The sequence below is a fragment of the Amborella trichopoda genome, chromosome 2 (assembly GCF_054954075.1).
Source record: "Amborella trichopoda isolate Santa Cruz 75 chromosome 2, AtrichopodaSantaCruz75HAP2 v2.0, whole genome shotgun sequence".
NCBI lineage: Eukaryota > Viridiplantae > Streptophyta > Magnoliopsida > Amborellales > Amborellaceae > Amborella > Amborella trichopoda.
This window is the reverse complement of record NC_142337.1, coordinates 13,210,008-13,318,996: the sequence shown is the minus strand read 5'-3', so window position 1 is coordinate 13,318,996 and position 108,989 is coordinate 13,210,008. Positions and strand designations below refer to the sequence as shown.

The 108,989-nt window shown below is 36.8% G+C and overlaps 5 protein-coding genes, 3 long non-coding RNA genes and 1 pseudogene across 18 annotated transcripts; 5 read left to right on the top strand and 4 right to left on the bottom strand.

The window, feature by feature from the left end:
• Positions 1-301: 301 nt before the first annotated feature.
• Positions 302-13,253, bottom strand: LOC18448092 (acetolactate synthase 3, chloroplastic-like; annotated as a pseudogene). Its single transcript, XR_016049211.1, has 3 exons — positions 11,065-13,253; positions 1,141-1,303; positions 302-888 (listed from the first exon to the last, which is right to left on the bottom strand). The product of XR_016049211.1 is annotated as an acetolactate synthase 3, chloroplastic-like (transcript).
• Positions 13,254-16,104: 2,851 nt separating this feature from the next.
• On the top strand, positions 16,105-19,012 carry LOC18448090 ((RS)-norcoclaurine 6-O-methyltransferase). Of its 2 annotated transcripts, XM_088858092.1 has the most exons (3): positions 16,118-17,082; positions 18,005-18,130; positions 18,604-19,012. In XM_088858092.1, the coding sequence occupies exons 1-3, from the start codon at positions 16,312-16,314 to the stop codon at positions 18,892-18,894; spliced, it is 1,188 nt and encodes a 395-aa protein (XP_088714218.1). In that variant the 5' UTR covers positions 16,118-16,311; the 3' UTR covers positions 18,895-19,012. The 2 variants fall into 2 exon arrangements, with proteins under 2 accessions (XP_006858228.1, XP_088714218.1); XM_006858166.3 differs by lacking the exon at positions 18,005-18,130 and having other exon boundaries at positions 16,105-17,082.
• Positions 19,013-21,591: 2,579 nt separating this feature from the next.
• Positions 21,592-34,316, top strand: ARAD1 (Exostosin family protein). Of its 2 annotated transcripts, XR_016049210.1 has the most exons (4): positions 21,592-22,574; positions 25,735-26,100; positions 28,658-28,997; positions 33,563-34,316. XR_016049210.1 is itself a non-coding variant. In XM_006858165.4 (3 exons), exons 1-3 carry the CDS (start codon positions 21,765-21,767, stop codon positions 28,847-28,849), a joined length of 1,368 nt encoding a protein of 455 aa, XP_006858227.2. In that variant the 5' UTR covers positions 21,592-21,764; the 3' UTR covers positions 28,850-29,189. The 2 variants fall into 2 exon arrangements, 1 of the variants encoding a protein (XP_006858227.2); XM_006858165.4 differs by lacking the exon at positions 33,563-34,316 and having other exon boundaries at positions 28,658-29,189.
• A 1,303-nt stretch (positions 34,317-35,619) lies between these two features.
• Positions 35,620-39,501, top strand: LOC18448088 (phosphoglycerate kinase 3, cytosolic). The gene is made up of 6 exons (XM_006858164.4): positions 35,620-36,159; positions 37,390-37,467; positions 37,651-37,911; positions 38,199-38,516; positions 38,687-38,845; positions 39,114-39,501. Exons 1-6 carry the CDS (start codon positions 35,740-35,742, stop codon positions 39,321-39,323), a joined length of 1,446 nt encoding a protein of 481 aa, XP_006858226.1. The 5' UTR covers positions 35,620-35,739; the 3' UTR covers positions 39,324-39,501.
• A 17,482-nt stretch (positions 39,502-56,983) lies between these two features.
• On the bottom strand, positions 56,984-61,744 carry LOC110008438 (uncharacterized). Of its 4 annotated transcripts, none has more exons than XR_016049209.1 (6): positions 61,528-61,744; positions 60,667-60,703; positions 60,449-60,540; positions 59,094-59,176; positions 58,482-59,000; positions 56,984-57,590 (listed from the first exon to the last, which is right to left on the bottom strand). It is a non-coding gene; the product is annotated as an uncharacterized LOC110008438 (long non-coding RNA). The 4 variants fall into 4 exon arrangements; XR_002283330.2 differs by lacking the exon at positions 61,528-61,744 and adding an exon at positions 61,287-61,391; XR_002283329.2 differs by lacking the exon at positions 61,528-61,744 and adding an exon at positions 61,146-61,312.
• Positions 61,745-63,680: 1,936 nt separating this feature from the next.
• On the top strand, positions 63,681-73,289 carry LOC110008435 (uncharacterized). 4 transcript variants are annotated; one of them, XR_016049206.1, is made up of 5 exons: positions 66,468-66,661; positions 67,676-67,797; positions 67,908-67,995; positions 72,537-72,596; positions 73,009-73,289. It is a non-coding gene; the product is annotated as an uncharacterized LOC110008435 (long non-coding RNA). The 4 variants fall into 4 exon arrangements; XR_016049207.1 differs by lacking the exons at positions 66,468-66,661; positions 72,537-72,596 and adding an exon at positions 66,095-66,334; XR_016049208.1 differs by lacking the exons at positions 72,537-72,596; positions 73,009-73,289 and adding an exon at positions 68,167-68,621 and having other exon boundaries at positions 66,470-66,661.
• Positions 73,290-91,662: 18,373 nt separating this feature from the next.
• Positions 91,663-94,095, top strand: LOC148783115 (uncharacterized). Its single transcript, XR_016049204.1, has 2 exons — positions 91,663-92,098; positions 92,773-94,095. It is a non-coding gene; the product is annotated as an uncharacterized LOC148783115 (long non-coding RNA).
• Positions 94,096-95,886: 1,791 nt separating this feature from the next.
• On the bottom strand, positions 95,887-96,435 carry LOC105421724 (uncharacterized). The gene has a single exon (XM_011630196.1). It carries the CDS (start codon positions 96,433-96,435, stop codon positions 95,887-95,889), a length of 549 nt encoding a protein of 182 aa, XP_011628498.1.
• A 2,618-nt stretch (positions 96,436-99,053) lies between these two features.
• LOC18448083 (14 kDa zinc-binding protein) lies at positions 99,054-106,160 on the bottom strand. 2 transcript variants are annotated; one of them, XM_020675960.2, is made up of 6 exons: positions 106,061-106,160; positions 105,879-105,962; positions 105,632-105,718; positions 105,306-105,453; positions 99,426-99,543; positions 99,054-99,311 (listed from the first exon to the last, which is right to left on the bottom strand). In XM_020675960.2, exons 1-6 carry the CDS (start codon positions 106,117-106,119, stop codon positions 99,244-99,246), a joined length of 564 nt encoding a protein of 187 aa, XP_020531619.1. In that variant the 5' UTR covers positions 106,120-106,160; the 3' UTR covers positions 99,054-99,243. The 2 variants fall into 2 exon arrangements, with proteins under 2 accessions (XP_020531619.1, XP_006858221.1); XM_006858159.3 differs by having other exon boundaries at positions 105,879-105,959.
• Between the last annotated feature and the right edge of the window lie 2,829 nt (positions 106,161-108,989).

The following is a 108,989-nucleotide window of genomic DNA, read 5'->3' as shown; positions in this document are numbered from 1 at the left end:
AGGCCTCCTACATCCAAAACAACATGACAAAAACAACCTAACCTTAATATGAGATACAACAACAGCCCAACTAATAAGAAAATGCCCCAAATACCCTGGCCAAAGAGATTTGCTCCATTTTCCTTTTTTTCTAGAAAATTTGAGGTTTCCAGATAGATAACTAAAGAGTAATGATTTGCTCTGATCACATCTGAAATTGACCATCCACTGCAGAAAATGACAAGAATCACAAAATTTGGATGATAAACAAAGATGCAAAAACTTGGACATCAGATTCCAGATTCCAGAGGAGAAATGGAGCTTTGGGGTGCCTGACTTCAGTGCATTTTCACTATTAAAAAAAAAAAAATTTACATAGATTAAGATACAATCCCAAGAAAAAGCATTCTCGATTGGAGTCTGGAATTAGGCCATCCAACCAATGTAGCTTTTGGCCTAAATATTTCCTTCCATTTCACAATTAATCTACAGTCCATTGGACCATCTCCCAGTCAATCGAATACAATCTCGGTTTGCAAAATCCTAGCTTATTTGATCATCTGCTCTGCCATGGAAGACCAGTCTACCTGTATCCCATTCCCTCAGCTCCAAGAAATAGACTAAGTTTTGCTCCATTTGCCACCGTTGAAAAAGATATCCAAGGACTCAACACAATTGGATCTCTCTCTCTCTCTCTCTCTCTCTCTCTCTCGCACGCGCGAGCACGCACACACATGCATGCATATACCATAAAGACTGACAAGTAGTATGCATCGTGCAATGCATAGCATCTTGATATGGATTCTAGGATAGCCTGAAATGAGTATGTTAGTACAAGCCATCCTAATAGAACAGGGTCAATGGTCCAGTGGATGTGCACTATAAAGCTTGATCAACCCACCGATGTAGCTGCAAATTCAAAATATTAACATAAGGGACAAATAACATAGTCTGTTGAAGGAACAAATAACTTTTTTAATAAGTTAAATGCTTGCATTTGAAAAGTTGGCATTCCCAAAGTTCACACATTATACAAATGCCAATACTTTCCCAGATAAACACTCGTATTTTAGATCTCCATTTACTGGTTGAGCTCAAGACCAATGATATGAAGGAGGCGTCCACAAAACAATGGAATGAAGAGAATGATCTGAACTTTACCAAAACCAAACACTTGTTCAAGACGAACTCCAATAAATAGGAGGCTGAACATATTAGCAACTATATGAACAACTCCAGCATGCAGTGACATGCAGATGAAAGCCGCCACCCTTCATGTTCAAAAATCACTTTCTTCCAATCTAGAGCACCCATAAAGTCAAGCCTGCAGGAAACAAAAGAAGCGTATATGATTAATTTCATTCTGTAATATAAGCCAAATCTCAGGGAACGTTTTTTCCCCCCTGAAATCTTGAAAATCTCAAGTAACTTTTGAATAATGTTCACAGTAGTGCCATGTTAACTTGGTCAAAGTGTTCAAAATTTCAAACAATCATGTACACAATTGATCACACCAATTGGCATAGCCAAGTTAATATACCACTTTGTATTGATGCTACTCTTCCATCATTCCCACACACACACATGCGCATGCTAAGATGAAAAAAGATCTAAAGCTTTTTCTCTTTCTGAATGATGACCAGAAGAGACATCATTCTAGTTTTCTTCCTCAGAACTAGTGACTTGATCAAAAACAATGAAAAAAGAATTTCTAAATAGGCCAATTAGAAACTTTGACAATTATCATCTTAGATTGCAACATCTTGGTTAGACGTATACACTTTTCGTACAGCAGATGAAGCTAATGCAAAGATCCACATGTACAAGAGTGTGTATAACGAAAACTCACATGTTTAAACAAGGACAAGCACATATCAATGGGTGCATCAGCCCACAGATTCATGAACATTGGCACACAAACACTCCCAATTAGAACATGACACTCTGCGTAACAAGAATTAGAGCATGACATTGCTTGTTGGTTGCAATCTGTTGTTGCTGAAGCACTAGCATATATATTCATCCTCATTCTCACTCCTAATTTTTAGAGTAGGAATCACCTAAATAGCTTGGCAGTCAAGGGATATTGGGCATTTTAGATCATTTGAAACGGAAATCAGTTTATCTCAAACTATAAGAAATGGACATTGATATTGGCAATTTGGATCACTAGAAATTGATAATTTCATATACAAGAGTGCGCATAGAGAGATATTAGATTGTCATAAACCTAATAAAACAAATGGAAGAAAGAAGAAAATTGCAGATGAATAAACCCAGAAACTTACTTATATATTAACTAGGTTGGTATAGTTAAGGCAACAGAAGAGCTCACAAAGCAACAGGCCCACTTTGATGGGCCTACAGCATTGCAGAACTCAAATCAATTCTTTTCTCCCATATCTGTTGCCAAGGTCATATTATAGCATTGTTTTCATAATGTCTTATTATAGCATTCAAATGGTGAGAAATATGTAATTCAATGTTCGAAAAATAGAAATCATTACAATTTTTTAATGGAACAGTAACAGAAAACATTACACTGCATTCTTCGCACATGGATCCCTATTGATTCACTGACCTACTTCCACTCCCACAAAATCGGTCCTCATACTCATAAAAGCTTACCTTTCAAATAAAAAGGCTGACAAAAAAAATTCAAAATTGCCTAACATAATTAATTGATGATTCTACACCTCCCAAAATACCTCTTAAATAAATTACAATTCCCTATTTTAGTATCATTACATACCACTGTTCCTAGGAGAGTCTCATCTACAAGGCTAAAAATGGGAATCATTATGTAAGTTTTTGTCATCATTCCATGTCACCTACATGGGTTCCATACCTAGCATGTCAGTCGTGACTTAAAAACTTCTCAAATCGACTAGGGGCAGTGTTCTGAAAGGTGTGAGATGGTGTTCTGAAAAGTGTGAGATGGTGACTAGGCAGCAAAGGGTTCCTGCCGCCTAAATGGCCGCCTAAAATTAAAGGAGACCTGGTATAAGGGTTTTGAATAATATTTTGGTTTCTTAACCTTTGAAAAAGAATGGCTTCATAAACAAAATTGAGTTTGAAGGGCCCAGAATCACTGATGGGAAGTTGTTAGAGTTTGAGTGCCACTGTGTGTGAGTTTTAAGATCTACAAGCATGTAAGAAACAACAAACTTCCATGTCTCAAATGTGTATCAAATCAAAAAATTGTAGAATCATCTCTTTTATGTGTGAAATTTGAAGGGGAAAAGATGGCCAAAATACCCATTACTAGAGAGTATTTTCAGCCATTGGATGAAGGACCCTCAAGGAGTGTCCCTGGCCTGAGGAGTGATGCACCTACACTCAAGTAAGAAAGAATCTGAAGAAAATTTAAGAACAAAAACAACAAGAGAATTATTACAAGAGGATAGAAATTTATACAGGAGGAGCTTAACCTCAACACTTGTTCCAAGAATTTTCTTACGAGAATGTTCACTCTCTAGAGTGTTCCTACAACATATTCTACCTAAAATCTTGTTAAAAGATTCCCCTTTAGATCCAAGGACACTGTAACTATTCTAGATAGCTCTAATATATACTAATGTGTTCTAGAATTTCTTCACTATTCTAGAACTCTCTAATATGCTCTCAAAGACTATCATATTTTAGAATTTTCTAAGGTCTTATAGAAGATTGCAACATATTTCATAATATTTAAAAAGTTTTCTAATAATCTAGAAGCCCTTAAAAAGTTCTTGAAAATGTTGAAATATTTTGGGTGGTCCATTGCATCATCTTCCCCTGGTTAAGGAGAACTTGACTTCGGCATGTTGGGCGTTATATATTTCTCCAAGAAAGACTCCAATGAAAGGTCCACAATGCTCTATAAATTACCTACCCATTTTCAGTTGTAGACTGTCCGTAGGCTGAGTGTAAGGCATGTGGAAAATATTTTCTTTAGGTGTGTTTAAAAATTGTTCCCCCAATGGGATTATTTCTCGATCAATTTCCTGCTCATGGTACTCATAGAGATTGGATACACAAAAAACAGCTGAAATATGAAACCCTTCGGATATTTTTATTTTGTCAGTGTTATCTCCAAGTTTCTCACACGAACCGATCTCCTAAATTTGAGCTTTTGATAGGTTCTACTTAGGGAGCACTTCAAGTGAGAGTAAACCATAACTAAATCACATTCCTCACTTGCCAACATTGAACTTAGCATTGGTATAAAGTTCTTGGAGCTTATACTTCACTTGCTTATGTATTTACATATGCTTGAGCAGATCCTCATGGGGAGGAGGTCAGAGTCAAATAGCAGTTCCATACTTATGCTGGGGTGTGCATTTTCAGATGTTTTTGAGTTTGCCAATTGACAAATTAGTGAATATATCTCCTTCGCGACTTGGCGAGTAATATCCTTCGTCTACTAAAGCCACCTTTCTTTAACCAAAAATGCCTTCTGAGGAACTAAGATGGGTTCCTAAAGCCACCTTTCCAGATGGGTTCCCGATAGCACCTTTTCAAAGTTATTGGGATACCTTTCGCCCAGACTTTCTCAGTTTCTTTGAGAAATTCTTTCACCAGGGCGTTCTCCACAAAGCTATCAATGCAACCTTCATTGCTCTTGTGCCAAAGAAAGAAGGGGCAGAGGAACTAAGAGACTTTCGCCCTATCAGTCTCTTAAATTCCTCGTACAAAGTCTTAGCCAAAGTTTTGGCTCCAAGATTACAACCAGTTCTCCCGCTGGTCATCTCCCAATCTCAAACGGCATTCATCAAAGGAAGACAGATTCTAGAAGGAGCGCTAGTGGCTCACGAGTGTATCCACTCTCGGCACAGATCCAAAATCCCGAGCCTGATCTTTAAAATCTATTGGGAAAAAGCTTATGACCATGTTGACTGGTTTGTCCTTGAGGAAGCTATGAAGAGAATGGGTTTTCAGGATAGATGAAGGAAGTGGATGAGAGGATGCTACTCCCATCCTTACTTTTCCATCTTAATCAATGGGACGCTTAAAGGCTTCTTCCCCTCTTCGAGGGATCCGCGCCAAGGGGATCCTCTTTCCCCTTTCCTGTTCACCATATCGGCTGAAGTATTCAGCCGCTCGCTATCGCATATAAACCAAGCAGGTCTACTATCAGGTTTCAGGTGTAGCCACCAGGGCCCAAATGTCTCTCACCTACAATATGCAGACGACACGTTGGTGTTCCTAGATGCTTTGCAAGAGGAAATTAACAATCTCAGACTATACCTCAATGTTTCCAAGAGGCAACATGGAGAAATAAAAAATGATGGGGGTAGCACTTTCTTCTGAGGAAGTTAAAGCTCTCATCCCTAATTGGGGATGCAAAGTGGAAGAGCTACCCACATCCTACCTAGGATTCCCACTGGGATTGGGAAAACCTAAAAAGAGACAATGGGCTCACATCATAGACAAGGTGGACAAGCGTCTAGCATGATAGAAAGGGAGATACCTCTCAATGGGAGGCTGGTCTACCATGATCAAAGCCACTTTAGCCAATGCCCCTGTATATCTTATGTTCCTCTTCCAGATACCTAGCTCAGTGGCTCTTCACCTTGAACAACTCATGAGGAACTTTCTTTGGTCGGGACAACCAGAGAAAACAAAGTACCTCCTAATTCCTTGGCACAATATATGCCTTCCTAAATCTCAAGGGGGAATACGGATCAAAAACCTGAGACAACATAATTTGGCCTCACTAGGGAAATGGTGATGGCACCTTGCTACCCAACCAGATTCCCTGTGAGCACAGATACTAAGGAATAAATACCGCATTCCACAAACTATCTAGCTATCGGAAAGGCAACAGGTCAATAACGCCTCTGGTGTGTGGAAGTCCTTCTCGGCCGTTCTCTCACCTTTCAAAAAATACATTAGATTCCAAATCAAAGAAGGAACTAGAATTAAGTTCTGGTCCGATCTCTAGTTAGGACATACCCCTCTCAGGGACAACTACCCCTCGCTATTCTCACTTACCTCAAACAAGGATGCAACAGTGGCAGAGGAGTTAATGGCCGTAGGTAATAGAAGGATTTGGAACCCCAACTTCAGAAGAAATCTTACGGAAGAGGAAATAAGTCTTTTCTCCACACTTTTGGCAACCCTTGACTCCACTTTTCTCCCCTCTCATGGGAGGGATCTGGACCCCCAACCTGTCTGGAAACTTCTTGGTCTCCTCTTTTTACCAGAAACTCACCCAACCACTTACCTACCCACTCAATCCCAAATCTCCGCTCTCAAATGTTTGGTCCACTATAGCCCCTCCCAAAGTTCAAATGTTCAACTGGATTGCTTACTTACAAAGGGCACTAACAGTGGACCAAATGCAAAAAAGAGGACGTCAAATGTCGAATAGATGCGCAATGTGTCAGAGCGAGGAAGAAACCAACCCCCATCTCTTCATTTACTGCAGCACTGCTTTAGACTCGTGGACTCAAATACTACAGTTGTTTAACATTCATTGGGTAACTCCACCTTCCTCAAGGCTCTTCAGGCTATGGACCTTGCAGTTCATTGGCCGAAAGCAGGAAGGCTTCTATGGGGGGCAACAATAGCGGCAACCATTTGGGTCATTTGGAATGAAAGAAAATCCAAGATCTTTTAGGGCCACAAACTCCACACTCAGGCTCTTTTCCATAAGGTTACTTCCCTAGTAATCTTTTGGGCTTCCAATCATAAGGCCTTTTCGGGTATCTTTGCGACCTCCTTACATATCTTCAAACATAGGCCATGAAAACCCAAAAGAGCAAACAACTGGCAGCCTCCACAGGAAGGCACCATCAAGCTCAATTTCGACGGATGCTCTCTTGGGATCCAGGCCATGCAGGGGCCGGCGGGGTTTTCAGAGACCATAACAGTAACATCCTCTACACGTACTCGGAATACCTCGGCCACTATGATTCTCACACGCGGAAGCCTTGGCACTGCTCCTTGGTCTAAAATCTTTTAACCGAGACTGGGGCTCACAACTACTGATCGAAGGAGATGCAAAAAATATTATAGCTTGGGTGACTGGGTCTACGTCACCGCGTTCGTATCTAGCACCCATTTTTAATGAGGTTGCTCACCTATGCAGGGATATGGATGTCTCATGGAGGCCCACTTGGAAGACGTCCAACGAGCACGCGGACCTCTGGCGAAAGACGGAGCTAGGAACACTATAGTCTTTCTCTCAACTACACAGCTTCCATAGTTTTGTAATTGGACACCAGTCATTAGCCTCTTTTTCTTGATCCCACCTTCCTCTCTCTCTTTTCATTGTATACATCCCCAAAAAGGGGCACATGTATGGGGCACCCTATATAAGCCCATTTTTTTATAGAATTACCAACTTTACCGAGAGACCTGCTCTTAGGGTCCTCTCGGTCATGCTCAATTGTAATCCTTTTATTTCAGCAATATAATAGTTAACACTTCTCAAAAAAGTTTAATATAACTAAACAAGTATAAGAAAGTAAGAGAAAACAATTTAGTTAACAATGTGTTGGTGAAATTCAAACTTCAAAGGTCAAAGTTCCACTTTTGTTATTGTTACATGGTTGTGTAGCATCCCTGTTCTGAAACGCGATAGCACGTGCAAAGTTCCCGAGAGTATGCTTGAACTTGATCAATTCACAACTTCGGATCTCATCTTCTATAGAAGGATAAAGAACTAACCTCTTAAAGTACATAAGAGTGCTCCATTTATTATGCAATCTGATTCGAGATGGATTCAAAAAGTAAACCACTGCATAGGGGGACTGGGTATCCCATCTGCTACCTATATTCTCAAGTATGGGATTGTATTTGGTCACGTCATTCTTCAAAGCCATTTTTATCTCTTTTGTTGCCCTAATCATGGCCTCATGTATGTAGCCATGGTGGGCATCGCATCTTCATCCACCAATTGAAGCACTTTCACCAAAGGGCTAGAATTATTCAAGGAAAAGTAAACTTGGGACCAAAAGGATGCATTATGAACAATTTTCTCTGCTTTTCTCCCATCTTGATGCTTGACCACTTACTTCTAGTCCACCTCTCTGAAGTGAACATACTGCTTAGGACATCTTTGAGCTTGCATAGGATTTGCAGAATGAGAAATGTCATGGCAAATCTAGTGACTCCTGGCTCTCAATCTCCCACTTCTTTGTAAGCTCTCTCATCATGCTTAGGACAAAGGCACGATCGTAGATGAAACCAATGACAAACTTTTTCTAATTGACCATAGATAGCTTCACTGTGTCCTCAAGAATGAGATCAAGCCCATGAGTTGCGCAACGAGTCTAAAACACATGCCTCCTCTTCAAAGTCAAGAGATGACCAACTGCAGATAATTGGCACTGTCACCAACAATTTGTACCACATTTTCTTCCCTAACAAAGTCTACAATATCATCCATCGACCCACAAAGTCGCATTTATGGACAACACGAGATATCCATAAAGGACCAAGACTTTCCATCTATCCATCACACATGATGGTCACTGCAAACTTCTCCCACCCTTCTCTTTGAGAACTTGTCTTCACATCTCTCACTGTGTCCTTTAATAAAGGCCCAACTGAGGTCATCGAAAAATAGGGTTTAAGCCTGGGGCCAAAGTACCCAATTCCCTCGACCATAACTTTGCAGCTAGAGAAGCACAAACGTCTCAGTAAACCCACTTGTATAAAGTGTGGTTTGTTCTGTTTTTTACTCTTATAGTCTACCACACTTTTGGGGTTAGGGGTATGAAATACATCCAATGGCCCCTTAGGGAGAGGCCCTCTTCACCCAACATTTCCATAAATATACAGAACATTCTCCCTTATAATCCTATGCTTGATTACCAGCCAGTCAGTCTGCTTCCAAAACTATAGGTGTGAGTCTATAGATGAGCAAGGCAGAATTATCCAAATATGCCCTAGTCTCTCTTCTAATTTCTCTGCTGCTAAAGGGCACGCTTCACATTCCCGATAATTTTAGCAAGATGTTGTTTTTACCCAAAAATACCCCCCAATATGTTTTCTCACATAGCATACAAAAAAACACTATTTGGATCATTTGGATTGTTCAATCTCGAATATTTCCACATCAGATCTTTGTTACTTGATGAAGATGAAGACATTATTTCATAAAAAATAAAAAAAAATATTGGTAGGACTCTGAACTTACCAAAAAATTGATCCTTGGTTTCAAACTTTCAATACCAAACCCAAAATCCAAAGAAATATCAATTTCTAGATTTTAATCTCCTCGGCATTGAATCCCTCGAATTGTGAAGTTTCACCCTAAAACCTTCAAAATGTTGGCCGAAAAAAAATAAAACGATCGCACAAATAATCAAGAAAAAAACCCCCAATCGTTTTGAAAATTTCGGAAACACAAAAAAAACTTGGTTTCCTTTATTTTTCAGTTTTAAGCCCTTGGACCCACGATAATATGATTCTAAGGAGCTTTCAAGGGGTCCTATACTCTTCCCAAATCCTCCCAACATTTTTGCTCTTTCTCATGAGCAACATTTTCACCCATGAGCAAGAGAACCTATACAGATGCATCTCTCCTAATGCATGGTGATGTGCCACATATGAGGGCACGTCACAAATTCCATATGAGGGCACGTCACAAATTCTGGCCTATGCAGGGGTGTGCAATGCGCCCCAAGCCAAATGATGCCTTATGCAGCTGCATAATCCTTATATGGCTACATTTAATAAAATTGATAGGGATATTTTTCCGCATTTATTTATCATAGAGAAAGGGAGACAATGAATATCCGAAGCAGTGTTTGGAAAGTTACACTCGACAAAGACCCTAGATTGAGTCCCCCCTAGTGCGACTCAGGTAAAACTGAGGCAGACAGGGAATTTTTAATAAGTAAAATTATAAATTTGTGAAAATTCATAGGACATAAGCTATTCCCGGGATCCCAAGATCTCTCGGCTCATGATCCGGACTTACCCGGGTGACTTACCCGGGTGATTTTCAAGTCGGCCCGATGATTTTCAAATGATGACCCAAATTGCATGTGGAGCAATGTTTTTTTTTGTCATAACATGGAAAACAGATCGACATGAGAATTGATGAGACCAATGTTTCGCAAGGACCATCCAAATCAATTGTCAAACAGTGTCACTAACCAGTAACAGGGACTCCCTTGGGGCTCATGTGGCTATTCACATTCTGCCTCCAATAGATTCAATGTGAGATCCACAAAATCCTATGGGAACTTCCTGCAGTATTTTGGAGCCAAGGTGCTTTTAAATATGAGACTACTAAACTATTTTAACATCAGGCTATAAAATTTATCTTACCTTTGCAAATATTTAGGACACAAACACCAGATACAGATACAGGAAATTAGCTACTTGAGGAACACCATGCACTCTTTCTAGTGTCATCTTCATCTGCAGTGACTATCATACCATTGCAAATACAAACACGCTATCCGTGAACACCATGAACTCTTTGTAGTGTTGTCTAAGGCTATTGGGTTGGATGAAACCCTACGACCCATGCACATTAAAATCACACCTCTCATATGAGAATCTAAAAATATCAATAAAATGATGTCCCATGAAATGGTGAAAAACAAAAAACTTCATTATAAACAACAATGTAATTCCAATACGATTGGCAATTTGGCATCATGATAATGGCATTCGATATGGGCACAAAATAACTCAAAATAATTTTTTCTTATAATCCAAAATGATTCAAGATATTAATCGCATTTCTCACTTGTAGAGAACATAATCTCAAAGGAATTGCCAGCCATCAAAACATAAAATCTCAATGCTCGGAACAAATAAACAAACATGAAGCACAAATCGAACAGCTAGAATGAACTATATATTAGCCATGAATATATCACGCTCAAGTTTTGAGTACGAAATGAAAGCACCTCATAAATACTCAACCACCAATAGAGTACAATAACAATAGATATCCTAAAAACATGAAGTTGTAGGTCTACCCCAATAGCTCATAGAGTATACCATGCCCTAAAACATTCTTAGCTCAAAGGAACAGAACTATGATAGTCAATAGATATACGATAAAAACCGACTCATAGCATGATCTAACTCAACCAATTAACGCACATTCCCTAAATCAGCAGCAACACAAACCATAGTGGCTTCCAATCTCAGTACTAAGTTCTCCCATCTCCTTCTGTAATTATATCTTTGAAAGCTCCACCGCTCGGGATCATAGGCAGCACATGCTCCTGATGAGGCACAACAACATCCAATAAGTAAGGCCCAGGGGTCTCTAACATCTTCAAAATGGCAGCCTTGAGCTCATTAAGCTTTGTTACTCGAGCAGCTGGGATATCACAGGCCTCTGCGAAATTCAACAAATCGGGGAAAATCTCTGATTCCCTTGATGGGTCTCCAAGATAAGTATGAGCCCTGTTCGCCTTATAAAATCGATCTTCCCATTGAACCACCATACCCAAATGCTGGTTATTCAAAACCATCATCTTTACAGGGAGGTTTTCGACCCTTATGGTTGCAAGTTCTTGAACATTCATCATGAAACTACCATCACCATCAATATCGACTACAATAGAATCAGGTTACCTACCGCAGCTCCAATGGCAGCAGGTAATCCAAAACCCATTGCACCCAAACCACCGGAGGTTAGCCATTGTCTTGGCCTTTGATAATCATAAAATTGAGCAGCCCACATTTGGTGTTGACCCACTCCAGAGCTTATAATGGCCTTTCCCTTAGTTAACTCCTCTAATAATTTAATGGCATATTGGGGTGGAATAGCCTCTCCAAAAGTCTGATAGCTCAGAGGCCACTTTCTCTTCTGCTCTTGCAATTCCTGTCTCCAAGCCGAGAAATCGAGCCCGACATTTGTTAAACCACCCTCTCTCTCCATGAACGAATCGGACACACTCCTTTCTCTCTCCTCGAACAAATGATTCAACCCACGTAAAGCCAGCCTGATATCAGCACATAGAGAAACATGGGGTTGCTTGTTTTTTCCTATCTCAGCTGGGTCTATATCGACATGAACAATACTCGCCCTACTTGCAAAAGCCTCCAATTTTCCTGTCACTCTATCATCAAATCTAACCCCAAAAGCTAACAAAAGATCAGCTTTATCAACAGCATAATTTGCATAAACAGTACCATGCATTCCTAACATACGCAAGCTGAGATCATCTGAACATGAATACGATCCCAACCCCATTAAAGTACTAGCAACTGGTATCCCAGTTAGCTCAACAAACCTCTCCTCACTAGCATTCAAACAGCCACCCCCTACATAAAGAACAGGCCTTTTCGATCCCAAAATCAAACGTACAATCAGTTCAAGCTGAGAAAGGTCAGGATTTTTCAGCAATCGGTTAATATAACCATGAATTTTCATGGGTTGATACCAATCGGGTATCGCCATTTGTTGTTGAACGTCTTTAGGCACATCGATCAACACAGGGCCAGGTCGACCCGATGAAGCTAAAAAGAAAGCTTCTCTAACAATCCTAGGTATATCATCGACATTAAGAACAAGATAATTGTGCTTCGTTATAGACCTGGTTACCTCGACAATAGGGGTCTCTTGAAAAGCATCAGTTCCATTCATTCTACGAGGAACCTGACCAGTAATGGCAACTAAAGGAAAGCATCGCATCAGCTAACCCACTAACCAGATTGGTGGCTCCCGGTCCGGAGGTGGCTATACAAACACCCACCTTACCAGTAGATCGAGCATAGCCTTCGGCTGCAAAGATCTCACCTTGTTCATGGCGACAAAGGACATTGCTAACGGTTGTGGACCTGGTCAGGGCCTGATGGATCTCAAGAGAAGCACCGCCTGGATAGGCGAAAACATGTTGAACATTTTCTCTCTCTAGAGCTTCAACCAGAATGTCAGCTCCCTTTCGAGGCTCTTCATCAGCGAAGCGAGAGATGAAGCTCGAGGGCAAAGGGGAATAGAGGTTTTTTTGGTGCGTGGTCAGGGTTGCAGGGTCGATGGGGGAGTCGGAGAGGACCGCTTCTAGAGAGAGAGAGAGGATTTTTTGGGGGTGGAGTAGGCGGAGGAGAGAAAGCGGTGGTAGTGGTAGCGGTGGTGGTGGTGAGGAGGTGGTGTGGAGGATTTTCTCTCTCTAAAGGGAGAGGAGGGGTTGGAGAGGGAGAAAGTCGCAGTTGCCGCCATAGTTGAAGAGAGAGAAAGCGGGGTTGGAGAATGAAACAGAGAGTGGGCTTTGTAGGGGAGAGAGCTTTCTATAATGGCGCTCTCTTTCCCTCTCTCTCTGTCTCTCTACATGTGGCCACCACAATCAAAGGGGAAAGACCAAAAAAAGAAGAGTGAGAAGCGGCTGAGGTGAAGGGGGGCAGATTTTGAAGGGAGTGCGGGGGGACGTAGGGTTTCTCTCTCTCCTCGTTGGCTTTACTTTAATGGAGTCTCTCAATCTCTCTCTCTGCTGTGAAAAAAGGGATTAGAGCAGTCGCTCTACTGACTAGTCTTAACCGTTGGTCTCTCTCTCTCTTGACTCTTGCTCCTCTATTCATAAGCGATCCGTGGCTCTTAAGGAGCTTCCCCTCTTTAGCATCGTGCATATGATAGCAAGATTAAAAAATCCGCTTGAACCATTCATCTGCACAATTTCATTGCCTTTGATGTAGATCTCTCCCTTCTCTGTCAATTGTGCGTCTTCCCTCTTTCTCTCTCCTCCTTTTATATCCTCTCTCTATCCTGAATGTCCCTCCATTGTTTCTCTTTCTAACGTGGGCTTCCTTCTCTTTCTTCCTTGTTTTTTCTTTTAGAATATGTATGTTGGTTCAGGGATATACGACACGTGGACATTACATTTCATAAATGTTATTTTCATTCAATAAAAAAGTCTTCTGTTGGACATGTGCAGTGAGATGCATTTTGGTGGCACTGTGTATGTAATCAAGATTACTTCTAATGGGATCTTCATGTAGGGACTTGCACTCCTTATATATAGGGATTGCGGCAAGGGTTATAAATATCTTATTGTAATAGAAAATTATTTTTATCTCTCTAAGTAAAGTGGAGTATGGGTAGTTAAGATAGTGAAAAGTCATCTCCCTCTTCGCATAGGTAATAGGAAGTTTATCCAAAACGTGAGTAGTGGATAGTTTGGTTGAGAGCTCTTATATATATGGGCTCCACATATTGAAGTTGGGGCATTGCGCGACAGAAGGTTTGTTTCCCTCAAAAAAAACCATTGTTTTATCTCTCTTGTATCTCTATTCTTTGGTGGATTTCTCTCTTCAAAATAGGTAGAACCTGGAACGAAGGCGTGTCTCGAGAGTTAGAAATTTTTTTTTTAAGGTAAGGTGGTCCGATATTAGGCGTTTAGGCTTTATTTTTTTGAAAGTTTAAGGTAGTCCGATGTTTTTAATATCGTACTACATTTAGACCTCATTTTTTGAAAGTTTAAGGCGGTCCGGTATTTCTAATATCGAAACATGTTTACATCGCATTTTTTGATGGTTTCAGGCTTTTGAAGATTTAAAGTGGCAATAAAATAAAATAAATAAATTTAATATGCGATTCGAAGTTTAAAACATTTAACATGAGGCAAACAAGAAAAAAAATAAAAAAAATCAAAGGACAAGGAAGTATGCATAAATATGGCATATTTTTGGATCATCACGTAATAATGGTCAAATAAAACTGTATGAACGTAATTTTTCCTTTTTTTTCTTTACTTTATTTCATCACTTCTACTTATTTGCTTTGCATAAAATCTACTGTTTGCATTCTCTCTCTAAAATTAAAAACATCTCTAACTTTTTTTCTTTACTTTATTTCATCACTTCTACTTATTTGCTTTGCATAAAATCTACTGTTTGCATTCTCTCTCTAAAATTAAAAACATCTCTAATGCTTTGAATGCTCAATCGTGAATTTTCATTTTTAGGTATCCCCAGCACTAATTTGCTAGGTTCACCATTGTGTAAACTTGGTTTAAATTGTGTACATTGGTTTAAATCAGTAAGTTTGCTAGGTTCACCATTGTGTAAACTTGGTTTAAATTGTGTACATTGGTTTAAATCAGTAAGTGCAAATACAGACTTAAGATGCTTTAGCTTAACTGAAACCATAAAAGTCCTCCCATCCTTCTTCAAGGTTCTTTAATATCATCTACAAACTGATTTCACAGCCCTCATTTCACCATTTTTTCAACAATTGTCATTGTGAATACCTTTACGGGCTTAAATAGGTCAGTCGGGTTGGAGTCTGGATAAAAAATATAGGGAAAAGTTTTATATAGAGCCGAGGTTCTAAACAATCAAATTTGAGCCTACATCAAAAATTTCATTAAAAGAGGTTGTTTTGATGCCTAAATATCCACAAATTCATCATCTTGACATCAAGATACATAAACATGAGAAAAAAATGAATTTCAAATTTTGGAAATAGTGTATTTTGTAACGTACTTTTGGACTGTCAATTTTCAAGTTTTCATAGATATCTCAATCTACATTATTTTTTAAGCTTTAAACTTTATAAATAAAGATGAAAATATATTTTAAGGCTATCAAAAAGATTTCCAGTATTGAAATAATATTTTTCAATACTATTTGAAAGAAGGTTCTAATTTGATTGTTTAGAGCCTAGGCTCTATACAAACCGCGCCCAAAAATATATAATATTAAAAAGCATATCTTTAATCTGGGAAAGTTTATATAGAGCCAATTAAATTGAGCCCACCTCAAAATTTTTACTAGAAGATGTTGTTTTGATGTCAAATGTACTCAAATTGGTCATCTCAACATCAAAGATGCATGGACAGGAGAAAAAAAGGATACTAACTTTTGGAAATAGTGTATCTTGTAATTCATTTTTGGACCGTCAATTTTCAAATGTTCATAGATCTGCTCGATCAATATTATTTTTTAAGCTTAAAATTTTATAATTAAAGATGAAAATATATTTCATGCTATGACAAAGATTCTTGATATTGAAACTACATTTCTCGATACTATTTCAATGTGGGCTCTAATTTGATTGTTTAGAGCCTCGGCTCTGTACAAGCCGCACCCTATGAATAATAATGTATATCCTCAGTCAGAGTAGATAGACAAAATGCATGATTAATGTGGCATGCCAATACCGAACACAAAAGCCAATACCTAACACAATCAAATAAAATAAAATAAAAAGTGGCTCACCTGTTCTTTTCTTGTTTCTTTAATTTCCCTAAAGAAATGGGTGGCATGGCAGTCCATGCTTCCTTTCCTGTGAAGCACACATTCCCCTCACATCACAAATCAAGAAAACCCTACCCTAAACTTCTTTGTGTATAAATTCCCCCACATATCAGGTCAGGACCAGCAAGTTAAAATCAACCGAGCCCATAAAGATCAGGGTGAAGTGGAAGAAAAATGGCTTTCAAAGAAACACAGCATCAGCAACAAGGAAAAGAGGAAGTTGAAGCCCAGGCTGTAATTTGGGAGCACATGTTTGGCATGGCCAAAACCATGGCCCTCAACTGTGCTGTCCGCCTTGGCCTCGCCGACATCATCCATGCTCACGGCCGCCCCATCACTCTCTTCCACCTCGCTTCCTTGCTCCCAATTCAACCAGTGAACCCCGACCGCTTGCACCGCCTGATGCGCTTCTTAGTGCACACCCACCTCTTCGCCAAAACCACAGGGCTCAATGGAGATGAAGAAACTTACTGGCTCACCCCCTCTTCCCAGCTCCTCCTCCGACATGCGGAGAAGAGCATGTCGGGTTTTGCTCGAGTTCATGAGATGACAGTGTCGCCATGGCTATCTTTGGGGCCGTGCTTAGAGGAGGGAGTTGCTTCGGCTTTCGAAAAGACGTATGGGATGAGTAGGTGGGAGTATTCAGCTTCTCACCCTGATGAGAATAGGGCTTTCAATGAAGCCATGGCTTGCTTGGCGAGGCTGGTCATGCCGGCCATCGTGGGCGGGTGCGAACGGTTGTTGCAGGGAGCGAGGTCGGTGGTCGATGTGGGAGGAGGCACCGGAACTGCTGTTGGGGCTTTGGCCAAAGCCTTCCCCAGTGTTAAGTTCACTCTCTATGATCTCCCTCATGTGGTGGCCACTGTGGGTGAGCTCAATGGTGTTGATACAGTGGGTGGAGACATGTTTTCTGCGATACCTAAGGCTGATGTAGTATTTCTTATGGTCAGTATCCCATCCATCGTGCGTATTTATTTAGAGATATTAAGGATGTAGTATTTCTTAGGGTCAGTATCCCATCCATCGTGCGTATTTATTTAGAGATATTAAGGATTTTCAAATTTGATTGGTGGTGGTCTAAGGCTGATGTAGTATATCTTATGGTCAGTATCCCATCCATCGTGCGTATTTATTTAGAGATATTATCCCATCCATCGTGCGTATTTATTTAGAGATATTAAGGATTTTCAAATTTGATTGGTGGTGGTGGCGGCGGCGGCGGCGGTCGTGTTCTGTTTTTCAAAAAGCATTCTTTTTTTTTTTACTTAAGAGGTATGTGCAAATACACACATTTAAGGTTAAAAGTTTAGTTTAAGAAGTATTGGGGGAAGGACGTGCCTAGAAAGTCAAGTCACTTAAGAGGTAGGTGCAAATACACACATTTAAGGTTAAAAGTTTAGTCTAAGAAGTATTGGGGGAGGGACATGCCTAGAAAGTCAGGTCAGGGGTCATCTATAAATTTTTTTGTTGGCATTTGGGTCTGTCTTTAATAACTTTAAATTAGAGTTTAAAATAATATATCTGGTAATTTTTAAGTAAATTCCTAAATTCAAGGTGAAATAACTCTTTCGTTCGAACCACCATCAGGTCTCGTTGGCCCTACTCCCAATCACCACCCAACCCATTTGTTGAATGGGGATGGCCCTTATTATAGTCACGTGATCATAGTGTTCTTTCCCATACATATCCTTGGGGTTTCAGCACATAAAGGTCTTAAGTTTCTGTTACTTAATAAATCGCCAGATTTTTTATGTGATTATGTTCATACCCTTTTATTGTTTTCTTTTTCTTTCTTTTTTTTTTCTGCATTTTTTTTCAAAATGATGACATTTCTTATTCGGATCGAGCAGTTTCTCTCATCTAACAGACTTTGTGGTCGTTAATGGGATCAAATACATGGGGCTCTAGTGTATGTTCCATGGTCTTAAAACCCAGGGATTTCCAATTTGGATTGCTGATCCAGATAAGAATCAGTTGGGACCGATATAGGATGGTATGTATCCCACCTTGATTCCCCCTAACTCCTCTGTGTTCCACTTTATTGTTTTGTCTTTTTTTAAGCTTGTATAATATTTTTTTAGGTCCCTTTAAATCCCCATTCCATAAACCTCTATTTTTATTTTATTTTACTTGTTTTTAAAATTTTATGAATTACCGATTCAGATCGATCTAAACCTGATTACGATCGCCTATCCAATAATCCGACATGAATAATCCATCCCACATATCCGGTTTTAAAACACTGGTATGTTCATGCGTGTGTATGTCAGCAAAAGCAACATGCGTTTGGGTGCACAGTCCCAGTCCTAGTATCTATTGTATACGTGTATATAATGAAACATGATAATTTTCATTGTTCTTCTTCTCTCTTTCTTTTTTTTTTTTTTAAAAAAAAAAAATGATGGCGTATATGTCGTTTATGATTTGCCAATTTAATTCAATTATTTTATTTTTTTTAATTTGCAGCGGATCTTACATGATTGGGGTGATAAAGAATGCTTGGAAATATTGAAACAAATTAGAAAAGCTATTCCTGAAGAAGGAAAGGTGATTATAGTGGATGTGGTATTGAAGGAAGAGGAAGAACATGTGTTTAGGCATGCAAGAATGGGTTTAGATATGGTGATGATGGTACAAACTGGTGGGAAGGAGAGAGATGAAGGGGAATGGGCCAAGCTACTTCATGATGCAGGCTTTAAGAAATATGAAGTAGTGCCTATCATGGCTGTATATTCCATCATTGTAGCTTTTCCATAACATCTAACCTCTTTTGGTTTAAAAATAAAGGGTGCAGTTTGTATAAGGTCGAGGTTCTAAACAATCAAAGTAAATCGCACTTTCAAATAGTATCCAGAGACGGTTTCAATACTGAAAATCACAACTTGTGGTGTTTCTCTCTCTAGACTTGTGTAATTTCCATTGCCTTGAGTTCTTAAAAGAGGTAAAGAAATTCTTGAGAAAGCTCTTTTTCCCCTGATAAGTACTTTTTCATGCTTCATTGTAGGGAAAGTGGCAGTTAGGAATGTACTTTCTAAGCATTTCCCAGCACTTTGGGAAAATGCGACTGCATATTTGTTTAGGTACAAAAGAGAAAAATAGTTTTTCAACCATTTATTAAAGTTTTTATCAACGATATGGAATATTTGTTAAATGAATGCGGTTTCAAAATCATAGTCATTGATGGATGGTCTAGCAAATAGATGTGTATAACACAAAAAGAAAAAAAAAGGGATAAGGGAGAGCATGTCTAAGCATTTCAATTTTATTTATTTTTATACGTCAAACTTGAACTAAAATTTTTAGTTTCTATATTTTTCACCCTCAAGAACCTACAAACAATATATAAAAAATAATTTGGGAAAATATAAGTATTAATTGAGAGCATAGCTAAGTATTTTCAATTTTATTTTATTTTCTATACATTGGAATGAGCTAAAATTTTGGACGTCAATGTTTCTTGCCTCACGCACTTATAAGAAATATAAATATTTTTAAATAAAAATGGAATGATTGAAACACCACTGAAACTCCACATTATAATTACCTAATATACTTTCAATCTCAATAGGCAAATGATGGGATGGTCCAGATCGTGTCTGAGTATTTGAATTTTACCTTTTTGTATATATGGATGGATCTGAAATTTTCAACTTCTATACATCTAAATAACTTGGACCTGCAAATAATATTAAAAATTATTATGTAAAAAATGGCTTATTTGCCCCTGAAACTTTGGGGAGTCTTTTTGCTCATTTTCTATATAAATTGTTTTTGGATATTTTTGTTAAAATTAACAAATTAAGTGCACCTACCATCCAAATTTCATCTCGATTTGATTTTAGAAAAAAAAAAAAAAAAAAGATTTCAAGTTTTATGCACATTTTAAAAATTACAAAACAATCCAAAAAAGAAAATCCTGCATTACCGATTACCCATTTTTAAAGTAATTTACTCTTCTATGTGGAGTGGCAAAAGTAGGAATGCTAGAGAGCAAGGAAGTCCACCTCTCATTTGATAACTGGAAGTTCCGGCTCAAGATCCTAAAAGTTCCAATTTCATGTAAAACTTCCTTCGATAATAACGTGATGTGCTATAAGAAACTGGCTATAGGAAGTTATGAGTTCTCAAAAAATGAGAACCTGCAGCAACTTCCACTCCCTTTGGAAGATTGATTACCGTAGTAAGCTTGATTATCGTAGTTTTTAGGAAGTTCAGTCTCTCACTTTCTCTTTTGCTTCCTTTTATCTTTTCTCCCTCTGACTCCATTCTTTCTCTGAATGCATCTAAGCTTGATATTTAGGATGGGCCTATGTCCAATTACAGTTTACGAGAAAACAATCTTGAAAGACCTATTCTCGCAAACCGTTGGCTGAACCGGCATGGTTCCATATAATATTGAATGAAACCGTTTAGAAATCATAAGAAAAACAAAATAAGTGTTTTGAAATTTTTTTTTTTTTGTTAAAGAAAAAAAATAAAGAAAGAATAAATAAAAATAAATAAAAAAAAAAACAAAATAAAGAAAATTATCTACTTAAACAGTATAGACTGCATACTATCTTTAAAGATGTGCAATATATTAACACTATCTTAAAAAATGTGTCAAATCCATGCCATCTAGATAAAAACGATAGCATATAATATCATAGCATTATTTCTACAAATTATATTACAGCCTTATATGCCTCATTGAGGGTATGTCCCTTAATAAATCAGAATGACGGATTAGGATTTGTGTAACTGACCTTAATTAGTTGGAAAAAATGCTTTGATGATTGTAACCTTATATAAAAAGGTGCAATTGGCATACGGATGCATCCGTAGTGTAGAGGTAATGTGCACCTTCAAATTTTATCATGATATATAATTTTGATGTAAAATGTTCTTAGGATTATCTCAAAATCTATTTTTTATATCTAATTATAAAATTTTAAATTTAAAAAATGATTAAAATCAAGTAGATCTATAAACATATGAAAATCTTGAAAATGGACGGTGTAGATAATATGTTGTAAAATATACTATTTCTGATACTTAAAATCTTTTTATTTTTCATGTTCATATATCTCGATGACAAGATGATCAATCAAAGCATTTTTCAAAATTAAAACTACATTTTCCGATGGATTTTTGATGTGCATCCGTAGTTCTACACTATCAGATTGCAACCTTATATAAACTTTTTCCAATATACAAACCGCAACCTAGATAGGGACCGCAACCTATGTGAAATATCTTGGGGGATGCAAGTGTAGTTGTGCGTCCTCGAACATATTAACCGCTTTACTATTAATAGTAGCATGGGCATAGGCAGTCGGGGCCTATAGGACCCGACTACCGAAAGGTCAGTACTCGGTACGTCACCCCATGACAGAAATGGGGGGCGGCGGACACCGATGCCGTCCGGCTTGTGGCGGACAAAACGTTTAGAGTTCGACTGATAAAGTGCATTTTGTACAAGTCAACTAAGTTTGTTTTCCCATTTGCTCATCTGCTTCACTGATCACCTCTTTTAAATAAGCAGCGGGAGCCCTGTGATTCTCTCACTCTCTCTCTACCTGCCATCTCTTCAAGATCCCTCTTTTTCTCATTACAAGTGACGCCTCTGCAGGAGAGAGAGTAGAAGAATGAATATACATAGCCCCAACAAGAGGTATCACCCAAAAATGGCTAAGAAAATCTACCTCAAACCTACTTTAGTTACCGTCTTAACCCTCGTCGCTCTCTACGCAGGTTTCACCGTCTTTCTCTCTCATCCTCCACCCTCCGTTTCAACCCTTTCTGATCCTTCTTCTTCTCGCTCTCTGTCTATCCTCAATTCGGGAGATCCCAAAAAAACTACGGTTAGGGTTTACATGTACGATCTCCCCAAACGCTTCACGTATGGCGTAATTGAGAGCTATCTTCGCGCTCGCGGAACCCCAAATGCGCCATTTCGATATCCAGGAACGCAACACAGTGCAGAGTGGTGGCTTTTTGCTGACCTTTTGAGAGAAGTTCGGTTGAATTCTCCCGTAGTTAGAGTTTTGGATCCCAAAGAAGCTGATCTCTTCTATGTACCATTCTTCTCTTCTTTGAGCCTTGTTGTGAATCCAATTAGGGCATCGAATTTTGGCAATGGGCACGTTTACAGTGATGAGGAGATGCAACAGGAGTTGATTGATTGGTTAGAAAACCAGGAATATTGGGAGAGGAATAAAGGGAGAGACCATGTTTTTGTTTGCCAAGATCCAAATGCACTTTACAGGGTTCTGGATAGGATCAAGAATGCGGTTCTCTTGGTTTCCGATTTTGGGAGGCTGAGAGCTGATCAGGCGTCGTTTGTGAAGGATGTGGTGTTACCTTATTCACATAGGATCAATTCCTTTAATGGGGATGTTGGTGTGGAAGGGAGGAAATCGCTATTGTTCTTTATGGGGAATAGATATCGCAAAGAGGTGGACATCTCTCTCTCTCTGTCTGCGTGTGTGGTATTGCTATTATTTTTGTTGGGATTTTCTTTCATTTCATTTGGAGAAGTGGGCTGTAGTCTTATTCTTGGTCTGAATGTGCTTTGCATTTTTTCTTTTTTGGGTTAAATTGATATGATATTCTGTTATGGATTTTATTTACCAGTAGTCAATAAGGGAATGAATTATGGGAATGGATTTTTGTTGTGGAGTTTGAATTGTTTATTAGTTGTCCAGTAGTCAATAAGGGAATAAAATATGGGAATGACTTTCAATGGGTTTTTGTTGTGGAGTTTGAATTGTTTATTAGTTATCTAGTAGGCTGGTGAGTATTTTGAGCTTAGGTACCACAACCATGAAATAATTATTCTTGTTCTATTTTAGAGAATTGAGTTGATCCAATGAATGGATATCCAAAAAGTGGGGTAGATTAGCTGGGCAGTATTAGAATATTTTTTATGTGGAAATTCCTTTTCCTATTATGAGTAATTGCTGAAGTCTTATTCTTAATCTGCATCATTCATTAATTCAGCGTACTCTTTCTTATTTCTTGATAAATTAAGAACGAGTATCCTGTTATTGAAAAAAAAATATAAGTGTTTGCATTAAAAAATAAATAAAAAAAGAAAAGAAAAAGAAAGATAGCAATCACAGTAGGTGGAAATCTACTGCATGATGTGTTTCACTCTTTTTTTTTTGCTTGCTGAGAATTATTGGTTTTGCTAGCCAGAAGTTTTAAAGAATAGCTTGTGTTGGCATTTAGTTATTACTGTTCATGATAGCACAAGACTGTGCTATATTACTGCGAAAAAATTGTGATATTGATGTCAAACTTTCATGTTATAGCATAGTTTTAATGAAGTTATGTCACCATAGATACATGCTTGATTTGGAACAATTTTAGTTTTGTACTTTCCTTATATCCCTTTGTGAAGTCCCAACAACAAACTATTTATTGGTAGTTTCATTTGAATATCTATTGTTCAATAGAGCTGTTCTGAAAGATGTACTTGATGTTATCTCTGCCAGAGCTTGATTGAAATTACTCTTTTCTCTGGGAAATGATCCCAAATGAACAGGTATCAAAGCTACATATAAGTTCATTTTAAACCCCACTTGAATCTTTGGTAGCATTGGTTTATACATTCCTGTTTGGTATCGAATCTAGGGATAATTTTTTTGCTTTCTTTTTTCGAGAACCGCCTAAGGTTCCAAATAAAAAAATGAAAATGAATGTTTAATTATCTTAATTGAAATAATGAACATCTTGGGAGGTTCATTATTTGAATTAGTACACTTGTTCCTCAAAAGGATCTCTTAGTTGTTGAGAGGTTGACCAAAGATGGTATATAAGACATACCCAATAAAGCTTACAAGTGAACCAGATATGGAATTTAGGTGCCCATGCTTTGTTGTTGGCGCATGTATTCCATTGTACCTCTCTGTATTCCAAGAAGAATGGTTCCATGATGTCCCTAATCCAGGTGCTTTGTTTTAAATTTTTCAATAGGTTATATGGTTTATATGGGCACCTGAATTGGTGTGTAATATTTTACATGTTAGGAATAGGAAAACACAAAATACGTGCAGTATTTTTGTGGAAAGCTAATAGCATCAGAACCTTCTTTTTTAGAAGTTTTGGATACTTATAGTTCCCTTTTTAAGCTAATGATGGCTATGTAAACCAAAGATAGAAATATTCGATTTTTTCTTTTCTGTATGGCACATGGAGCATCTGCTATCATGAATTGGGAAATATTGGATGTTACTCTTCCCCATGCATAGGTAATATTGATCAACGGGCTCATGTATAACCAAAAAGTTTGCTACGTAAGTTCAATCTATCACTAGATTTAAAAAAAAAAGAAAAAAAGAAAAAGAAAAAAAAAGTTTAGTATTATCATTGTTGGTCTGAGGACACTTTTTTATTTAGCACACAAGCAAAGGCTATATTATTTTGTCATATGTTCTTATTAGTTTACAGTAACCGTTAATAATTTGATACTGTTGGGCTTTTCTGGAAAAGAGCTCTTTACTACATCTCATATGAATAATCTGGAATAATCGCTCAATGCTGTATATGTTTCATAGCTTCTATTTAGTTAAAATAATTTGCCTACTTTTCAACCCTGGAAATCATATTAATTCACACCAGAGTGATCTCACAATATTGATCATATAGTTCTTGACTTCTTAATGGGAAAGAGTTTTCTTTCGTCCTGACTTCTTATTTTCTTCTCTGGCACCCATACTGTTATGTCACAATCAAAGCATTCCTTTAATGAGTTCGGATTTTTTGTTGCAGAACCATTCAAAATTAAGATCAATGGCGAGGCTTATATTGGCGAGTAACATGTTTTAAGGGATGTGACAATTAAAATTGTGAATTTCACATCTAGGATGCACTTTGCTTTTAAGGCCTGAGATATGGAAGTTCAGATGATCATGTTTAGATGAAATCATCAAAATTATTATATAGCTCCGGCCTTTAGTGAATTTCAGGTGAATGAGTCATTGCGTGGGATTCTAGTAGAGTAGATCTTTCAGATTCTAAAAGAGAAACAGGATTATGTCTGTTTCTGCAAACTATTTTCTGCATTTTAGAAGGGACATATACCATAGACTTAGAAATTGAACTGAATTTTGTATTCTGTGAAGTTGACTCTTCTGAGCCTGCCTAAAGAAGCAGCACTCCTTCTAGTCCCCCAATATGGCCTCTACATGGAAGATAGTTTTTTTAAGTGCTTGATTCTAACAACAACTATGTATTTCCAGAAACTGCAACTTCTGACATGATCGGTGTTTCTATGTTGAAAGGATATTTGCCTACTGCTATTGGCCTATTGTTGTATTTCTCACACTGAAGGTTACCTTAATGTTACTGTCTGATTGCCTGGTAGGGTTTCCATAATTCAAACGAGTTTTTTTTCATCTGTCAGAAAGTTACATTGAGTTTTGGTTTCCATTCTTGCACAACTGAATTTATGGTTCATGATTAAACTTTAGCTGTTGCTAGGTTTCTTAGAGATTATCTACCCAAGAAAAAAGGTTGCTTAGTGATTTATTCTTCCAGTGAATTCGGGTGTGGCTCTATATTTTGTGGGTCTGTGACAACAAGATCTTGTGAATGACTGTGCTTATAATACAGGGGGGAAAGATTCGTGATACTCTCTTCCAAATACTGGAGGAAGAGGAAGATGTCATTATAAAACATGGGACACAATCGAGGGAAAGTCGAAGAATGGCAACACAAGGCATGCACACTTCCAAGTTTTGTCTGCATCCAGCTGGTGATACCCCTTCAGCATGTCGCCTGTTTGATGCAATTGTTAGCTTGTGTGTGCCAGTCATCGTCAGTGACTTTATTGAGTTGCCTTTTGAAGATGCCATAGACTACACAAAAATAGCAATATTTGTTGATTCTGCCTCTGCTATTCAGCCAGGATACTTGACTTCAATGCTTGGGGGAATAAGCGAAGAGGCGATTGTACAATATCAGAGAGAGCTTAAAATGGTATTTCTAGCTACTTTTCACATAATTCCTTTTCCTTCCTGTTATATTGGTACTGTGTTGGTAGAGACATAGAGTTTCTTGCGTGATTGATATTGTTATGTTTGATTAGTATTGCATTACCAGCTAGTAACATGATCAGAAAAATGTTTGCATGGGTGTTTGAGCTTTTTGATACTTCAAAACCTCTGAAACGTCAACCATTGAGGGGTGGAGGGAGGGAGGGAGGATGATCAGAAAAATGTTTGCATGGTTGTTTGAGCTTTTTGATACTTCAAAACCTCTGAAATGGAGGGAGGGAGGGTCTCATTCCAACAGGAGAAACGAAGAGCAGGGTGTGGGATTAAAAAAGAGAGATGAAAATGAAACTCAGTCATATTATCCTAATCTTGCGAGTGTCATTCAGTTTCAAAAAAAAAAAAGGAATCTTGCAAGTGTCATTTCCAAGTGTGCGTTAAGAAATCAAATTGTTTGTTAGATTGATCATTTTGTTTGAACATTGTTATTGAAATAGATTTCTATATTAGCAAATTTGAATGTTATGTAATTTGAATTCTAATTTTTTTAGGATAAGATGTGCATATTTATTGCCAGGTTAGCTTGAATTATGGAGAAATGAATTGATTTATACCAAAAAATGTGCCACGTGGGCTCCTCGTTTATCAAATTTGGACACCAGTTAATTAGATTTAGACCTGTAACAAATTTGATCTAAGCTCTCCAGGGAAACCAAGTCTAGATATCTCAACCATTATGATCGTTCTTGAAGTATGTTTCTGATCTATCATTGTGAAGCCTGTTATGGGTTAAAAGATTTAATGAAAATTTATACAGGGTTTGCACCTTATGAAGATGTTGAACTAAGGTTTGGGTTAAAGGGGAGGTTTTGGTTGGGTTAGGGCAAGGTTTAGGGGAGGCTCTAGGGTTTCTAAAAGGGTTAAAACTCCTTGGAATTTTCTAGTACGGTCGAAGGGTGGCAAGATGGATTCTAGGTTGAATTAGTGCAAATCTTGGGTTTGAGAGTGGGCATGGATGATGGGTTTTTGGAGGTGTTGGTTGGCTTATTAGTATCCATGAATGGTTGTTTTAGAAGGGGACAAGAAGGATGATGAATTTGGCTGTGGACAATGTTTGTCTAGGCGACCCTAACAGAGCCGTAGGGGGTTTGGGTCCTCTAGGAGGTTGTGCGAAGTTTGGGTTGGATACTAAACCCCCCAACTGAACCTAAAAGTATATTAAAAAAAAAAAAAATGTAAATAGTTAATTACATGCATGAGTTTGAAACTGAACTAATAGAAGTCAAAATCTTTAGAAGATTGAAACTTGCCCAAAACTCAATACAAGATCATATGGATCATTAAATAGTTACATAAACAATATGTCATTACATGCCAATATGTGCCATAATCAATCCATGCTCCATAATCCACGTTGAACATCATATATGAAACAAAAACTTCCTACTCACAAGAGTCCAAACTCAGAACACATAAAGCAAGAAAATGAAAATATGATATATGTTCCAATCTTGAAGAAATCTCATAAATCTATTTTCTTGATTAGGCGGTACAATGGGCTGGGTGACTTGGCCCAGCCCTAAAAAACTAGGGTGTGGGCTACAAAATATGGCCCATGGGCTAGGGCCAGGGCCTCGTTAGGCCCCGCCTGGGCGAGCTATGTCAGGGCTTTTTTGGCCACTGGCCCGATCACTGCTGGGCCAGGCCAGGCCAGGCTAGGCCCAGGCCGGCCCTATGGAGACCAAGGCCAAGGCCGGCCAGGTCCATTGCCAGCCCTTTTGTTGATGTGTTTCTCTATCTTAAAAGTGAAACAGAAGAGTTTTTGGGGGTTGAATACTCCCCAAAACCCTTTTTTCCCATTTATTTATTTATTGATTTTTTTTTTCATGGGGGGGAAGGGGAGCGGGGTGTTGGAATGACTTTTTTGCCTTTGCCCGAATGCTTATGATTTTTGTTACACACTTAAGTTGTTGAGTGCATGTTTTCTAGATTAAGGTAAACGCAAGTGACGAGTCCCAATGTTTTCAATTGTTTCTTTTGTAGAAGTGACAAGCCATGAAACTGATACTATACAAGTGAAATTTCGGTTGCCTATCACGGTTCTTAGTTCTGAAATGTATGTCCGTTTACTTTTCTGAGGGAGATATAGGTGCTATGTCATATGAACTTGGTAGCCTGGTCCTATTATCCATTGCAAAACTTGAAACATATTTTGATATTGAACCATGACTGAATGGAGATGGATAGTGATGGAAGGTCCACCACTGGGTTGTGTCCTATGCCAGTTGAATCGTCTCTCATTCCATCACTTTTCCCATCATTATAATGGACAATCATGATTTCAATGAGGATATAATTTTGCATAGCCCAATGTTTTAGGGTCTAAGATCCTAGTTGGTCCTTCATATAACTTGTGTAGATGCTGATTTCTTTTGACAGTTATTATCTAGCTTTCTTTGCATCCAAAATTTGTGGTTTTCTCTTGCTCTATTGAAACGTTGTTAAATTTGCATGGTCGCTGAGCGTGTGATATTGTAATTCAGGTGAAACGGTATTTTGAGTACGAGGATGTGAATGGCACAGTAAATGAGATTTGGAGACAAGTCTCTATGAAGCTTCCACAAATCAAATTGATGATTAACCGTGAGAAGCGCCTTGTCAAGAGAAATATGACCAGTCCAGATTGCTCATGTGTTTGTTCAAATCACAGCTCTTCCGTTGGCCCTCTTTTTTGATACCCAAGTATTCTTGACAATTGTCCCTGCTCATTAACTCTCGGAGCAAATTCCTTTATTCTTTGCCCACTCAAAACCTTTGCATGATGAATGACTCACAACAATGGTGGCCCATAAGCAATTTGGAGTCTTCGCCTCAAAGAATAAGGTAAGAGTGGCTGTTGACAATGGTCCCTCCTTTGTTTAGATTTTTTTTTTTTGGCCACCAGCTTTGTGTGGTCGATTAAATCCAAATATATTTGTAATCGGTATCGATCTGTATAGAGAAAATGTATGCTTGATTGCTTGTGAATTACCTTTGTAACATGGATACATTAGTATGCTCATGCTGCATCTACAATTTTGAGAGTTCTTCATGCACGCATATATATATAATCTAAAGTTAACAACCCTTCAAATTACAAAAGTTAATGATAGAATATGGATAATCTAAAGTTCACAACCTTTCAAATTACAAAAATTAATGATAGAATGAGTTGTGAATGGTGGATTTACTAATTTTGTAATTTTTTTTTTTTAAATGTTATTTTTTGTGATATCTTTCTCATTAAGTAAGAGTATATTTATAAGGGAAAGGATCTTATCAACCCACGGGCTAACAGCTACAGTGTCAGCTAATGGCACATATTGAATTTGAGTCGATCTAACGGTCACAATCTCATTTCGAATTTGAATTTTTAGTTTTTTCTACAAATCTAAATCACTTGAAATTTGGAGTATCTATTTTTTTTAAAATAAGAGAATATAATAAAAATATAAAAAATAATTAGTAAAATATAAATTGATCAAAATACTTTTAAAATATTTTGGAGGTATTTTGGTCAATTTATGTTTTGTGAATTATTTTTTTATATTTTTATTAGACGTCTTCATGAGAAGAATGAATACCTGAAATTTCAAGCGATTTAGATTTGTAAAAAAAATAATGAAAATTCAAATACGAATTGAGATCGTGACCATCAAATCGGCTCAGATTGCATATGAGCTATTAGCCGACACTATAGTAGTCATCCGGTGGGTTGATAGAATCCATTCTTTTTTTATAAATATCACTACGAGACAATGGATAAGTTTGTCATCTTCAGAACGGGTAAAGTTGAAATTTTTACTAAAGAGCAAGCGCACTCTATAAATAAAGTTCCTGGACACTAATTTTCAAAATGTTATTGTGTTTTTGTAAAAATTTCAAAGTTGTTCTTGTTTTGTAGTTAAGTTAACTATTAAAATATTTTTTTAAAATAAAAAGTAATGATCTTTTGATAAATACACTCATCGCAATCCCTTATATCATTAACCTTTCTATTTTACCTTTCTATCATTAACCCTTGTATTTTAAAGAGTTGTTAACTCTAGTCCAACCCAATTGGAACTGTGAGATTTAGTTTTTTCTTTTTTTTTTTTGTAACTAGCTAGGTTTCACGTAGGCATGCCAATGGGACATGGACTTCGGGTTATCGGAGTGGTTCTTCCCCCTAGCAAGTTCGTCGGTCTTGTAGTAAACGTAGTCAAACCTCTTTGTTCTCAATAGGTAGGGAAGAGGGTCTACGGGTTTCTTTTAGCTTTAGGGGTGGCAATGGTCCTGGATCTGACCCTGGACGTGACTTGGGTTCATGTATGGGCCTAAAACGAGTCAAACATTATTTGGATTTGGGTTCTAGGTCTAGGTCCATGTAGACCCGATCGAACTCAATCTGAATAGTTATGCTATCTAAATAATAATTTAATATATGATATTTAAATAAATATAACTATACATTTGTAGTTATAATATGTAAATAATGTATATATATTTAAAGTATTTATGAAATGTATTTAAATATATAGATATTTTGATTTTTGGATTGGATATACGTTTGGGTCTGGGTCCAAGCATTATATTTTTAGTTCCGGGTCAGGGTCTGGGGACTATGGGCCCGTCCAGTCTGCATATGGCCGGACGTAGGCACCCCTATTTAGCTTAGTTGTAGTCATTGTTTTCTTAAGCAAAGAAGTAAACAAGTGCAGCTAAGTCACTTTTGGGGGAAGGGTTTTAAAAAATTGATTGAAGTGGATTTGGCTTCTTGGGCAAGGACTTACAGGGATGGGTCTTTGGCTCTCAAATGAGTTGCAATTTTTCGATCATTTGACCGATCTTCCCTATTTTTTTTACTCATTTTTAACAAGTTTCATGGGGGACTACTCAAGTCTCCAAAACTTGTATATCCAAGCGGGGGTTTAAAGGGGTATATATGGTTAAAGACGGATCATGTTTGTTTTGCATGAAATATTTTCACGTGAAAGAATTTCATTATGTAGTTTTCATACTAATTGGTCCGAGTGTTTCTTTTTATATCAATTGGTAGCTAACTTGTGTGAAAATATTCTACAACTAATTACATGAGGGAATTTTTTTATGTGAAAGTATTTTTTGAAAAATATTTTCACGTGAAACAAATGTGTAGAGATTCAATGTTTAGTTCAAAATCTTAAGTGGTTAGGGTTCAGAGAGTTATGTAGGGTAAGGGATTTGTTTAGGGTATCTATGGTAGTTAAAACTAATAACGGTAGGGGTCGTTTAGTTAAAATTAAAATAATTGCTAGAAATGTTTTTCAATTGAGGTTGCATATGTTTGGTTTGTACTTTTAAACACGAAATATTTACCATAAAATGATTCTTTTTCATGTGAAAAGAAGTCCCTAACTCAGGTGTGGAGAAAATTAGGTGGGGTTATTTTTCTCATGGAAAATTGTTTCATGTGGGTTGGACCGCATTTCTACATATACGATCCAAAAAGTGTAGAGCATCCATCTTAAAGATGGATGCAAGTAGGCATTCCATCTTAAAACAATGGAAATTAACGGTCCAAATGCTTTTTTACTAAAATTATTATTTTTAAATTTTTAAATTTATTTATATTTTCATATTCATGATCTCCATGTTAGAGATTACATGTCCTTAGAGATTAAGTCTTAAAATCCATCTCAAAAATATATTTATTAAGAGGCTCACATTTCTACATATGCGGGCTTGGCCGCATAGAAACTAGATCCTTTTCTCATTGCACTTGAATTAAACTATTTCAAAATTTAAGTTTTAAATAGAGAAACTATCTCGAAATTTTTAGAGAAAGAAACTATCTCAAACATCAATTTTTTAGAGAAACTATATCAAAACTTTTAGAGAGAAATTATCTTAAAATTTTTTTAAAAAGAAGTTTTTAGAGAGAGAATGCATCTTAAATTTCAAAATTTTTAGAGAGAGAAGCCATTTCAAATTTCAAAATTTTTAGAGAGAGAAACTATCTCAAATTTTAAATTTTAGATCGAGACCATCCCAAAATTTTTACAGGGAAAAATAATACTCAAAATTTTTAGAGAGAGAAAGTATCTCAAATTTTAAATTTTAGATAGAGACTGTCCCAAAATTTTTAGAGGGAAAAACCATATCAAATTGCAAATTTTAGATAGGGAAATTATCTCAAAATTTTTTGAGTAGGAAACCATCTTAAATATTTTATAGAGATAAATTATCTCAAATTTCAATTTTTTTTTTTTTGGGTGAGTTAGTGAGGAGAGGGGCCCTACACTTCGTAGGAATTGAGCCTAGGATGTAGCGTTGCAAATCGTCAAGCGCTAACCAATCAAGCCCTATCTCAAATTTCAAGTTTTTAGAGGCAGAAACTATCTCATAATTTTTAGTTTTAGATAGAGAAGCTATCTCATAATTTTTAGAGAGATAAATTATATTAAATTTTAAGTTTTAAAAGCTATATCAAATTTCAAATTTTTAGAGAGAAACTATCACAAGTTTTTAAGAAAAATTATCTCAAATTTCAAGTTTTATGGAGAAACATTAAGAAATTTAGAGGACAATATTTATGTAGAATTCTCTGCACCCCATAGAGAGGGATGAGGGTTCTATTTATAATTGTTATGTACTCATCCTTGATTGACTCAATCAAAGGTACAATTACAATAAATTTGTACAGATACGAAAGAGATTACAATATATCATTATCATTATCATTCTCTAGATATATCATTATCATCATTCTTATTACTCCCCCTTGAACTATTGCCAATGTGAACATGGACAACTTGTTTGCTACCGAACGATGTTGTGAAGTAAGAAGACCTTTTATAAAAATATCAACAAGTTGTTATGTAGTTGAAGCATAATTAGGAGTAAGCTATCAACTTTCAACCTTTTTTCGAATAAAATGATAATCCAGTTCAATATGTTTGGTTTGTGCATGAAGAATTGGATTAAAGGTAAGTTTAATTGCACTTTGGTTATCACAACATAAAATTGCATGTTAAATTCTTATTCCCAATTATGATAGAATGTGGCGGTACCAAGTGATTTCAGCAACTGTAAAAGACATTGTTCGATATTCTGCTTTTGAACTTAGGCGTGAAACAGTCTTTTGCTTTTTACTGCTCCAAGACACTAGAGATCCTGCAAATAAAATACAAAATTCAGATACCGACCTGTATTCTATTTCTCAGCTTTCTTCATAAAGGGATCCACAACGGAAACTAATCTTGCTGGGTTATCTCGCAATAAGATAGACTCATGTTAGTTCTCAAGTCCTTTGCTCTGCATCGTTTATCATTCTTTTCGTTTTACTGCTAATTGTGACATTTCTTTTGAGTTGTTTGTCAGTTAAAGCTAAATGGTGGGATCTAATGACATTGGGCATCTCACTTATGATCAAATTTGTTATGCTACAGGGTGTGAGTAAAACTAGAGTACATCCTAATAGATGCACGGATCAAGGATTAACTAGTTAATTTCTACCGTGATTTAAAAGTTGGTCTATTTCTACTACAATTTGATCCTTTTTGAAAGCTCTAATCGAGGATGGAAGCTGAGGACTGCCCCAATCAGAGGATCCAGCAAATGAGTGATTGGTAGAAGCGGAGGACACACCACTCGATAGGAGGACATTTCTAGAAGTGAATAGGCCTCATGAGAAGGAGCAAGGTGTGAACCATTAGGCAAGAGGAAGAAAAGGTGAACAAGGGAAGATTGAGGCCTTGCGGCAGTTAGAGACATAAGAATATTGATGTTTCGTCAGGTATTCGAGAGACCATAGCTGGTCGGAGATATCAGAGCAGATATATCAAAGGATATACGAAACCATTTACATAGAAGTTCGGCATAAAAGACCTTGAGTGAATGACCCAACAGCAGCAGGGTGGGGATGAGCACCGGTTAAGCACAGGTTAAGAGTAGGGTAAACTATGCCACACTCTCATGTCAAGTGATAAAGCACATAAAATTTTGCTGGTTCCTAAATCTCAGAACTTATTCCTCCACCAATTTTATTGAGTGAGTTGAATTTGAGTTATCTTTCCTTTATTTTGGTTCTAGATGATATGTTTTGACTAAAATTTTGTACATTTGATTGTTCCTATAGATGTAATTATTTTGAACTGTGAATTGACTGTCTCATATAGGAACCATACTTTCAGTATTTAAGCATTTTCAATAATTTCATCAAAATAACTAACATGTTCACTCATTCTTTTCATAAACACAAAAATAAAATTTCAAAAATATTTCACAATTTTTTTTTATTTTTTCGAGCGTGGCTTGGATTAAGCCGATTTGCCCAAATTTGGCTGGGTACATTGAATGACTAATTTGGATCTTGATTCCATGTTTTTCAATGCTGGGTCTAGGTTTTAAAAATGGGAATCAAACCCAGACGGACACAGTGATTCCCAAGGAAGATAATTGGAAGGATATAATAAAAAATAAAAAAACTTCCAAATAAAAGAAATCAAGTGATTTTAAGGCTCAATGGACCGGGCCTGCCCTGGCCCTTAGCACAACCTACCTTGAATCGGGAGGCTCTAGCCTAGCCCTATCCAAGCCAAACTTAATAGACCTGAAGACTGCTAAAAAATGAAAAATAAGACAAAAAAAGGGCCTAGACGGTCCAATCGCGACGTAACCCACGCTCGGCCTGGCTCGACCCTAGGCTGTAGTGACTTGGCCCTCAAGCTACATTTTGTGGCCCAATCCCTTTTTTCTAAAGGCCAAGCCTACATGGCCGGGCGAGGCTGCCTAGCCCTTTGCCAACCCTACTTTTGAGATCATCAGCATAAAATCTAACGCTTGTCTCGAGTGGTCTCGACAATTCTTAAAAACCCTTCCCCACCCTAAGACATCGAAGTGTTGTCCGGATCACCTATCCAAATGAGAACTGATCAATTTTAAATCTGTTTTAAGATGGTACGAGAACTTATTGCTTTCAAATAAGTTCTAGGATGGTAGAATTCATGGCCCCATCCCCCTAACCCCTAGACTTTGTTTTTGGGAGCTTGTCCAATAGTTTCTTAAGTACCCTTTAATCCTCACCTCCTATTCTTTTTTTTTTTATATTTTTTGTATTTTCTTATTTAAAATAGTTTTTATATCAGTAATTCAGATCAATCTGATCCGGATAACAAATCTAGTGATGGGACATATTTTACGGGTGAACGATCCACGTCATCCATATTTTATTTTTAAAACACTGCTACTTACGGGTAAAAATTTATTTGTGAATTGAAGGGCAATTCATTCATAGCGGGTTGGTTGCCTTTGCGTAGCGGTCGATCCAAAAGCCCCCAACAAAAAGAAACATCGCCCGCTCTCCGCCTCTCAGCGGCGATAAGATCCACCCCGCCTCCCCACCACAAATCCCCATCTCTTTTTCTCTCTACTCTTGCCACTCATGACAGAGAATCAAGCGAATCTCCTCTAAAAAAAAAAAAACCCTCTGTCTCTCTCTCTCTCTACTGGACTCTAGAGAGAGAAAGCAGCCGACCTTCCAACCTCCAAATTTCTCTCCGCTCGACTTAGAGATAGAGAGAAGTAGCAGAGTGAGATAGTGTGTGTCCAGAGAGAGAGTGGTGCAATGGCTACCATAACCTCCCCCGCTACACTCTCCCGCATCGCTCCTGGCTCGCGCCTCCACTGCTCCACCTCTCGCCTCCCATCGACTTCGGGCCTCCGAATGCCTTTAGATGCTCGCAGGCTGGGTTTCTCGGGCAACGGTGCTAGCATCGCCTCGCAGAGGCTTTTGAAGGCCTGCGAGATGGTGTGCGGTGGGCGTCGAGGTCGCGGGCCACGTGGGGTGGTGTCCATGGTGAAGAAGAGTGTGGGGGACCTCACTGCCTCTGATTTGAAAGGGAAGAAAGTGTTCGTCAGGGCTGATTTGAATGTTCCTCTTGATGACAATCAGAATATCACCGATGATACCAGGATTAGGGCCGCAGTTCCCACCATTAAACATTTGATTGGAAATGGGGCGAAGGTTATTCTTTCCAGTCATCTGGTATGTGTTTTTTTTTTTTTGTTTCTCTTCTTGGTTTTTGTTTTGAATTATTTTCAATTATGGTTGAGATTAAAATTGAGTGTGTTCGATTTTATGGGAAAGTTTGGGGTTAATTGCGATTGTTTTTTTTTTTTAAATTGGTTTGGGTTAGCAGTGCTGCATTTGATCATTGGTTGAAGGTTTGGTTATGTGGAATTTTGGCATGCTGAATTTTGATTTTCCTTCCTTTCGTGTTTACTGAGGTTAATTGAGGGTTAAGTTGTTGCATTTAACAATGGAGTTGACTTTTGATTTTGTGAAAATTTGTACTTGGTTAATTTGGAATCAAGTTGGTGTTGTTTTGATCTATTTTCCGCATCATATTTCTGTAATTTCAAGGGATTCTGGTGTTGTGTTGTTGCCGTGGGGTTTTTTCATCCTTTTCATTGCTTTTTCTGTGAGAAAGATACAATCAAATACAGGAAGCGTTCAGTTTTCAGGTGGTTATAACTTGGGCTTCTTTCTATTTGGTCTTTTAATATTCTTTTCAATGTTTTGATGTGATTTTTCAGTATTGTTGTTGATTCCTAGGTTGTGATTCTGGGGGCATGTTAATCTTTTTTTAAAAAGGTAATTGAGTTACCTATGGGGAAAAAAACAATAAATTTGGGGTAATTGACTGTTTATAGTTCACTTTTTTTTTTTTTTCAAACACAACTCCCATTTTTAAATTATTAAAAAAATTATAATTGAAGAAAAAATTATTGAATTTCTATTTAAGGTATATTTGATATGCATTATCTACATAATATATACATTGCTCACTAATTAAAGTGAAGTATCTTGGTTTTTCCCTTCGATAAATTTTTTCATATGACCATCGACTCTTTCTTTGTTTGTTAGAAAATGCGCCCTTGCTACATTAGTATACCACCATTCCAATAAGTAATTCAGGTTTTTTTCAGTACAATTCTCAATGGCCATTTGAGAATCCCTATTGAGTTATTGTTGGTTATACATAGTTGTTATCATATTTTAAAAACTTAGGTCGTACAATGCTCTTGATTTTTGGATGAAATCTTATTTTTATTAAATTCGATAAATTTAAAGTGAAAATGCCATCAACTGTATCCAGTAACCATCCTTTGCGATAAATTCATAAGCTTTTTTCTGTTTTGTTATCCTCTTTCAGATTGGGTATTTCTCAAAAATGGAATTTCAGACCTAAGATAGTGTTCTTTGGTTTTTCAGGGGCGTCCAAAGGGTGTCACCCCTAAATACAGCTTGAAACCTCTTGTTCCTAGACTATCAGAACTTCTTGGTGTCACGGTATGCTCATTTCTTTCTCTTCTCTTGATTTGTGGAGATACTCTTGATCTTTGGAGATGCATGCAAATCATTGTGTATCTGCTACTGTTTGATATGCCGACCCCAATTAGTTGGGAAAAGGCTGTGATGATGATGATTTTCTACTTGTTTATTTTGTTTACTCAATTTGTGATGACTGACCAGGTTGTGAAGGCTGATGACTGCATTGGTGAAGAAGTCGAGAAACTTGTCGCTTCGCTTCCTGATGGGGGTGTTCTACTTCTTGAAAATGTGAGATTTTACAAGGAGGAAGAGAAGAATGAACCTGAGTTTGCAAAGAAGCTAGCTTCACTTGCTGATATCTATGTCAATGATGCATTTGGAACCGCGCACAGAGCACATGCATCCACAGAGGGTGTAACAAAATTCTTGAAGCCGTCTGTTGCTGGTTTTCTTTTGCAAAAGGTACAATTTTGGGTTTCAATTATTCATCTAGAATTACAGAAGCTATCTGTTGACATAAATTTATAATTGGCAATGCCTCTTTGCTTTGTTTTTCCCCGGCACATTTTTGGTACCACCGTTATTGATTTGGCTTATCAACACATCTTTTTCTTTTTAAGTTGCAATGCGGTCTAAATCATGTTATAGCTACTTTTCTTGGTGAGGTGTTGTTTCTGTTATTTACCCAAAAAGAGGTTTTGTTTCCATTTTTCTGAGCTCTCATCATGTGACACTGATGTTCATTGCAGGAGCTTGATTATCTTGTAGGGGCCGTTTCAAACCCTAAGAGGCCATTTGCTGCCATAGTAGGTGGCTCAAAGGTCTCATCCAAGATTGGGGTGATTGAGTCTTTGCTTGAGAAGTGTGATATCCTTCTGTTGGGTGGTGGAATGATCTTCACATTTTACAAGGCCCAAGGTCTTTCAGTGGGTTCATCCCTTGTAGAGGATGACAAGATTGATCTTGCTACTTCCCTTCTTGAGAAGGCCAAGGCCAAGGGGGTCTCTCTCCTCCTACCAACTGATGTTGTTATCGCCGACAAATTCGCACCTGATGCAGAGAGCAAGGTCAGCCTGTCCTTTCTTAAACCTCGAAACACTCTAAAAGAATAAACAAGAAGGGGGAAAACACAAGTTAGTCTAACTATTAGAAGAAACTAGTAAAATAAAATAAAATGGGCTTAATTTTTCAAGTGGAATAAATGGACTTTGACCAAATGATTGTGGTTTTTGTGCAGATTGTGCCAGCATCTGGCATACCTGATAGATGGATGGGGTTGGATATTGGACCTGACTCCATCAAGACATTCAGTGAAGCATTGGACACTACCCAAACGGTCATTTGGAATGGTCCCATGGGAGTGTTTGAGTTTGACAAATTCGCAGTTGGAACTGAGGTACGCTGTTTTTAGGAACATGTAGTCTTAGACTGATGCCTTTTCTTTTGTTCATTTATCAAGTTCTTTAATCATTGAAGAAAAAAAGAAGCATGCATGGAAAACATATATAATTTTACTCGGCTCCTGAAAAGGGGAAATTGTGTAGTTTTTCTTCAATGTTTTAGAAACCAGACCATGTCATCATTCTCCTGCTTTGAGAACATTGGTTTATTTATTGATAAATGAACAATGCAAAGTAATTTGGCAAACTTGAAATTGTGCGCAGGCCATTGCCAAGAAGTTGGCAGACCTTAGTGCTAAGGGTGTGACCACAATAATTGGCGGTGGAGACTCAGTTGCAGCTGTGGAGAAAGTTGGGGTGGCTGAAAAAATGAGCCACATTTCAACAGGGGGTGGTGCCAGCTTAGAGTTATTGGAAGGGAAGGCTCTTCCTGGTGTTTTGGCTCTTGATGAAGTTGTACCTGTCGCTGCTTGAGTTGAGAAACCTTCCCCTCCTCACCGTTCTTTTGTTCTTTTTTTTGTTTTTGTTTTCTCCTTTTTTTGTTTTTGGTTAAGCTTTTGTAAAAGCTTCTTTTCAGTGTTTATGAGCTTAGAATGGCATGCTGTAATTCAGAGTTCGGAATAATAATCGAAGGATATTTTTCATGAGTGCATATTCCATATTTAACATGGTGTTCTCTATGATACTTCATATCCATTGAAATATCCCTGCTTATGGGCTAAAAAGAAAACCCTAGAAGCTGCCTCTTAAGCTCTTTCCAGAATCAATCTATGCAACAGAAAAAACAGAAAAAAAAGGGGGGAAGTTCAAGGTTATTGGACTAACTGATTATCTGATGGAGGTGGTTAAAAAACTAAATTTATTGACCCATGTGGTAAATGATTTGAGAATTGTGATTGGTACAAATGCCATATTTTGTGGTTCATGTTTCTTATTTTGGTGGCTCTGGGTGAGATGGACCCAACCACACTCCCTTACCCCATCAAAGATCCCCCAACTTAATCATTAAGACCGGTCAATTTATTTCCTCTCTCGCTACATGAAAATGGCAAAATGTCCACCACTATAGAGACATCTGAGTCACACGTCGACACCCTCTACGGCTGTTGGGCCACAAAAAAAAAAAATTGAATATCAATTATTTTAAAAAAGTCTGGTTTATGTTTCATAGAAGTGTATACCAATTATTTTTTTTGATGCAAGGTCAAAATCATTATTGATCATTAGATTTGAAATCAAGTGGTTGAGAATTTGTCATTGTTTAGACACAAGTTCAAAACAAAATTTCTCCAATGTTGTGACATCTTTATGGAAACAAAATAAAGCCGCACCTCAAATTCTTGTCTGTAAAGCACTTTCGGCAATTGAAATCTAGATGATGGTTCTAAAATCAATTTCCAACGATGACAATAAAATTTGAAACTTAAAAAATGGTACAGATCTTGTGGATGTGTGAATACTTATTTTTAAGGCGAAATTGATGGTTTATAAAATTTTCTTACAATTTACATTATTTTTAGAGCTTGAAATTCTAATTTTTTTTCTACAACCATAATGTTCAAGTCGAGATGATTGATGTAAAGGTTTTTTAATGCTTGACTTGTGATTTTAGATGAGTTAGGAGGTGAGGTTTTACTCAGTATAATACAGCTAGAGCCCTATCAAATTATTTTTCAAAAATAAATAGTCAATATATAATCTTATTTTTTATCCTATTCCCAAGTCTCACTTTTTTGTTTTTTGTTTTTTTTCCACGCTTAACGTATTTCAGGTTTAGACATCCAATACCCAAATTGTGATCTTTTTATTTTGAGAGCGAACGGCTTGGATGTCTCGACTCAATTTTCAACAAGTGACTTGATTTTAAACATCAAAATCGATAATAGTTATCTGAAGCTATATGTTAACAAAAAGAGTTATGTTAGGGTGCTTACATCATAGAGCAATTTATGATTATACTCGAAGAATTTTGGACCTTATTTATCTTTGTTTGGTACATAGAGCACTTTTTAGTAATAGCATTTTTCGTCATTAAGAAAGGTATGACATCACTCACATGGAGCATTAAATATCACTAGTGTACTCGATATGGGCGATGTCACATTCTATGTTGATGATGTCACACCTTTCCTAATAACTAAAAATACCATTACTAAAAAAATGCTCCATATACAAAACAATGATATATAAATGTTCAAAATTTGTTGAGTACAATTATAAATTGCTCTATAGTGTGAGCATCCTAACATATTTTTTGAAAGAAGTACGTTGTAGCTATTTCATTAAGATAATAAAAGGACTACAAGAAACCAAAGAAAAACAGAAAAAGGAGAGGCCTAGGCTAAACAACCACGAACTAAGATGTAGCCGCTTTAGTAAGGCAATCTATATCTGAATTGTAGCCCCTCTTAACATGAACAAAAGAGCACTCGCGCAACCTCAAAGCTAGAATAATAGCATCCATAATACCAATGAGATTCCACGTCATAAAGTCTTGGCTTGGTGCACCATTTGATAACATTCACTGAATCACCTTCAATAATCACTTTGGAGTGGCTATTGGCTAGACGTTCCACTCCCATCTTAAGAGCCCAAAGATCTGCCACATTGATTTCACAGGAATGTAGTCTTCCCTAATAAGACCAGATAGTTGTACCCAAGTTATCCCTCAAAAGTCTGCCATACCCACTAACATTACCACGAACATGTCCGTCGAAATTCAGCTTGAACCATCCCACCGGAGGCTTAAACAAGGAACAGTTTAACCTCCTACGAGGCCTCTTCAAGAAGATAATATAATGGAAATTGGGGAAGATAAGGTCTTTGGGGAAGGAAAGCACCGGGAACACCCACTTGCCTTCACAGGTTTCGATCTTTGAGTTCAGGTTTCGAGTTGGAAGGCTTATAGGGCAGGTTACTAGTTCCTATTCTTGGGCCGAGTGTTAAGCTTGCTGGTTTGAATAAGCTCTGTAGTATACGAGCCAGACTAGCTTGTTGTTATATACTTACCACTCGCTGCCTAATGTTCGGCCTAGTTGTTCTATTGGGATTTGGAGTTCCTGTCCTCTTGCTGTCATGTCGATAGAGGAGTTGATTCTTGATTCGAGTACAGACATAGAGACATGTCAAGTAGAGCCTTCAGAACTGGACTCCACTGGTTTCGAGATAGGTTTCCCTGCGGGTAGTAGGAGTTTGTCTTCGGCTTTTTAGTATTCACTCCTAGTTTGTGTGCACCACGAGATAGAGTATCTCTTTATGGACACAAGAAGAGAATCCAGATTTTTGGATCGTCCCTCAAAGGTACACAAATTTCATTCTTTCCAAAGACTACATAGGGCAGCCGCCACTACCAGTCGCAATGGAGCAACACCTAAGGTCGAGAAGGGTGGTGTCTAGATCTATTGCATCAATTTCAAGATACTGAGTGAACGAGGGGTATGCCAATTGGAGATAGTGCTCAACCAATCCCAAAGGCTTTCAGTGAAAGAGCATCTCAGAAAAAGATGGTATGTGGTCACTTCATCATTTTTGCAAAATAAACAAACCCTCGGCAAGCATAAGCCCAATCTTCTTAGCCTGTCACTTGTTAGTAATCATCTGTAACACAGCAAACATAAGAACTATTTAACCTTGCTCGGGCTCCTACATCTCCAGAACTTGGCTAGATGGCCATAACTTTGAATGTAACGATCTCTGAATCGCACATTATGCAAATAAGAAACAGAGAAAGTGCTAGAAGGCTCTAGGGATCAAATAATTCTATCACGCTTTCGAGGCAGAAAACAAAAGTTGTAAAGGGAAGCCATGAGAGAGCTATAGTTATCCACCACATGAAGGTTAGCTCTACGAATATTGAGCATCACGTTCCAAATACGCTTATCTCTATCAAGAGATATAAAATTGGCCACCATGGCTTATTTCTAAACAGATCTAGAGTATAGATCTGGATATAGAAGTTTTAGGGGATAGTCCCCTAACCATTTATCGTGCCAAAATCTAGTGTGTGCTCCATCTCCCACCAACATCTTAGTGTGGCTGATGCCCCGCCATATTGGTGATTGATATAAAGAACTGGAACATGGTTTGGTGGTAAAGCCATCAAGATTGTGACCATACTTTCCATAAATTACCTTGGCCCATAGTTGATCTTGTTGGGCAGCAAGATGCCACTACCACTTGGTCAACAGAGCTTTGTTGACAGCCTTAATTCTCCGAATAGCCAAACCGCCTTTCTTACGTGGTAGACAAACTGAGTTCCAACAAATAAGATGGAAATTCTTTTTCTGTTGGGTGTCACTCTATAAAAAATTCCCCATCACTTTTACAAGTGTGGTACGACCTGCAAAGCTAAGGAATCTACACTTCTAGCTATCCAATTTGTACTGAGCCCGTTGGATGAGGGGATCCCACATAGCTCTTGGTGCTCATCCGTCGAGCAACAGTAACCCCAAGTATTTGGTGGGGAAGTGGTCGACTTCATAATTAAGCCAAGCTGCCCATTGGAGTACTTTAGAATCTTAACATGTGATGTTAATAATGCGAGATTTACTCATATTAATGTGCGCCCAGAAACCAACTCGTATATCTTCAGAAACAACTATACTTTCTAAATATTTTCCATAGACCCTTCGAGCAGCATTAGAGTGTCGTCCGCATACTGAAGGTGGCTTAAAACTAAACCATTCGGCCAAGCCCTTAGGCCATGGACAAGATGAGCATCCACCGACCCCTGAAGCATTTTACTAAATGCTTCAGCAGCTATAGTAAACAGAAAAGGAAGAGTGGATTTCATTGTCGCAGCCCTCGAGAAGCCTTGAAGAAACCATAGGCTTTATTTTTAACAATAAAAGAGAAATGGGCTAATGATAGACACCTGGAAATCCGTAATCTCCATCGTTTCCTAAAACCCATTAATTCCGTGATGGAGAACAGAAAAATCCCACTCTATACGGTCATAAGCTTTTTCAAAGTAAAGTTCCAGGAGAATGCCCTTAATTGACGAAGAGGATGTAGAATAAATGGTCTTTTGTGCAAGGATAATACCATCCTCAATAAATCTCTCTTTAACAAAGGCTATTTGGGGACTTTCAACCACGTCATTAAGAACAGCTCGCAATCTGTTCGCCAGCAGCTCTGCTAAAATCTTGTAGCAAGCAGAAAGTAAACTAATGGGTTTGACATCATGAAGGGACATAATAACTAACTTCTTCAAAATCCAAGAGATCAAAGTGGAATTCATCACTCTACAAATGATACCATCATAGTAGAATTGATTAATCCAAATGAGAATGTCCCCTTTGACCACCTCCCAGAATCTTTGAAGAAAGTGATAGGAAAGCCATCTAGACCATGCGCCTTATCCCTAGGAAGGTCAAAAAGGGCTTTTTTGGCCTCTTCCTCCAAAAATGGAGATTCAAGGCTGGAGGCCTTCTCATTAGAAATCATTTTAAAAGGAATCTATGTCAAATCGAAAGGCAATCTGGCTCCGGATTTAAAAGCCTCCTGGAAGTGTGCTATAATGGCAGCATTCCAAATATCAGTATCATCTTGATTAATACTCGAGATTTCCATTGCACTTAGGCTATTAGTTTGGCATCTAGAGTTCGCAATGGAGTGGTAATACTTGTTATTATTATCTCCCTCTTTGACCCATTTAGAGCAATATCCTTGAAACCAGAAGATCTCTTCCTTCCTAAGAAGGTCATTAAGCTCAATTTTTTTGTTATCTTTCAACAGTTAGACCCCCATTTTGCTGCTGCAAAACAGTGATGGCATCAATATCAGAGACCAAGTTCCTAATGGTATGGCCAATATTGCGAAATTTAGCTTCACCCCATGTAATAAGCTTCTTCTTGATAAATTTAAGTTTCTTGGTTATCGCAAAGCCCAACCATTCTATCACTAAGCTCTCCATCCAAAAATCTGAAACAAGTTTTAGAAGAGACTTGTCTTCAAACCACATAAGCTCAAAGCGGAATGGTGGCTTATTGAGAGAATCTCTATCAGAGCAGAGAAGTAAAGGAATATGGTCTGAAGCTAGTTGACGGGCTGCCTTCACCAAAGCTTTAAAGATGACAGACTCCTAACTGGGAAAAACCAGGAACCGATCAAAGCTTGGATAGCTTAGGGTTCGAAACCGAGTTATTCAACCAAGTGAAGTCCATTCCCACAATAGAGTAGTCGAACAACTCGTTAGTCATGATAAAATATATCTAATAAGGCCATTTGAGGTGTGATGGGAGGATTCGAAGAGACTTCATCAGTGATCATTACCAAATTATAATCCCCAACACCACACCAAGGCAAACCACAGGAAGAAATAACATGTGAATTACTTCTAGAACGACCTCTTTCTCACCTACCACATTTGGACCATACATATTCGATAAACACCATGGAACTAGGTCCAAAGTATTAACAGTCAAACAATGGAAAGCAGCATCAAAAGCACACCCCGAAACAACAGTGGGGTCCTAAACAGTTAACAGATCTCCAGAGAGACCATTATAAGGTACATATAAAAAGTCTAAAGGGCCAGAGCCCCAAAAAGATCAGATGAACACCACATCCAAGGAAACCATCTTCGTTTCCTGTAAAACAAGGATGTTAGGTCTGAAGTCAAACACCAAACATCTCAACACCCCGCTCCTGTTAATGTCTCCTTGGCCCCAGACGTTCCAAGATAGCACAATCATCGCCATCGAAAGTCTTGACCTCCCCTCGTAGTTCCTGGGAGACCAGGTGCAAGAGGGTTGAAAGGGAGTGCTGCAAGGAGTTTCTCAATTTCCCGTTGAAGACAAGGCTTCTGGGGTGGTGGATTAGGGGCAACAACCTCTTCAACAATCCTGACCTCTCCCTTAAACTTCAACTGCATACCAGCCAACATCTTGCCCACACGATCCCATGCTATAGCCATCTTGTGTTTTTGCCTGGACTAGTTAGCATCCTTAGGGTCAAGGTCTTCCTCCTCCAAAAAAAATTTAGTAACCAATATAGGGGGTATCTTAGGAACATCAGGGATAGAGGCTAGGAGCAATCCTTTGGAGTGCTCGGCTGGGGTTGCTATCATAGCAGGGTTCTTCAAAGTCACCAAGCATTGTTGTCTTCCCATTTAGAAAGAGGAAGGTATAAGACATTCTCATGAGCTAGGGTGGATCAGACACATCAATGTCTTTCTTTTCAGGAACCTCTATAATATTAACTTGGGCCATGAGAGCAAAAGAATAAGGGAGCCGAAGAAATCTACGCAGGAGATACAGAAGAACGAAGTAGAAGAGAAGGGTCCTAAACAACGAGTATTGGCCTTGGCCCTAGCCCTTAAATAAAGCTGAAGAATGAGAATGAAAGGTCGTCAATGCCAAGTTATTAGAAGGACAGGGGGGTGACATTTGGCAAGCAGGTACCTTCCCGAAGATGTGCATCGATTCACATTGAAATAACACTGACGACACGCCTTCCTCCAGCATATCAACTGTCATTCTATCCAGCCCTTCCGACCGTTGATTCTTTGGGCTCGGGTTGAGCTCAACAATCCATGGTTAGCAGCACTCTACCTGTTTATGATCTTCACCATCAATCCATGGTTCGCAGCACTCCACCTGTTTACGATTTCCACCATCTGACGAATGCGGTGACAATTGCGTGGACTGTCTAGGGAAGCGATGAGAGACGGCGCCACAGACGTGCCTGACACCAATGTGCATCCTGAAGGGTTCGAAAAGGATTCTATTTGACATCTCACCAGCCACATATGTGGAGCCTAGAAAGCGTTTCATAGGTTACGGTTTAAGAGTAGGCACGTGTTGCGACAAACACAACAACACGTTACTTCTGCTTGAAGAGTTTGAATTTGAATTTCGGGAGAAAAGGCAGACTCTAGGAACCACCAAAACAGGGGATGAGCCAATCATCTCCTCTCTCCACTCCTTACAGAATGTCTTCTTCAATTCGTACCGCTGCTTAGGAGAAGGGACCCTCCTCTTTCTGGAAACCATAGTCCATGGTTGTTCCCGGCCGACAGAAACAAGATTCTGGCCAAAACGGAAATTCGATGTGAGCACCCTAACATAACCCTTTACAAAATATATCAAGTATAGTGTGTTCCCATGAGAGCACATTTTACACTTAGTTCTTATAAATGTGTCTTTTATTCGAGTAAGTGGACAATGTGATCCAACATGACTACACTATAGTTTCTCCTTTTCAAAAAAGATGTGGTTAGGTAGGGGTAGTAATGGGCTGGAAATCTAGGGCTTGGACCAGAAAATCTGGCCCGAGGGTTCTGCTGTGCCTAGGCCAAGCCAAGACATTACCAGCCACGTTCATCCCTACGGCCTCTATTTCATTATCTTTTATTTATTTATTTGATTTCTTTATATTTTTTTGCTTTTTTTTTTTTTTTGTAACGGGCTCGCCCTTGATAGGGCCAGTGCTTTGGGGTTTTCTAATATCAGAAAAAATGAGGCTTCTTGTAAATTTCCCAAAACTAAAAAATCTTATTTTATGCACCACAAATTGTCATGCATGGAACATTGGCCAACATACTTCATCCTAGGTTACAACTTGAATAATAATCGTGCAAGCCTCTCCCCTAGCTGAACCTACATGCTCCAACAAAAAATTGGATGGACGGTAGAGGACTGCCTTCCCTACTCAGTGAGTCAGGCTGGGCTAACCAAGTCATTTCCCTACTTTAAGATAAGTAGTGAACGAACCTTGAATTATGCTCGAGACCAATGTTTGAAATGTCGTTTGAAATGTCGCTGACCTGATCCAGAATTGCCCATATTAAGATCGGGAATCGTTAGAACCCTTATGGATCCTTTAATACATAGGGATCCGCCCAATTCCCCCCAAGAGATCAGGTTCTATCAAAAATCTTCCAGTTTTGGCCTGACATATCTGGTTCTATTAAGTTATGAACTGGTTTGGAAGGACAAATTTATTCTTTATAAGAACTATTTTTAAATCTTAAATAATTGAAGAAACCAAATTGTTCCCCACCAAATGGTATCATGCAGGGCCCACAAACCACCTACTCCTCCACCAACCATACGCCAACATTGCCATCAATTCGAGCATCATGTCCACAATGGTTGAGTCTTGATCCCCTCCCATTACCTTTCCGTCTCTGTGTCTCCCTTCCCCCCCTCAATTGGCATCTATCTCTCTCTCCCACAACAGTCGTATTATAGTATAATGCAACCACACCTTCTAAAAAACTATATTTGTGGTATTTGTAAGACCCAAAATTTTGTACACATACTCTCTTTATCTCAATAATCAATCTAAAAATAATACTAATAATAACTTACAACCTATATATGGCCAAAATGAGTTCTCTCCAACAATGAATCTAGATTGTCTATTTGATAAATTTCAAGATCTAGGCCTTTATAAATTCAAAATCATTTTTTTTTTAATATTGTTAATATAATGATAATAAAATTATCATAAAATTTTGGAAATAAAAGCAATCATTTTCAGACCTAGATCTAAGCATCTCACAAAAATGGATGGCCTATATTAATTTTCGCCCATAGGTATATATATATATATATATATATGTATAGTAATGACATTATGAGGCCCTCCCACACTCATGTGAGTAGGACTCCAATGATCATCATTAAATTTTGATACAAATCGCTAAAAACGTTATCACATGGGTGTGAGACTTAGGTGAATGGGTTTTATTGATAACTTTTCTATAAATCTGTACTAAAATTTAATGGTGATCCTTTAAGGTCTTACTTACATGGGTGTGGGAGGACTCAAAAAATATATGGGATTTTCAAACAATTTGAGGTTTGTGAAAGATGGGTTTTGTAGAGAGAAAAGTAAGAAGGGAAGAGGGAATTTGGTAGCAAAGGCATTTGGAAAAGACCCCAATAATAAGGAAGGAGATTTTACGTTATTAATGTCACACTTGAGAAGAGCAAGAAGGTCTTGGCTATGCAGAAGGACCTTCTACAATTTTCTCTCTCCGTCCAAATTCTAGGATATTAAGGCATGGAAAAAATGAAGGTCATGAATGAGATACATGTCAAATTATTCTAGAATATTAAGGCATGGAAAAAATGAAGGTCATGAATGAGATACATGTCAAATGAAGGAGAGAGAGAAAGAGGTAATGAAGGGGAGAGAGAGAAAGAGCTAAATAAAGAATACGCAAAGGATCTATAAGAGAGATAAATTTTTTGCTATTGAAAAATCAAAAATTTTAAATTTTTGGTTTTTCAAAAACCGAAATTGGCCTGATTTCGATTTTGAAAAAATCAAAAATGGGTGATTTCGTCTTTTTTTTAAAAAATGGTATGAAATTAAAACAACGGACATATCAATAATAATAGAAAGTATTCGATATTTTGGTAATAACAAAAACTAAAACGGACATTTATATAACTTTCCTTAAATTTTAAACACATTTGATATACGTGAAAATATACAAAAAAAATTCCCTAATATGACCGAGCATGGGATTTTTTTTTATACAAATTCATCCAACACAATTATTATTATTATTATTATTATTATTATTATTATGATGTTATTTTTTATTTTTACACTCTAGGTCATTCAAACGTATCAAACCAGAGCGGCATGGTTAAAGTAAGTTTTTTAAGTTTTTATCATGTTATGCGTTACACATCACAATGGTATGTGACAAGGGTTCTATAAAGTTGGGGGAGTTAAAAGAATATTTTTTTTATTGATGGGCGTCACAAACAAATAATAATAAATGTAAGCACCTTAAAAGTTAAAAGATGCGACTTGTATAGAATAGAACAACTACACTTTGTTTGGGAATCTCGTACCAACCCTGTTTGCTGCAGCTTTATGAGATCGCCAAAAAAATATTGGAATTGAGTTGGACTGTATGGTACATGGAAGCCACTTTTGAAATCCTCCCAAGTGGCAATCCTACCCTCTTCCTTCGTTAATTGGTACTATAGTTGTGCATCACCTATTAAGTTGATTGAGACAAGAGGGATATGATCTTCTTCCGGTGTTTGATGGAATTCGAAGAATTGGTCAGCTCCACACACCCAACTGGTAGGGTCTTCTTCCCCATTGAACTTGGGAAAGTCCAATTTTACCATTCGTGGAAGGTAGGTTCCAATGGACCCCATACTTCCATTTTGAAGTGAACCCGTAAGTGTCTGCCTTGTATACATTGGTGGCAGTTGACTGTTGGAAGATTCATCATTATTTCGGCTGTTCTTCCATTGATCGAGTCGAGTATTGATCGCAACGAGCATCTGCTGCATGGACTCCATCACCTCCTTGAAACTTCGCTCCTGATCTGCCTTCAAACTCCCCAACTCGGACTCCAAACGATCTAGGTTTTGATCCACCATGTCTGGCTTTGATACCAATTGTTATGGGCTCGGCTCACTGATCGTGTGTGACGCTAGGGATAGTCCAACGGATCCACAATATTAAAACACTATAAGACCCACATCCTAGCTGAACCAACACAAGTGATATGGCAAAAACCAATCTTTTCTTCTAAAAAATAAGAAGAACCAATTTAGTCAAATTGCACCATTCGTGAAAGCATTTACCACTCTTCATGTTCAATTTTTAGTAAAATCCAATCATTTACCAATAAATTAAACTTACCCAACTTATTGAGCCTCCAAAAATAAGCATAAATATCAATTAACCAACAAATAAGAGCAAAAACCAACTCTGAGAAAAATTAGAATAGGTATCAATTAACAAAGAAATATTCCGAGCAAAAACCTATTATTGAACAAAGACTTGTCCCGAGCTACAAACCTACTCTTTAACAAACAAATATTTTGAGCAAAATCCTACTCTAAGCAAAAACCTATTCTGAGAAAAATCAACATAAATATCAATTAATAAAGAAATGTTCTGAGCAAACATCTATTCTTGAACAAAGACATGTTCTGAGCAAAAAACCTATTCTTTAACAAACAAATAATCTGAGCAAAATCCTATTATGAGCAAAAACCTATCATTGAACTTCCAAATATCAGCATAAATATCAATTAACAAACAAAAAAGAGCAAAAACATGTTCTGAGAAAAATCAACATAAAAATCAAAAAAATCAGCCGTAAAAAAATGAACTTCGTATTATACAATAAAAAAGCATAAAATTTTGGGAAACATCAGCACACATAAAAACCTCAGCCATCCCTCTCATTCTATACCTAATTGTAAGATGGACTCTTTATTTAATTTAAGCTTAAATATAGGTTATTTGATTGGCGGAGCTTCAAACTATAAAGACAAACAGGTTTGCACATCCAATTTTGAGAAAGATCATATTGAAAACAACAATAGATAAGGTATGAAACCAACAAATCCTACTAAAGCTTCATAAGAGCTTCATAAACACGAAAGAACATCAAAAGGAAAAGAAAACAGTGACCGTGCATGAATAGAAGAGGAATCAGGTACACTTTAAAAGGAAAAAAAGAATCCCTACCCCAAAGAAAATAGAAAATCAAATGAAACTTAATCTATGCATTTTCAGGGCAAAAAATGTATTATCAATAATAGACAAGAAATATAGCAAAGAAAAGATGGCCGCCTTTCTCATCATAGACTCTAAAACTTCCATATTATACTGAAGTTTCCAATGATGCTTTTAATTTCAAGCATTTGACAGGTTTTCATGTCCTTTTTTCTATTATAGACTTGGGGTAGGATGTGAGTTTGGAAATGAGCTCTTGTGATTTGATGCAGAGAGCTATTGGGGTTTTTGCAACGCTCTATAAATCTCAAACAAATACAACCTTTACATATGGGTTGGGCTGCAGAGAGGCACAGTGAAGAGGGATGCGAGCGGCTTCTCTCGACGAGCAGCAAGAGGGCACGAGCAGGAAGAAGGTGAGAGCAGTGAGAGGGCGCGAGTAGAAGTTACTTGAATTAGGTGCGAGTAGAGAGAGAGTGAGAAGCAGAGGGAGAGTGCCTTTGGTTTTTAGGAAGTAGGAGGGAGAGAGAGAGAAAGAGCCGCGAGAAGGCGAGAGGCCGAGAGCAGTGAGAAGAGAAGGGTGCGAGCAGAGAGAGAGCGCATCTGGTTTTTTGGGAAGTAGGAGAGAGAGAGAGAATGAGATGCAGAGAGAGAGCATGTCTGGTTTTTGGGAAGTAGGAGAGAGAAAAACCAAGGAGATAGAGGAAGTGCGGCAAAGAGAGAGTGCAATGCTTTTTTGAGGAAGTAAGAGAGGGAAATCCAGAAGAGAGAGAGAGCGAGAGGCGCTCTTTTTAAGGCATCGTTGACAATGTACCAGCTAGTCAACGTTTTAAAAAAAACCCGCTCTTTTTTGGGGTAAATGTTGGACCTCTTTTATAGCATTTTAGACCATCGAATTTTCAACTTCTCGTCATCACCGTTCGGCTCATCTCAATGGGGTGCACGAGCGGGCTAACCCCATACTTTCCCATATATAAATATATATAGGGAAAATATCCTATAGGCGTACTACTACAGTAAACGCCCACGACCTAAATTGAATATGGGCATATGACGATCACGGATGTCCGGTAGTGTTTGAATTTTAATTTTTTTATACAAACCCAAATCACTTGAAAATTTGGATGTGTGTTTTTCAAAAATATGAAAATCTAAAAAAACATATTAAAAAAAATATTTTACATGAAAAAATTGACCAATACACCCCCGAAATGTTTCGGAGGTATTTTGGTCAATTTTTTTACGAATTATTTCTTTTTATATTTTTATTAGGCGCGCCTTGATGAGAAGAACACATACGTAAAATTTCAAATGATTTGGATTTGTAGAAAAAAATTAAAATTCAAACACAAAATGAGGTCGTGACCGTCAGATCGACCCAGATTCAATCTAAGCCATTGGTGTTTACTGTAGCGGCCAGCTAGTGGGCGTACAGAATCCACTCATATATATATATATATATATATATATATATATATATATATGGAAAAATAGGATTGTATAATAAAATCATTTTTTTTTGATACAAAGACGTCACAAAAGTACTTAGCTGTAAGATGTCAAACCTGGCATATTAAAAAGGTACACAGAATTTGAGAAATTTATTTTGAACTTTAAGCCCGACCAATAGCACACACCTAGGCACCCAATTAGAAATCTAAAGGGCAAGAGTACAAGTGACTTCCTTATACAAAGGTAAATGCACTTACTGTGTACTATCTTTTCATGAATTTTTAGAGAATGAATAATTAATTTCAAGTAAAAGATTACAGGAATTTAGAGAGGAAAGCAAAGAATTTGCAATAACAAAAAACTACTCATATTCTGGCTTAGTTTTAGAGAGAAAATTCATTCTCAATTGAAAAAGAGGGAAAGAGAGTTCTCAATATGCCAGTCTATGGTGGTTGTTTTTTGGTCTCCTTTGTAGAGAGAAAGTACCAAGTATTTGGTTGCTTGGTTAATGTTTTGCAGAGAGAGAAAATGCGCTCAAAATAAGAAAGAGAGAAGCAGAGGCCTAACCGTTCCAGGCTAAAATGGAGGAATGTAAGACTCATAAAATTCTTTCATACTTCCTCTCATGTAAGGATTACAAGAGAGGTACAGATTCTTCACAATCAAAGCTCTCGAATCCTCTGCAACTTTCAATGAAAGCTTCAAAGTCCTTAATTCCATGTCCGTCTCTTTGGGCAATCCAGTGATGAAGTTCCTAAAGATCACTTGCTTGTTCTCAACCTCTTCCATGGCTTCCAAAACCCTAATTTACAGAAGTCGGGGAAACCGGTTGAATCAACCCTAGCTACGGAGGGGCAAAAACACAGAGCAAAACCTAGCCTTTCTAGTTCGCCATGGATGCGTTGGGTTGGTGGAAAGAGAAGGTAGACGCGCATCTGACGGTCCAGATCACGTAGTGCAAAATAATTATTTGATCTTGACCATCCATTTTAGCAACCGCTATCCGTCATCAACAGCCATTGAGATGGTTTGGTGGATGTAAAAAGAATAATTTAAGTTCGTTTCCCTCCAGAATTCGATATTAGGATACAACTTTTATAAAGGGTGCGGTTTGTATAGAGCCGAGGCTCTAACCAATCACAATAAAACGCACCTTTAAATATTTCAATAATGAAAATATGTGATAGCCTTAAAATATATTTTCATTTTTAATTATAAAATTTAAGTTTAAAAAATAGAGTAGCTTGAGCATAACTATGAAAGCTTGAAAATATTAACAATTGAAGGTCTAAAAATGTGTTACAAAGCGAATTGTTTGCAAAACTTGAAATCCATTTTTTTTTCATGTCCATGCATCTTGATGTTGAGATGATCAATTTGAAGATATTTGAGCATCAAAACAACCTCTTTTAGTGAAATTTTTGAGGGGGCTCTGATTGTTTAGAGCATTGACTCTATATAAACTTTTTCGTTTTATAGAATGCCTATGTCTTTAGTAAATAAAGAAAGGATAAAGTTTCTCTAGGGCATGCGCTTTATGAAAACAAAATAAAGCCTCACCTCAAATCCTTGTCTAGAAAGCACTTTCAATAACGGTAATACACATGATGGATTTAAATCAATTTCCAACACCGATAATAAATTTGAAACTAAAAAACTGATAAAGATCTTACGGGTCTATGAACACCTAATTTTAGGGTGAAATGGATGGTCTAGATAATTTGTTAATATACACACTTTTTAGAGTTTAAAACCTTTTTGTTTTCACAACTAATATGTTCAATCCAAAATTATCAATGTAAAGGTTTTCCAATGTTTGAATTGTAATTTTTGATGAATTATGAGGTGATGATTTACTTATTTTGATAGGGCTGCAACCCTATCAAACCATTTTCCTATAAAATTGCACCATTTTCTAATCTATAAAACCAACTTGAGTTATGTTTTATAGGGTTATGTTAGGGTGCTCACACTATGAAGTAATTCATTATTGTACTCAACAAAATTTGTATACATATACCCTTGTTTTGTATATAGATTTTAAAGACATTTTTAGTAATTAGGAGAGATGTGATGCCATCTACATAGAGTGTGACATCACCCACATGTAGCATTAAATACCACTAGTATGCTTCATGTAGTTGATGTCACACCTTATGTGGATGACATCATATCCCTCCTAATGATAAAAAAATACCCTTATTAAAACAATACTCTACGTACAAAACAATGATATAAAAGTATCAAAAATTATAAAGTATGATGATAAATTATTCCATAGGGTGAGCACCGTAATATAACCCAACTTTATAATACGTGGCCGAAATAAGTAAGAATTTTACCTTTTTTTATAGGATAATGGTTTGATACGACAGCAACCCAATCAAAATAAGTAAAAAGTCACCTCATAATTCAACAAAAAGAATGTGATTTGTATAGAGCCGAAGCTCTAAACAATCAAAGTAAATCACACTTTCACATAGTGTTGAGAAATATGGTTTCAATACTGGAAATCTTTGTGATGACCTTAAAATATATTTTCATCTTTAATTATAAAATTTAAAGCTTCAAAAATAGTATAGATCAAGCCGATCTATGAAAACTTAGAAATTTTGAAAATTGCCGATCCAAAAATACATTACAAGATACAATATTTACAAAAATTGAAATCCATTTGTCTAATGTCAATGCATCTTGATGTCAAGATGATCAATTTGAGGATATTTGGGCAACATAACAACTTCAGCCTTAGCTCTATATAAACTTTTTCCTAATAAGGGATATTTTGGAGGACATCAGCACAATTTTCTTAAAATTGAAAGAAGACACTGTGGATAATTGAAGAAGATCACTGTGGATTGGTGGGGCTACAATCAAAGGGGCCATAATCTTTAAATCAAAATTTGCAACATTTAGTTTATTTTTTTGTTTTTTAAGATTGTTACAAATGATTTTTACAAAATCATAAATTGATTTGAAACTTTTTTTCTTTTTTCCAAAAGGAAAAACTGGCTCATACATCATCTTGAGATCAAGAACACCAAAAGAAAATGGCTAGGAGGGCCCCACTGATGGGGCTCAAAATCTAATGATTTTCTAGACTCGATCATTCTCCACAAGCCTACACCTACTCCCATGATAAGGGTAGCGCTACTTGTCTTTAAAGAGTTAGAACAAATGGTGAACCGGGCATCCAGGATCCAACCAATTTTCATATGTGAGAATTGATCAATAAAAAAGCAAAAATTTAAAATTTAAATAGAAAGCATAATAAAATATGGCAAATTATCTAAATACCCAAATATAAAATATATTTTGCCCATTTCCAACACACGACCATGTTTTCATGTGTATTTTAAAAAGGAATAAAAAGATACAGGCAAAGAGTTAACTTGTTCATCTCTCATGGTAATTTGACAAAATTTCCAACAAAAAAAATATAGATCATGAGAACCAGTCGATCTAGATTCCACATGAAACCTGCCGGTTTCCTCGGGGAACCAAATGAATCTGTGGGAACCAGTCTGATTCATAATTTCAATTACAAACTAGGTTGGTTTCCACTTGATTCCCAATCTGGTTGGGTGATTTCCAATCCAAATCTTAAAGCCTTAGTTTTCTCCTTTTTTCCACATGCTCTCTTCTATTTCTCAATCTTTTGTCTATTACTGATCTACTTATTTTTCTTTTTTGATTCAGCTCTAGGAATTGAACTTGGGAATCATCAATTAGGAATCACCAACAACTAAAACAACTAAGCTGAAGTCCAATTCCCAAATAAACTCCTACATAGTATCTAGGACAAACAATGGGCCAGGCTAAGGATGGACAAAGGCCCATCCACATTGGGCTCAAGGGGCCTAGACATGTTCAGGCCAGGCAGTGCCTATCCCAATAGATTAAAAAAAAAAAAAGGAATGGAAAAAAATGGAGTTTGGCCGGGTTAGCCCTACTATGGCCTTGGCCCTCACACAGGCCTCCAACTGTCTGGCCACATTTTGTGGCTCAGACCCTAGTATTTCAAAGGTAGGCTGCCGGCCCATTGTCATCCATAAAATCTAATTATAGAGCTTTGAACCTTGCATCATCATCAATTTTAATTTGCAGTTAAACATGTTGAGATACCTATAGCAAAGGGCTATTTATCTTTGATATATGGAAGTCATTGTCTTCCCCCCTTGTAGATGTGAAATCAGAGGTATGCCTTTTCTCCACACAAAATTTGAGAAAAGTTTATTCGCACAATTAATGATGTATTCATAAGCACCCGACTTTACATCTCACAGCTAGGTGATCTAGTAGCCTGATTTCAAATCTAACTAGGGGAGACCTTGTAGAGAGATCCAACCAAAGGATTTAAAAAAACAAATCAACCAACAAACCTACACAACTAACCCACACTATAACGACTTAAAACGAACACCAATACAGTGAATCAACCAAATGGACTACTACAATTATAAGTACAGCTTGGGAAATTAATAATGAGCCAGAAGGAACTTTAGACGTAAATTAGACATAAATCAGACAAATGAAAAGACAATCAAAAGCTACCCCAGATTTCGAAATTTTTGCTTGGAAATTAGGGACTCAGATTTTCATTTCTTGGAGTGATCTTGTCTTCTGGCTCTTCAAGGCAAGGCGTGGTTCGAGCTCTGGCGTGTTTTCTTCTTCATCTGAAGAGAGCTCCAACTCTGAGACCAAGTCCGCATCGGTGTTCTGCACTAGTTCATGCTCCAAATGTTCAGGTTTGAACTTTTGAGCCTGCACTTGTTCATGCTCCAAATGTTCGGGCTTTGAACTTCATCCTCCAAATGTTTGGGTTTTGAACTGTTGCACCTGTCGTGATAGAAAATTAGGTTTTCTTTGGGTAGATCTGTATTAGTCAGAGGGATAACCATATTTCTTCGTTTATCATCCTACTACTAAATGAGAGAAAATTAGATCACTGAAAAAGAAAGGAAACTATCAAAATGGGGCATATCCCCATACCCTAACGATGGCAACTTGTTACATAAAGAAATATAGCTCCATCCACTGCATAGGTTCTACAAGGGGAAACTCTCTGTAAGACATTTGCATTTTTTAATGGTCAAGTAGGATGGATAGATTAAAAATGAAATTAGCATAAAAACCAGAGAAACATAACCGAAAAAAGAAAATAAGAAAGAAGATAAAGGAAAAAGAAACAAAAGACCAGATGAAGAAGCTCATGTGGGCAGAAAAGAGACACCAACTATGTGAGAATCCCCACATTTAATTCCTAAAAAAATGAAAAACAAACAAAATAATCACCAGGACTATCTCCATGAAAGATAATTTCTCACGCATATTAGCTCCTCTCATTGCATGGCAACACGGCACAAGATAGACAACCTGATCCATGATATCACTTAATATCATAGCAAAACAAATCACTACGGGGCACATTCAATGGTGTTAAATTTCTAAAGTTTAAAATTTGAATAGCAAATTGACCAAAGAAAATATAATGTTTGTAGCAATTATTCTAGCTCATAGTAACTATGAAATCTGCATCAGCAAAAGATATGTAAGAGACAATAGCAATCAAGATATTTTTATATTTATCAACTCCATTCCAAAAAGTTAACTACGAAATCTCATCATCATCATCATTGCCTTTTCTCAATAATTTGGGTTCAACAACATGAATCCTAGTCCACCAGTCTACTCTATTAAATGCTCTATTAACTACAAAATCTGCATTACCTTAATATACTTCCTCAAGAGGTTTGGAAATGCTGCCAAGAATATGGCTGAATGTCTGAGATGCTTAAATGTGAACAAGATCATCTGCCCATTCGTCATTGGGTTCAGTACATGAAGGGCATTTCCAAGATAATGATTTCACTAAATATCGATGACTCTTCCAAGCCTTTTGAATCATCAATTCTACAATGGTCTCCTTCTTCCCACCCGAACTAGGAAGTATAAAAACTGATCGAAAAATGCTATCAATCTCACTCAGAACAAACACCATTATTTTATTGAATACGCTGCTCAACATGATGCGAAGCTTTGAGGAAGAGTCATCATCGCCATCACCATAATGGCAAGCAGATCTGAAGCTTGAATGAGCAAACGAAGAGGTCTTATACTTTTCTCTTCCTGAATAGATTTACACCAAGAATCAACCATTGCAGTGGTGATAACCTTGACAGATGGTTTCTCAGCCATTTCTGCAAGTGCTCCAAACTGTTGACTGACTTCATATATTTCAGCATCCTCCTGGTAAGGAACACATCAAAATGCAAAAACGAATTGTATAGAACATTCACAGCAAAGAGTAGAGAGCAACGATAGCTTATACAAATGTAAAACCTGTCTCATCCACATCCCCATCTGCATCTTCACTCCAAAAGCTCTTTGTCATGACTTGCCAAGAACTTATAGAACTCCAGATCCTATAGGTGGGAACAAGCTAAATGAAAATGGCATAATAATCTCACTAACAAGACTAAAAAAAATTCAAATATGTGGGTATCTATTTAAATAGCGGAAGTCCTAATACTGAGTGAAAAATTATGAGTGCAACAACCTCATCTTCAAATATGGAACATCAGACAGCAGTACAATATGAGCCACACAGAGGAATCAAATATTGCAATTTCAAAAACACCATATAACAGAATTAATAAATAACTCCAACTGATATATTAACCTTCCATTCATAGTCCGATTGCATATCTTTGTGAAAGTGAAGACGTGCAAATATATATTCACTATAAACATAAATGTAATTTCAGAATGAGCAACTCTCAGATGGTTCATGATACTCGATTATCTTGTGTTTCCCTGAAATAGGCATATACATAAGAATAAGAAGAACACCAAAGCATGATGAGAATTTCATTTTTTTAATCCGACTACTTAAGATTCTCTTATAAAATGGGTTGCCCATATATGTTAATGTTGGTCGCAACACCAAGTATAGGTTTGAAAATCTTGAGGAGACTAAAAGCGCAAATACCGAGTAACCAATTGCGAATAGAAGACTAGAGGACCTCATTAGAAGTCAGTACTAGTGTCAAGTTTCCTAGGGAACAAACGAGGAGTGCTTGTTAGACCCCCATAAGTAGCGGTGTTAAACTAGTTTTTTGTTGTAGGAGTTGAGAAGATCTTAGTCGTAACCATCTGCAATATAGATAGAGTAGACACCCTAGTATACCAGCGAAATAGATCTCCCTACTTCCAGTAAACCTTTATAAAGCCATCATACTTCCTAGTGTTTAAAAATTAATTGCCTCGATAAAAACCACAACCAACCAAGATGCCTTTAATCTCTCATGATCAAAATATTCATCATAGAACAGAGAAATATATTTGGAAAATTAGAGGGAAGATTAAAATAAGACACAGCCAAAACTTAAACAAAGATAACCAAATAAAAAACTAAGATTAAAAAACTAACAAAATGTAGAATTGATACAAATACACAATTCTTTTCCATAAGTTTACCCAAATTGCATTCTTCCTTGTGAGTAAAAGTTCCTAAATTCTCCTCAGAAGTATCTTTAAGTTTTAGTAATATTAATCATACACAACATCAACAACCACATCCATATATTACTTACAATTTTTGTACTTCATGGGGAATACTCATGCAAAAGCACACAATACATTGTTTTACAAACCAAAGATGATAATTTTAAGCAATTCACATTCAGAAAACTCACTTTTTCTTTCGGTCTCTCTAATTGTTTCTTGTGTTCTTCAGATTCAGATCGTGATTTCTTCGAAGTCTTCCCCTTTCTAGCCTCACTTTTATCTGCACAAAAAATCCCAATTCAATTTAACTCTGCTGAGTTCAAACAATGTCGTTTCTAGTTTGACAAGAGTACAAATAATAAGATAAAATTTTTGATAAAGGAAGTTCTGGACAATAAATACTTACCCAATTTTAGTGAAGAGAAAAGGTATTCATCACCATCCTGTTAAGAGAGAGAAACCCAATAATTTTAATTGATATTAACACAAAGGAAATAAGCACATAAGCACAGAGACAGAAGAGGAGTAAGAAGAACATGACAATGGTATTTAACTGTTTATTCTTTACAAGATTTATCAAGAGAGAGAAATCCAATCAATTTCAGATATATTCAACCAGAACGCAATAAGCATTGAGCAAAGAGAGAGAGAGAGAGATTCTTCCTCATCCGAGCAAGAGAGACAACCACAACAATTTTCAAAACAATAAAACCAAAAGGCACTAGAGAGAGGGAGAGAAAGATTAGATGAGGAAGAGAGACAACCGCAACAATTTTCAAAACAATAAAACCAAAAGGCACTAGCGAGAGAGAGAGAGAGAGAGAGAAAGATTTCCAACTAAAATGAATTAAAAATATTAAAAATAGAAAATAATGAGAAAAATACTATAGAATATATTTCTTCATCAAATTGGGGGCTCGCCATTGTTTCAGAGATCATGGCGGACCGGTCTTGTAACCTGTCAAACCCTTCTCTTTGAAACGAGGATTTCTCACTTAGTTGAAATGGGTAAAAAGATGAAAATACCTTTGAAATAGGGGGGGCAATGGGTCAGGATGAGTCTCAGTCGACTAGGTTTTATATGGACACAGTAAGTCAGGACCCAAGTCTAGAAAATAAAAAAAATAAGTATTACAAAATTTATATTTTTATATTTTTATATGTTGTATATTGAGGCCTAGATCCCGAACCGACTTAATATGGTCCAAACTAAACCTGAAACTGGACTTGACCCAATTTGAGTTTGAGCATTGGAACCTGAACCCACCTGCTAGGTCCAAACCATAGACTCGGACTCGTAATAGGTATACCTGGAAGGCTTTGAAGGGTATATATTTGTGTACATTTGTAGAGAGAAAATTGTAGTTAGAGAAACTCAAAATCAGGAAAGCGAAAGGCTTGAAGAGAGTTGGATTTGGGCAGAGAGAGAGAGAGCGAGAGAGAGAAAATATTACATCTTACAATAAAATTTGGTGGTACACCTAATTTTCATTATTCGAGGTTGCAACCTTATGCAAACCATACCCTTTTAAGTAATCTAACACAAATCCCAAAATAACCTTTTACATAAATTTCTAGTTATTTTTAGTTATTTCTAGCTAAAACTATATCGTTTTCAGCTAATTATTTATAAGGAAGTAAAACCGCTATTTAAAAAGAGAAAATTGTTTGGTGCGGCCAAGCTAGCAGCTGTTACTGTGTGGGCCAGAGATCTACACCATCAACCAAAACAAAATCCCTTAAGTAATAGTCCTCCAAAGAAAAAGTATAATCAACAGTTCAAATATTCTCGCCAAAACATATCATTTCTAGTTTTTAAAATTTATTTATTTTTACAGATTAATAATCTCCATATTAAAGATTATATATTCCCTAAAAATTAGGATCAAATTTTATTTCAAAAAAAAATTATTAAGGAGCCTCCATTTCATGTGAGTCTTTAACCGCATCCTTTAAAAAGATAAACCCTTTAAGTTCCTGATATATATATAAAGTAATCTTGTGACGTTCAATACTAATAATATAAGGGATTGTACCATTTACCTTTGATATAAGGTAGTCACAATTACTTACAACTATCCGATGTGAAGTTTGATAGCTTGGATGTGTCACTACGTTCGAGAAAATTACATTGAAGTTTGAGCAAGGTCAATAGAATAATTACAGCCACCCAATTTCACATCCAATGGTCAAGATTAATATCTCACCTTGTACCAAATGTAACGAGTCTCATTCTATACTTTCCCATAATATAATAAATAATAATATTACCGGCTGATACACCTCATTTCTCAACCAATAGATTCAAAAGAAAATTCACAAACAAAACACTAGCCAAATCAGACCCAAACCCGAATACTTTAGGTTCCGGTTTGGATCCAATCGAACCCGACTGTTGCCACCCCTACCTTTGTTCCAAGATCCCGTTTCCCATTATTTCATTATAGAGGTGGTGGTTGGGATGGGCCAACTTGTTGACTCAGCTCGTTGACCCAACTCAGTTATCGGTTTGAGTCCATGTTTTGGACCCAGCAGGTTGGGTCTAGGTCCCAATACTCAAACTCAAACTGGGTCGGGTCCGGTTTCGGGTTTAAAATGAACTCTATTAGGTCGGAAGGGGTCTAGGCCTAAGACCCCATATAAAAAATATAAAAATAAATTATGTAATATTTATTTTATTAATTTCTATACTCAGGTCCGGGCTGCTCGGGTCCATATAAAACCTGGTCGACAGATAGGGGTGGCAACGAGTCAGGTATGGGTCGGGTCCAGCTGGACCCGGATCCGGACCCGGACCCAGACCCAGACCCGAATGTATTTGGGTCTAGGATTTGGACTCAGACTCGAACACAGACCGGATGTATTCGGGTCCACGTTTTGGACCCGAACCCGGACCCGACCCATCGGGTCTAAAAGTTGGACCCATACCTGTACCCGTCGGGTCCCAGGTTGATCGTGTCCATTGCCAGCCTCACTATGAGCTTCTTTTTTTTGTTTTTTGCCCTTTCTTTGCCATCATATACCCAAATTATTGGCAAAAGGTCACAATCACCGATTGTTAGATTTCAAGCCCTCTTATTTGTCGTTTAATAGTTAAAAATGATTATGAGTTTTTATCGTATATGATCCTTAATACATCCAAACGAATAGGGCTCGAAGTATTTTATCTCCAACAATTTACAGGTAAGGGTCAAGTCCAACTGAACCCGGACTCAGACCCAGACTCGAATAATACTCGTGTCCAGGTTTTGGACCTAGACCCGACCTATCGAGTCCAAATTTTGGATTCATACCCAAACCCGAACGGGTATACCAGGCGGGTCCTAAGTCGGGTACGGATCCATTGCCACCCCTATCAACAGAGACCCATTCCGACCCGTTGCCACCCCATTTCAAGGGTATTTTGCCTTTTACCCATTTCAACTTGAATGATAAACCCTCGTTTTTTAAAGAAAAAGGTTTGACAGGTTAAAGGACCGATGCGCTATGACCTCCAAAACAATGGAAAGCCCCAATTTGATGAAGAAGATATATACTCTATGGTATTTTTCTCCTTATTTTCTATTTTTGGATAAGTTTGATTGGAAATCTCTCTCTCTCTCTCTCTCTCTCTCTCTCGCTCGCTCGCTTGCTCTCCCTATCTCTGCTGCCTTCTAGTTTAAATTTTTTGAAAAATTTTGGGGTTATCTCTTAATAGGATGAGGAAGAATCTCTCTCTGCTTATGTGTTTATTGCCTTCTAGTCAGTGTTTCAAAAAGTGCTAGGCGGTCATGGGGTCCAAGCTGCCCAGTGCCCAAAACCTTGGCAGCTTAGTAGAAATTTTTTTTTTTGGGTTTTCTATCTCTAAAACAGCCTCTAATGGGTTTTGGATTTCAAATGAACTTAAAACCCACAATTTTTCCCCTTTAGTATTAAAAAAATAACCCAAAAATACCCTTAAAAAGTTGCATTTACACCCCTAGGCGGGGCGCAGGACCCAAGCAGCCGCCTAGGCACGTTCAGGCGGACCCCTAAGCGGATTCCCAGGCGCCTAGGCGAGAGCCCAGGGATATCCGCCTAGTTTGGCCGCCTAGGCCTAGGCGATGCGCCCAGGCCTTCTGGACCGCCTAGGCGCTAGGCCGTCCTCTTTTTAAAACTGTGCTTCTGATTGAATATCTCTGAAATTGATCTATTGCCATGTTCTTCTTACTTCTCTTTTGTCTCTGTGCTTGCGTACTTTGCCCAAGCCTTCTGGACCACCTAGGCGTTGGGTGGTCCACTTTCTAAAGCTATGCTTCTGGTTGAATATCTCTGAAATTGATTGGATGTCTCTCTCTTGATAGCATGTAAAGAATAAATAGTTAAATACCATTGTCATGTTCTTCTTACTCCTCTTCTGTCTCTATGCTTGCGTGCTTATTTCCTTTGTCTTAATATCCATTAAAAGTATTGGGTTTCTCTCTTTTAATAGGATGGGGAGGAATACCATTTCTCTTCACCAAAATTGGGTTAAGTATTCCTTTTCTTGAACTTCCTCTATCAAAATTTTTATCTTTTTATTTGCACTCTTGTCAAACTGGAAATGGCATTGTTTGAACTCAGTAGAGTTAAATTGAATTGGGTTTTTTTGTGCACATAAAAGTAAGGCTAGAAAAGGGAAGATAAGGCTAGAAAAGGGAAGATTTCCAAGAAATCACAATCTGAATCTGAAGAACACAAGAAACAATTAGAGAGACTGAAAGAAAAAGTGAGTTTTTTGAACTTGAATTGCTTAAAATGATCATCTTTGGTTCGTAAAACAATGTATTGTGTACTTTTGCATAAGCATTTCCCATGAAGTACAACATTCGTGAATAATATATGGATGTGGTTGTTGACGTTATGTATGATTAATATTTACTAAAACTTGAAGGTAGTTTTGAGGAGGAACTTTTACTCACAGGGAAGAATGCAATTTGTGTAAACTTATGGAAAAGAATTCTGTATTTCTATCAATTCTACATTTTATCAGTTTTGTAATCCTATTTTTGTATTTGGTTGTCTTTGTTTTAGTTTCACTGTGGTGTCTTATTTTAATTTTCCCTCCAATTTTCCATATATGTTTCTCTGTTCTATGATGAATATTTAAATCATGAAAGATGAAAGCGATATTGGTTGATTGTAGTATTTACCGAGGCAATTAATTTTTGAACACCAAGAAGTATGATGGCTCTAGGAAGGTTGACTGGAAGTAGGAAGATCTATTTAGCTGGTATAATAGGGTGTCTACTCTGTCCATATTGCAAATGGTTACGACTAAGATCTTCTCAACTACTACAACAACCAACTAGTTTAACACCGCTATTTATGGGGATCTAACGAGCACGCCTAGTTTGCCCCCTAGGAAACTTGACACTAGTACAAACTTCTAATGATGTCCTCTAGTCTTGTCTTCACAATTGGTTACTTGGTATTTAGAGCTTCTAGTCTCCTTAAGATTTTCATACCTATACTTGGTAGTTGGGCACCTTTCACCAACATTATTTTATCTGAGAATCTTAAATACTCGTTATACTTCGAATAAAAAAAATGAGATTCTCATCATGCTTTGGTGTTCTTCTTATTCTTATGTAATACTCTTATATCAAGAACCATCTGAGAGTTGCTCATTTTGAAATCACATTCTATGTTTGTAGTGAATATATATTTGCACTTCTTCACATTCACAAAGATATGCAGTCAGACTATTAATGGAAGGTTAATATATCAATTGGAGTTATTTATTAATTATGTTAAATGGTGTTTTTGAAATTGCGATATTTGATGCCTCTATGTGGCTCATATAGTACTGCTATCTGATGTTCCAAATTTGAGGATGAGGTTGTTACACATAATTTTTCACTCAGGGCTAGGACTTCCGCTATTTAAATAGAGATTTTATTTCCTAATACCCACATATTTGAATTTTCTTAGTCTTGTTATTGAGATTATTATGCCATTTTCATTTAGCTTTTTCCCACCTGTAGTATCCCAAGTTCTATAAGTTCTTGGCAAGTCATGACAAAGAGCTTTTGGAGTTCAGTGATGAAGGTGCAAATGGGAATGAGGATGAGACAGTATGTACACTTGTATAAGCTATCATATCTCTCTACTCTTTGCTGTGAATGTTCCATACACCTCGTTTTTTGCATTTTGATGTGCTCCTTTCCAAGAGGATGTTGAAATTGAGGAGAGAGAGAGAGAGCACGCAGATCAGAGGGAGAGAGGGCTTGTTGGAGAGGAGAGAGAGAGAGCACGCACCATTAAAAGAGGAAAAGAGAGGTTCTTGGCGAGAGATTTTTTTTCAGAGGATTAGGGCAGGAAGATCCTAGAGAGAGTCCAAAGGCGGGTAGGAGGCAACAGAGTCATCCCGATAACAGAGTTTGCTCTTCGTCATGCCCATCGTCAGGCCCAGGCCTCCTCTCATCTTCGCCGTTAATTTGCGTATCCTATTTTTCAATTTTTCTTTTTATTAATTTTAGATGCGTGTTTGCCTATGCGTATGTTTTAAAGTAATTTCTGTAACACCTTTTTGTGAAATTTATAACTTTTTGCTCTTTCTCTAGCATTATTTGTAAAATTTATAGCTGTTTAGTATCTCTCTTAATCTTGAATGATACTAAGTTTGTAAAATTTAGAGCTATGAAGGTGTGATAGCTGTTTTTTTATGTGAAATTTGAGCATAGTGGTGTCTTTTTTATTTTTAAGATGCCTTGGAGCCTAGTATTTCATGCCATTTTATGGAAATTTGAAGCTGAGTATTGTTTTCTATGTTACTTTTTTTAATCCATTTTGGGAGGGCTTGTGCTTTTTGTGAAATTTTTGGATTGCTGTTTTTTTAATCTATGCAATTTTTAGAATCCATTGGGCATAGGATTGCTTCCAGTTTTTCTTGAATCTGAAAGGTGAGGTAATGGTTTCATGTTTGTTTTTTGGACCTATTGAGGGGAAAATTCCTTTTATGAATTTTGAACTGATTATCCTTGCCATTTTTTATGAATATCAGGGCCAAGCAATATCTTTTAGTTAATTTGTGGATCCTTTGAAACTGTAGTTCCTGCATTTATTTTGTTGAAGCTTTGAACTGATAGTATTTCTTTTGTCATTTTAAGGATCCATGTTAATAGGGGATTCTTGTCTTTGATCACTGAGTGGGACACAAGTTGCGAATTTGCAAAAGTGGGCTACTAGTTTTAAACCTTGCTCCAGAAAAAAAAAAAAAAGGAAAAGAAAAAGAAAAACAGGGCACCCCCTTAAATTGGCCTTTTTTTTTATTGAATGGTGGTTGTTTATCTCAATGAATTACTTAATCGAATTCTTCTTTGCTCAGTGTTCAATTCACTACCTAATACTACTTAATTGAATGTTACTTCTTTAACTTCCTTTCATAACATCCAACTACTGTTTTTTCTATAAAGATGGACCAAGATGAGTTCTATAAAGACAATTTTATGGATGTGAGTTATGATAATGTCATAGCAACTGGGGATGGTGAATTTGAAATAATGCATCAACTAATCACAATTTTTAGAACTCAAAGGTAAAATTATAATTATGCTTACAATTATAATTTAATAATGTTATATTTTAATATTGTCTTGTGAATTTGAAATAATGCATCAACTAATCACTATTTTACAACTTATGCAGGTCCGACATGGAAATTCCCACAATGGAGCTTGAAGCTGAGCGAAACAATATGTAGACTTCGCTATGTACACCATTCGCTTTTTTGATGGTATATCGATAATACATTTGCACTGATTTATTGTTATATATTAATTGTATTAGGATATAATGGCACGTGTTTTATGTTAAATGCTTTTAGTTCTTTCCATTATCAATTCATTTCCATTTTTAATTGGTTACCAAGCTAATGTATATCCTAAATTTTCAATGACTACATCAGTTTGGATAACAATGCAAGAAGTCAAAGTAGAGGCCATAACTTTAAGAACAAGACTGGAGTTTTTTGTACAAGCCTAATGGTCAACCCTCAAACTCATCATCTTAGAAATTTTTTGCAAGACTCAACAATCGAGCTCGTCATCTTAGAAATTTTTTGCAAGCCCAATGCTCAACAATCAAGTTCATCATCTTAGAAATTTTTTGCAAGCCCAATGCTCAACAATCAAGCTCATCATTTTAGAAATTTTTTGCAATCGCAATACTAGTGGAGAAACTTTATCTTGGAATGGAGCTTCGAAATGGAATTTTTGTATACCTTCCATATATTGCAAATTCATGTTGCAAGTAGAATTTTGTATAGTTTCAAAGTGCATGTTGAATAGCTTCCAATGGAATTTTTGTATAGCTTTCCATGTTGCAAATTGATGTTGCTAGATCTCTGGCGTTATCCCATGACCTAGCTATCTTACTCTCTTTATCACTCTTTGGGTGTGTATGCATGTTTCTCTCTCTCTCTCTCCCCCTTACGAACTCTATGGATGGTTTGCGCTTCCAATAGTACTCCTTAGCTTTTGATACTAAAATAACAGTACTCCAAATTCATACACCAGATAGTATGGGCGTGGAGATAGCCTTTGTTTTTAATTTATGTCAGTTAGAAATGTCATTTCTAATTCCCCCAAATTCATACACCAGATAGTATCAGGTAAGCAGTTGATATCAGGAGAAACATACATGCTCTCAGAAAATTACCCAAATTTGCTTCTAGCACCATGAGAAGTAATTAAAACTACTACTGATTGCCCATTTTAACATTTTCACTACCTAGACCAAATTCCCTGAATCAAAAGGAAACACCAAGCCTGAATCGAAAGAAAATTCCCTGGGAATACGGTTTGAAGAACTTGAATTGCAATCCATGATTCCCACAAAAAGAATTAGTGTGTATTTAGGGTTCTGTCTTAAATAGAACTCACCAAGAAAAGACATTGTCTCAACGTCCAATTCACTAGCAAAAAGGCAAAATGTAAGAAATATAATTCATTCAAGAAAGGTTATTGTCTTAAATAGATGTGACACATACATAGAGTTTGAGGGCAAGGCACTACATCAAAATATGTCTGCAAAACTGAGTTTGTACATATCCAACTACAAGACTTTAAATTACAAATATATAAGAGGCTCCTATCTAAGTACACCTTTCCCCTTCACCCTTGGTGGAAGTTCCCGTCTGGGTTCTTCAGGATGCGTTTCGAAATGCATCGTTACCATGCACGAATTTATAGAGCAATGAGTCAAGATGTAAGGGATCATCTGATGCAAAGTAGAATACTACAGTGTGGTGCTTACGTTCTGGTGTTTAAAGAGATTAAAAGTAAGAAAAACATTATTGTTGTATTATGATCACAAGAAAGTAAAAAAGACTAACATTGCAGATAATGAGATACATTTCTTAGGCCTGAGAATGTTCATATGAAAAAAAACAGTATTTGGATGTTATGAAAGGAAGCTAAAGAACTAACATTTTTCCTTTCTGATAAATAATATTGTTGATAATGAGAGATAAATCTGAGGCTTGGGTATATGCAATTTACAAAGTAAAGACACTGCATGTGATTAGGCAGTGAATTGAGCACTGAGCAAAGAAGAGTTCAATGTGAGTCTCCTTACGCCTATATATTTCCCTCAATATTCTGGTCTCCCCCCTTTTCGCTGCTATTTTTCTTAATTAGCCCAGCTTCTTCATTTTTCTTGTTATGTGCTCGAAAAGAAACTGCCTTTTTTTGAGGTTGATTAGCTTGTTTATCCATGATTAACCTCCAATACCATGGTGTCTCCCAAAGTTCTTTCCACCACTTAACGCCACTTGCTGAATCTCCTTCCACATGCAATGTCTATCCTCTTCAGAAGTCTTCAAGGCTCTGAATACACTCCTGAAGGTCCTACTATTATCTCTCATTATTTCAGTTGAATCCATTCTCTCCCTCTCTCTCGCAACCTCATCCCACCTATTCTCCTCTGCATAAATATTTGCCAATAACACATAATACCCACTATTACCAGGCTCTAACTCTAATAAATTATTGACTGCAATTTCAGCCAAACCCACATTGCCATGAATCTTACAACCCCCTAAAAAAGCACCCAATATCACTGCATTAGGCTCCATTTCCATGCTTTCCATGAGCTTTACTGCCTACTCTAAGTGACTTGCTCGCCCTAAAAGATCGACCATACAGCCATAGTGCTCAATCCATGGCATAATGCCATGTTCATGGGTCATCTCATAGAAGTATCTTCAGCCTATTTCGACAAGACCTATATGGGCACAAGCACTGAGAACCCCAACAAAGGTCACCCCATTTGGTTTAACTCCTGATCTTTCCATCTTTTCAAAGAGCTTGATGGCTTGCATGCCATGTCCATGCATGGTGAGCCCCTCGACCATTGAGTTCCAACAAAAGAGGTTCTTCTCATGGAGCTTGTAGATAACCAGAAGGGATTTCTCTAAGCTCCCACATTTTGCATACATATCGATCAAAGAGGATCCTATAACGACATCAAGATTGAAACCATTTCAGCTAACATAGTTATGTATCTTTCTCCCTAAATCAAGGCCCCCTAGGTGTGCGCAAGCTGAGATCACTGTAGCCATGGTTACTGCATTGGGGCTCAAAGCTTGGGCACAGCTATAGCCTCTTTAAACCTTCCATTTTTCGAAAATTTCGAGATCATGGTGGTCCAAGAAATCAAATCCTTATGACTCATTTCATCTACGAGTGAAGCCGCTTTTTCTATATCACCAACCTTTGAGTAGCATCAATCAGAGCATTCCATGAAGCTGTTTTCTCAGGCATGGCATCAAAGAGTTGTTGAGCAAAACTCAGTTCATCAATCCTGCAATGACCTGAAATCATCGTGGTAAAAGTGACTGCATCCCTAGCCTCCATTGCATCAAACACCTTACGAGCATTTCTAACCTCGCTACAATTTGAGTACAAATCGATCAGCGCAGTTCCAACAAAGACGTGAGAATTCAAACCCAATTTCAAAGCTTGGCCATGAATGGATTCCCCTAAGCTCAAGCCCAATACTTGGGTGCAAGCCTTGATCACAGAAGAGAAAGTGTAACTGGTTGCTGAAACCGAGGAAACCAAGAGCTTCTTGTACATGGAAATGGCCTCTTGATAAGAATGGCAATGCACAAAGCCTTTGATCATGGAGTTCCAAACAAATATGTTGGGCTTTTGCAAATGGGCAAACACTGAAATAGCGTAGTCCATTGAGCCTGTGCTCGAGCAGGCGGAGACGTATTGGTTTACTGCAAAAGACTTGTGAGAAAGAGAAATTTTGAACATGATGGCGTGTATCTGTTTCAGTTGGGGTGTTTTCAAGCATTTCTTCAAATGAGGTCATGGGGTGCTGCTAATGGAGAATGGGTAATGGAGATAACAACTTTTTGGAGGTGGGTTTTAGTCATGGAAGCAAACAAATTAGTTGCATATGTAGACAACCAGTTTGTTCCGCAGCAAATATTCAACCAGTTTGCTCTCTCTCCCCTCTCCAGGAAGCCCTCTCTCCCTCTAATCTGCGTGCTCTCTCTTTCCTCTAAGAAACCTCCCCTTCTTCTCCCGCGCTTTTCTCTCTCCCTATGAATGGGCTACTCTCTCTTTCTACTACAGACTTCTTTCAAATGGTTACATCCGGTACATCTCATTTTGCAACAACTTCAGGGAATAGATGTCAGCCCTCCATTTTAAATCAATGATTAGCCCTCTATTTTAAATCAATGATTGAAAAAGTGGGGGAGGATAGAAGTTCTACATTGTAGGAGAACATAAAAAGCTTTCCCATATACAATAATATTTCCTTTAACTTGCCATTTTATTATTATAATCAAATTCATTCATTATTAATTTTTATATAATAATCAAAATCGTGAATATAACTTACTATTATAAATTTATGAAATAAATTTATGATACGTCGCTATATCTATACTTATTTTTTAATATGACCTTTTTTGTTGTTGGATGTAATTTTCAATGAGGAGAAGGAGCCCCTACTCGTTTTTAAATTGTTAATGGTTTTTTAAAATGTTAAAGTGATAATAGAAGCTTAGACCTTAGCTAGGGGCACATGTAGTGCTTACCACCACAACCCCAGCCCCATTATCAGGGCCAAGCACATTTACAATAGAAATAATTCATGGAGCACATTTGGTTTCTAGTACTCCACCCAACTTGTTGGTGGTCAAATTAATTTATATCAATATTGCAAGCCAATGTACTTTTTGGTTGAGTTTAGGCCAATGTATTTTTTTGAGGTAATTCAGTGGGGATGACATGCCTCTACCTGTTTTTTAATTAGTTAATAGTATTGGAAGCTGTCAATGGAAATGGAAGTCACAATGTGCAACTGAGGTACAAGGTATGCTACCACCACAACCTCAATCCCTTTCCTCGACCAATGGATTTATACTATAGCATAAATCCCTTTCAAAAAGTAAGGGTTCCTTGTCCCCAAATCTTCCAAGAATATATGTCCGATCTAGGCAATCAAAATATAAAGAAAAAGAAAAGAATTGAATTCACATAAAAAAACACATAAACTGACTTTGCCATTTTATGTGAATTCATCTTTCCGTTTGGTGGGCGGTGGATCTAGACCTTCAAAAACTCAAAAGGAAATATTTTTTTGAAATTATTTATGCATCATACTAATGATGTTAAGTAAAATTTTAGGCCACAAAAATCCATCTGTGTTTTGGAGCCTAATTTGTGTTGTAACAATATCTGCATTTGTTATGGAATTTGTTTGCTAATTTGATTGGTTGTTGCAGGATTCTGGTGTGGAGATAAGTGAGGAGACATATAGGAACATTAAAGGAACATCTGCTTCAAAAATAACAGTCACAGTAACTGTAGTCCTACAACTCCATACCGAGCTATGATGGAGAATGTTCAGCTTACTTACATGAACCAGCTGGCTCAAGCCTCATGCACCCATGTACAGGGGACCTCTACTGGTGTACTTAATCCACCAAGTTGCTTGTGAAAACATCAATTCTTTGTTCATGTAATTATATCCATTCAATGCAATTGAAAATTTGTTTCTTAGTAACCCTTCACTACAATCTCTCTCTCTCTATTGAGACCATTGACATTTTGTATAATATTATGGCTATTTCCTTTTAGAAACCTCAAAACTATCACTACCATATATGGATCCTAGAAAGGAAAATATTTTGACTGGGCTGCAACCCTATCAAAATAAGTAAAGTTTCAGCTCAAAACTCATTGAAAATTGTAGTTCTGGCGTCAAAACTTGCAAATCAAGAATCTCGGCCTCAAGTATTATGATTCTAAAAAAAATTTAGAATTTCAAGCCCTAAAAATAATGTGCATTATAACACATTATCTACATAAAATAAGTTTGAGAATTTTCATTTTTTGAGGTTGAGTATCATATAGTTGAGGAAATTTTGCACGGGTACACAACGCTCATCATAAGTCCGAGCAACTCACTTACATTTTGCACATGAATAGTGCACATTGAGTGATTTGTGCTGTGCGCGGTGTACAATACACAAAGCTGAGTCCTAAGTACACTTATGCAGTACTTCATGCACATGTGTTTTGAGGAACATAGTGTAAATTACACGGTACGCGGGTGCACAATGGTCATTATAAATGCGGGCAACATTGCTACACTTTGCACTCGTGTAGTGCACATTGAGCAAAGTAACTTTATGATGCATTTAATGCCACAATGCAAAAAAGTGTGCTTGGAGTGAAACAAATATAAATTAAAATGCTCACAATGAGCAAGCTATATACTTAATCCCAATAAAAAAAACTCACTTATAAGTATTTTATAGATTTAAAATTTGAATACTCAAAAGAAATTATTTAAATTTTAATTCTATAAAATAGTTATAAGTGAGGATTTTTTATTTGGATTAAGTATATAGCTTGCTCCACGGGAGCATTTTAATTTATACTTGTTTCACTCCAAGCACACATTTTTATATTGTGGCATTAAATGCATTGTAATGTTACTTTTAATTGCTCAATGTGCACTACGTATTGGTAAAGTGTAGCAATGTTGCCCGTACTTATAATGAGCATTGTGCACCCGCGCACCGAAAAATTTGCACTATGTTCCTCAAAACACATGTGCATGAAGCAATGCATAAGTGCACTCAGTACTCAGACTTGTGTATTATGCACCGTGCACAACATAAATTACTCAATGTGCACTATTTATGTGTAAAATGTAAGTGTGTTGCCCAGACTTATGATGAACGTTGTGCACCCGTGCAAAACTTCTTCAATTAAACGATACTCAACCTCAAAAAATGGACATTCTCAAACTTATTTTATCTAGATAATTTGTTATAATGCACACTATTTTTAGGGCTTGAAATTCTAAATTAATTTTAGAATCATAATATTCGAGGCCGAGATTATTGATTTGAAAGTTTTCTGACGTCAAAACTATAATTTTCGATGAGTTTTGAGGTGACATTTTACTTGTTTTAATAGGCAACCCTGTCAAAATATTTTCCTTTCTAAGATCCATATATGGTAGTGATAGTTTTGAGGTTTCTAAAGAAAAAGGTCCATAATATTATACAAAATGTCAATGGTCTCAATGGAGAGAGAGAAAGGGAGAGGGAGATATTGTAGTGAAGGGTAACTATGAAACAAATTTTCAATTGAAATGAATTGATATAATTACATGAAAAAAGAATTGATGTTTTCACAAGCAACTTGGTGGATTAAGTACACCAGTAGAGGTCCCCTGTACATGGGTGCATGAGGCTTGAGCCAGCTGGTTCATGTAAGTAAGCTGAACATTCTCCATACTTATACCTTGGCCTGGAGTTGTAGGACTACAGTTAAATGTGACTACTACTTTTCAAGCAGATGTTCCTTATATGTCACCTCACTTATCTCCACTCCAGAACCCTGCAATAACCAATCAAATTAGGCAACAAATTCCATGACAATGCAGAAGTAGTTACAACACAAATTAAGCTCCCTGCAATAACCAATCAAATTAGGGAACAAATTTCATGACAATGCAGAAGTAGTTACAACACAAATTAAGCTCCAAAACACAGAGGGATTTTTGTGGGATAAAATTTTACTTAACATCATTAGTATGATGAATAAATAATTTTTAAAAAAATGCTCCCTTTTGAGTTTTTGAAGCTCAAGATCCACCGCCCAGCATGCAAAAAAATGGATTCACATAAAAGGGCAGGGTCAGTTTCTGTGTTTTTTTGTGTGAATTCAATTCTTTTCTTTTTCTTTATATTTTGATTGCCTGGATGAGACATTTGTTTCTAAAAGATTTGGGGACTACGAACCCTTACTTTTGAAAGTGATTTACATTATAGTATAAATACATTGGCATAAAAAAGGGGTTGAGGTCATGGTGGTAGCACACCTCGTAACTCAGTTGCACATTATAGTGTCCATTCCCACTGACAGCTTCAAATACGACTAACTAATTAAAAAACAAGTAGGAATATCATCCCCACTGAATTACCCCAAGAAATTACATTGGCCTAAATTCAACCAAAAAGTACATTGGCTTACGATGTTGATATAAATTAATTTGACCTCCAACAAGTTTGGTGGATTACTAGAAACCAAATGTGCTCCCATACATTATTTTTATTGCAAAGGTGCATGGGCCTGAGAATGGGTTGGGGTTGGGGTCGTGATGATAGCACCACATGTGCCCTAGATAAGGTCTAGGCTTCCATTCTCACCTAACACTTTCAAAATTCTCTAACAATTTCAAAAACAAGTAGGGGCTCGTCATCCCCATTGAATTACCCAAAAAAACAAACGGTGCTTGGGTCTATCTCATATTTAAATTCAATCTTTATTTCAAACTAAAAAGTAAAGGGAAAAGGATTGAATCTAAGCTAGCAAAACCTACTATAGAGAAATAAGAATAATACCTGATTAGGGCAATTTAAGCCATGAGGGCAGTACTCTTGGTCTATGATGTTGGGGTTTTTCACATTCATCATCAATGCATTGTCAAATGCAACTCCTCTCACATATCCATGGCTCTCTATCCTTAGTCCAGTTGTGCACAATTCAATACCACATTCTTCACTGTCACATTCTCCACTCCTGCTTCATACAAATCCTGTGCGAGGCTTCCAATGCTGGTACTTACAATTGTTAACATATTACTGATCGATCAAAACAATGTCATCTGCATATATGCATACCAATGGTAAGAAGAAGCTGGAAGATTATATGCACCCTTCAATGCATATTGTGCATTCACTCTCTCGAGATAAATCCTATCTAAGAGTATTTTTGTACCTCAAATTTGGTGACCAACTTTAGAAGAGTATTTTTGTACCTCAAATTTGGTGACCAACTTTAGAAAAGAAAAAAAGCTTAATAAGGCGCTGTATATGTGCTAGAAAAAAGTGACGTCCTAATATTAAAAGGAGACCATCCAATTTTTTGAGAAATAATAGTCTGGTGATTATAAATTGAATTCTGAAATTCCAGATTGAGAAAATCCTATTGTGTAGTTTTTTGCATGAGGGTGCAAATGTGCAATATGCGCCACAGGAACAAGATATATGCACTCTACGTCGAAATATAAGACACTCATTAAAAGAAAAAAATCATGAGAATAAGAAGAAACCTCAAAGAGAAGAAAAAAAATAAAAAATGCCAATATACTCAATACAATCACAAAGAAAATCAATATGATCATGATAACAACATGGCCATAAGTGCCATCACCGTCCCATAATGAGGTTGGAAGGTGATGGGGGGAGAGTTGGTACACAAGTTAATTCTATAACCTACTCTTCATCACTTTACTATCATTACTGGAAGGTGATGACCGTCATGGCCATGTTGTTCCCATGATCATATTATCATACTTTATGTTCCCAAAAAACAATCAGTTACCTTATGCCTGTCCATGGCCACAGGCTACTCGTTCGATCCACAGGTTTCAGGTCCCCAGCCCGATCCAAATACAATCATCTCTTGTCTTTATGCTCGTGTTATTGATCAGGATGTTAACCGTCCGCTGCATGTGGATGTCGTTGGTGTTGGAACTCTCATTTGGGGCACGCACCTTTATGCTATTTACGGTTATGTCCTCACCCATCAATGGCGATATGGACGAGTTGACTGTTCATGGATGTCAAGTTGTTTATGATAATCCTCTTTGAGTTGTAAAAGCAAAGTGACTGCACCAGAGAGCTTGCCTTATGATTGAGGGCTTATATGGATTGTTTTGCACAGAGAAGACTACCCAAAATTGATTGTTTATATATGCATTGCTTTCCCTTTATTTCATGGCAAAGAAGGATATACCCTTTTTTGCTTTTAAGTATGCTCTGATCTTAATAGATTTTTCATTCTGGTTTGTTTATTTATCCTTCATTATGCTCAGTTATTCTATCCTATTCAATTTTCTTGTCTATTTTCTTGTATGCATATCTATAATGGTATCAGAGCATTGTGCCATGTTAAATTGAGATTACAATCAGTAAAATTTATTATATTGGCTGGGTTAATCTAGAGCTCATACTGAGATTAGTATGCTCTGCGTCTGCCTAGCTGGTCTACGATCTTTCGCATCAGAAAACGTGGTATGAACTAAAGGTTGATTTCGAGTGTTGATGTTATTCCGCTGTCAATACTTTCTTAAGGTTAACATAACAGGAACTCTGTTGAAGGCAAGAAGGTTGTAGAAGGAGTTCATATTTTGTTAACAGAAAAAGAAAGTTGGCCTTACCTTTATTTTAAAATTTACAGTCAATATAGTAAATTATTTTAAAAAACAGATTTAAAATGTCAAAGGACACTGTTTCAGAAATAACTTTAGATAGTACTCCTTCTTCTAGTATAAATTTCCGTCTTATGTTTTCAAAACAAGATCGTCTTTTAGAAATAACCTATACCCCGAAAAAGTTTCTGAAACCAATTCTTAGTTAATTAATCCTTATCATATTTATGATAAATCTAGTTTAAATTGGACCAAAAGAATCAAAAAGCTTTGTGGAAAAAAGAACCCTGAAGCTATCAAAGAATATGTTCAAGCCTCTTCTTTTGACCAACACCAAATAACTGCTACTCAAGCTGAACAATACATTATCATTACCTTACCCAATAACCTATTTCCCCAATGGCTTAGAGATGATTATACTCATATTCACTTTGGAGCCATAAAGCTAGCCTTGACATTTCATGGAAGAAAAGGTATGGAAGCAGTTTCTTGAATTACTTTGTTAGATTCCTGGTTTTTAGAACACCAGCATGCATGTATTGGAACAGTACAAACAACATTAAATGCAGGAACCATATTTGTTACTTTTTTCCCAAATTTTAATATCCCAATTAAAGATCCTTATTTGAGTTCAGCATTTAAAGTCCAGTTACAAATCACAGGAACCAAACAGATTGAAACAACCACTGTAGCGACACTCCATTATCAAATGGTGTATAGATTACATAACCATGCTTTTGATATAGTTACCCCTATACTCCCTGAACAAGAAAATACAGCCTTGTTTATCAAAGTTGACAATAATTTCCAACCTGTCTGTCATTATATTCCTAGACAAATCTCTAGAGAAAGGTTGCTTGAATTAATTTCATCTACATGGGTGACAAATTATGAAACTCTTCAGAACCAAAGTCAACCAGTGATGCAATCTGATTCCAGGATGACAAGAATGCCTGACGTAACTGTACAGATAAATTTTCAGACTCCAACAATAATTGAGAACCAGATAGAGAAATATTTCCTACCCAATTCCAATGATTGCTTGAAAAAGTTTCGGTTGTTGCTTTTGATAAAATAAGAAAGGCAATTTATGAACAAAAAACTTCTGATGGACATAACTGGTTTGATTCATGTAATTGCTCTTCTTGTCTTAAAGATGATTTAGATGATTTGCCAAAAAGAAAAAACAAAAAGAAAAAATCATCACAACAAAAACTTCATCAGAGACATATAGAAGGTGATCCATCTGTCGAATTACTTGGAGAGAGTTCAAGAAAATGGGATTATTATGTGACTTATAGTTGTCCCAAATCCAAACACATTGTTTTAGATATCGTCCCTACAAGATGGGATGATCAAAAGGATCCAGAAAAAAGAAATCATATCCTAGAATGCTTAACCTTTGATCCTCAAAGTTCAAGTTTATGCCTCAAACTTTTCACCATTAGATGATTATGAAAAACTTCAAGAAAATGAAAAACATGTATGGAAGATTAAGAATCCTAATACTAGAGATGTTACTGGAGTATAAAAGTCTATTTCTCCAGCCAAAGCCAACCTGAATTGGCAAGCTGAAAATGCTAAATCTCAAAATCCAGCATTACTTCGAATAGAAGAAAAACAAAATATTATGTCTTCTCAGTTGCAGGGATTATCCGGCGTAATTGTTCAATTAAAAGAGAAAATTCAGTTATTGCATGAAGAATTGATGCAAATTTTGTATATAGCCAAAGACACACATGAACAGTCTAATTTGCTGAGTCAGAAAGGAAAGGAAAAAGCTTTTTTGGAAAAACGGTTGCAAACCCGTGAAAGAGATCTTTGGATGAAATCCTAATACCTCCAACACCAATACCAATCCCAATTCCAACGCTTGTTATCAAACCCATATACCCAGAACTACCCTACTTTAAGAAGTCGTGATCCCATTCCACGTAGAAGAACCCTTTACTCGCCTACTGGTTTAATTCCTCCCAGACATTATGGTTTTAGGGCATTAAGTTCCTTTGAAGAGGAAAGACGTTTTCCTGAAGAAATGTTTTTTCCTCAATTAAGAAAAAAACCAAATGTATCAATACCCAGTTCATCCCAACATCCAATTCCCAAACCCCCAACTACTTCTTCACCAATAATAATTCAACCTCCTACTGACCCCCAATTACCAAAACACGAAACCCAACTGTTTGAAAAATCTGATACTGAACCAGATATTGTAGCCTCTTCTGTCCCAACTCAAATATATATTCCCTCTAAACCTTTGAATAAGATGAGTTCATTCCTCAAGAATTTGACAAAACAGCCTGAAGTTAAACTTCAATCTGAAACTCAATCTTCAGATGATATGTCTGATACATCTGGAACTTTTATTGAAGAAAAATCTTCTTCTTCCATGGATTCTGAATCTTTATTAATGATGAATCCTCCAGAACCTCCTCATGAACCTGGCCAATTATGGAGGAAGATCTCAGACCTCCTGACCACCAAGAACCCCAGACTACCACTACCTATGATGATTCATCTAAAGGCTTTACAATTGATGATATTCTACCATCACGATGGAATGACAGATTCAGAGAGATTCAAGGATGGATGCATTCAGAAATGCTTAATCTAGCAAATACTTTAGCCAGTACAATTTTTAAAGTTATTGTTAGGCTAAGATGATGCCTTTTTTATTGGTATATAAGTCGTGGAGAATAAAAGCAAACACAGTTAAGAAATAGTCAGTCCATTGTTGAATTTTTTAATTATTTAGTCTCTGAATTCTCAGCTCCAGTGAAACATGAATAAATAGCTGCGAGAGAAGAATTTTTTCCGCTCAAATGTTGTTCTTTCAAGAGACAAGATCTTGAAAAATATTTTTCAGAGATAAATAAGAGATACCATAAGATAGGAGGAATTGATGTTGTAAATTTAAAACACTTTTATCTTAAATCTATACCTTCTACTCTTGATAAAGAAGCAACAAAAACAATGGAAAACCAAGGACTTACTATTCAAAACATCAGTTTTGGTTAATTATATCAATTTGTTCTCCATGCTCTAAAAAGACTGTGCAATCAAGTTGAATTTGTGAAACAAATGGAAAAAAATAAGTATTTATTGAGAAAATCTTGTGATAAACCATATTTCAAGATCAAATGTGATTCAGAAAAACAGTGTGTGTGTCCAACTACTTTAAAAGGTAACAAGAAGCTTGAACAAAAAAGAAAGAAGAAAAAATTCAAATATCTTAGAAGGTCAAGATTTCGAGGTTTCAGACATAAGAAAGGAGATAGATGTTATGTATGTGGAAAGAAAGGGCATTTCGAAAAAGACTGCCCTAATAAGAAAAAGAAAAAAAAGATAATGCACCTGCTATCACAAGTTTTAGATGAAGAAATTGATGACGATCTAAAGTCTGTGTTTTCTCTTGATGATGATCAAAGTCAAGAAACATTGTTATCTATTTCATACTCTGAAGGCAATGAAGTAAATGAGATAAGCAACTCACAAGACCTAGAGATATTGTCTCCACAGGAAAATATTTCAGACATAAACAGTTTACCCTTCCAGCCTACCCCAATAGCCCTGGTCCAGATACTCCAAGAATACTATTCCAAACCTTTGACCATACCAGCATTTTTTTATATAGGAGTATCAGCTAGTATCTTAGAACCAGCTTTACTACCAAAACAGTTTTGGGAAACATGTAACCAAACTTTTCGGGCTGCTAATGGAGAGAAATTTGCCATAAACAAATTAGCAAATCCATTTTGATAAAACTTTTTCCAAAACTAGTTATCCAACATAAACTAGCAGGATCCTATTTACCCAATAAAGAACTTTTACTTGGATTTGATGTTTTACACTAAGTAAAACTTCAGTGGACTTCCAAAGGACTACATTATAGGAACATATCCTTAACCTAGATAGCTTGTATAGATCACCCCTACTCTCTGGAAACCATTCGATAGAAAATTGTGTCAGACTACTGTGCCAATTCCCACTCTGAGTTTCTCAAAAAATGTACCAACCCACTTTGGAGAAACCATAATATTTATGTTAAATTACCTTTTAAGAAAAATGAGGACATAAATCCCACAAAATCTTCACACAGAGGTTTAAATCCTGATCTTTTGGAACAAGCTAAGCTAGAGATACAAGATTTGATAAGGGAACAGTTAATTGAGCCTACTAGTTCTCCTTGGGCTTGTGAAGCCTTTTATGTAAATAAACGAGCAAAACAAATTCGAAGAAAACTTAGGTTAGTTATCAATTACCAACCCTTGAATACTTTCCTTGCAGATGATAAATTCCCTTTGCCAAATCAAATTGCACTAGTTTCTCAGATTTCTTATGCACAAATATTTTTAAATTTGATTTAAAATTTAGATTTTGGCAAATAGGAATTCATCCAGATGACCGTCTTAAAACAGCTTTCTGTTTACCAAATTACCATTTTCAATGGACAGTCATGCATTTTGGTTTAAAAAATGCACCCACATATTTTCAAAAAGTCTTAAGTAACATTTTTTAACCAATCTCAACATAGGCACTGATATATATAGATGACATACTCCTCTTCTCACCTGATCTTGATAGTCATATTCTTCTATTAGAAAAATTCCATTCCCTCTGTTGTAAATATGGTATTATACTCTCTGAAAAGAAATGTGTCATTGCTACAACAGAAATTGATTTCCTTAGTATGCATTTCCATAATGGAAAGTATAAACTCCAGCCTCATATAGCAAAACACTTATTAGAATTCCCAAATATTCTATCATCTGTAAAACAAATTCAGCAATATTTAGAAATTATAAATTATATGTCCCATTTTATTCCTAAGCTTTCTCTCTTCATTAATCCACTCTACCTTTTACTAAAGAAAAAAGCACTACCATGGACAAGAAAATAGACTGAGTGTATTCTAAAGCTCAAAAGACTATCTAAAAATTTACCATCTTTGAAAATCCCATCAGGAAACAAGATCTTACAAACAGATGCTTCAGACGAATTTTGGGCATGTATTTTGCTTGAAGAAAAAGAAAAAAAAAGAATGATTTGCAGATATAAAAGTGGAAAATTCAAAGAATCTGAACTTCATTACTATTCTACATTTAAAGAAATCCTTGCCGTAAAGAGAGGAATTGAAAATTTTGAATTTCATCTAATAAGACATTCTTTTCTAGTAGAAATGGATTTGTCAGCTTTTCCAAATATGCTCAAATTCAAAAATAAGATTTTTCCTAATCCACAATTACTCAGATGGGCAAGTTGGTTTTCTCAATGAAATTTTGAATATAAGCATATTTCTGGAAAAAATAATATCTTAGCTGATATGTTTTCTCGGAAGAAATTTTCAGAAGAAATTGTTCTTCAAGTTGTCCCTTTTTTGGGAACAATAATCAGAATAGATGATGAATCCAAAGATGTTCCTGATGAAATATTTGACATCATACTCACCAAAATAATGGATACAAGAAATGATATTATGCAACAAAAAATACATGAAATATTAATCAGAAATCATGGATAATGTTTTCAAGGAATTCGATGTCATCCTACATATCCATTTTTATCTTTATTTCAGACCAGACATTATTATAACATGCCTAGAGAAGCTCTTTGTTTCTTCTGGTATCTTACTCAAAACCACCATATTTGCTTTAATTTCCATGTTAAGAAACTATTATCCTACCTCAGACACTGTCATTTCTTACAATGGAACAATTATATCCATCCTAATCCCAGAGCTTTCAACTTTTACAAATTCCTTTTAAAACATAACCATTATAATCAATGGATTGAATCCTTTGGTTATCGCCACAGACCTTATATCATTATAGCTTTTCACCTAGACCTAAGACCACAAATTTATCCTCAACATACTTTCTTTACCCAACACTCCCATATCCAGACCATTGGATGGTATGATTCTAATATCCTAAGTTTTTAGTTATTTCAAATGGAGCTATGGAAGGAGTTAAAAATCCTCATGTGCTACATTAACAGAATCCAACCAGAATGGATTCCTTTGGATGTCTATACAGGAACAACAATATGGAATGATGAGACTCCCTGGGGAGTTGCACTGCTACACCAACTGCATATATGGCTTGCTGATCACCCTCCTCCAGCAGAAGAACAGACAGACAGCTCCAGTGATGATACCTACATTGGACCCTCACATAGTCCGTCCAACCATTCTTCACCAAGTTATAATTCTGATGGTTTACCCTTAGATTATGACACGGATTAAAGGACGAATTACTGTTCAAGATGAGGACGAATTACTGTTCAAGATGAGGACGAATTACTGTTTAAGATGAAGGCGAATTACTGTTCAAGATAAGGAAGCATCTACTTTTCACTGTACATGTCGGCCACATGTCCACTATTCATCTACTTTTCACTGTACATGTCGGCCACCTATCCACTGTTCATCTACTTTTCACTATATATGTCGGTCACCTATCCAATGTTCATCTACTTTTCACTATTCATAATGGCCACCTGTATCGGCCAACTTTTTATTTTATTATGGTTTGAAGTCCGGATTTCAAATTCGATGCCTATAAAAGGCTTCTTAGGTTGTTTGTGAAGGCAGAGTGCTGCTTAAAGCCTCTCAGCCTAGTTTCCTGCTTTGGTATGCTTTGATCTTAATACATTTTTCATATAGATGATGAATGACTAGGGGACTATTAATTTTTGCATGATGCATAGGACTAAAATAGCCTTTGACTTTGCTCTAAATCTCTAATGAAAGATATCTCCACCGACTAAGATATAAGAAAGTTTCTATAATTGGAGATACATTTTTTAGTAATTTATGTACGGAAACAAAAAAAAATAAGAAGAAAATATGACATTTTGGGCAAAAATTGATATTGATAAGGTTATGAAAAAAGAAAAACCCAAAAGATTAGGACTCTTGGTTATGTCTCTTATATATATGTAATATCTATGAAAAATTTCCTATGATGTAAGGCGCACCCTTTTTTTTTTAATGGTAACGTAAAACTTCCATTAATCAAAGGTGAAAAAGAAAACAACATGTACAAAAAAATATAAGATCACTGAAAAGAAATGACCAACAAAGAAAGAACATGAACTCCTCCTTTGGCAAGTGCATCGGCATCTGCATTTGCCTCCCCTATAACAATGTTGAATAGTGGCCGTAGAGTATGACAGAATATCCCAAATCTGATGAAAAATAATCCTAAATCTCCAAAAAATATGTGCCGCTCTCTAGCTTCAAGCAATGAAGTTGGGCGGTTGGAAATGTGCAATTCAATGTGCTCAAAGTTCTGTGGGAAATTTCTCAAAGTTTGTCACCCACTCCAAGATGTTATATTTTTACATCTTATAAGTAAAAATAATTATGATCTTCTTGTACCAAATATAAATGGTCTGCTTGTATACAATCACATTATTTATAAATAATTTCACTAAAAATACAATTGAAACGCATCACAATCTTCGATATTGGTAAAAAAAACGTAAGCATGAATGCTTGAAAATCACCCCAAACGCAACCTCAAGAAAAGTGCCATTAAATATTAGTGCTTTTTAGCATTGTCCTTGTTGACATTTCGTAACCTTGATGACCAGATAACACAAAAACAATACAAATAATCTCAATTTTATATGACAAAAAATCATAGAATGGGTGTAGTTTCTATAAGGCTGAGGCCTTAAACAAGCAAAGTAAGGTGCACCTTCATATTGAAAGATATTCTTTTAATACTGGAAATCTTTCTGATGGTCTCAAATTTTTGAGAATCTAACCTCCTAATTTCAACCTTGTTATTAAAAAAGAAAAAGAAATTCATATGTACTCTTGGAAGAATAGTATTATGAAATTAAAAAGAAAATAGCATTATGAAATTAAAAGGATAGATTTAAACTAGACAGTTAGATCTAAGTATTTTTTAAAATTCCCATCCGATGATTTGAGAGCCAACCTATTATCTCATATGAAAATAATTATCTCAGGTAGCTCTTTTGTTTGAGGGAGCAAGTTAATAATGTGATCCGCAATAATACTGATCTCTAAGGGAGCAAGTTAATAATGTGATCCGCGAGAATACTAGGCTCTACTTTTAAATTTGTCTTACTCCAAAGTCCAAAGAGCTCACACCTACCTTTTTAATGGCGTCCCCCAACCATTGCAATAAAAAGGATCGAGGCACATGCATGTCAAGAAAGGGGGCGGTGGGTTTATGTACATAAAACCTTGTGCTGCGAGAAGATACTAAGCAAGTGCATGTGTACATACGTGAGGTAAGAGTAAAACACTTGAACTACTCAATAACTAAAGAAAGCCATAACATGGTGCTGGTCCCTCCTACGCTGGGTCTCTGGAGATGTTCCTAACCTTTGGCTTCTTATGCACATAGTGACCGCTCTCAAAACTCGAACCCGCGCTCTTGACTATTTTCAAAAAGTAAAATAGGATTTGAGTTCCTAAATGCTTAGACCTGGGGGGGGGGGGGAGTGGGGGTAGAGTAGAATCCTATTGGGAGAAAGAAGAATCTTATTGGGAGAGAGATTTCAATTGGAGTAGAACCCTATTGTTATATCCCAAGCCATCCAATTTGACATCTAATGAGTGGGAATAGTTGTGACCTCTTTGTACAAAAGGTAAATAGTCTCTTTGTAGACAATTATATTGAGATTATTGCTATTACTAGGTAGAATTTTATTGGGTGAGAGATTTCGTTTACACCAGAACACTGTTGTTATAGAGAATATAGGTTAAGATATAACATTGTAGAGACCACACTTTAGACAGATTAGGGTTGGGCAATTTGCATCGGGCTACCTTCATTTTAGGAGATTGGTGAAAAAATAAATTGGATTTATAGATTATAACGGATGTTAAAGATGAGACACAATAAGTAGTGAGGTTTAGAAAAAGATATTTTAGATATGAATAAGATAACCACATGACATAAAGAGATAAAAATGAGAAAAAATAAGGCATTAAACATGGGGAGGAGTTGAGATGTGAGAGGATGAAAATTAAGAGAGAGAGAGAGAGAGAGAGAACTCCCAAAATTTTAAAGTTTGCTATAATTTTCAAGAGAAATGATCCTATAGGATCCTCTCCCATCCATGTGTGTAGGACCCCAAAGGATCACTGTTAAATTTGGCATGGATCTCTAAAAAAGTCAAGTCCTACATCCATGTGATTACCTTTTTAGGGATCTGTATCAAATTTAATGATAATCCTTTGGGGTTCTATACACATTGGTGGGGGAGGGTCCTATAGGATCATTACTCAATTTTCAAATGGTCTTCTTTATTGCACTTCAATATATATCAAAATAAATACACCTTTGCCTTACTTGATCAATCCTAAGATATTTATTTTTATAATTGAGTAAAATTTAATCTTGCTATTTTTATACTGAGGCCCTTAGATAAGAGTGATATTTAAAATTTATGAAAGGATTTGAATACTCCATCTAAATTCTACATTCCATCACTTTCTTGTACCAAAGGTAAACGGTCTTACTATATAAAATCCATAAATTTAATCAATCCTATCATTAAGAACAACCAAGATTTTAAAGGTGTTTTACAAGCCATCCAATAACATAAATGAACCAATTTAATCAAATCCTGTCATTAAGAACAACCAAGACGGTTCATTTAATCAAATCCTATCATTAAGAACAACCAAGATTTTAGAGGTGTTTCAAAAAAAAAAAAACACCCACACACACAAATGAACCATTAATAGAAAATAGTAGATAAGGTATGAGCTATTTCTGATTGAATATCTTCACCATGTCTATAAACAAAATAATTCACTACTCCAACAATCTAGTAATATTATGAAAAAGTTATGGGGTTGTGGTAATAGCACCCTCACACCCTAGTCACCACGTCATTCCCACTGAATCCACCCTACTAACACTTTCAAAAGGTTAACTCTTAAACTATTTGAAAACATTGGTAGGGGCCTGTCTTTGCCACTTAATTACCCAAAAAAGAAAGTAATCTAGTAATTAAGCCTCCCACCACAATCAAACTAGTGATACCAACCAAGAAAAAAAAAAGAAAAAAGAAAAATAAAAATAAAAATAAAAATCTATAAACAACTTGGTGGTGTGACTACACCTGTTGTTTTCCCATTGGCATGTGTGCAAGAGGCTTGGGCGGTTTTGTCTTTGTAAGAGATGCACATCTTGCAATTCAATGTTATTGCATGGATAGCTGGCACTGCAATCAAAGTTCATGGCCACCTTAGTTGCAGAAGTTCTGATAACATTTTTGTATGTCACGCCACTTATCTGTATGCTGGATTTTTGTATAATAATAACTAATTTTGTTGAGTGTCTAAGGTTTAGGATTTAGGGTTTTATTTTGCAAACTAGATTTTAGAGTTTTTCTATAATTCATTCTACAATTTTAATGAATTATTAAGACTTGCATCTGGAATTGATTTGCCCCATGCCCCTATACCAAATCAAAGAATTTGGAAACATACTATCTGTGGTGAATTCTCAACTATTTCTGCTTGAGAGTTCATCAGGGAAAAATGATGTAATTCATATTGAAACTCTTTGGTCTAGTATAAGGGCATCCATCCCAGAGTTTCCTTGATGAGATGGAAAGTTGCTTACCATTGCTATTGATGAGAAAATCATGTCTATTGGCATCCCTTTAGTTTCATGCTGCTCACTATGTGGAAATAGCATGGAAACTAAAGACCATTTATTTGTTGCTTGCACTTTTACTAATAGCATGTGGAGTTGGTTTTCCAATTTGTTTGGATTACCCTTTCCTTGTGACATGTCTTTTGAACCTTTTAACAAGAAATGTAAATAGTCAGAATGCCATGGTAGAATATATGATCTATGAATTGTTGGATGGTATCATATCATCACACGCAACATGGATGTCCAGAAACAAATGTCGATTTGATGAAGGCCGGCCAATGTCTCAAATTTAATGGTCAAAGAAATGGATTATGGAACACATTTCTTCAATAACTTCTAATTGGAGAGACTTGAAAGCAAAGTCTCTGAGTGATTTACTACTCATGAGAAGGCTTCGTATAACCCAAAATCTAGTGAAAGGTCCGTTGATCTTTGAGGTGGTCTGGCTTCTGCCCGTGTCTGGATGTGTCAAACTCAATATAGATGGATGCTCTAAGGGGAATCCAAGAAGGTTGGGCTTTCGAAGTATATTAAGAGCTTCTTCAGGAGTCGTGCTTGGTTCTTTTTTAGGACCTATTCTTATGGGAAAAATTATCTCGCAGAGCTTAATGCATTTATTTATGGTGTGGAATATGTCATTAGAAAAGGTTTTACGAATATATGGATTGAATGTGACTCTTTTGGTATTATTTTGGCCATAATATCCAATTCGGTAGCTTGGTGTGTTCAAACCAAATGGAAAAATGCAATTGCTTACTTAAACGAAATCACATGGAAAATTTCACATATGTATAGGGAAGCAAGTACCGCAGCAGATAACATGGCGAACGTCGGTTGCCATATGACTTCATATTAGGAGTAGGATACATACCCAAATTTGTAGCTAGAAGACCGAGATACAGATTTAAGGAATAGATTATGTGATGAAGAATCATGGTCATTGATTTCTCATGTGGCTATAAAATTGTCCTATAGATTTAATTATGGGCGTGAGTTCGGACTCTTTTTGTCATGACTACAATCCTTATTGCTGATGGTATGTCGTAGGCGATAATATCTGGGAGTTTGTTTTCCACTACTCAATTGCAATGTAAACCACCCTCTGTATCTTTTATATTTTTTTTAATGAAAATTGCTTACTTCTAGCAAAAAAAAAATTAGATTTTTTTTTTCAAAAATAAAATAATAATAATAATAAAAGACTACCATGACCTAAAGTACAACAATAAGCACATTTACATTGAGCTATAGGCCTGATAAAAAGAAACTAATAACAAAAGACTACCATGACCTATAAGCGCAACAATAAGCACATTTAGGTTGAGCTATTGGCTCGAACTCAGATTGAGAGCAGCACTTAGGGTTTTGTAACAAATTCAGGCTTATGTAGTGTTTGAAAAATCGAAGGGCCGGTTTCAAGTAGATTGTGAGGGCAAAAAAGTGATAAAAATAACGAAATACAAAAAAATTAAAAGATATGAAAAGTATATTTAAAGCATGATTAAATAAAACATATCCAAAAGAAGTTGAAAATTAGCAAAAAAAAAAAAAATTTAAAAAAAATTGATTTGTACCAAGAGGTATTTTTAAAATTTTTTAAAAGAGGAAAAATATAAAAATAAATATTTATGGCCAACATGCATTTCAATCTTTGCCAAAATAATAAAAAATATTCAAAAGCACATTACAAACAAATCTCTTATGTTTTGGGATTTTATATAATTTTTTAAAAATAAGCCACCTGATCACCAAAACTGGCCAAAATCCGAACCGCGAGTTTACGAACACTGGGCTTATGGGCTCTCATAGTTTTTTTCTTTCTTTCTTTTGAGAATTGGGATTTAAGGTTTTTCTTGATGAGATAAAAATAAGTTTTCTAAAACGGTTACACCAATCCGAATCAACTTGTCAGGTCCGTCGACTTAACCCTAATCCAAGTTTAAAACTGGCACCCATACACACACATATCTAGTCTAAGTCTAGAACAATCCTAGACCCTATCGAGTTCGGTCTGATTGCAGCCTTGGATAAAAAGCAATTTGCATACTCGAGTTCTCAAAATTGACAAAAGCTACACTTTTAAAATATAATACATGTATCAGTGATATGAACAATGTCCATGTGGACAGTAGTTCTGGTCGATCATGATGGGGTTCTCCATGTTGTTCATGACCACCCCATCAAATACTATCTTTTTCACAAATTCATTACTCTTCGCAAAGGTCTTGACCCTTAACCCATTTGTTGTCCCGTGAAGCACAACATTTTTAACTGTCACATCCTGCACACCTGCCTCATCCAAATGATGTTCAAGGCTCCTAGTGCTGCAATTTCCCAAATGTTGACATTTTAATATGAACAGAAACATATATTTGTGTTATATAGTGAAAAACACATTAAAATACATGTATATGTGCACAAACTTAGCAGTCATGATACACGAGCTATTAATTCATTAATTCACTTTCCTTTTATAGTTTAAGAAGGGTAAGGACTTTAAATATTCTCTTAACCTCGCTCAAGCTCGGGTAGAGGAGGTGGGTTGTGTTAGATAAGCAGTCATCATAAAACTTTGCCAAATTTTTCCAGAAATAGCCGACCCTAAATAATTGAGAAAAGGCTTTGATGATGATTTATTTTTCTTTACAATTCCTTTTGTTCAGTCTTATGGGAAAGTAAATTATGCTTCATATATGTAACAGCCCTAAATTTTTAGAATTAATAAAATAATAATTTTAATAAAATAAATAAATAAATAACATCAAAAATACTTATGATAGTCTATTGTGACAATAATTCGCCATAGGGACCACTCTTTTAACTTTTTTAAAAATATTTTAAAAATTATAATATTATTAAATATTTAGACGGTCCAACTTTATTTGAGTAGACCTTAAGTCAATCATCTTTTTCTTTTAACTTTTTACGGTAGTTTTATCTCTTAGGGCATTTTAACCTTTTGCATTTTGACATCTCATAATTGAGGTATTACAATACCTCTTCTATCGTACCTTCTTAAAAACAAAAAAAAATCTCTCTCATATTTTGTATGAAGTACCATACTCTCTTCTCACTTCTTGATAATAAGCATCAGTGAGTTCTCTCCCCGCAGTAAGTTCTTTCTCTCTCTCTCTCTCTCTCTCTCGCCAGTTTCTCGTGTAGCCTTCTTTTTCTTGATAAAACAAACCATGAATTCTAAACTACTTCACCTTGGCCCATATGATGCCGATAATCCAGTAGAGTTATCTATAAGGCAGGCATTCTCGGAAATTCATCCTCAACTGAGGCCCCCATTTTATCTGAAAATCCCTTCTCCTTCTGAGTATATTCAGCCCAATCAAGCCCTAGCCTACACAATTTTGATTGAACCCCAGATCTTGGAAGTCCATATAACCCATCTTCAGACCATTTTTAGGGATGGGTATCGTTCACTTGTTAGTTTATTGGTGAAGTTTGCGAGTGAATTAAACACTCAACCTTTTGTGAGTAAGTGACCTCATCCTCATGAAAAATAGTATGTTTTTAATAAAATAGTGATATTTCAGTCCAACATCTTTATTTTATAAGTTTTATACGTAAGTGATCTCCTCGTCCCGAAAAATAATCCTTTTAATAATATTGATTATTTTTGTCTATTTTTTATGACTTTTAAACATTGTAAAGTTTATGTGTAAGTGACATTATTTCTGGCAAAATCAATATGTGAGAAACCGATATTTCTGCATTTAATGGTAATATTGCCAAATACTGTAAGATGTACGTATTTCTGCATTTAATTGTATTTTATCTATCTGTGAATTTTAAACGCTATAAGTTGTACCTATTCTTGTAAAATGGTTAATTGCCAAATTACATTTTCATAAAATTGTGATATCATGTTATATTTCAGAAATGTCCTACAGAACTGCTACCTTTCAGAAATTATTGCCAAAATGTTTGACTTGTTACTTACAGATATTTCAATGAAAGTGATTGTTTAAATTGCTTCAAGTGAATTCCTGTTAATGATTTCAATGATACTTTACATATATGATGTTGCTGCTTTCTGATGTTAAAAGACTTTCAGAAATAATTTGAGTATATGTGGACCTATCCAGTTATACTGGTACGGATTGTTTGGACTTATTCGATATGCCGATGAGGGATGATCGGATATGCAGGGATTGTTAGGACCTGTCTGGTTATGCTAGTACGGATTATTTGGACTCATCAGGGATACCTATGAGGTATGATTGGACCTGTAGGGATTGTTATGACCTATCCGGTTATGCTAGTAGGGACTATTTTGACTCATCTTGAACATCAGTGAGGTATGATCGGACCTGCAGGGATTGTGTGGATATATCTGATTATACCAATAGGGACTATTTGGACTCATCCAGTACGTCGGCGAGGTATGTTTGGACTTGCAGGGATTGTTTGGACCCATCCAGAATGGTGATAGGGTATATAGGTGGCCTACTTAGGACGCAAGTAGGGTATTTTGTGAAATCTTTTGAATTATGCATTGCTGTTAAAATGTTTATATGCATTTCAATCATTTAGATTATGTTTAACTATTTATTTCTGAAAGAGAAATTGTTATCCATAAATGCTTTTGTTCGCATTGTTGTTTTTTAATAGACTTCCTTTTTGACATTGTTTATATCTTCCCACTATGATTATTTTTTAGGACCATGATGATCACTTACTGAGCAGCCAAACTCATCAAACCATGGTAAATATTTTTTTAAGGTAATTACAATCTCATAGTTCGAGTGCGCACAACCAGCTTTGGGAGAAATTGTAGTCATGATTAAATTTCCCTTTGTAACTATTGTTCAAATTCACCATTGTAAATTTTGTCCTATTAACAGATGCATATCTAGACCTTCATGTTAATATTAGTTATGAGCGGACTTTGTACATACTATTTACTTCTTATTGGAAGTCTACTATAGGTTTTGGTATTCTTCTCGGTGACTTTCTTATTTCTTGGAAGAGTAAGAAGCAAAAATGTATTGATTAATCAATTGTTGAAGCTGAGTACAGATCCATAGCCCAAACAACAGTTAAGATTGTATGGCTTCCCTAGTTATTAGCAGACTTGGGTATGGAGCTTTCTGCTTCCACTCCCTTGTATTATAATAACAAAAGTACAATTTATATTGCTAAGAATGCCGAGTTCCATGAGCGCACCAAGCATATTGAAATAGATTGTCATTTTGTTTGACAGGAATATCTAGCTGGAACAATCTCTCTTTTACACATCTCATCTTCTGCACATCTCATCTTCTACATAACTTGCTGGCTTGTTTACAAATTCTCATAATGCTCCTCGTTTCTCAAGCTTTGTTTGCAAACTCTCAAGGGTTCGTTTCCAACCATCACTAGTTTGCGGGGGAGTGTGAAATTGTGTTATGTTTTGTATATTTCTTTTCTTTTTACTAGATGGGATGTTCTTTCCTTGATCATGTAGGTTGTATAAAGATATTTTTTTGCCTTATTTGTGTGTTACCTTTTTATATATATATATATTTGGTAACCACCTTTGTATATTTACATGGAGCTTTCTCCCGCACATTGAATACATAAAAACAGAGATTTCTCACAAGGGAAATGCTAGAATCACAAGCCTAACCCTCACTAGTCTAGACAAGCTCAGTCCGTTCTTAAAAACCCACACTTTTGAGAGGCATGAGTCCTTCAAGTTGGTCTAGACTAGCTCCTTCACCAGCATAGAATGTAGTTGAGCATGGGAGGTCGCAAGAGAGGCTAGTCCATCAGCATCTGAATTGAATCCATGTCTAACATGAGCAAAAATGACCTCGCGGGACACCAGACCTAAAATGATTTTATACATAATAACACTCAGGTTCCAAGGCATAAAATCCGACCTTAAGCACCATTTGATGAAATTCACTAAGTCACCTTCAATAATAACTTTGAGATGTGTCGGGGCTAGTTGTGTCACTCCCATCTTGAGTGCCTAGAGTTCTACCTCATAAACTTCACATAAATGCATCCTCCCGTGATAAGACCACAATGTGGTACCAGTGTGATCTCGAAAAAGACCCCTATAACCGCTCATATTGTGCCGAACACTCCCATCAAAGTTGAGTTTCAGCCAACCTTCAAGAGGCGTGGCCCAAGAGCATTTTAGGCGCCTAAGCCTCTTTTTAAAAAACAAAAGCTCTGGGAGATGAGAGAAGAAGAGCTCTTTGGGGAAAGAAATGATAGGCCGAGAAGCAAAAGACCACATGATGATGGTTTTCTTGATAGCGATAGAAAAGGTGGGTAATCACGAACTCGGCCTTCAAAAGTTCTTAAGTTCCTCTCTTTACAAAGGTTCCAAAGAGATGCACCTACAACAATCCTCCACAAGCTAATGCCCAAAGACAAAAAGGGTGGCGATCAGAACTGTTGCAACAGGTTACAAGTCCCCTCCGGGAGCGGAGTAATCCAATTTGAGAGCAAGCTCAGCCAATCCCACAGAGTGGCCACAAAGGGGCAATGAATAAACATGTGATCTATGGTTTCCTCAGCAACCTTGCACATTAGACACACGTTGGGCAAGATCAACCCCATATTGCGTAGTCAGTCGACAATGAGGAGGCATTCAAAACCAAGCAACCACATAAAGGATTTAACCCTACTGAGTGCTTTACATCTCCAAAGTATAGCAAGATAGGGTCGATCCTCAATATAGCGATCCATATAGAGAACCTCATATAGAGAACGGGGCTGACAAACAACCATCAGGCTCCAATGTCTAAACTAGTTTATCTGGCTTTCTAGGATGGAAGCAGAAGTTGTAGAGGCATGACAACAAATTAGCATATCGATCCGCCACCCGTTCATCCAACCTCCTTATGCTTTAGCAATAGATTCCAGCAGGGCAGGCCACCTTCCATAGAAATGAGATTTGAGACAACCTCCGATTTGTGAATAGACCTTCAGTAAACATCAGGGTACACCAGCTTTAGTGGGTAGTCCCCAAGCCATTTAACATGCCAGAACCTAGTCAGTCTTCCATCACCAAGTAGCATCCTAGTGTAAGCCAAAAAAGCGACCGAACCATGTCAATACCTCGCCACACTGTCAAGAGGGTGGCCAATCTAGAGCATTTTTTAGTAATGAAGGTCTCCGCCATAATTGCCCAAAATAACTTGACCCACTGATTGTGGTCAGTAGAAAGCTTCCACCACCATTTAGTCAGTAAAGCTTCATTAACTACCCTCAACTTGTGGATTCCCAGTCCCCCTTCTTTGAGAGGAAGGCAGACCAAGGCCCAATTAACTAGTTGAAACTTGCTTTTTTGTTGGGAACCGCTCTACATGAAATTGCGCCTTAATTGCTCTAACTTCTTGATGATAACTCCGGGTGCCTGAAAAATAATAGATTGGAATGTTAGAGAAAGTAGCTTTAACAAGAGTTGTCTGGCCAGCGAAGGACAAGAACCTGGATTTCCAGCCGTCGAGTTTGTGATGAGCCCTCTGAATGAGTGGATCCCAAAGGGACCGAGGAGTGTTGTCATCAATGAGTGGCAGACCCAAGTATTTAGTTGGTAAGTGATCAATTTCACAATTCAACCAGAGTGCCCAATCTTGGATTTGTGAAGCTTCATAGTTAATCCCAATGATCCGAGATTTGGCCATATTAATACGAGCACAGGAAACAAGTTCATAGAGCTTAAGAAACAACCAAGTGTTCTGCACATTCTCCGAAGAACAGTCTAACAACATCAGAGTGTCATTTGCATACCGTAAATGGCTTAAGACCAAGCCATTGGGCCAAGGCCGTAGACCATGTATAAGGCTTGTGTCTACCACCCCTTGAAGCATTTTGCTGAAAGCCTTTGCTACTAAGGTAAAGAGGAAAGGGGATAGAGCATCACCTTGACGCAATCCCCATGAAGCTTTGAATAACCAGTGGCCTTATTCCTGACCAAGATCGAGAAATGAGCCGATGATAAACAACTCTTAATCCATTTTCTCCAATGATTACCAAATCCCATGAGTTCCAAGATCTTGTCCAAAAAATCACATACTACTTCGTCGTAAGCTTTTTCAAAGTCTAATTTCAAAAAGGAGACCTTTAGTTCCAGAATAAGAAGTGGTATGAATTGTCTCTTGTGCCAGCAAAATACCATCCATAATGAGTTTATCCTTGATAAAGGTAGTTTGTGGTCCTTCAACCACGTCATTGATAACCAAACGTAGCCTGTTAGCTAGCATCTTGTAGCATGTAGAAAGTAAGTAAATGGGTCGCACATCCTGAAGAGAAGCAACAACGCCTTTTTTAGGGATGAGAGAAATAATGGAGTTAATTGCTTTGCGTACAATTCCATCGTGATAAAACAGATTGAAGAGACGCTAAAAAGGAGTATATGTAAGGCTTATGTGGCATGATGGATGGATGCATGCACATTGTGGGCAAGTAGCAGAGACTCTTGGTGCGAGGCCGTGGGCAAGATAGTGAATACAAATGACTAAGTCAGTCGGACTTGGTGGATCACTAAGACCAACGTGTTCAGGTTTGATTGATATGACCCTTGGTGGCTTGACCCCACAAGACACATGAATAGACTATGTGCAATGGGCAGTTGACCATACACCTTGCTAAGCATAAGGTGTCAGAACTTGAGTTTGAAATATGTAGCTGCCTTAGACATGATCTTATATAACAACTATAGGTCATGTGAGATAGGGTAAATGTTCATGTATTGAGTAGTGTTGATAGTAATGATTGTGTAATGACCATGCATGGGCAATAATGACTAGTGGAGTGGGTTGACATGAACCCCCCCCCCCTCCCCCTTGATGGAATATGTTGGCGGTCATTGATGGTAGAGACATACTAGGTGGTGAGTAATGGTGGCGGTTCCATGTAAATGAGGGTCTATAGATGCATACTTGGTGCCATATATACCCCTTGCCTAAACCCTTGAGGGCATTCATTGCTATACATAATCAAGGGATAGAGCAATAAAAGCAGACTACAGTCCTTGCCTATATCTTCTATGCTACCTTGAATGATTCTTTGCCCCATTCCTATTGGGTATGCTTACAGAAGACTGGTCTTGTGATGGGCCAAGTTCGAATTATGCTTGGTTCCACATGGGTTTCCTAAGTGGAAAAATTAGTCCCCATGGTGATTAGTATCAGACCTAGGTTTCTTGACCATGGTTAGTGCTGTCTCAACAAAAATTCAGGAGAATGTTAACCACCTCAAGGAGCAGCTATAGCACTCCACGAACCTACAGAGCTAAGACAGTGGGTTGGGGCGGAGTTTCACCTCCTTGGAAGCTTGAATCAATTGCTTGGAGGCTGACATTAAAGAGAGAGGTGACACACATGATGCTCATATGACAGAGCAAATGGACAACTTCAAAGCCTACACATACTCCTTCAAGGCAAGTCTCGTGACCCAGGCACACATGGCTCATATCAAGAATTCTGCAATACCATATATGGGATGGACCTTCTAAAAATATGAGAATGTGCTAGAGCCCAAGGCATTTGAGGGCATGGGGGACTCCATACTATTAGAGAACTTCCAATACGACATTGAACAATATTTTCAGGATGCTCATGCCCAAGAAGAAGATCGCATAGGCATTTGTATTATTTACTTTTTTGGAGATGCCAAGCTCTTGAGAACGATGCTAGTTGAGGACACCTCAAAGCTGGGGTAAGCATTTGAGAGACCTTGAAACAAGAGCTGAATGACTAGTTTTTGCCAGGCAATGTAGGCTGGATGGCCATGAGGCTCTCCAAAAACTGTAGTCAGATTGTTGCTTGCATCCACCAAAAACTGCATTGTTGCTTGCATCCACCAAACCACCGGTACCATGATAATGGCTACTATAATAATGGGTCAGCCCTTGCAATGCCTTTTATGGACGATCTTTACTTTTAAACAACAAAATATTTCATACTCAAGAGACAGCACTAGCATATAGAGAGAGAGAGAGAGAGAGAGAGAGAGAGAGAGAGAGTTTTCACAAATCAGAAATAGAGAGTTTTCACAAATCACGAATAGCAAAGTTCATCACAAGCAATATGGAACTTTCAAAAGATATGTGGACATTAGTGGCAGATTGGAATGGCACTCGTCCATCTTTTATATGATCAGACACAGAAAATCTCAATAAGGCCTAGACCAGGAGTGCAAAACCAGCTATAACCATCAAAATGTAGCTTAGTACCTCAATGTCCTTCCATTCATAAACATGGTTCAAGAGACTATTTGCTTCATCAGGTAATATCAAAAACAATCGTTACTTCATTACAGGTAATACTAAAAATAATCCAGCCATTTCAGAGAAGGTAAATGAGTTTGTGAAGAAACTATATGTCTTCTCCTCCTCCTTTTTCTTTTTTCCCCTTTTTTATTATTGTCTATTATTTTTGTTGACTGTAATGCCATTCTTTTGGAGTTGAAAAGCAAAACTCCCATATCATTCTGTAAAAAATTTTATTAATGCAGATAGATTGAAAGAAATCAGCTCTACCGTTGTAAGCATGTTTGAAATGCGAAAAACCATGAACATCAAAGGTTCATGGTTTCAATTCAACCTGCGAAAAAAGGTATAATGAAACTAAATACTGAAAACAAATTAAAAAAAAAGGACAATGCTCATTAAGGATTCAACCAGGTGGCCACTTCAATTGTCTTCCACCAAGCAAATGCAAGTGAAGATGGTAAACCGATTGGCCTGGAATAATAGAATCAATAAGATTCATAGAAGAGATCAAACTTAGATAAGACAAAAGATCAAACCAGCAAGAAATTGGACTAGAAACGTCCTTTACAAATCAGGAATACTTACATCCATCGAGTCCATCATTGATAACTACACGAAACCCATCCTTGAGACCTTCCTTCTCAGCAACCAGCTTTGCAGTGTAAAGAAGATCACCCAAGATTTCACTGTGTCTAAATTCAGCCTAGAGAAGTATGATTTAGGACACAAGAAATGAGTAACATACGGGTTTTTGAAAAAGAAAAACAACAGTTCAGTTCCAATATCACAAAATACCAATTAAAGCCCAAAGAAAAAAATCCACAATTGAAACTATGTTTTATTCAAATGAGTTGGCATGGCAAGTTCTTCATTTCCATTGAACTCAACCCTGGCCTAATGGTTTTGACCAACCTAAAATAGATTAACAAAATGGAGCCTCTTGAAGACATTTCTGGCATCGTGACAAATTTGACAGGTTTATAAAGGGAATGAGTCTTCAATTGCCCAAGATTGGGAAGAGGTGATCACAGTCTTAAAATACAGGCGGATTTGTTCAAATGTTAAAACAAATATAACAGATGCATCGAATATGAAGAAATATCTAGTTGAACAGCAGAAAATATCATCCAAACTGAGTATCTGCTTTCTTTGAATACAAAGCATTTATTTGGGAAGCTTTAACCATGTTCATGCAACATTCTGTATTTCAGCTATAATAATTACTGCGTTTAAGACCAAAATCTGTCCAAACTTAGTTCCAAGTCACAAGTTCATTAGATCATAAAACACAGAAAAGGGTGGCGCATGCCACTCAAATATCTATATATGAAAATAATAAAAGTTAACAGAAAGAGCAAAGACCTGGTACAGATAGAGTCTTGAGTAGATTCAGGCGCAATTGAAAAAGAGGATGGTAACAACATACCCCATATTAAAGAATCATAAATGCAGTTTTATGACATTAGTACATTACCCAACAACACCAACTGAAAAAGTAATGCTGGACAAGTGATGTCAACTTAGGCTCATCACCAGCTGCTACTAGCAAGAAGGATAGCAATGAAATCCTTTGATAAAGTTCAGCTCTCACAGTTTTGTACTTCATTGTTGGGGAGATAAGAATAACAAACGTAGGATTGGGGCATACTCAAGATAAGATGAGGCTGCTAGGTACCCAGCCAAGAAAGGATCTACTCTTTTCATCTAAAGATGGTGAAGCTTGGTTTCCATGTCATAAATAGCTGCTTGAGATAAGTGTTGGAAAATTTAAGATCTCCTCCCTTTCTTTTCTTTCGATTTGATGATGTCCTCACTAGACCAAAAATGATGGCAGAGACAAATGGTATGCTTTCAGAAACTCTTGAAAACATATGAAAAGCACCTAGAAAATTGTGGGATGCTTCTTGTATCATTTTACTTCCATCTAAAATGCTCTCATGAGGATCATTGGGAAGGACATACATTGCTAAAACCAAGAAATCTTGCAGACGCAAGAATGAAGGCCTCAACTTCTGAGAGCTTAATATCTTCATTCACAAGGTTGATCAACCCTCACTTGCGTTTGTTCCAACTCTCATACAAACCCCCCTTATGGCATCCACATAGAAGTGCCTTTGATAAAATCTCACTCTCGTACATCACAAAGTCTTAAGATCAAAGTGGTCTAAGGTCGAATACTCATCCAAATAAATAATAAGAAAGAATATTTCCCAAAGAAACAATAAGAAAGAATATTGACATAGGCAAAGACATCTAACCATCGAACAAAATCACCCTAGAATCCCTGAGTACCTGCAGAAGCATCAGCCTTATTGAAATAAGTTTTTGATGGCTATTTAGGTCCTCATTTAATAGTATAGGCACTGCCCAACAAGGTTCAAATCAAACACCGTAAGAAGATTAGGTTTAACTACAGATTTTCTTTTGAGAGAAGATAGCTTGTATTAAGAGTAAGGAGTAAGTATACATAAAGGTGGACCCTCGTTACAGGGTTAAGGGACTACAAGAAAGAAATAAGATACAAAATTCTGTGCAACATTCTGTGCATTCCCAATCTGAAAATTCGAGATTGTAACTGTGTACAAGAGATGTTTTATGTGCCAATCTCTGGCGAAGCTGCTGCAACTTCTTTTGAGAGGGTATCAGCCAGTGAGTTTGCTTCTCACCAGATATGAGTCCAGGAAACTTCAATTGTGCTGCTAATGTCGAAGATTTCATCGAAGTTATGGGCTAGTCTCCATGGAGGATCGATAGAAACAGAGGCCCAAGCGATGATTGACTTGGAGTCTCCTTCTATTGCAATCTGATTGCCCCTCTCTGGTCTATACTCCCTCATACATTCAAGTAATTCAATAGCCTCCGCTGATGTGCTATTGTTGGTACCAATGTGTTTGGAAAGGGAGCAAATAATATGACCGGAATGGTCTCTGAATGAACAGGCCTCCGACCCTGGCAGGTCCTAGATTTCCTAGGGAACATCCATCGAAGTTCATTTTGATCCATCCCAGTTGGAGGAATGGGGGGGGAGTGGTGGGACACAACTAGATCCAATTGAGGCAGAAATTTGAGGAGGAGAAAGCTCTAAATCTCTTAAGGTTCTAGGTCCAGAAAATGACCAATCTCACTGCTGAATTACTTTGACCTCTGAAAATTCTGTGGTTTCTTTCAATCCAAATGGACCACAAGATGGCACAGACTGTTGCCTTCCATACTATGGGTCCTTCATTGGGCCATGGGAGGTATAGTGAAAGGTTGAAAAGGCCATGGATTGACTGAGCAGTGACCAAAACCCAACCAAAGAGTGGAAGAAATTGCCCCCAAAGCAGCTACCGGGCATTGGAGGAACAAGTGGGCATTGGTTTCTTCGGCATTTTGGCACATGGGGCATCGGTTGGGAAGTGGGATGCCTTGCTTCTGAATTTGATCCACAGTGAGCACCCTTTGGTAGATAGAGACACAATTGAACATTTGAAGCTTAGGAGGAATAAGGGTAGCCACGCTTTGGCCGAGGAGGGGAATGCCTGAGGAGGGTTGAGAGAGGATGCTGCACTCAAATAACATGAAGAAACTGTGAAAGAACCATGAGAGTTGTGGACCAAATATGTCTATCTGTGTCCGAGGGAGGAAGATAAATAGGTTGGCTTGGAGCTGCAGGAAAGACCCCACTTCATGGTCTCGAAGGGCCTGTCTAAAAGTGGGAGACCAGAAGAGAGGGGAAATGGTTAGTGGGAATTGGTCAAGGTTGGAAGCATCTCTGTCTACAGCTAGCAGAAATAGGTCAGGAAAGGATTCCCCCAAAGGTTGGGAAAGGATTCCCTCAAAGGAGTGTGACCGACCCAGATGTCGTTCCAAAAGAGTGTGTGGCTGCCTCTTCTTGGGAGCATGCGAGAATGAGATTTAAAAAGGTCGTAGCAGCACATATGTGAACACTAGAAGCCTGAGGAGAGGCTATTGGCCTGGAATGGGGGCATCCATCTGGTAGGGTGGATTTGATATTTAGTGTGGAGAACCTCCTGCCATAGTTGTCCCTCTTGGGTGAAAAGTCTCCACCACCATTTGGATAGATGGGCAGAATTTGTGTCTCTCAGGTTTCGGATGCCATAACCACCTGAAGCTTTCGCTACCCACCTTGTCCCAAGCGACTAGGTGAAAATCATTGGTTGTACAATCTCTGGACCACAAGAAATTCCTCATAAGCTATTCAAGGCGAGCTGCAATCAAGGCGGGGATGTGGAACAAGGACATTTGGTAAATTGGAACATTGGAGAAAGTAGCCTTAATGAGAGTGACTCTCCCAGCAGAGGATAGATAGCGGCCCTTCCAACCTGCAAATTTATGGTCAAACTTGTCTATGGTGTGACCACAGAGATTCTTTTTAGGTTTCCCCAGACAAACAGGTAAGCCAAGGTATGAAGTGGGTAAAGAAACTACTCCACATCCCCTGGATTGAGCAAACTGGGCAGTTAACTACAGTTCACATGAAATTTTCCAAGCCAAACAAGGGGTGTATGTTAAAAACCATAAAGATTAACAGTATAACTGTATAGCAGCATTGATGACCTAGGTTAAGGGTGGGATTTGGTTGGCTTATGCAGAATCACTAGAATTCATGAAGTTTAAGCCTTGTCAGTACATTATAATTAATCAAGTCTGAAACCAAGCTCGTCATATATTTCTACAGCCTCAACAAAACAAATCCCAACATGTATTTACCAAACACCTAACCATGGCCATTCATATACCAACCATGGCCACTGATGGTAGCAACAAGAGCTTGTGGAGCATATATTTTTCCCTGAATTTTGCTACTCAAAAAACATTTAAAACATGAACACATAGTCACCAATAAAACAAAACTTCTAACAAATTTAAAGATTAAAGGGCTTCAGAGGATTTCAAGGCCAAGGCACATTGATTGCTTCAAGGGACATAAAGATGGGGCCCAGTACAGGCCAAGGGACAACTTATCAAGCCTACCAGGAGACTCAGATTAGACAGAATGTGTGGCACAGTTAAAATGACATAATTTTCTCAAACAGATCGCACATTTTTCACATCCATCAGAAAGACTGACCACTTCAAAATGTAACATTATTAACGAGTATCAAAAATTTGGTCATCTTGGTTAGGGGAAGCAAACATTTCCTTATGTAGTACCACGAGTATCCTTTTAAGACACAAGTATTTGTATGTTACTTAAAAATTTGTCTTTTTCAAATTTGAAGATTGGAATATCAATGAATACAGCCTACTGTGTAAAAAACCAAGCCTAATCTCAGTTACTTTGTACATCTTAATCATGGAATCTTTTAAGATGTGATTATCCTAAACACCTAATTTTCGAGAAGTAGTGTGCAATATTAGAGTCCATTTAGATGTCAGTGTCCTTGTCCTCATAAAGGTGACAAGCGGACTTGACATCCTCTAAATATACAAGAGGAAACTTTAAATGGACAGAGCCATCATTTTCTACAGTATTGATGGAAGCCCCATATAACAATCAATTTTGTTGGACGAAGCTTTTTATATAGCTACAATGCTGGACTGTCGATAGCTGGGACAATGAGAACTACAATTTTAGCAGCTCAACATTACTTTTTTTTTGGGCCTTCGATCAGTGCTATAGATATGCAAGGGCCATCCATAAGTAGTTTTTCCCTCAACAAATTAATGATCTACGAAAATGGCAACATGGTTCCAATTTCCATATAACCAGCCTGATAACGGTTTCTCCTTCTGCAAAATGCAGGGCTGCTCAATATTGTATAAAACTTCAAACTATCCAAAGACAAGAACATGGCAAAAATCCCTAAGTTAGGCTTGGATATAAAAGAGGTGAGCAGAAATCTAACAATGCCAATCTTGATGGGTGGGCTGACAATCCCAATACTTGAAGAAACGCGATCTAGATGGAAATAAAGTGGTCCACTATTCACTAGAGCCATGAGATTATCAGAGGCTACACTAAGACGACGCAGTTTACCTCTTTTTCCATGTAGTTACCTATATAATTGTTTGATGAATAATGATTAGAACAATTTTGAGTAAAAATTAAAACTTAAGTATAAGCAGAAACAAGTCTGATATTATGATTGTATAACACAAACCCACCAATTTGAGTCCAAATCAAAATTATAAATAGTGATCCCCATGAGATGTTAATTAAAACCCTGGGCACAACTTGTGCAGGGAAATGAACAACATAATAATGTTCAACAAGAAAAATAATAGCAGACAATGATGGCACAATTGAAGGACAAAAACAATGCCGCGTAGTCATTCCTCAAGCATTGGCACCAATGGAGTCAAATGACCAGGAAACATAGTGCATGATATATCATAATTAGGGACGGAAGCATTGGTTCTTCAACAGGAGGTTTACCCCTCATTGAAAATTCAGAGGCCCTATGTATCAATAATGAAGAAGTATAAGATGGAGATATGGGTAGCGAAGCGATGCATTACCTTTGAGAGTTGTGTCAAACCATCTCTGGCCTTTGGTATCAGTAGAATATGAACAGGTGCTTGTGGATTTACATCTCGAAAAGCCAACACCTTCTCATCCTCGTATACGATAGTAGAAGGGATTTCCTTTGCAATGATCTTATCAAATCTTAAAGCATAAAATAACAATTAAACAAATCCTTTGACAATGAAATAGATGCATAAAATTCAAATAAGAAGGCAAAACTTATCATGCAAAGCCTCGATCGAAGGAGAAAATAAAAATAAAGCTTCTCGTGCCACCCGTAAAAGCAAAAATAGAACCATGTTTAAATAAAAAACCTTACATGGTTGGAGCTGCAGAATTTGCAGAGGCTGCTGCTTCTTTAGCAGCAGATGCCTCATCCATTGTTGCTCTTGGACACGAATAAGGTCTGAATCAAACATACCCAAGACGCAAAATCTCTCAAAACTTAGATATTTCTAGTTCGATTAGAAAAATAAATAGAAAAATTGTTTATCTTCATTTAAAGTCCAAGACATGAAAGTATTCTCCTCATAATAGGTGTTCCACATTGAAGAAAAGGAGATTACCTGGTAATACGAATGGTGGGTCCTTGAGGAAAAGGAGGAACTTTAAAACTTAATGAAGCAGCTCGAAGTGCAGAGGAGTTTCTGCTGAATTGGAACAAAAGAAAAAGGTATTGAGTAAATTAAAGGGAAGACAAGAGAGAAAGAAGAGAAGAGAGAAAGACAGTGGTAGGTGGTGATAATGCCTTATGAGTGTAGCCGTAGCAGTATTCACGGCCACAACTGTTGCAGCACGGATAGCCATTATCGGATTATCATCCTACTGCCCTTCCTGTATTTTACCCCTGAGCTACTTCAACTCAAAAGAGGGCTCGCTCTTTTAACCATTTCTCAAAGATGCCAAGAAATTCTATGCTCCCGCGGGAGCATGCTCTGTTAGCGTAGTACTCCTCAGTGAAAAAAATAAATTAAAGGGATGTTTTTTTACTTAGAAAAGGTTTTTATAAGTGGGACGGTGTAAACAATCAAGGTGCACCTCAAAACTTTCACTAGAAGAGGTTATCTTGATGCTTAAATATTTTCAAATTGATCACCTCAACCTGAAGATGCATAGACATGAGAAAAAAAATGGATTTCAAGTTTTGAAAATAGTGTATTTTATAATACATCTTTTAACCGTTAATTTTCAAGTTTTCATAGATCCATTTGATCTACATTATTTTTGAAACTTTAAATTTTACAGTTAAAGATGAAAATATAGTTTAAAGTTATCACAGATCTTTTTAATATTAAAACTATTTTTCTCGTATATTATTTGAAAGTGTGTTTTGATGTGATTGTTTAGAGCCTAAGCCTGATACAAACCCTACCCTTTTGATTTAGGCACAGTATCCTTAAAAATTGGCTCGTCTCTCTTTTGTCTATAATAGGCAATGGAGCCAAGGTTTGCAAGTATACGACCAATAAAAAGGTAATTTTGGTTCGTATGAAAATGTTGTCATGAAATAAAATTCACATGAATAACTCCCCAATATCAAGTGGTACGGAAGTTTTTTCTCATCAATTGATCCATTTTCATAGTGAATCTTTTTATGGATCAATTGGTGTGAAAAGGCATCCATACCTCCAGCAGAGATTATGTTTATGTTGATCGCATCAATGTTTTAAGTCACGGCTATTTGAATCGGAAATTGCCAATCTGGATTGGAGATCGGGCAATACTAAACTGGTTCTATAAGGTATCAAGCCTGCTTTCTCACGAAGTTTTTTTCTTTTTTTTTTTTTCTTTTTTTTTTTTAATTTATTTAATATTACTTAGATCCCTTAATTTCCTCCCCCATAAACACATATTCTATTTTTTATTTTTTATTTTTTCTAGATCACCGATTCAAACCAATCTAGATCAATTTGAATTAACGATTTAGCAATTTGATACAAATATGTGTGTGGACGGTCCACCGCACTGACCTAGGTTTTAAAACACTAATTGATACAAATATGTCATTTTTCTCCTCTCTATTGTCTATGAAATTATATATTACAATATTATTTTTTTAGTACAAGGAGGTCATAATTGCTTTAGATCATTATATGTCAAGATTTGAGTGTGTTACAAAAATTTGACATATTTTCTTTTGTACTTTGTGGCTTAGTCGATGACACAACTCCAACCATACAATTTTAAGGGAGAGGTTTCTATGCTTCCCCTATGCTAAGAAGTTTTATCTTCCCTCTACCATCCGGCGGTCCAATTTTGATCAAGAGAAGCCATTCATCATATGATTTTAGATTCAACGTTTCAAAGTACTTTATTTTTAGTTTTTTTTATACAAATTGTATAAATATGAAATTTGATACGTGTCATATTCTCATTGGGGCGCACCTATAAAAAATATTAAAAATAATTTTTCAATAAAATATGATGACTAAAATACCTCTTGAATCTTTCAAAGGTATTTTAGTCATTTTATTTTATTGAATATATATATATCTATATATATATATATATATATATATATATATATATATATATATATATATATTTGTCGCTAGTGCGAGTTTAATAGAGAAATGGACATCCAAAATTTGGTGTCAAAATAGTTTATAGCAGCGTTTTAAAAAACGTCGAGTCGAACAGGACTCGCCCGGTTCGACTCGGAAATCGTGAAAGGGGACCGAATCGCCTAAAAAATCCGAAATCGTCCGGTTCTAGAGAGAACCGGACGATTCTGTACAGTGAATCGCCGATTCATTGTACGGAATCGGCGAGTCCGAACAGTGAATCGGCGAGTCCGTACGGAATTATTATTATTTTTATTTTTATTATTATTATTTTTTATTTATTTTTTTTTTTTTGTAATCCATGATAGATTTTTTTGTAATACTTGATCGATTTTTTTGTAATCCATGATCGAATTGTTTTTGTTTTTTTGTAATCCATGTTCGAATTTTTTGGTTTTTTGTAACCCATAATAGAATTTTTTGTAATCCATGATCGAAATGTTTGTTTTCTTTTCTTGTAATCCATGAATCGATTTTTTTGTTTTTTTGTTTTTTTTTGGTAACCCATGATAGAATTTTTTGTAATCCATGATCGAATGTTTTGTAATACATGATCGAAATGTTTGTTTTTTTTTTGTAATCCATGATCGAAATGTTTGTTTTTTTTTTTGTAATCCATGATTGAATTTTTTGTTTTTTGCTTTTTTTGTAACCCATGATAGAGTTTTTTGTAATCCATGATTGAATTTTTTGTAATCCATGATCGAACTGTTTTTTTCTTTTTTTATAATCCACGATTGAATTTTTTGTTTTTTTTTGTTTGTTTTTTTTTGTAATCCATGATCGAATTTTATGTAATCCATGATCGAATTTTATGTAATCCATGATCGAATTTTATGTAATCCATGATTGAATTTTTTGAAAATTTGTGATTTTTTTTTTTTAATCCATGATCGAATTTGTTTTTGTAATCCATGATAGAATTTTTTGAAAATTTGTGATTTTTTTTTTAATCCATGATCGATTTTTTTGAAAATTTGTTTTTTTTTTTTTTTAATCCATATTATTCAAAGAGAAAATGAGAGAGATGATGATTCTGAGGCCACCCTATCCCAACCATATTATTCACATATCGAGTCCCAACAGCAACAGTGTAGGGATGAGCACGAAATA

Excerpts from the sequence above, each read along its gene's own strand:
- LOC18448083 (XM_020675960.2), bottom strand. The coding sequence starts at position 106,119 with ATGGCTATCCGTGCTGCAACAGTTGTGGCCGTGAATACTGCTACGGCT. Across the intron at positions 105,719-105,878 it reads CCCACCATTCGTATTACCAG|ACCTTATTCGTGTCCAAGAG; the intron begins GTAATCTCCTTT and ends TGTTTGATTCAG. Across the intron at positions 99,544-105,305 it reads GTTTGACACAACTCTCAAAG|GCTGAATTTAGACACAGTGA; the intron begins GTAATGCATCGC and ends ATACTTCTCTAG.
- LOC105421724 (XM_011630196.1), bottom strand. The coding sequence starts at position 96,435 with ATGCTTCAAGGGGTGGTAGACACAAGCCTTATACATGGTCTACGGCCT.
- ARAD1 (XM_006858165.4), top strand. The coding sequence starts at position 21,765 with ATGAATATACATAGCCCCAACAAGAGGTATCACCCAAAAATGGCTAAG. Across the intron at positions 22,575-25,734 it reads GGAATAGATATCGCAAAGAG|GGGGGAAAGATTCGTGATAC; the intron begins GTGGACATCTCT and ends CTTATAATACAG. Across the intron at positions 26,101-28,657 it reads ATCAGAGAGAGCTTAAAATG|GTGAAACGGTATTTTGAGTA; the intron begins GTATTTCTAGCT and ends ATTGTAATTCAG.
- LOC18448088 (XM_006858164.4), top strand. The coding sequence starts at position 35,740 with ATGGCTACCATAACCTCCCCCGCTACACTCTCCCGCATCGCTCCTGGC. Across the intron at positions 36,160-37,389 it reads TTATTCTTTCCAGTCATCTG|GGGCGTCCAAAGGGTGTCAC; the intron begins GTATGTGTTTTT and ends TTGGTTTTTCAG. Across the intron at positions 38,846-39,113 it reads AATTCGCAGTTGGAACTGAG|GCCATTGCCAAGAAGTTGGC; the intron begins GTACGCTGTTTT and ends AATTGTGCGCAG.
- LOC18448090 (XM_088858092.1), top strand. The coding sequence starts at position 16,312 with ATGGCTTTCAAAGAAACACAGCATCAGCAACAAGGAAAAGAGGAAGTT. Across the intron at positions 17,083-18,004 it reads CTGATGTAGTATTTCTTATG|ACTTTGTGGTCGTTAATGGG; the intron begins GTCAGTATCCCA and ends CTCATCTAACAG. Across the intron at positions 18,131-18,603 it reads GTTGGGACCGATATAGGATG|CGGATCTTACATGATTGGGG; the intron begins GTATGTATCCCA and ends TTTAATTTGCAG.